The following is a 142034-nucleotide window of genomic DNA, read 5'->3' on the forward strand; positions in this document are numbered from 1 at the left end:
TCTATGAAATATCCTTTCTAGGATGTATTTTGCATGATTCCTAACTGGGCAAGAAAATAGAATCTCTCTCCAAACTTTAGGAGATGCCTCTGTTAGTGCTCCTCCAGCTAAAAATGAGTTGGTAATGGAGAATAGTTTAATGTTCTTATTGACCCAGAGGAGTTCAGTACCTGTGGTTGCATGGTGGAAGGCTGACTTTTTTCCATTGAGCCCTGTCTAGCCAAGAGTTATCACTATTTACAGGTTCTTTTTTTTTTTTTTTAAACTGTACTGGTGATTGAACTCATGGGCAGTTTACCACTGAGCTTCATCCCCAGCACTTTTTTTTTTTTTTTTAAGAAAGTGAGAGAGGAGAGAGAGAGAATTTTTAATATTTATTTTTTTTAGTTCTCGGCGGACACAACATCTTTGTTGGTATGTGGTGCTGAGGATCGAACCCGGGCCGCACGCATGCCAGGCGAGCGCGCTACCACTTGAGCCACATCCCCAGCCCTATTTACAGGTTCTTAGTTGAAAGCAGGAAAATAAAAATGCCTAATTTGTGAAGTATTGGAAATAAAGTTTTAAAATCCAAGAAAAATATACAACAGAAAAATGAAGTTTGACTTCATCTTAAGAACATGAAGAGGCAGAAAATGTAAGAATTGTCTCCAATAATATATATTTTATGAACTAAAGGTTTAAAAAATACTAAAAAAGAACTCTTGAGTGTATTGCATTAAGTGGACTGAAACCTGTAACACAAGAATGAACCAAAATTGATATGTATGTCATGTCAGAGAAGGAACTAAGCTAGTCCCTATTAAACATGAGGCAGACTTCTCCTTTACCTTGCTGTCTAATGCTAAAGTGTCAGAACCACCGTTAAACCACTAACATTGAAACCAAATCCGAAGCCACAGCAGGATTGATCATATTTGACACATCGGGAATCTTGGCCTCAGAGAATTGGCTGCTGGGGCACTTTTTTTGAAGGGCTATTATGTAATAGCCAAAGCTGCTTTCAAATGAGAAACGGCCTCGAGTTGAAGGAGACAGCATGTGGCATTGCTATTGGGTTCACAGCTGTCTTGGGCTAATTAGGGCAAAGTGTAGCACTGTGATCTACGGAGAGTCGGCCAGCAGCTCGCCAGGGACAGTAGCTATTCTAGAAAACCTTTTCTGCCTGTGTTCTCAAATTGGGTGAGGTCAGGGATGCAGTTGCCCATCCCTGGTGCTGCAGTGAAGGAACTACAGAAATTAAGCGGAATCAACAGCCGGCTCGTACTCTGGGGGCTACCACCGCCTCAGATCGCATGCACTCCCTGCACTTCCCTGCCAAGGCTGGCGCCCGATCTCCTTCATCTCCATCCCCGGACCTTAACAGGAGCCTCACCCTAACACTGGCTCTTCTAGTTGGGGCGCCCCCCTCCATGTGAGAGCCACAGCCCAGACCATTCTACTACCCAGGAATTCTTCTGGGACCAGGGAACTTGAGGGACCGAAGACTTACCCAGCAAGATCGTTTTACATAAAGTTTTGGCCATTAGGGGAAAAAAAAAACCAAAAACGGATGGTGGAGGAGGAGGCCTACTTAGTCACCTCATCGTTGGCCAATGCGTGAAGGGGCGAAGCAGGAAGACTGAGAGACCTATTGGTAATTGGTTGCCCTAGAAGCCTGTCTGGACTGTACCACACTTACTTGGATGGGGTTTGGCGAATTCGAGAGGGTAGTTACTTGCTTTTGAGCGCTTCTAATACACACGTACGATATATATTTTTTTAATTTCCAAAGTTTTCTGCTTGAATACAGCAGGAATAGAAGATAGGACGAAAGAAAAAGGAGGACTCGCCTGGCCGTTTCCTCATTCCTGACTCCTGCGCAATTCGCCAATCGCCCTTTAGCCGTCGTCCGCGGAGCCCGACTACCTTGCGCGCGCGTTCCCGCTTCTCTGCGTGCCTGCGGCGCTGTGCTCCTGCAGCCAATCAGAACGCGAGGTCGCCGCGGTCGCCTCGGTTCGCGCGCACGCCCCAGAGCGCAGTGGGGGTGGGGGCTACGGGTGAATGGGAGAGTGAGCGGGGGCGGGCACGGCGGCGCGAGCCGCATGAATGAGAGGAACGTGCTCCGCGCGAGACGTCGCGCGCGCCCGGGCCAGGGAACCAATGGGAATGCCGGGAGGGCTAGAGAACCGGCACTGAGGGCAACGGCCGCGCGCCGGCTGGAAGACGAGCGTCGCTGGGCGGGAGCGCGCGGGAGCGGGGCGGGCGTGGAGCGTGCGGGGGCCGCGCGCTGCTTCTCAGAGGCCGGACGGCACTGCCGAGAGGCGGTGGTGACAACGACGGCGGCGGAGACGGGCACCGCGCCGGGGGTGAGTACCGGGGACACCGGCCCCTGCGGAACCGGAAGTGCCGGGCCTGTGAGGTGGGAGGGGAGAGTGACCTCTAGGGAAGGGGGACTTAGGAGGGGGAGGGGGTTGAGGCCCCAACCCTCCTCCCGGCCGGGTCATCGGTCCGCAGCAGGACCCGTGGGCCCCGAAACGGACGACGAGTAGAGGCCGGGAATCTGTGCCTGCTGGGGCTCGGAACGGGTTACAGCCGGGCCGCCAGGCTCCGGACCTGGTCCTCAGCGCCTGGTACCCAGCCGCCGCCCCTTCCGCCCCCGGCCCCGCGCCCCCGGCCCGGGCTGTCCCCTGGTAGCCCGCTCCCTCAGCACCGGTGGGCCCTGCCGCCGTGGGATTCCGTCTTTTCGGTCTCAGTGGTGGTCAGTTCTGCCCCGTATGGTGATTCTCCTTGCTCCAGCCCGGCCGTGGGGACCCGGTGCTGTTCCCCTTTTACAAACACTGCAGCTTGGGTCTTTTCGCCTTACTCTGCTGATACTTATTTTGGCTCAAGCTTCATCCTGTTACCTCTTCTCTCCCACCGGTCTGCTTCCTCCCCCTACCCCCACTAACGGGGTGCTTTATGCTTCTAGTACTAAGTACTTTTTACAAGTGTACTTCGAATGTGTTTGCCAGTATTTTACCTATAGGAATCTCTTTGTGGGGCAGGGAAAGTGTTTTGTCCATTTGGCCAAATGAAAACCCGAAATGAGTAGTAAGAAAGTGACTTAAAGTTATTGAAAGCAGTTGTAATATCAAATATATATTATGTATTTTATACTGTTGACAATTTTTCTGCCTTGGATTTTTCACTTCCTGGTTAATGCCTTCTTGACCAAGTTAACCTTATATTTGTATCCCCCTTCTTTCATCCCAGCATCCCTCTGTCCTGAATCACCTCTTTAGAATGCTCATTGTCACCTATTCTATAAAACCTGCCTAATGTTTTATTTATTTATTTATTTATTTATTTACTTATTTAGACATAGGGTCCTGCAAAGTTGCTGAGGGCCTCTTAAGTTGCTGAGGCTGGCCTCGGACTTGGGATTCTCCTGCTTCAGCCTCCCAAGTTTAAAGATTAAAGATGTAGATGTGGGCCACCACAACCTGCTTAATGTTTATAAGAATTGTTTTGCCATGTGCTTTGCTACCTCAATGTATAAAGATAGCGCACTCATTTTAAACTTCTGGTTGGATCTTTCTCTGATATCTTAATATGAATTATTCCATGGCATCTGATACTTTGTATTTACTGTCTTATACTATTACCTAATTTATTTTAACAAATATTACTTGTGTTGTCAGTGGTACAGCTTATATCCATTGACTTCTTTAAGGAAGTACTCATATTAAACTTTATTAAAACCTTCAAACTACATATCCTATGTTTTATCTATATACATATTTCCCTTTCATACATTACTCTTTGCTGGACTGATAGACATTCTTGTACACTTTTTGGTGCTGGTGTGGATCCAAATTGTTGGCTCTCTTGAACCATACTCTTCTGATCTCATCTCTACTACTGCAGCATGTCCTTCTGCTAAGACTTGGTGTGCCTTTATACCCAATACATTCCTAGGTTTTATCTTGTCTCTTTTAATGTACAACTCCTAAACAACTCAGATGCAAATCTCTTTTGTATCCCAGTATTTACTTCCAAAATTTCATGGCCTTTCATGACTCTGCATTACTCTGGCAGTATTAGCCCACTTTTTTTTTCCCTATGGAAAATATAATCTACAATAATACACAATTTCTAAAAACTAAATAAATAAAATTTAAAAATAATTTATGATGTTTAAATGATCTCCTCTAGATAAAATTTAAGTAGTGTAATTTTCCATCTTCTCTAATTTTGGGGGTTTTGAGGGAAACATTTGCTTTAATAGTACTGCTGTCTACAAATCAAGAATTTGCTTCTTAGGCTGGGGATATAGCTCAGTTGGTAGAGTGCTTACCTTGCAAGCACAAGGCCCTGGGTTCAATCCCCTGCACCTCAAAAATAAAAAAAAGAATTTGCTTCTTGTTGTTAACAGAGTTATTTAAGCCTTAAGTCACAAGTTTGGACTTTATTTTTTTATAGGAAACAGAGGATTAAGTAATCATAAAATAAGGGACTAAAGAGGATCTATTTTAGGAATATAATAATTTCTTGTAATCTCTGGGTCTTAATTCCATTTTAATATTGTTGTTTGAACCTCTGAAGTCCTATCTTTAAAGAAAGATGATGAATTTTAAAGGAAGGCACTTTTGCCTTCCATGCCACAGGTGAGAGAAGAAATGATAAATTCCAGGTCATGTTTGTATTTTACTATCTGAATCTTCTGATATTTTTCATCTTTTCCTTTGGTATTAAATGGTAGACTGAGGGGAATGAGACTGCTTTGTTTCAGAATTCTAACTTAAATAAAATTTTTGATTTGTAGATTTCAATTTATTACCATTGGGCATGTGGAGTATTGAATGAGAAAGAGGGAGAAGGAGTTTGTGTCAGCAAAGGGGCATGTGAACTCTTGGGTTCTGAACGTGATTGCTCAGATGATTCAGTGGAATGACCTTAGGCATTCTCTACCCTTCAATTTTAGAGTGGGATAAGGGACTGTGTCACCAGATAATATGAGTAAAGTACTTTGAGATGAATCCAGATGAAAAACAAGGTGCTGATGTTATTTTGCTACTAACATCAACAAAAATAATTGTTACTTTTTTTATTTTTATTTTTTACTTTAGGTGTTGGAGTGGCAGGTCCTCCAGCATACTAGGTAAATGCTCTTCCATTGAACAACATTCCCCCACCCAGTTATATCTATTAATTATATCAGGTGTAGGGGGGCTGAGTTTATTTCCTAATAGGCCAATGTAGGAATAAATTATTGAATTGGGAAGAAAGGGACCAACTCCCATGGTAGACCAAGTTTCTCAAAGAGGACATCTCACCTTTTAATGTAAGAACATTTCTTGTTCAGGTCCCTCATTAAAAGGTGATTTCAGAAGAGTACAAATTCAGCTTTTGCCTCTGTCATTGAGCATTTAGTATATGCTAAAAAAGCAAAGAGGAGTAAGAAAGAGACACAGAAAGGAAATGAGATTTGTTATCCTAATTCTGAAGTAACATTTTTCATTGTAGTAATAAATACTCTATTTGTCTAAAGAGGAATATCTGTTTTAGGACTACTGCCCTTCACTGTTGTGCCCTTATTTGTTTTTAGATTTTTATATTCTTGATATTTATTACTGCCCATTTATGTAAGGTAAGATGGGCCCCTTACCGAAGCTAGTCCTTTGATAACCTTAGACCAGATAAAGCCATGTTCTCCTTCCAATCTGAACAGCACATAGAATAAGTGAAGGATTCTGAATTCATTTTCTTCCCAATTCAGAGTCCTTTCCCACATGTTAAGTGAAGTAGAAAGTAATCTTTCTCTCAACCCACCCTCCCCGCCTTTTTTTTTTTTAATACCTGAGATTGAACCCAAGGGTACTTAACCACTGAGCCATATCTCCCGGTCCTTTTTAAATTTTTATTTAGAGATTTGGTCTCTGGGTTGCTTAGGGCCTTGCTAAATTGCTGAGGCTGGCTTTGAACTTGAGATCTTCCTGCCTCAGCCTCCCCAGCCGCATGCTGTTCAAAAAGCACTTTTTAACAGAGTATCTGGTGGGGTTTTAGCCTGAGGCTCTTAAGAAAGGCCCTGAAAGAATTTCTTTGATTAAAGGTATTTGTATTTCTACAGGTGAGGCACCATAACAAAGTTGAACTCTGCATCTGGAAAACCCAAGATTGAAGAAGAAAGATCAGAGACATTGACTAACCTGGAAACGGGAACATCTTTGGAACTTGGTTTTATCTACAGTAATCATTTAAAGTATCAACAAGTGGAATTAATTTCTTCATTTCATTCTGCTTATTAGGAAAAACATGACTTCAAGGATTTTAAGTTTCCCTTTAGTTTTGCATGAACTCTGTAGGAAACGGAGCCCTTAAAGGGCTTGGGAATAACAAGAAGAGATTGAAGACTGACAAGCTTGCTCTCTATTTTCCCTCCCACTTCAAAGAAAAGGATTTACAACTCAACCTTATAACAGCTGTTGTCCAGCTTTGGCCACCAAGAGAGAAATAAATAAAATTAAACCACCATTGCCAGATTACAAGCTCTGGTGCAGTCAAGGTGTGGGAGTGGTGGCATTGAGAAGACTGCCTAAAAGGGACAAGGACTGCAATAGAGACAACTTCTCTTTAAAGCTGGAAGGGGCCCAGTTTCCGTCTTGGATTAAAATAGAAACCCTGGGCGCACCTTTTAGGTGCAGCTCATATTTTGTGGAAGTGTGGTAGTCGTGGAGGTACTTTTGTATCTCCTCAGAAGAATTTTTCCTTGCCTAACATTTTCTGCCCTGCCCTGATATTTCCCCCCCTTTCCTTATGAAGACCTGCCTCCATCTGTGAGCTATATCTTGATCTCTGACTGTCCATGTTCTCCACCTGCAATATTTGCATGTGTACAGCCTTCTGTTTGTCTTCAATTTTAGAACTGTACAAGTTGTTTTTTAATTTTCCCTTCTGCTTTGTTCTGGGGAGGTGGTTATTCATCATTTGAAATCACTTTTCCCCCTCCCATGTGCTTTCCCTCATTTGAGATCTTTTGACTTTCAGTTTTATTTGGGAGGGGGAAGGGTGATAATTTTAAATTTTCTGTTTTCCCTGGTTTCCTTTCTTTCTATTGTTTCCCTCATCCCATTTTCTTGTCTGTTCTGCCGCTGTGTGGGCCTGGGCTATGCGGCAGGGCAGATCTCCCATCAGAGCTCCAACATGCCCGCAGAGTCTGGAAAGAGATTCAAACCCAGCAAGTATGTCCCGGTCTCAGCAGCCGCCATCTTCTTAGTGGGAGCCACCACACTGTTCTTTGCCTTTACGTGAGTTTTCTCCCAGCGGTGGTATTGGGGGGATGGGAGGCATTTATGGGAGGTGACAGAGTATGTCTTTTTGAGCTTTGCTAATTACTTGCAAAGTTAAGTGACTGAGAGTGCTTGGTGTCTGATACAGGGAAATCCAAGTCCCAGAGATATGTAAGAAAAGTTGTTAAAATTTGTTGAATTTTCTACTTTCTCCTTTCTCCCTTCCTTTGGAATCATAAATGTCTTTTCCACCTGTCTCCATCATTAATTGATCCTAAACTAGGAAGGAAGTGGGAGGAAACCCCAGAGATGCTTGTTGAAGCAGCTTAAGCAATCGAGTTTGTGAGAGAAAGAGACTCAGACTACAGTCTTCTGAAATTATAATGGTTTTTCTCAAGGATGTCTGAAGCTTAGGTTTGAGATTGCAGAAACTGAGTGCTGGAGAATTTCAGAATTGATTTATAAGATATACCAACGGTATAGTTTTGGCATTTAGTGCTTCTTGTTGTTAACAAAGTTATTTAAGCCTTAAGTCTGGAGAAGGGAAGACCACTGGGAAAGGGCAGCCTCTTTTATTTTTTGCAAAAATACTGGGGTTTGAACCCAGGGTCTCACGTGTGCTAGGCAAGCACTCTTTCACTGAATTAACATCCCTAATTTCAAAGAACAGGCTTTATTTAGGAAGAGAGCCCTAGAATCATTCTATATTAGTTCCCACTGAAGAGAATGAGAGTAATTTTTCTGTTGGGAAAAACAGTTGGAATTGAAAGATTTCCCACTTACGGGGCTGGGGATATAGTTTAGTGTTAGAGCACATGCCTAATATATAGGAAGCCCTAGATTCAATACCCAGCACCACACACACACACAAAAAAATCCCATTTAAGATCTAGGATCTGCCTCATTCCCACTTAGCATCTTCAGAATTGATTCCTCTACTTTTTACGGAGGAGAATGAGTGATTTACCCTTCTTTTACCCTCATTATTATAGCTGTCAATCCCCTAGTGAGCTTCTTTGCTCTTTCCAGTTTATAAATTTGCGCCAGCCTTCTGAACCTTGTATTGTTAAGTCATCGAGTTAGCACTCTAGCTGCAGCTCTTCGAACTGTGAGAGCATGCTAGGTCTTTTGGGGAGATCACTTTGACATGGTTCAGGTTCAAACCTAATTATGAGGTGCTATTCAGAGCAATGTGAGGTAGCTGAGAAGAATGAATCGAAGTGATAGGGAATAAAAGCAGTTTGAACTCACTGAAGCAGAATTGTTGGGGTGAAGACAGTTATACAGAAAGCAAATCTGAGATAGGAGGGAAGGAATTTCAGATACCAAAAGAATTCTTTAAAATGTGGGTCACTTAGTCAAAAGAGTTAGCAAAGTGTTACTAATGTATTCCTATCAGGTTTTTAAACAAGAAACTAATCATTAACAAATGAGTATCAGCTTTGTTTTTACCTTTTTTTTTTTGTAACAGGGATCGAACCCAGAGATGCTCAACCACTGAGCCACATCCCCGGTCCTTTTATTTTTTTATTTTGAGACAGGGTCTTGCTAAAATGCTTAGAGCCTTACTGAAATGCTGAGACTGGCCTCGAACTTGGGATCTTTTTGCCTCAGCCTCCTGAGGGGCTACCCCCACATGTCTGGTTTACCTCTTCCTTTGAAGTGTAGAGAAAGATTTTTTTTTGGCCCCCAGCTCTGTAACCTGATCATACTTGCCAAATCCCTCGAAGACCCAGAGACCCTGCTCTTCCTTTCTTTTTCCCTTTCTCTTTTGTTTTCGTTTTCCACTTTGCTTTCCTCCTGTCCTCTTTCTTTCTCTCTCTCTCTTTTTTTTTTTTTTTTTAATTGGGGATTGAACCCAGGGGTGCTTTACCACTGAGCTACATCCCCAAACCTTTTTTATTTTTGAAACAGAATCTTACTAAGTTGCTGAGATGGCCTCAAACTTGTGATCCTCAGTCTCTTGAGACCCTGGTATTACAGGTGTGTGCCACCCTGTTGTACGGCAGCCTGTTTTTTGATATTGTGGATTGCTTCACCACTGAGCTATATCCGCAGACCTTTTTACTTTGAGATGGGGTCTTGCTAAGTTGTTGAAGTTCTTGCTAAGTTGCCTAGACTGACCTCAAACTTGTGATTCTCCTGCCTCAGCCTCCTGAGTTGTTGGGGTTAAAGGGATGTACATCATGCCTGGCCAGCATGCTTTTCTTTATCTAGCTTCTCTTCATTATCTTGTTTAAACTCATCATGTTCAGTATTCTGTCCTATGTGCATTAACTACCAATAAGGAGGGATGAGTCTATAGTGTCAGAACTTGTTTTAATTTTTGGTTTGAAGTCTAATGAGTAGAATCAGAATTTTAACCAAGGGACATTTCTATCATATCTTAGTATACTTGTAGCAGTTGTGGTGCTGGGTCAGGAGGAGTATGTACTAGATCAGTTTGACACCCTTAGACCTGCTTGATTTGGGAGAGTCTGTATTGCTTTGAGGCAAAGCCCTTGAAAAAGCTAGGATATTCAGGAGTAAGTGATTTCTCTTTTAAACTGTCTGTTCTTGAGATAGAACATGCTGAGTCCTTGTTCTTAATTTGTTAATCTGGAGCCATTGAAGTGCCTGGCTGGTTATACCAGTTTGCCCACAAAGAGATGTCCTGACATGGGCTTTTTCCTCAACTGATAATTGAAGCTATTTAACCTACTTCTTATTCTTTGGTGCCAGTAAAGTAGGGGCTCTTCTTCTCCCATGGTCTCTAAGCCCTGGGAGAGAAAATTTTGAAGGACATTATTGACTCACTTTGGAATTATTACCTTTAATATAAAGTTAGAAGAGCCTTCAGTCATAACTGAAGTTCTTGCTGGCATTAGTTTTCACAAGAACAATTTCTGGCTCCCTTTTCTCCCTAAAGTCTACTCTGCCCGCCTTGTGAATGTGTAAACGACCTTTTATATTACTCTATCACCTAGAAAGTCTCATCCTTTTCTCTTAGATAATAGTGTTTCCTCTGTAAGCATGTATCTGTCAAGACCCCATTATTTTTAAAAACTTCCTCCATGGGTTCTACCCCTTTTGAGGTTCAATTCTTTGGAGAATTACCTGTTGAAAACCATATACAATCAAAAATAGAGTTCATGGTGTTATGAGAGGTAAGAGGAAGACTGTCTCTGAAACAGTTCCTGGGTGGGGGTTTAAATCTATAACTACTCTGTCATCCACCTCCTGTTCTTTTCACTAAGCTACAATTGACCATTCTTACATCAGTATGGGCCCCAGGTGAAAATGACTTTGGGACCGAGGACTGGGAATAGGAGGAAGAGTCCCTTTCAGCTGGCAGACATAATTAGTGGAGGCATGTAAGCGTCAACTAATTAGGAACAATTTACCCTCCATGTTTGTCAAGTAAGGAAAGCTATGAGCAAAAATTACCAGTTGGGTTTGGTCATCAAAGAAATAGAGAAGTTTGCCCTAGAGAACTTTGAATAGAACAGTTGAGGTTTTCCTCTCAGCTGGATCCCTTTTATTCACTGAATTTGTCTGGTTCTAAAACTAAGCTTTGGTGGTTGGGGTCCTATCTTGATTCATCTTCATTATTTTCTTTTTTTTTTTTTTTTAATATCAGAAAGACTCCTTTTTCTTTCTTTTTTTTTTTTTTAAAGAGAGAGTGAGAGAGGAGAGAGAGGGGGAGAGAGAGAGAGAGAATTTTTAATATTTACTTTTTAGTTCTCGGCGGACACAACATCTTTGTTGGTATGTGGTGCTGAGGATCGAACCCGGGCCACACGCATGCAAGGCGAGCGCGCTACCGCTTGAGCCACATCCCCAGCCCCTCTTCATTATTTTCAAATGAGAGTGTCTGCTAAAGTAACCCATCTCCTCCCAGTTAGGTTGTAGCCTCTGCATTTAAGATAATGTATTTAGATCCTCACTTGTCATAGTTCAGTCTTTTTTTGTGACTGGCATGGGGAATGGTAGGTAAGTGAGATAAGCATCTTTTGGGGATCAGGAGACTGATTTTGGTAAAGTCTGTTAACCTTTGTAGACCTCAGTTCTTCCTCTCTATAACAAGGAAGTCAACCTAGACAATTTTATTTAAGCAGTATGACCCTGTTTCAGAAGAAACCTTCTACTGAACCCCAGTTTATAAAACAAAAGTAGGGAACCTATGGTTCATAGTAGGCTGACATGTGTAAAGGCTCAGCCACTTGCTGTTTTCCTTCCTGAGGTCCCCTGAGCTCTCCTTAAGGCTCCTGACAACACCATTTGAAATCACCAAATTCGTCTCTAAAGTCTCCTCTATCTGTAAGTTAAGTCAGTGTTTCTTTTATTTATTTTTGGTACTGGGGATTGGATCCAGGGATGCTTTACTATTGAGCGACAGCTCTAGTCCCTTTAGTTTTTATTTTGAGACAGAGTTTTGCTAGGTTATTTAGGGCCTTGTTATGTTGGTGAGGCTGGCCTTGAACTTTTGATCCTCCTGCCTCATTCTCTGGAGTCCTTGGGATTACAGGTGTGTACTATTGTGCCCTATTCTGTGCTTGATTTTGTCCATTTCTAAAGTTAAAGAGGAGGGAAGGGGTCCTGGTAATGTTTCAGGTGATCCTCTTAGGGTAGGACAAAAATCAGAATTGTCCAGAAGTACATGATGGTCTTTCCAGTGTTCCATCTATGGTACTGCTCCCTTTCAGTTACTGCCTCTGGCCTCTTCCAACCCTTTTACTTATGGAGTTGGGCAACCTCAATGGCTCTCCCTGTTTGTTTTGTTTTGTTTTGCTTTAAAGAAGGGAAAAGGTGCTAGCATCTGATTTGAGTGGGAGCAGCTTCGTGATTTAAGGCATTAATTGAGCAGTGGTTGTTTCTTTCCTTCCCACCTGTTTTTCTCACCTAGAAGTAAGTACCCGGGTCCTACATATGTAGCACTCAGTTGCTGAAGAGTCTATGTTATAGAAATACCACAAAGCAAATGTTTTAAGAGAAATTTACCACCTGCAAGAGGAGAAATTGTCTTCCTGTGGAAACTTGAAGAAAGCACTTCTAGATTAGGATCCCAAGGACAGGAAATGGGGCATTCATTACAGCCTATTCTCATCAACAAGGAACCCTAATCATACACTCAAGTAACAAGCTAGGCATGGGTGGAATGCATAGGCCTGTTCTTCAGGAGCTTAGTGTCTCTGTTTTTAGTGCTTTGAATCACTGATACCTCAGATTGGGGAAGTGGAATTAAAAATGAAGGTGGAGCTAGAATGATAATTGACCATGGTAATAATTAATGTTTTCTTGAGTCTTCTATCCAGTGAATGCAAAGTATTAATCCAGTTTGTTTTAGAAGAATTTAAGGATCTTTTCAAACATTTACCTTCATCATTTTTGTGTTATGTAGCTTAAGTAATAAGTTTGAAAGTTTCCTGTGGATTATCTAAGGCTATATAGTGAAGCATCAGTTGAGACAGGATTAAAATCCAAAGCTTCTTGACTCTATTTTTTCTTTCCAGGAATTTGCACTGGTTTTTATAATAGGAAGTGTTAGGGAGAGCTAGAAAACAGGGTTTTAGATATGTATTAACACCCCCTCTTCCCAATTTTTTTGGCCTTGAAAACAGGAATGTTGAATGGTTGGCAGAAGAACCTGTTCTACCTGGGATGGTTTGGGTCTGAGAATCACATCAATGAGTCAGTCAGCCTTCTGGGCTATAGCCACTCCCTTAGCTTCTGGTGCTCTGTGATTATTACTATAGTCTGAGAACGAGCCCCAACAACTCCTTTCCTCAACTTTAGCCTCGTCTTTAATCAAAGGCATCGGATTCAGACAGGCTATTTGGGGTGGTCATTCAGCAATCAGGCAAAGTACTAAAGCAATGGATAGCCTCTTCTCAAGCCAAACAGAATATGGGCTGTGGCAGGAACAGGCTTTGCTCACACATGCCCCTCCTTGGTGGTCTTCCCTCAGGCAGAGTATAAGGTTAGAAGGTCTCTGAATCTAGAAGCAAATAGTGCTCATGAAGTTGAGATACTTGTGTTGCTTGTAGATTCTGCTACTGTGGGGGCAGACTTTATTTTGTCAATAGATATTGGAACTCTTTTGGATTATACACTTAAACAGAAATGGTTGATATCAAGAAAGTTGTAGGAGTAAAGTTCATCGTCCAGGGATAGGTTGGCAAGATACCCAAGAAATTGGGTGAGTTGCTTTGTTTGGAAATGAAATTGAAGAAAAAGTGGGATCAAAAAGGTCAACACCTGGGCTACAAGGGGACTGGATGATTTACTTTAGTTTTTACTCTAGATGGAAGATACACTTGCTTATTTCTTTTAGAAGCTCAAGAGGCCATAGTGGCCAGTACTAGGAATTTAAATCATGGGCACCTCCATGTTCTAAGGATTTAATTTATTTTTCCCTTCTAATTATCTTCCCAGGCTGTAGGAGTGAAGTGAGTCACCCTTTCTCTTCTTCCCCAGGCGGAAATTGAAGCGACTGCTAAGTACTAGGGAGGGGCTCTGACCTGGATGACTGGTTTTCAGTTTCTCTCCCTCCCTCCTAAGGAAACCAGGAGGTCAGGCTTTGGGGTGGGGCTGTGCAGGAACTGTTTCTTGCTTGTATTCTACCCCACACCTTGGCAAGGGAACATCTTTTTGAACCAGAGAAAGAGGCTTCACAGGGGACTTTATTTAATGATAGAGCTGTGGCTGAGGGTCTGTTCTTTAAAATTTTTTTAAATGAATGGCTGAGTAGAATTTGAAAAAATAGATACTGGTAGTAAAGATTTGCGAGGTGCTTTGTGACAGTTTTGTCTCTTATTTTTGGTCTTATAACTATCCTGAATCACTCTTCAGTGCTTTGCTTTTTGTCATGATGGGGGACAGAACACCTTTCTTGACAGAATCCAGCACTGCTGTGGATTAGGCCTTTAGACTCATATACTCTCTTACTCTCATAACCCTTCTTCCTTTCTTTCAGTGAGCTCTTCTTTTCTTCTGCCTGGTCCAGATAAAGGGGACAAGGACATACTCTGTCCTGATTCTGGAGATTAAGTTCTCAGCTACAAAGTAGATTAGGGCATTTAGCCACTGTCTTGTAAAGGGAAGTTCTCCCTTGGCTGAGACAGGAGAAGAGAGTGTATGAAACTCCTAACAAAGCAAGGCTCACATCAGAAGTTTTTATGAAACTTTGAACTCCTAGGAAACGAGCAGAGAAAGGAGGAATCCTGAAGTGCTTCTACTTAGACTTATCCTGAAAGGCCTGAGCTTAACCTTGGATAGAAGCATTCTTGTGTTATCTAAAGCAGTTATCTATTGCAGTTTCTTGATTTGAATGTTGTGGAATACTGGATGTTTGGCTAGTTTATTTTTCTATAGGATTTAGGGCTTCTTTGGTCTGATATGCTCTATTTTTTCCTTCCCCACTTCTTTGCTCCATTTTCAGATGTCAAAGGTGGGTCTAGTTCTATCTTGATAACCATCTTTGTGTTTTTTAAAATTTCCCAGTGTAGGGGACTAGCATTGAATAAAGCTCTTGGGAATAACTGACACCAGGGAGAAACATTAGGCAGTTGAGAGTGGTTTACAGCCAGTTGGGAAGCATGGAGGTAAGCCAGAAAGCAGGTGGAATCTCATGTTTTGGGTCAGTGTGCAGGTTAGTGGGACATGGCTGGGATCCAGAAGCCTCAGGCTCCTTCAGAGAAAGGAATGTAGCTGGTATCAGTTACATAGTCAGTCCCTAGTTCTCAAGTCTTGTTAAAAAGGAGATAAGTCCACATTCCAAAACATGTGGACAGACCTCTGGGGAATAATGAATCTAAAAAACTAGACCTCACTGCAGGGGGTTAAGATAGGACAAATTCTATGTCTCATATCTTGATCTAAAATGAGCAGTTCCTCGGAAATGGACCGGGCCACTTGGTGGGAAGGAAAGAGATAATAATTTCAAATGGTAAAGATAAACCATGTAAGATTTATGTATGGGTATGGAGGCTGAATCTTCACAGAGCTTTGAATAATTGTTGTCAAATGTTAGAGGCAGCCCCTCATCTTCTTTATTATTTGTGTAGGTGTCCAGGACTAAGCCTGTCTGTGTCACCTGCAGTGCCCATCTACAATGCGATTATGTTTCTCTTTGTGCTGGCCAACTTCAGCATGGCCACTTTCATGGACCCAGGGATTTTCCCTCGAGGTAAGAGCTCTCCTCTCTTGGCAACTCCTTGTTGCTTTCAAAACATAATTGTTTGGGCAGACATGGTTGATCTTGAGCCTTTAGAGTCCTAGGAATATGGAATACTTTTATAGTCTGATGATGAAAAGCAGGTCAAGAATAAATGTCATAACTTCTAACCATTTGATTTACTTTGGATCAAATCTCTTTGAGTTTTAGTTATTCATTCAGCAGAATTCCCCCTCCACCCCTCTTACTGGGGATTGAACTCAGGGATGTTCTTGCCACTGTGCTACATACCTAGCCCTTAAAAAAAAAAAAATTGAGACAGGGTTAAGTTGCCTAGGCTTGCCTTGAACTCGAGATCCTCCTGCCTCAGCCTCCTGAGTAGTTGGTATCGTAGGTGTGTACCACTGTGCCCAGCCTCAGCAGAAATTTAAAGCATATGGGTTAGGTGATGTTGCTAGGTAATGCCCATGATAAGTTAGATTATTTTAGTGCGATGCAACTATAAAGGAGGCGTGAACAAAGTTCTGTGAGAACATAGAAAAGGTAAAGTGATATCTGTCCAGAGAAATTGGGGAAATGCTGCTAAAAGTAGAAGATGGAAGGAGGGGTGTTTTTAGATCAAAGAAGCAGCATATACAGAAACTGTAGCCATCAAATGAAGAACTCAGTGGGAATGGAGCATTTAGTGATAGTGGCACCAGAAGTAGGTGATAAACCCAGAACTAAGTTGGGAAGGACTTGATATGCTCAATTAAATGATTTATGTTCAATTAAATAGATGGTACAAGAATTCTTCCCTTCTTCCTTTGACAGTGAGAAGTCTTCTACCTTTTTTTTTTTTTTTTTTTTTTTTTTTTGCTACTCAGGGGCACTTAACCACTGAACCACATCCCCAGCCCTTTCATTCATTAATTCATTCATTCTACTTATGTAATACATGATAGCAGAATGCATTTCAATTCATACTACACATATAGAGCACCATTTTTCATGTCTCTTGGTTGTACACAAAGTAGAGTCATACCATTCATGTCTTCATACATGTACTTAGAGTAATGATGTCCCATCCCATTCCACCATCTCTCCTCCCTCCATGCCCCCTCCCTTCCCCTCTCCTCCCCTTTGCCCTATCTAAAGTTCCTCCATTCCTCCCATGCTCTGCCCCTCATCCCCATTATGGATCAGCATCCACATATCAGAAAAAACCTTGGTTTTTTTGACAAAGCACTCTCAGACATACTGTTTTTTTTCCCCCGTGCTGGTGATGGAACTCGGGGCTTAATAGGCAAGTGGTCTATTACTATGTTATACTCCCCAGCTCCAGACATATTGAATTTGAGGTAGTTACCGGTCATGCAGGTAGAATTAATTAATTAAGTGGGCAGTTTAGTAGACAAAAGATTTTGATTTAGGAATCTTCAGTTATATGGTATTTGAAGCAACAGGAGAAAGATTGTCTAGAGAAAAGAGAGTGATATTACAAAAGAACCAAGATTAAAAATCCTTTGGTTTTTTTGACTCCAGCCCTTTTTTAATAATTTATTTAGAGACAGGATCTTGCTTAGTTGCTTAGGGTGTTGCTAAATTGCTGAGGCTTGCTTTGAACTTGCAATCCTCCTGCCTCAGTCTCCTGAGCTGCTGGTATTACAAGCATCTGCCACTGTGCCTAGCTAGAAGTCTTTAATTTAATCATGGGATCTGATTTCCTTTTACAAAAATAATTCTTGGGCTTGGGTTGTGGCTCAGTGGTAGAGTGCTTGCCTAGCATGCATGAGGCACTGCATTTGATTCCCTGCACCACATAAAATAAATAAATAAACAAAATACAACTAAATAATAATAATAATAGTAATAATTCTTATACGAATGTACAGATATACATTGGATGGGTGTGACAATAATATAAACTAGAGGAGAACTTGAATTCATGACTAGATGTACAAAATTTTCAGATGTAAAGTCACCAGAATTGTTCATGACAGATTACTGGGGCAGAGTGAAAGGGTAAAAGAATCTACTGCCATGCCACTCTGAGTGTGCCTGATCTTGGAAGCCAAACAGGGTTGGAACTAGTTAGTACTTGAATTGGAAAGGATGAATGAATTATCTTAGAGTAATTTCAAGGTTCCTAACTTATGGGATAAATTGGATGTTAATTTTATAAACTATAATATGAGATAGGAATGTTGAACAAGTTTGAAGGGAAGACAAAGCACTCTCAGCATACTGTTTTGTTTTTTCCCTGTGCTGGTGATGGAACTCAGGGCCTTGCATATGCTAGGCAAGTGGTCTACTTCTGTGTTATGCTCCCAGCTCCAGACATATTGAATTTGAGATAGTTATGGGTCATCCAGGTAGTTAGGCAATTTAGTAGACAAAGACCTTGATTTAGGAATCTTCAGCCATGTGGTATTTGAAGCAACAGAAGAAAATTGTCTAGAGAAAATAGAGTGAGATTACAAAGAACCAAGATTAGACCTGATTAGCACTGACAATTATGTAATGAGCAGAGGGAAAGGAGCACCCATTGAAGAGAGATTGAACAAGAATGATAAAGAGGACAAAGTGGGAGCTAAGGAAAGTTCATGAAGTAGCAGTGATTGGTAGTACCAGAAATTGAGAGATCAAAAGTATGAAAACACACAACTTCTCATTGTTTTGGTAATTAAGAAATAATTGATCTTAACAATGCTAGTCCTAATAGTGTGTGTATCATGAAGAATGGTTTGGAAGGCAGTTAATGAGAAATGAAGAAGGAGTGTCAGTACTAAAATTCCACTTTCAAGAAGTAAGCAAAGAAGGCAGAAATGGAATAATATCTTATAGGAGAAGAAAGAATTTTAGGATAAAGACTTTTTAACATGTTTGTAGGATGAGGAGATTGGACAAAAAAGGGAGTGAATACAATTGTAGAGAGAGGAGATGCTTTCTAGTGCATATTGGAAGGTTATACATATAGGAGAAGGAGGCTGTTCCTCGGATAGGTGAGAGTAAGAACCATCATGAGTGGAATAAGAGGTGAAGGGAAGAGAAGTTGACAGAGATTACTGAGGATATCTATAATTTTTCCTCTTAAATGATAGGTTATTTTGTAAGAGCCAGACACTTGGGGTTGGGATAGCAACTGTGAGATGAGGTTTTTCTGGAATTCATTGTGCTCCAAGAGCCTGCATCAGTGTGATTAATTTCATCATTTGTGACTTGTGAGAGGAAGGAACTTGGTGTCCCTAAAGGCAAGGAGGGCTATTTTAGTGAGCCTTTAATGCTCATTCATCAAATATTTAGTGATCTATTATATGGAAGTCATGACAATGATCATTTGGGATGATTTCTTTTAAAATGTCATTGCTTTCAGCTAGGCACAGTGGCACATGCTTGTAATCCCAGCACCTTGAGAGGCTTGAAGCAGGAGGATCACAAGTTGAAGCCAACCCCAGCAACTTGTTGAGATCCTGTCTTAAAGTAAAATAAAAAGGGCTGAGATGTAGCTGAGTGGTAGAGAAGCACCCTAGTTCAGTTCCTAGAATAAGAAAAAAAAATGTCATTGTTTTTAAATAGCTCAGTCTAAGCTAGGTGTGGGGATGTATGCCTGTAATCTTAGCAGTTTGGGAGGCTGAGGCAGGAAGATCACAAGTTTGAGGCCAGCCTCAGCAATATAGTGAGGCCCTAAGCATATTGAGACCCTATCCCAAAATGGAAAAAAAAGGTGGGGGTATGGGGCTGGCATGTGACTCAGAGGTAAAGTGCCCATGGGTTCCATTTCCAGTACAAAAGCAAAACAAAACAAAGCAAATTAAATAGCTCAGTCTAGAAAGGAAGGTAGAAGATATTTTATTTGTTTATTGTGCTGGGAATGGAATGCAGGGCCTCAAGTATGTTAAATAAGCACTCTACCACTAAGCTACATCTCCAACATTTATATAAATACACTATATGATAAGTTACAAGAATAACCAAAGAGCTATTACAAAAAGAAAGAGTTAATTTCTGTTAGATGATGGTGTGGAAGAATCAGGTGTGTCAAAATAACTAGCATTTGAATTTTTTCCCTTCAAAAGAAAAACTCTTCATTTAAAGTAAAGATTTGGAGCTGGAGTGTAGCTCAGTGGTAGAGCACTTATCTGGCGTGTGTGAGGCCCTGGGTTCAATCCCCAGCACCACCAAAAGTAAATCTATAAATAAAAATAATAAATGAACATTTTGAGTGAGGTACTATCGTGCAAGCCTGTGGCAACTCAGGGCTAGAACAACACTACTGGGAGGAAAAAAAAAAATCACCATTAATAGAGTAGGGGAAAACATTTAGGGCAGGGGATTTGTATGTGGGAAAAAAGTTAATGTTACCTTTCTTGGATCACTGTCATTCAGTTGTGTACTTGTAGATATTGAACTATTAATCAAACTCTATTAAGTTCCTAGTCTCTCTCATGCATTAGACTATGAATTCCTCAAAAGTATAAGCCATATTTTAAACCCTAGTGCTTACTATAGTTTTGGCATAGTTGTTTTATAACTGATTTTTTCCTCTCTATAGCTGAAGAGGATGAGGACAAGGAAGATGATTTCCGAGCTCCCCTTTACAAAACAGTGGAGATCAAGGGCATCCAGGTGCGCATGAAATGGTGTGCCACTTGCCGCTTCTACCGTCCTCCTCGATGTTCCCACTGCAGTGTCTGTGACAACTGTGTGGAGGTAAGAGTCTAGGTGGAGTAAGACTTAGTGCTTAGCCTAAGTTGTTTTCATCCTAACCACAGAATAGATTCTTGGCCTTAGATGAAGTATAATTTTGCTTTGGCTCTCTGTCTAGCTCTGTTAAAAGGTGTTAGCAATGAAGTAAGTACATGAGAAACAGAATAGGAATACTCTTGTCATTTCAGGAGGGAAGCTTTATTCCTGGTTGAATATAATTTTTTTTCAACATAAGATTCATAGCTCCAGCTTTCCATCCCTTGGCTCATCTTTGTCCTGGCTTTGTGTTATTTTTTGCTTCCATAAAATCATGTCATTGCATTAAATTTTGTATTTGTGAGACAAGGGATTGAACCACTGAGTTACCTCCCAGCCATTATTCTTTGAGACAGGGTTTCACTTAATTGCCCAGTCTGACCTTTGTGATTCTACTCCATTAGTTTCCCAAATTGCTGGGATTATAGGTATGCACCACTATGCCTGGCTTGCATTCCAATTTTTGTTAGATTTTTCTTCCCAGCTGTCCTCCCTTGTCCCTTATCTTTTTAGCTCTTGTTTCCAGTTCCTTATTATTTACTGTAAGAATTTACCTGCCATGTTTTCTTTCCAAAGTCTCTTATGAATCTTAATGTTTTGCAAAGACTTTGATGTTTATCCTTTTTGGGAAGTTCCTTGGTCACATTGGATAAACTTTTGGCTTTTTTTTTTTTTTTTTTTGGTGTTAGGAAATTGAGTCCAGGGACATTTTACCACTGAACCACATCCTAGCCCTTTTTATCTGTTATTTGAGACAAGGTCTTGCTGCTCCCAGGCTGGCCTTGAACTTGAAATCCTCCTGCCTCAGCCTCCCAAATTGTTGGGATTGCGCAGCAACACCTGGCTTGGCCTTTGCCTTTGACCAAACTCCAAACGGTCTCTCTTACAGATAATATAGAGCAAGAGAAATTGCTTGAGCTTGTTTTTAATTTTGCAAATAAATGGTGAACATGATCATAAATTACTAAAAGTAAAACTCAAGTTCTGCCTTTTGTTCCTCTTCTGACAGAAGTGATCTAGTCCTGTGGTCCAAGGATGCCTCTCAGTGTCTGTTTTTGCCTCTAGGAATTTGATCATCACTGCCCCTGGGTGAACAACTGTATTGGTCGCCGGAACTACCGTTATTTCTTCCTCTTCCTCCTTTCCCTGACAGCACACATAATGGGGGTGTTTGGCTTTGGCCTCCTTTATGTCCTTTACCACATAAAGGAACTCTCAGGGGTCCACACGGCTGTCACGTATCCTTCAAGAACTTTGGGTTGTGGAACTCTGGCATAGGGAGGAATGAGAAAAGTAGAATCCTGTGGTAGTGACAGTCAAAGGGAAAATAACTACAGTAGGGTGGTTAAGGAAGGCAAGATCACATTGCTGTTTTCCTTGATTGTTTGGCAACAGAATGGCAGTGATGTGTGTGGCTGGCTTATTCTTCATCCCAGTCGCTGGACTCACAGGATTTCATGTGGTGCTGGTGGCTAGGGGACGCACAACCAATGAACAGGTATAGGGAAAAGTGACAGAAAATCCCTAAAGAGCAGGGCATGTCTTAAGCCCTCTGATGAGAGTGTAGCATAATATTTCTACAAGTTGAGGCTTAATGATTACTTTTTATTATAATTCAGAGATTAGTGGTAGGAGGTGAGGGAGGGCTGTTTTCTTAATGAGCATGAGAACAGAGGTCATTTCTTAGTTCACATTTGTGTACTACACAATTTAGGCTCTGAATTTATAAAAAACAGTAAAAGAGTTGGGCCAGCCCTTGAGGAGTGTATAGTGCTGCTTAATGGAAAAAAAAATTGGGCATATAAAAGTAGCTAATTATAAGTGCTTACTCTTAGATAGTCTGCTCTCTATATCTGTGGGTTCTGTATCTGTGAATTCAGCTAACCCCAGATGGAATATAATTGGGGAAAAAAATGTCTGCACACTAAATAGAGACTTTTTTTGACATTATTCCCTAAATAATGCAATAACTTGACACAATATTTACAGTGTATTAGAAAAGTAATCAAGAGATGATTTAGAACATATGAGATATGCAGGGATTATGTGCAGATACTGTGCCATTTTATTAAAGTACTTGAGCATCGGTGAATTATTTTATTGTTCAGTATTCAGAAAGCTACTTACCCCATTTTACATACGTAAACTGATAGCCAACTATCATGACATAGACCTAGGATTTGAACCATCAAAAGTATAAGCTTCTTGATGGTAGATTTGTGTTTTAGTCATTTTTGTATCTCCCAGATAATGGGTGCCTAATAATTTTCTGTCAGTTTGTTTTGGCCTTTGGGATCAAGGTTCCATAATTGACTGATTGGGTCCTTTTTTCCTCTGTCTAGGTTACGGGTAAATTCCGGGGAGGTGTGAACCCCTTCACCAATGGCTGTTGTAACAATGTCAGCCGTGTACTCTGCAGTTCTCCAGCACCCAGGTATTCCTAACCGTTTTGACTAAAGTTAACTCTCAGACTTTTGTCTCCTTTGGGCTTAATCTGGTATGGGGAAAGTCTGGTGGGAGATGGCCTTTTAAGAAGGGTTTTCTGTGTTAAAAAGGGACATCACTGCAAGAGACAGACATACCTATTCTTACATGGACTCTGAGTTCAGTTGATATGCTTGAGGTAAATTCCTTTGAGGCTTCAGGATGAATAAGATTTTGACTAGAGTACCACGAGCTGGGTCCCTGCTCATAAAGTCCTAGTCTTTTAAGTCTTGCTGTGTTATGGAATTTAATAAATTGATTTAGGGCTAACTTTTCTCTGACCTGCTAGGAACTTTTTTTTTTGGGGGGGGGTTTCTGGGGGGATTGAACCTAGAGCCATGTAGTCTATTCACTGAACTACATCCCCAGTCCAGGAATGTTTCTTGTAAATACATCACACACAATAGGGAATCAGTAGATTTTTTTTTAAGTTGGACATAATACATTTATTTATTTTTATGTGGTGCTGAGGATTAAACCCAGCACCTCGCATGTGCTAGGTGAGCACTCTACCACTGAGCTACAACCCCAGCCCCAGTAGATATTTTTAAGTGAGTAAATGAAAGCCTTCTCTCTTTTTACACTTAGGTATTTGGGGAGACCAAAGAAAGAAAAGACCGTTGTAATCAGACCTCCTTTTCTTCGGCCGGAAGTGTCAGATGGGCAGATAACTGTGAAGATCATGGACAATGGCATCCAGGGAGAGCTGAGGAGAACTAAGGTGAGGAGTTTTGGGAAGTAAAACTAGGTAACTTGGGGATATCGCTCTCATGGCAAAGAGACGGGAACTTGCTTTTGGTTTACATCTTCCTTTTAGAATCACTCACTGATTTGTGTTAAAATCACTTAGATACAAATCTTTTCTTCATTGGACTTTGTGACAATAGAAATTGAACTTGTTCATTTCCCTGTCTTCATAGGATTTCACAGCTTGCAGATGGTAGAAGCTCAGCAAGCAATTGTTGGTTGAAATGAACAAATACATGACAGAATTAAGTTCTTGTTGAACACTTTGTCCAAAACTGTCCCCAAACTGACTCTTATGCTTTGTCTTCCATTCCCATAGAAACATATAATTGACTTTCCAGTACCTCTTATGCAAATTTAATACTTTGAGTTAACCAAATGACCAGTTCTTCAAATCTGATTTTACCTACCATAATTTTCTAGTCTAAGGGCAGCCTGGAGATAACAGAGAGTCAGTCTGCAGATGCAGAACCTCCACCTCCTCCTAAGCCGGACCTGAGCCGTTACACAGGGCTGCGAACACACCTCAGCCTAGCTACTAATGAGGGTAAGTGCTTCCTTGATCTATGAGATCCTAGAACTAGAAGACTGGTATGAGGTTACTTCTGTAAGACATAAAGAAAACAAGTAAAGGCTGGGAGATTCTACTTGTGTTGTGACTAAGAACACCCAGCAGGAAATAGTAATAGTGCAGCTTTCTTTGAATAGCTGGAAGAGGAAGGATGCCATTTAGCAAGTTGGCAGTGAACTGGATTTTTGTGGGGGAAATGTCAACTTCTAGACAGATCAGTGTGTTTCCTAGGACCTGTTTGGTATATTCACCCACCTTGAGTTCTGGACTGTTTTTTTTTTTCCCCCAGTACTGGGTTGAACCTAGTGGGTATTATACACTGAACTATATTCCTAGTCCTTTTTAAAAATTTTGAGACAGGATCTAGCTTTGGTTGGCCTTGACTTTGAAATTCTCCTGCCTTAGCCTCCCTCAGTAGGATTGTACAGGTGTGTGTGTGTGTGTGTGTGTGTGTGTGTGTGTGTGTGTTACTAGGGTTGAACCTAGGGGTGCTTTACCACTGTGCTATGCTCCCAACCCATTTTTAAATTATTTATTTATTTTGTACCTGGGATTTAGAGACAGGGTCTCACTGAGTTGCTTAGCACCTCATCATTGCTGAGGCTGCCTTTGAACTTGAGATCCTCCTGTCTCAGCCTCCCTAAATTTTTTATTTTGAGACAAGGTCTTGCTAAGTTGCTTAGGGCGTAAGTTGCTGTGGCTACCCTTGAACTTGCAATCCTCCTGCTTCAGCCTCCTGAGTAGCATGAGCCTGGCTCCAGCGAGTACTTACTCTTGATTTCAGCAAAATTACGTTCCTTAGAGTTTTTCTTTTGCTGGGTATATCTGTCTGTTCTTATTTTCTCCTTCCTCCATATTTTAAGGAACCCTAGGAATATTAGGAGAATAGCTTATAAGTGCTTTTCCTGGGCTTTTCTACCTGCAGATAGCAGCCTCTTGGGCAAAGATAGCCCCCCAACACCTACCATGTACAAGTATCGGCCAGGTTACAGTAGCAGCAGCACATCAGCCGCCATGCCTCATTCCTCCAGCGCCAAGGTACTGTGTACTCTAGAAGTGGGGTTGTAATATACACCAACTCTTTGGGGGAAAAAACAAGCTGGTGAGAAGGAAAAGGCAGAAGGGAAGAGAAGAAATGGAAGATATTTTATGAATTGTTGGCCTTAGTAGAACTGAATTTCCTTGATAGTGTGTCCTTTATCAAAGAAGGAGCTACGTGTTATCATATAGCATCGATTATAGTGGTCGGATCTGATTCCAAAACCTAATTCTGCCATCATAAGCAAGTTACTTACTTATACCTTCTCCAAGCCTCATTTTCTGCGTCTTAAAATGAGAGATTATTTATTCCAGTTCATATATCTGAGTTAAGGAGTTAAACCAAATAATGCATGTAGAAGTTCTAAGCATACTACTGGCGTATAATTCCATTCTTGATTCTTTTGGCTCTGGGATCTAGTATTAGTCACAGAGGAGCACTAAGTTTGTTTTACTTTCTTCCTTAGTTAAGTCGTGGGGACAGCTTAAAGGAGCCAAACTCAATTGCAGAAAGCAGTCGCCATCCCAGCTATCGTTCAGAGCCCAGCTTGGAACCAGAGAGTTTCCGTTCTCCCACCTTTGGCAAAAGCTTTCACTTCGATCCCCTATCCAGTGGTTCGCGCTCCTCCAGCCTCAAGTCAGCCCAGGGCACAGGTTTTGAGCTGGGCCAGTTGCAGTCCATTCGTTCAGAAGGCACCACCTCCACCTCCTACAAGAGCCTGGCCAACCAGACACGCAATGGAAGCCTATCTTATGACAGCCTACTCACTCCTTCAGACAGTCCTGATTTCGAGTCAGTGCAGGCAGGGCCTGAGCCAGACCCGCCTTTAGGCTACACCTCTCCCTTCCTGTCAGCCCGGCTGGCCCAGCAACGGGAAGCCGAGAGGCACCCACGTTTGGTGCCAACCGGCCCAACACACCGAGAGCCCTCACCAGTCCGTTATGACAATCTGTCACGCCATATTGTGGCCTCCCTCCAGGAACGAGAGAAGCTGCTGCGCCAGTCACCCCCACTACCAGGCCGTGAGGAAGAACCAGGCTTGGGGGACTCAGGCATTCAGTCAACACCAGGCTCAGGCCATGCTCCTCGTACTAGTTCATCCTCAGATGATTCAAAGAGATCACCCTTAGGCAAGACTCCACTGGCACGCCCAGCAGTCCCCCGTTTTGGCAAACCAGATGGGCTAAGGGGCCGGGGGTTAGGATCCCCTGAACCAGGCCCAACTGCCCCATACCTGGGCCGATCCATGTCTTACAGCAGCCAAAAAGCCCCACCTGGTGTCTCTGAGACAGAGGAAGTGGCCTTGCAGCCATTACTGACACCCAAGTAAGTATTTGTACCACCCTGAACCTCAGCCAACTTAAAATTAGCATAGCACCATGCATAAGGTATCAGGGCTTTGCCGGTGCATTCTAATATGTGTACCCAAGGGCATCCCTGATAGCTCCTCATTTTCATTCATTCCAGCTGCCTTTGGATATTTCCTCCCTAAGAAACTGAAGATTAATACTAATGCTGTTTTATAAAAATATTCTGAGTGTCAGTATATAAGATAGCTGCTATTAGAGTGAATAGGGATATAGGGAATCAGCCTATTTTAAGCATGGCAATAAAATGAGAGATTATTTGAATAACAAAAATACATAGAGAAAAGTGCATTTGTTTTCCTCTTAACCAAATTTTAAACTGTTTACCTTACCTGTATTTTATGCCCCACTTCCTTACAACTGCTTTTTCTTTCCTTCCCAGAGATGAAGTACAGCTCAAGACCGCCTACAGCAAATCCAATGGGCAGCCCAAGAACATAGGCTCATCCTCTTCTGGCCCAGGCCAGCCACCTCTCAGTAGCCCCACAAGGGGAGGAGTCAAGAAGGTGTCAGGGGTGGGTGGTACCACCTATGAGATTTCGGTGTGAGCCTTCGGCGACTCTCCTCCCCCCCACCTCTGCGCCTACACCAAAGGGCCCCAGGTGGCCACCTTCCTTCCCTCAAGGGGCTCCCCTCCCCTGCATGGACATTTTTTAAACCACTGATTCCAAGGAGATGAGGTGCATTTTATAAAGTGCAGTGGGGTTGGGGAGTTGGAGAGTTGGGGCCCTGAGACTGGGGTAGCAATCCCCTTTTACCTTCTAAGACCTTCCCTTCCTTAATCCCTGGACCAGACTCAGTGGACATTTGTGCAATTGCTCGCCCTGGAGGGAACCAGATCATTTTTAAAACCAGAAATAATTTTTTTTATTATTGTTACGGATTCTATTTTTTTCCTCTTCTGCGTTACCAGGTGTGTGTGTACATATATATATATTATAAATATCAAAGAAATTATATATCTATCCTGGGATGGGAAAATGAGGGAGGGATACACAAAGGAGGGGGGATTCTACTTTTCCCCTTTCCTCAGACCAGCAGGAAAAGAGACATCCAGGTCTTCCTTTTTTCCCATGGTTCCCTCTTATCCCAGTTACCAACTAAGGAAATAGCACCCCCTGTTGGTGCTGATTAGGAAAGAAACCTGGGGAGAGGTGAGTCTGGGATCTTGGTCAGAACAGACTTGGAGAGAGCTAGCTTTCAATGTTCATTGGCATTTAATTTCCCCAGGAGAGGGGTCAGAGCTCCATGACACTGGTGGTGGTGATGGTGGTGGAGGTGGAGGAGGAGGAGGATCAGGAAGAGAACTTGACCTAGCTCAAAAAATAATACCGGATAATCCCCCTTCTTGGGGGAGAGGGATTTAGAGTGGCTTCTTCAGTGAGCCCTTCATAACTTCCCCCTAGCTTACATGGTTGACGTGATTTAAAAATCAAAGAAGGCCAGGAAAGAAAAAAAGCAATATTTTTCATCACATGCCAAAAATGGGATAGAGCAAAGGAGTGGCAGGCCTAGGCCCCTCCAAGTATCCCTTAGGGGTGACCCCTCAGCCCATCTAAGTATTGTGCTGGGTAGAGGGGATACCTGGGTTCTGACCTCTAAATAGGGAAGACCCCAACCTCTACACAGAGGACCTTTTATTTTTTATTCTGATTAGCCATTTTAAACCAACAAGGAATAAAAGGAAATCCTGATCTAACCAGCTCCCACTGACTTGTGTTTTGTCTGGTTAAAGTAGGGTGAATGATCTCTGGTGGGAAGTCATCACAAAGAAAACCTCATCTGCTTCTCTGGTCTCAGCCATCTTTAAGCTGGACATAAAGAAATTTACGTATAACAGCAGCTCCTGTTTTTATTTGGGTGAAACTTTGCAACTACCAAAACCTTGTCATTTCAAAGCTTAGGGAACTCTTGTCACAGTTGTCTCTGAAAATAAGGTTCCTTTTGGATACAGCCAAATGTAAGACAGTATGAATGCAGGTTGACTGGATATGGGTGGCAGGTCAACCAATTAACACACATTGTCTTCTATTTGTCAAAAGCAAAGGATGGTGCCCTAATTTTAAATAATCATCTTCAGACACTAGATTTCAAGAAACAGGCCAGAACCCTGTTTTCACTCTGTAGCATCAACTCTTTCCTGAAGGGAATTGAATGAGTGGTTTTCTACTCAGAGATCTGGTTCATAGCAACTGATTTTAACTGTTTTATCAGACATTACTTCAGGTCAGTGCTGCACACTGTTATCCTCCCAACTCTGGAGGCTGAGGTAGGAGGATCACAAGTTCAAGGCCAACCACAGCAATTTAGTAAGACCCTGCCTCAAAAAGGGGGACTGGGGTTGTGGCTCAGCAGTAGAGTGCTCGCCTAGCACGTGTGAGGCACTGGGTTCAAGCTTCAGTACCACATAAAAATAAATAAAATAAAGGTATTGTGACTAAATACAATAAAAAAATATTTTAAAAGGGGTGGAACTGGGGATATGACTCAGTGGTAATGTGCCCCTGGGTTCAATCCCTAGTGCCCACCCCCATCCCCAAAAGAAAACCAAAACCAACCCCCCTTTCCTTTTTGAGGCACTAGGGATTGAACCAGGGCCTCTCGTATCTTATGCAAGTATTCTACCACTGAGGTACATCCCTAACCATTTTTACAGGGTCTCACTGAATTGCCAAAGCTGGCCTCAAAATTGTGATCCTCCTGCCTTCTAAGTAGCTGGGATTCCAGGCATGTGTCACTGTGCCTGGCTATTTTACAACTTGATGGCTATTTTAGGCTGCCTTTATTGTTGCTATATTAGAAACTTGGAAGTATTTTCAAAGCAGCCAAATAATTCCAATTCCTAACTAAGGAAAGAAGCAGGTGAAATGATTTTTTAAAAAAGACTAGAAGTGGGCTGAGGTTGTAGATCAGAGGTAGAGCACTCCCCTTGTATGCGGGAGGCACTGGGTTGGATCCTCAACACATAAAAATAAAATATTGTGTCCACCTATAACTAAAAAGTAAATATTAAAAAAAAAAAAAAGACCAGAAGCATTTGCCTTTCCTCCCAGAGGTTCATTTCAAAAAAATCATAGGCTTCTGACTAAAAACCAATCTTGCTGAAATACACTGGTGATTGTGGATGCCTTTTTAGTTGGCTAATTTGTTTCAAAATAAAATAGACCTGGAGCCCACTGTTGACCCCTAATTGGTTCAACTGTTCAGATGGAGCATGAAGATTTATCCAAGCACTTGGTTTATCCTGTTATGTGTTTGCTATGGAAAGTATTAGCAAGCACTGCCTCACTTTTTTCCACTGGGGACCATGTTCCTCGTTTCATTTTCATTGTTTCTCTGCTAACGAGATCATGTAATGACAAGACTCAAGTCCCTTCTGATCTCAGCAATGCTTTTTAAACCCTTACTTTCACAGAAAGGCACTTACCTCTTAACAGGCAGCCACACTTCAGTCAGTTTGATAAATTAAAAAAATTTTTTTTTTTTTTTTTTTTTTTTTTTACGAAAAATCCTAACAAACCAAGTCCTGAAATCAGACAAATTGCACAAGAGAGAAAAGAAATAGAAAGCTTCCTGGGAGAGGAAGAGATGTCCATGAGAAAACCAACAGGGCTGAGCCTTACATGCCCTTCTCTCTTCTAATGTATTACTCTTAATAAAGTACAGCAGGAGCTGGTCTCTGTCCACACTGCTGGATGCTCTCAAAGCAGCATCCCAAGAGCCTGGAAGATAGCTTTTGTTAGCAGATTCAGTACTGCAGGAAAAGCCAGAGTCCAGTGATTCTGTTAACGGAGGCTGCTGCTGCTGCTGGCTTGGGAGCTGCCCATACCTGGATGGTCTGGACTATGTCGGTTCTGAGGGAGACAAAGAAAGGGTAAAAACATTTAGGAACTATCTTGGCCTTGACCAGTGCTATGTAAGAAAAAGAACGTCTTGCGTTTTCAATCTTAGGTCAACTTCAAGCAAAGGATAAAATCTTTAGGACAGGGTGAAATATAAGGAAACTCATTGGGCTGTAGCAACAGGCCTCCCCCCTACCTTCTTTTTCTTCTTTTCTTTCTTCTTCCTTTTCCTATCAGGATCCTCTTCTTTTTTCTTTTTCTTCTTCTTGTGATCCGAATCAGATGGTGTTTCTGTAAGGTGACATTAGATGCTTATCACCTCTAGAGCTCAAAATCCTCTACTGCTATGAACTCTGAAGGCTACAGCAAAACCTCAAGTCAGGGGCAAATGCTTTTTTCTAAATGGCCAGGAAGAATAAAGTGCTGCTAAAGACCCTCTCCCAAGTCAATGTTTGCCCAAGAGACCCCAGAATATCAGTCTTCATCTTCAGGAGAATTAAGAGTCCACACTCTTGTAGGAAACTAACTGGGATTAACTGGAAGGCCAAACCAGATTGAGAAGGTCACATTTTCTTGCTTTTGAATAGAATTGCTTCTTACCTGGGGGGACAGGATCCTGGGTACGGCTCTGTTTGTGTTTGTGTTTATTCTTCTTCTTGGGAGGCTGAATGTGCATCAGACGACACTGCTCGGGCAACTGAAAGAACCAAAGGAAGGGCCAGATGACTAAGAGGAAATGCCCTGCTCCCATCATGTGTTCTGCTTAGTAAATTATGAAGGAACAGACTTGAACAGAAAAGCCACCTTCATGCCTCTTAGGTCTCATCATCATTTGCCTTTCTCCTCCCCAAGAGAGGACTCACCGGGCCAGTATGGAGGCGGAAGCCAGAGAGCATGGTCCCTGTGATAGGATTAAAAGAGCCACCAAGAATAGGTGGCTTCTCAATGAGGGAACGGAGGCTGCTGTTATCATGGGAACCAGGCAGATCAATCATCCCTGGCAAGTCAGGCAGGAAATTACTTAGCTTCTCCTTCACCTTCTTTCCACAGAATTTATTATAGTCATGTTCCAAGTTGTAATGTGTGATCAGATTGGTGCTGCCTGTCAGCTCTGTACTACCTAGACAACACAGAATAATAAAAGATTAGTAATAAAAACAGATTTTTTTGTCATTGACCTAGAGGGAAAGCAAAGGATTATATTTTAACCTAGATAAGGAATTCTAAATGAGAATTACAAAAATTCAAACTGATTTATATAAAGCAAGAAACAAAGCAAAAGTAAATTACAGGTTGACCACCCTGAGTCCAAAAACCTGAAATCTGAAATGGCTGGGAAATTGGAAACTTTTTGAACTCTATCATAAGACTTTTTGTTTCAGATTTTGAAGCATTTCAATTTCAGATTTTTGGGTTACAGAGCTCAACTGATAAAATCTAAACATTTCAAAATCTGAAAACCTATGAAATCTGAGACACTTCTGGTCCCAAGCATTTTGAATAAGGGGCAGTCAATCTATAATATATAATAAGCACTAAAGACATAGTTGGGCATAGTGGTGTATGCTTGTAATCCTGGCTACTTGGGAAGTGGAGACAAAAGTATCAAGTTTGAGGACAGCCTCAGTAACTCAGACTTGTCTCAAAAAATAAGAAGGAATGGGGATATATTTCAGTGGTAGTGTGCAGAATTTAATCACCAGTACCCCCCCTCCCCAACACACACAAATAATAATAGTACAGAATGGTAGGAGTAGAAGTGAAAAAAGGGTAAAAATCTAAGCAGGGCATATTGCTCTAGCCCAATGAAGGAGACACTCCTTGAACTAATCTGAACAATAATTCACATGACATTTATGTTTTTATAAGTGCTTTTCATAAAATTTACCAGTGAGACCCAGGTGCAGTGGTGCAGGCCTGTAATCCTAGCAGCTTGGGAGGCTGAGGCAAGAGGACCATGAGTTCAAAGCCAGCCTCAGCAACTTAGCGAGGCCCTAAGCAACTCACTAAATTATACACTCAGTCCTTTATTTTTATTTTGAGACAGGCCTTGCTAAGTTGCTGAGGGCCTCACTAATGCTGAGGCTGACCTCAAACTTGTGAGCCTTCTACCTCTGCCTCCTGAACCACTGCCACCACATCAAGTTGTTTTTTTTTTTTTTAATAGCAAAAAATATGAATCACCTTCACATAAAAAAAAAAAAAAAAAAAGATTTGGGGGCTGGGGTTGTGGCTCAGTGGTAGAGTGCTCACCTAGCATGTTTGAGGCGCTGGGTTCAATCCTCAGCACCACATAAACAAACAAACAAATAAATGAAATAAAGGTGTGTGCTCAACTGCAACTAAAAGAAAAAAGAAAACTAAAAAAAAAATATTTTTCCCCCTAGTTATGAGTACCTAACATTTCTACTCTTTGTTTTGTTTTGTTTTCTTTTTTTGATATTAAAGATTGAATCCAGGGCTGGGGATGTGGCTCAAGCGGTAGCGTGCTCGCCTGGCATGCGTGCGGCCCGGGTTCGATCCTCAGTACCACATACCAACAAAAATGTTGTGTCCGCCGAGAACTAAAAAATAAAAATATTAAAAATTCTCTCTCTCTCTCTCTCCTCTCTCTTAAAAAAAAAAAAAAAAAAAAAAAGATTGAATCCAGGGGTGCTTTACCACTGAGCTGCACCTCCACTCCTTTTTATTTGAGACAGGGTCTCACTAAATTGCTAAGGCTGGCCTCAAACTTGTGATCCTGCTTCAGCTCCTGTGTTGCTGGGATTACAAGCATACATCACTGCGCACGTCTCTGCTTGTAAAGATGTTACTGTTACCAGTATCTTTATTCTTCCTCATGCCAAGTATTAATATTTCACTTAGAAGACAGAATATTTTGGGGGGGGGGTTCTGGGATTGAATCCACTGGTATTAACCACTGGGCCACATCCCTAGCCTGTTTCTGTATTTTAGAGACAGGGTTTTGCTGAGTTGCTAAGTGCCTTGCTAAGTTACTGAAGGTGGCTTCTAACTTGTGATCCTCCTGCCTCAGCCTTCTGAGCCACAGGGATTATAGGTGTGTGCCACCGCACCTGGCTGACAGAAATGTTTGGTTACAAGTGGACAACTAGAATCCTAATTCTGACTGTCTTCCATACCACAGTTCCTCAAATGAAAACATTGAAAAGTTTAAAAATACATGGAAGGCATTATCAATATAAATACTGTATTGCTGATTTTTTTCAAAGAATATAAACTTACTAGAACTTGATGAAGACTGAGTAGCAAGGGCAGAAACATCTAACCTGTAACTTCATCTGTAATTATGATCATCACATGGATACAAATGACAAGTGGCTTGTTTATAATCATTCACTTGGGGAAAACTCAGGTTCTGACTGACTATGAGCCCCCTGAAGACAGAAAGTGTCTTGTTTATTCATGCATTGCTAATGCCCAGCATGGTGCACACGTTAACTACTCAATAAATATTAAATGAACAAGGTACTTTTACTCTATGTGTTTGGGTCTTACTCCATACTTTTCCTTCTTGTTATTGCCAAAAATCTCAGAAGAATGGTCTAATTGTAATGGCAAGAGACTTAGTGTCATGGTAAACGTTCTCTAACTCTGGGCACTACCTCCTGCCATTACTGTCTCTTGATTTTTTGCCCTGACAGCTCTCCTCCTTCCAGATGGTTTTACTTAAGGCTCAAGGTGAGAAGGCACTCACTTTTTCTAAACTTTTTTAATAAGAGTTCAACTTTCTGTTTTTACTATTAGTTCTAAGAAGATAATTTATAAATTTTTATCCCCGGCCCTGACTCACTCAAAAACAAAATCTTGCTCTTCCATCACTTTTTTAGTCAACTCTATGCAGGTTTGATGTTTTTTTCCTTAAAGTTCCAAATATTGCCCACATCACCCATGGCTTCTCTATTTTATGGGTCACTTCTCTTTCACTCATGGGTTCCATCCCCAGTACAAAAACAAAAGGGTAGGGGGACAAGAGAATAAAGAAACTGGTAGACACCAATTACCAATCAAAGGATAGTCAACTTTTTTTTTTTTTTTTTTTGATACCAGGGATTGAACTCGGGGGCACTCGACTACTAAGTCACATCCCCAGCCCTATTTTGTATTTTTATTTAGAGACAGGGTCTCATTGAGTTGCTTAGCACCTCACCATTGCTGAGGCTGGCTTTGAACTCATGATCCTCATGTTTCAGCCTCCAAGCTGCTGGGATTAAAGGCATGTGCCACTGCATAGGGCTGATAGTCAAACTTCTTTTTTTTAGTCAAACTTATTTACACTTCAGTTTTTTAAACTAGAAATGAAGATAAATAATGCCTACCTCAAAGGGCAATTCTAAGTACTACACAGCATTACATATGGGTGTCTCCCAAGTCATGATATGGCAATAAGACTTGGAATGAACTGAAAGGCATCCTGGAGACTTAACATGTCCAAAATAACTTGTGATTTCTACCATCTAAAACTTATTTTTTCTTCATATTCCAGTCTCAGATACCATCCACCCCATTCCTCAAGTCAAAATCTTAAATTATCAATTCCTCCCTTTGCTTCACTTCTACATGTGATTCTTCATTCCTGTCAGCTCTACCTCTAACATGTATCCTGTATCCATTCACTTTTCCTGAACTACTGAAGGGTAGCTTCTGACTGATTAACCCAATTTTTGTTGTTCATGGAGCTGTTTGGGTGATTAAAAATAAATGATCGGGCTGGGGATGTGGCTCAAGCGGTAGCGCGCTCGCCTGGCATGCATGCGACCAGGGTTCGATCCTCAGCACCATATACAAAGATGTTGTGTCCGCCGAAAACAAAAAATAAACATTAAAGAAATTCTCTCTCTTTAAAAAAAGTAAAATAAATGATCATGTCACCCCATGCTGGCTTCTCTTATAACTTAAAATCTAAATGCCTTCTAAAGGCCTCTGCCCAGCTTTCCCTCTTCACCCTTTACTGCTCCTGCCCTTGTTCACTTCACTGGCGTCCAGTGGGTCTTCTGTCCCTCAGAGATTCCAAGCATTTTCTTACATGAGGACTAGCTTATCTAATTTTGTGTATACCTAGAAGTATCTCTCCTTCCGTCCATAGTAGCAGGATCTTTGTCTATGCTCAATTTTAGCCTAAATGCTATTTACTCAGAGAGAATGCTATGATCATTTCAGCTAAAATAGTTCTGCCCTCAATTATTTATGTCTGTTCCTCATACTATTAACTACCATCTTGTTATGCCAGGCGAGCGTGCTACTGCTTGAGCCACATCCCCAGCCGATCATTTATTTTTAATTACCCAAACAGCTCCATGAACAACAAAATTGGGTTAATCAGTCAGAAGCTACCCTTCAGTAGTTCAGGAAAAGTGAATGGATACAGGATACATGTTTATATTTCACCTCTTTTGCTGACATGTAATCTTCAAAAAGGCAAGGATCTTATCAATCTTGTTCACACTGTATCTCCAGTGTTTAGAATAGTGCTTGATAAATAGTGCTTAACAAAATAATTTTTGTATTCTTGTGGTACTGTCACTTGAATCTAGAACCTTATGGATGCTGGGCAAGTGCTCTCTCACTTAGCCACATCACCAGTCCCCCAAATAAGTTTTTGAATGGAAGAATTTGGTTCAGGGGGCTGGGGATGTGGCTCAAGCGGTAGCGCGCTCGCCTGGCATGCGTGCAGCCCAGGTTCGATCCTCAGCACCACATACCAACAAAGATGTTGTGTCCACCGAGAACTAAAAAATAAATATTAAAAATTCTCTCTCTCTCCTCACTCTTTAAAAAAAAAAAAAAAGAATTTGGTTCAGTTCTAATACCCTCTTTTAGTAGATGGATTGTTGAACTTCTGGGAAGGCAGGCAACTTGCTTCAAACAAAATTTGTGTCCCACATAAACTAAAACCTTAGGTCCCCAGAGGAGTTAAATCTGGCTTCTAAAGTTCCAACTATTTTTTTTTCCTAGACCGCCACAAGTCAGTGACAGAGCCTGGCTTTAGCACGAAAAATAGTGCAGAGATGCATGGCCACTCGCCCCCAATCAATCCCATAAATTCAAGCTATTCCTTTGTGAATCCTAACAGCCTTTCCGACTTTAAGCTGCACATCTGGCCACGCGTTACCTAGGTTACTTCGCACCGCAGAGAAACACATAGCCACGCCCATTACCTCCTATGTATGATCTGATTGGCTGACTTCGGCCAGGCCTAGTACTCACCTGGCAGTTCCCTCATTAGGTAAAAGGGGCCACAACCAGCCGCTGACTTGTCTGCACCCGAAGGGGCGGTGGCCGCGGATGAAGGCGGGGCCGTGCCGGGTCCCCCGCCCGGAGGAGGTGGAGGTGGAGGTGGAGGTTTTCCTGGTCCGAAGCCGAGTGCAGTTGGAGGCGGTGGTGGGTCAGCTTGAGCTCCGAATAGCGCCGTGAAATTCTCCATCGTCCCCACAGCCGCGGCGCTGCCTTGGTGTCTGTGGCGTTAGTGATATTCATTGGACAATCCTTTCACCGGGAACCGCCCTCTTCCTTTAGGAGCCTCCTATCATTGGATATTGCAAGCCACGCCCACCTCATTTCGGCAACTACTTCCGTCGCTCTACGAAAACGTTCAGGAAGTGCTGTCTAACTTTCTTAAATTCTTCTCTGATACCTCGACTCACCACAGTCGCATACCAGTAAGATGACCTAGATAAAAAAAAACGACAGCTGTATTGGCCAATAAAGTATGAATCCTCTTTTCAGGTCTGACCTGCCTCAACATCCAATCAGAGATCTACTTCCGGGCCCAGAGGCGGTGCACCTTGAGACTTGGTCCAATAGAAGTCTCTGTGGTGGGGAGGCTCAACTACAGACGGCAGAGAGCGGCGGGTGCAGCAAGGGCTGGAAAGATGGCGGTCCTGGCACCTTTATTTGCTCTCTTGTATTCGGTGCCGAGGCTTTCACGATGGCTGGCTCGACCTTACTGCCTGCTGTCTGCTCTGCTGTCTGCCGCCTTCCTACTTGTGAGAAAACTGCCGCCGCTGTGTCACGGTTTGCCCACCCAACGCGAAGACGGTAATCCGTGTGATTTTGACTGGGTGAGCGCCCCCTGTCTCAGTAGCGCACGACCTTGACTGTCCATGCCCTGCCAGGTGCACCTGGGAGCCTCGGGGTTCACCTTTCTGAGAACGCTTGAGTGTTTGAGCCTGTAGCAGGCTTATAGACCGAAGAGTGTAGATCCCGGGTCGTCATCGAGTCTCAGCCTGTGTGTTTAAGATGGGGAAATGGGGCCGGCTAGTTATAGCCCCTGCACAGCAGCATCCCAGTATTCTCTTACACTTGCATGTATGCTTAGCGTTGTATACCATTCATTTAGTCAACAGCCTTACCGAAACTCTACACATGTGTAGCTTTTTACAGTGCTGCTTGTTGTGTAAAGCCCTCCGAGGAGCCAGTAGTACAAGGCGAGCAGTAGTATTTCCGTTTTTTAAAAATTTATTTTTGCGTTCCTGGAGATGGAACCCAGGGCCTCTTGCATACCAGAAAGTGCTATACCACTGAGCGGCATCCCAGTCCTCCATTGATCTCATCATGGTTAGGCGACTTCTCAAGGTCACACAACTGCTGATATCCTGAGAAACTACTCTGATGGTCACAATACTGCACACTTGATAAGCCATTTCTAAATTCGATAAACTTTTGCAGAGTGAACACTCTGTGTTAAGCACTGTGCACGATCCCAAGGATGCAAAATTGAAAAGAATTTGGGTTGGGGATATACCTCAGTTGGTAGAATGCTTGCCTTGCATGCACAAGGCCCTGGGTTCAATCCCCAGCACCGCATGCACACACACAAAATTGAAAAGGATTTGAGATCTATTGTGAAGAAATCTATTCTAAGCCCCTTGCTGTGCTTTCTAGGTAGGAGTGGAGGCACCTCTTTAAAAAAATGTGAGCCAGGGGCTGGGAATGTGGCTCAAGCGGTAGCGAACTCACCTGGCATGCTTGCGGCCAGGATTCGCTCCTCAGCACCACATACAAACAAAGATGCTGTGTCCGCCGAAAACTAAAAAATAAATATTAAAAAAAAAATTTCTCTCTCTCTCTCCTCTCTCTCTCTTAAAAAAAAAAAAATGTGAGCCCGGCTCCTGTGGCCCACCCTGTAATCCCAGCTGCTCAGAAGGCTGAGACATTGTGAGTTCAAAGCCAGCCTCAGCAAAAGCGAGTCTCGAAGCAACTCAGTGAGATCTTGTCTGGAAATAAAATACAAAATAGGGCTGGGGATGTGGCTCACTTGAAGCTGTATCTCATGCTGAAGAGCTGTACCTGTAGAATTTCTGTCTTTTTTTTCCCCCCAGCTCCAAAAGTGAATCTTGACTTTTACCAGAACCCATTCTCTTATTTTCTTTCTCCCTCCCTTGTTTATTCTTCAGGTTTTTCTTGACAGAATTATTGGTTGGAATTGATTTCAAAAGATCATGTGATTTCAAAAAGAACCTTTTTAAAATATGATGTTTTATGTACATTAAAGATAATGGGTTTCAATAAACTCAAAACGGTATATGGATAGTAATAAGGATTTTAATAAATGTAGGAGACCTTTTTTAAAAAAATATTTTTTAGTTGTAGATGGACAGAATACCTTTATTTCTTCTTCTTCTTTTTTTTTTTAGAGAGAGAGAATTTTTTAATATTTATTTTTTAGTTTTCGGTGGACACAACATCTTTATTTTATTTTTATGTGGTGCTGAGGATCGAACTGGGCCGCCGCATGTCAGGCGAGCTCGCTACCACTTGAGCCACATCCCCAGCCCTGTTTATTTATTTTTATATGGTGCTGAGGACCCAGTGCTTCACAGGTGCTAGGCAAGTGCTATAAAACTGAGCTACAATGCCAACCCCTGTAGGAGACCTTTTATCAAAATTTATTTTTCTGTATATTGTCTAATATGCAAAATACTGGAAATCTTAATACTCTTTTTTTTTCTTTCCTCTCCCAGGACTGACTGTAGTTTTTGGAGCCAAAGAACCTGAGGTTTTTTTTTTTTTTTTTTTTTTTTTAAGAGAGAGAGAGAGAATTTTAATATTTATTTTTTAGTTCTCGATGGACACAACATCTTTGTTTGTATGTGGTGCTGAGGATCAAACCCGGGCTGCACGCATGCCAGGCGAGCACGCTACTGTCTGAGCCGCATGCCCCGCCCCATCTTATTACTCTTGATAGCCAGTTTTTGTTTTCATGGAAGAGTCCTAGTTTACTAATTCAACTTGGTGATTGGGAACTTAGGAAATGAGGTAAACTCCAAAGTTTTAGTTGTTTAACATATTTAAAACATTTCTATTTTATTAAACAAAAGGGAAAAATAAAAATCAAGCCTTTATTTATTTTTTTTCTGTATATACTTACTGTCTTTCATGGTAATCAAAAGATTTGATAAAGGAATAATGATTTCTTTTTCTTTTTTTTTTTTTTTTTGGTGCTGAATGTCAAACCAAGGGCCTTGCCCAGGCATTCTACTACTGAACCATACCCTCAGCCCCATGTTCATTTCTTTTTTTTTTTTTTTTTTTTTTTTTTAAAGAGAGAGTGAGAGAGGGGAGAGAGAGAGAGAGAATTTTTAATATTTATTTTTTAGTTCTCGGCGGACACAACATCTTTGTTGGTATGTGGTGCTGAGGATCGAACCCGGGCCGCACGCATGCCAGGCGAGCGAGCTACCGCTTGAGCCACATCCCCAGCCCCCATGTTCATTTCTTAATAGAAGAATTTGAGCTAATAAGTACAGAGGAATGACAGAATTTAAAAGTCATTATTTAGGCCTTTAATGAAATCAGAGATCTTAATGATCATTTGTGGGTGCTGAAACCATCAGATGAAAGGTTAATGTGTCTCTTGGAGTACTGTAGGAGGAAGACTACCTAGCACCACTTATGGTGTATATTTTTGCCAAAAGATTTAAATTTCATTGAATTCAAATCTCTAAAGCTCATTACCACTTTACAATAAATATGGGAAATATAAGGTCATCATTAAAACACATACTGTGAATATCAAGCTGCCAAATCTAGAAAACTGGGCAAGTCAACAGTACAAATGACTCATTATCTTCAGTTCATCCTGGGTGTGGTGGCACATGTCTGTAATCCCACCAACTGAAGAGGCTGAGACTGGAGGATTTCAAGTTTGAGGTCAGCCTGGGCAAACTTAGTGAAACCCTGTCTCAAAATTAAAAGGGTTAGAGATGTACCTCAGTGGTAGAGCACCCCTGGGTTCAATCCCCAGTATGGAGAAGAAAAAAAATTTTTTTCAATGGATATATAGCCTGAGATTAAAAAAAAAAAAAAAAAGGAGAGCTGGTATCCATTAAAAATTAAAGAAAATGGGGCTGGGGATATAGCTCAGTTGGTAGAATGTTTGCCTTGCATGTACAGTCCCTGGGTTCAATCCCCAGCACCTGCCCCCCCAAAAAAAAAAATTAAAGAAGCCCATCAAGAGTGGTACATACCTGTAATCCCAGCAGTTTGGGAGGCTAAGGTTTGTAACTAAGCATGGTTTCAGGAATCCCACTGAGGGTTATTAGAATGTTTCCCCTGTGAATAAAAGGGGACTACACACAATAACATTTTTACACACAATAACATTTTGAAACAGGATCATTTGAATAAAGACAATTGGGAATTATTGTGTTGGGTATGTATGTGATATATGAAAAACAAAACTCAGCTTTTACTACTATACTTCAGCAACGCAGAACTTTTTTTTGTTGTTGTTATTTGTTTGTTTAAGTCCTGGGGATCAAACCCAGGGCCTTATGTATGTTGGGAAAGCACTCTGCCACTATATCTCTAGCCCCAACAGGATATTTCTTTGATTTCTGGTTTAGGAAATAAATATTATTTGGGGATTTCTTCTTATTAACAACCAATCATTTTTTTCTTTTTAAAATATTTTTAGTTGTAAATAGACATGATTACTTTTTAAGTGGTGCTAAGACTTGAACCCAGTGCTTCACATGTGCTAGGCAAGTGCTCTACCACTGAGCCCCAGCCCATAACCAATCATTTCTGTAGCAGATATCATCTGGATGTGTTCTAATTCAATTTTATTCTGATACCATCTACGTGGAGTTAGAGTCAGATCCCCACAGGTTGAGGGCTTCTTCCTATAAGACTACCTCTATTTCAGATGCCATTAAGAAGCAAGAGGGAGGGGCTCGGGTGTGGCTCAGTGGTGGAGTGCTCGCCTAGCATGCACGAGGCACTGGGTTCAATCCTCAGCACCACATAAATGTAAAATATTGTGTTCACCTAAAAAAAACTTGAGAATAAATATACTTAAAAAAAAAAAAAGAAGCAGTAGGGAGCTGGGGTCCTAGTGCAGTGGTAGAGTGCTTGCCTATTATATGTGAGGCACTGGATTTGATTCTCAGCATCACATATAAATAAATAAAATAAAGGTCCACTGACAACTAAAAAATATTAAAAACAAAACAAAACCACAAGCAATAGGTTGTCACCTATACTTTTGACTAATAGCTATAAAAAGGGGTTCCCAGTATGCACTTTTTAGATTTGACTAATTTGCTAGAGCTCACAGGGAAACGTTTTACTTATATTTACTGGCGTACTAATAAAGGATATTACAGAGGCTGTAGATGTAGAGATGCATAGGGTGTGGTTTTTTGAGAAGGCGTAAGCAGCCTCCTCAAGGAACCTCATGTGTTTAGCCCTCTAGAAGCTCCCCCATTTTTCCAGTTTTTATGGAAGCCTTACAATGTAGGTAATGATTGGTTAAATATTGGGCATTGGTGATCAACTTCAGCCCCTTTCTGGAGGTTAGAGGGTAAGACTGAAAGTTCCAACATTAATCATGGCTTGGTCTTTCTTGTGACCAGCCTCTGTCCTCATTAGCACATAAGTTATTTAGCCTTCCATCACTATGAGATAATCTTAAAGAGGTAATCAGTTATGAATACCTGAGATAATTAACTTATAAAGAGAAAAGGTTGGGCTGGGGATGTGGCTCAAGCGATCGCCTGGCATGAGTGCGACCCGGGTTCGATCCTCAGCACCACATACAAACAAAGATAACTGAAAAATAAATATTAAAATTCTCTCTCCAAAAAAAAAAAGAAAAGGTTGATTTTATTTCATTTATTTTGTGGTTTCATCTGTGGTTAGTCTGATTGCTGGTAGGCTTGTGGCCAGGCAGTGTGGGGAGCCATTCTCACACGTGACTGGGCAACTCCCGGATTGGGTGTGAGCCACTCTGGCTAAACTGTCGGAGCTTTCCTGACCCTCTCCTGGTGCGAGAGCCTGTCCGTGTGGGGGGTGTGACTGACCACTGACTCGGAGGCCAATCACTGACCCTGACCTTGGAGTGCTGCCCCCCTTAACCTTCATTGGATGGAATTCTCCCCTGAATTTCTTGTTCCCCAATAAAAGGCCACTCCCTGGCATGCTCTCTCTCTCTCTCCTGCTAGCCCTGAATAAGCCTTGCTGCCCTACCGGGTGGTTTGAGGTGAGAGCCAGAGGGGGAGCCATCTCGGACCTGGTCATAGAAAAAGGTAATTGAGTCTGTGTGTTTATTTTGATCTCACTAGCTAACTTTTATGCCAAGAACCTCTTTAATGAAACCAGTGCGCTGGTCGCATGGTGGAAAGGCAGCACATCATGGCAGGAGCATATGGTGGAGCAAAACCACTCACCTCGTGATCAGGAAGCAGAGAGAGCAAGGGGACCCAGGGTCCTATAGTCCTCTTCAGGTGTACACCCCCAATGGCCTAAAAGCCTCTCAGTTGGATTACCTCTTCCTTGTAGCATCACCTTGGGAACAAACCATTAACACATGGACCTTTGGGGGATATTAAAGATCAAAAACTATAGGGTTGTGCATGCCTAAGTCCCAGCTATTTGGGAGGATAAAGTAGGAGGATCTTGAGCCCTGGAGTTTGAGACCAGCCTGGTAACAGTGAGACCTTGTCTCAAAATAAATTTTTTTAAAAGATGCAAACTACAGCTGGGTGTGGTAATGTATTCCTTTAATTCCAGTGACTCGGGAGGCTGAGATAGGAGGATTAGAACTTTGAGGCCAGCCTCAGCAGCTTAGCAGGACTATGTCTCAAAAAATAAAAAAAGCCTGGGAGATGTAGTTCGATGGTAAAGTGCCCCTGAGTTCAAGTCCTAGTACCAAAAAAAGAATCCAACTATTGAAACACACAAAAGACACTTGTTCCTCCAGAGATTTCAAGCATTTTAGGAACTATATGTCAAGAAACAAGATGAAGACCAAGTATATATATTTCATATTATTATAGTATAGTTATGGTACTGTGTTGTGGTTAAAAATTAGAAAAAAGTGAGGCTGGGAATGTAGCTTAGTGATAAGAGTCTCACCTAGCATGTGAGAGACCCTGAGTTTGATCCCCAGCACTGCAAAAACAAACAAAAGTGTCCTTATGTGTAAGAGATACACACTAAAGTTTCACACATGAAATGAGGTAATTGGAATTTGCTTCAAGTTTTTTCCATCATAAAAAGTGGGTAGCATAGACATATGAAATACCACATTTTCAAAATGTTGGTTACTGTTTTAGCTGGGTAGTAGGGGTTAATTAAAGTATCCTCTCAAGCTGCGGGTATAGCTCAGGAAAGAATATGAGCTTGGCATCACAGGTCCTGAACTTTAATCCTCAGCACTCCTCTCCCCCACGAAAAAATATCCTCCCTACTTTTGTGTATGTTTGAAATTTTACTTAATGAAAATTTTGTTTTGTTTTGGAAGAGCCGTGAAAAGACTTAAAAACTGTGAACAGAGATATACAAAGAGGCCTCTGCTTCATATAGTCATTCTGGAACCCATGCTCCTTCCATCTTCTTCCTATAGTCTTTTCTCTCTTTCTTTCTTTTTTTTTTTTTTTTTTTTTTTGGTACTGGCGACTGAACTCAGGGGCACTCAAGCACTGAGCCACATCCCTAGTCCTATTTTGTATTTTATTTAGAGACAGGGTCTCACTGAGTTGCTTAGCACCTTGCCATTGCTGAAGCTGGCTTTGAACTTGCGATCTTCCTGACTCAGCCTCCCGAGCCACTGGGATTACAGGTGTGCACCACCATGCCCGACCTATAGCTGTCTCTTATCTTAGTACCATGGAACTAGTGGATGAAGAAAGGAAACTGGAATGCAAGGCACACTCTTTTTTTTAACTGAGTACAGAAGTGGCAAATCATTTCCACTCAGTAATACTAATCACACAGCACTACCAAGATGCAAGGTGATTGGGAGAGAGTCTAGTTGCTGATGCCCAGGGGAAAAAGGAAATAAAGTTTGGAGTACTCATTACCAGTCCATCTTTTAGAATGCTCCTTTTTTGGTTCTGTATTTGTATTTGGTCTTCTGATTGACCATAGTTCTTCTCTCTTTTTGTTTTTTTGGTACTGGGAAGTGAATCCAGGGGCACTTAACCACTGAGGCCACATCCCCAGCTCATTTTTATTTTTTGAGACAGGGTCTCGCTAAGTTGCTGAGGCTGGCTTTGAACTTGCCATCCTCCTGCTTCAACATCCTGAGCCACTGGATTATAGGCGTGCGCCAATGTGCCTGGCCTCTTTCATTAATTTATTTGAGAGAGAGAGAGAAAGTGTGTGGTGTGTGTGTGTGTGGGGGGGGGGAGTGTGTGTGTGTGTTGCTCGGAATTGAACCCAGGACTTTGCATGTGCTAAGCCTGTGATCTTCCCACTGAGCTACATTCTCAATCCTTAAATCCTAATTCAGACCCACCCAATTTCATTCATGAAAACCCTAATATTTGCTTCAGGTATAATATTTACTATAGTCTGTCATAATCCCGCATTCCCGGGGCAGGGGATGTGGCTCAAGCGGTAGCGCGCTCGCCTGGCATGCGTGCGACCCGGGTTCGATCCTCAGCACCACATACCAACAAAGATGTTGTGTCCGCCGAGAACTAAAAAATAAATATTAAAAATTCTCTCTCTCTCTCTCTCTCTCTCTCTCTCTCTCTCTCTCTCTCTCTCCCCTCTCTCACTCTCTCTAAAAAAAAAAATTAAAAAAAGTAATAATAATCCTGCATTCCCATTTTACATGTCCATATCTAAATTCAATTAGTTACTTTTCTTTTTGGTACTGGGGATTGACCCAGGTGTGCTTAACAAAAGCACATAATCTCCAGCCTTTTTTATTTTGAGAAAGTGTCTCACTAAGTTGCTTAGGGCCTCACTAAATTTCTGAGGCTGGCTTGGAACTTTGAATCCTCCTGTCTTAGACTCCCAAGTGACTGGCATTATAGGCGTGTGCCGCCATACCCAGCAATTAATTACTTGTTTTTGGAGATTGAAGCTGAAAACCTAGGTTCCTGACCCCCAGCTGTAAATCTCAGTTGACTTTTTTTTCTGAAATGACCAGTTGGCTCTGTTGTTAGTCTAAGGCCTTCCATATCCTTTTTTTATACTATCTAATCTACAGTCTTTTCCCCCCACCATGCTTTTTCTTTTATCCTCATTCATGTTATGAGAGAGCCATATTTAGTGAACTAGTCCTGCATTCCCTCCTATACTCTTTGAAATTATCTTGTTTGTGTCTTTGTTATGTTTCTTCTCTGTCTCACATGGATGCTAAAATTCTAGAAGAAAGAACTGAAGCCAGGTGGCCAAATCCCAACAGCTCAGGAGGCTGAGACAGGAGGATCACAAATTCAGAGTTAGCAACGGCAAGGTGCTAAGCAACTTAGCCCCTTTCTCTAAATAAAAAATACTGAATAGGGCTGTGGATGTGGCTTAGTGATTGAGTGCTCCTGAGTTCAATCCTAGTACCAAAAAAATAAAGAACTGTAAGCCAAAGGTATTGAAAAGGGCTCTGCAGCTCCCCTTTAGTTCTCCAGTTTCATCAAAGGTACGAGGATTATCACTGCAGATGTTGAGTGGAGAGCAACAATTGAATTTGAGCAAAGCCAAACAAGTGGAACAGATATTTTACTAATAGAATATTATCAAGAAAGCTGAGATGAAAGGTGGAGAGGTAGTGGGGGAAGTGTTGGGGAGTAATATCGGTCAAAAATGTGGAAGAAAAAAACAAAAAGAAAGCTTTCCTAGAAAGCTATTTTTTTTGACCACGGTTATACTGAGTTGATTATAATAATATCTTGGGGATACGTCACACTTTATACAACCCTTTCATATCCATTATCTTATTTAATTCTCACATTAGCACTTTGAAATAGATAATGGTCAGTCAGGAAAGCCAAAGTTTAGGGATTAAGTGATTTGCTGAAATTCACCAGCCAGTTTGTGGTAGGAGTAGAACCTAAACATAGCTCTTCTGACTGTTGCTTTCCCCACTACTACTTAGTGAACTGCAGTTATGTCTTTGTTATCATTCTCAGTCTGGATCTCTGTTGGTTTTTCTAACACATTTGGTCCTCCTTCATCAATTCTTTTTACTGAATTCCTTGTCATTTTGCTTCTGTTCCAGAGAGAAGTGGAGATCCTGATGTTTCTCAGTGCTATTGTGATGATGAAGAACCGCAGATCTAGTAAGTTCAGCCTGCTTCTAAGTCTCAGGATCAGGCCTGATATCCCTGGAGTTGCTTTTTTCATGTTATGAGAGGGGCACTATTTAGGGCATTTGATCTTCTTCCCTCTTCCATTTCAAAAATACCCCAAGAAGATGGAAAAAGAATGGGATATAGGAGTATACAGCCCAGCCTGACTTGTGACATCTCTGTTTCAGTCACCGTGGAGCAACATGTAGGCAACATCTTCATGTTTAGTAAAGTGGCCAACACAATTCTTTTTTTTCGTCTGGATATTCGCATGGGCCTGCTTTATATCACACTCTGCATAGGTGAGGCAATTACCTTTTTAAAATTCTTCATAAGACTATGTTAATAAAGACTTGATTTAGGGGCTGGGTTGTGGCTCAGTGGCAGAGCTCTTGGGTGGCATGTGTGAGGCACTGGGTTCAATCCTCAGCACCACATATAAGTAAATAAAAAATAAAGTTAAATCAACAACTAAAAAGTATTTAACAACAACAAAAAAGACTTGATTTAGCTGGGTGTGGTGGTGCACACCTGTAATCCCAGTGGCTCAGTAGGCTGAGGCAGGAGGATCACAGGTTTGAAGCCAGTCTCAGCAATTTAACGAGACTGTAAGCAACCTAGTGAGACCCTGTCTCAAAAATTTTTTAAAAAAAGGGTTAGGGATGTGGCTCAGTGGTTAAGTGTCCCTGCCACCAAAAACATAAAGACTTAATTTGAGGAACCAAATATCATTCCCAAACAGGTAGTTATGTGTGTAACTTAGATGGAAAGAAAATATTACTGGGCACAGTGGCACACACTGTAATCCCAGCAGCGTGGGAATCTGAGGCAGGGGATTTGCTTGTTGAAAGCCAGCCTTAGCAACTTAACAAGGTGCTAAGCAACCTCGTTATTTAAGACCTTGTCTCTAAATAAAATACAAAAAAGGACTGGGGATGTGGCTTAGTAGTTAAGTGGCCCTGGGTTCAATTCCCAGTACCAAAAAAAGGAAAAACAAACAAACAAAAAACAAAAACTGCAGAGACTGTACTTTAGAGGAAGGAAATGTATTTTTGGTCTACATATATGTACAAGTATGTATTCTTTGGTGGCTGAAATCCTTGAGTTGGTTGGAGATAAGTCCTGTGTGCAAAGCCTTGTATGTTTTTTGCTTGATATCTTTTTTCCTGTGTTCAGTGTTCCTGATGACCTGCAAACCTCCTCTGTATATGGGCCCTGAGTATATCAAGTACTTCAGTGATAAAACTATTGATGTGAGTATTCTTCCTCCTCTGATTCTTGGGTACTTGGTAGATGATTTTGTAATTATGTTCTCAATTCACTAGGAGGAATAACAGTGCTTCAAAATGAAAGTCAGGAGCATTTGTGATTCATTATGAGAGCCAGGAAGAGGGAAGTCAGGATGAGGAATTAGGCACTAAGGTCTGACTCCTCCCATATTCTTACATGATCCAGTTCACTATTTCTTCCCTTTGTGTGGCAGGAGGAACTGGAGCGGGACAAGAGGGTCACTTGGATTGTGGAGTTCTTTGCCAATTGGTCTAATGACTGCCAATCGTTTGCTCCTATCTATGCTGACCTCTCCCTCAAGTAAGTTAGTGCAAAGGGAGGGATAATGGAAACTGAGATGCAGTACCTTCCTTCTTATTTTTGGCCTTGACTTTTATGCTCTCCAGCCAAAGTCATTACCCCCTTCTCTCCTCAAATATCTTTATTTTCACTTTTTAAAATGTTTTCAATATATTAAATAATATGTTCTTCTCAGGTACAACTGTACAGGGCTAAATTTTGGGAAGGTGGATGTTGGACGCTACACTGATGTTAGTACCAGGTATGTAAAGATTAGAGCTAGGGATCTTAGCAAGGAATTACTTTGAGCAATGTATAGAGATACATTCACAGACTCCTTTCTGGGCCCTGTAGGTACAAAGTGAGTACATCACCCCTCACCAAGCAACTCCCTACCCTGATCCTGTTCCAAGGTGGCAAGGAGGTAATGCGGCGGCCACAGATTGACAAGAAAGGACGAGCTGTCTCTTGGACCTTCTCTGAGGTATTTGAAGGAATAGGCATTGCAAATGGGTACAGATCAGTGGATGAGTTCTGAAACCCAACCTGGATTTGATTTCCAGTGTCTACCACTTGTCCACTAGTTTTTGGGGATATAGACTAGATACTAGGCCTTATTTTAGTTCACTCACCAAATTTACATTGTATGCCAGACTGCTAGTACAGGGAACAATGATGAGTGAAGACTTAGTCTCTAAGGCACCTATAGTATATAGGCATTTAGGCTTCTCATCTGCAAATTGGAGATCCATCTGGCTCACAAGATTATTTTACAGACTACATGTAGATAGTATCATTTATTCTTGGCACAGTGATTGACACATAATGAATACTTAAGTATTAATTGACTTTTCTGGGTACTTAAAAAAAAAAAGAGGAAAGTTAAATTAGGGTAGATTTGTATCCTTTCCTTTCTCCCTTCTTTCCTACTCTGTGTCTAAATACTTCTTACTTTTAGGTTCTGAACTTTATCTTCCAAACCAAATCCTGATGTGTGCATCTCTTTTGTGCAGGAGAATGTAATTCGTGAATTTAACTTGAATGAACTATATCAACGGGCTAAGAAGATATCAAAGACTGGAGACAGTATCCCGGAGGAGCAGAGTGTGGCCCCAGTCCCCACCACAGTGCCAGATGGGGAAAGCAAGAAGGATAAATAAGATTCCTGCCTCATTTTTGCTCCCTCTTCTGTCAATTCCAGGCACCTTTGAGGCCCTGCTCCAGTGTAACCATATGCTCTGCCTGTGGCTGCTGCCTCTTGTTTTCCCTGTTTGGCTGTTGCAGGGTAGGCAGGATGCTGCTTCTGATTTTAAAGAAGCTGGCATAGAATTGTCAGGTACCCTAGAGGAAGGCCTGCCTTGCTGTGGCCAACTGTTTCCTTAAGGGAGAGATCTCATATGATGGGGGAGGAAATGGTTTCCCTCCAAGGTTGGGTCAGTGTGTAAACTGCTATTCTTCTTTAGACATCAGCAGTCTGTGGTTTCCTTATTCCTCTTAGTGGCTCTGCACAGCCTAGACTAAATCAAACCTGTTACTTGCCTGGGTATAGAACACTAAGAATTTTTCCTCAAGGACCCTTGCTTTCCTTAGGCCCTTCTGGCTTGGTCTATGGCATTCATTAAAAAATACAAGCCTAAATTTGTTACTGGTCCCAAGGAGAAACCTTTTACCACAGAGTTTTCATCATTGAAAATAGTATTGAATGATCCTCCTATTTTGTAGGGATCCAGAGGAAAAGGAATAAAAGCTTGAGACTTTCCTTTGTGTGTTGGGACCTGGAGGAGAAAGCCTGGACTGTCCTTTTCTCCTACCTAGTCCCCACACCTAACCAACAGTTTCCATAATAAAAGAGACTGGGATTTCTTTTGATTAATCTTTTGTGTGTTTCTCTTGTGTTGGAAAAAAAGCTAGGCAGGGCTAGGAAAGTGGATCAGTGGGAGTTTACCTAGCATGCTTGAGGCCCTGAGTGGGATCCCCAGCACCACCAAAAACCAGACAGTCTTCAAAGAAAAGCTAAGTAACTGCAAAGAAATAGGCCATCTTTTAATTTTTTTTTATTATCAGTACTGGGGATTGAACCCCTGGGTCCATTACCATTCAGCTACATCCTCAGTCCTATATTTTTATTTTGAGACAGGGTCTGAGTTGCCCAGATTGGCCTTGAATTTTCGATCCTGATCCTCCTCCTTCCACCTCCCAAGTAATGGATTACAGGTGAATGCCACCATGCTGGATAAGATCACTGTAATATGAAAGGGCATATCGTGTTTCACCAAATGCTGGGCATCAATTCCCAGGATTGATGATGGTTGGGGAAGACCGATTTCTGTAATCTAAAGTGCTAACCAGAGGGGGGTGCTTTGTGAACTTAATTTTGGATTGGTCTGTGCTTCCCAGGGAGGAATTTGGGGAGCATCATAAAGCATAGCATTTAGTGCAACGCATAGGCACCTAAACCTCTGTGTGGGATATGAAGCTTGCTTCCAGACTTGAGTCCCCGCCTCCCGGCATGCCGGCCTCGCCTGGTCCCCTCCACCCACAGCGCTTAATGGTAGGGCCTGGTTCTCGCACTACCTCCCCCTTCTGGTAGGCGGAGTGGCTGGGCTCGAAGGTCCCGCCTCCCGGCCACGTGCGCGCTGCGGGCCCCGTTTTCCACTCTCGCGGGGAGTTTTTGTTTCGTGAGCGGAAGTTCTGGTTTAAACCTGGTGATTTGGGGTCTGATTGCTCTCCTGCCTGGTGCTATCTCAGTCGTGGCATCTTCACTGTATTCTCCCTTCCGCCCCAGCATCCCCAGTCGGCTCGGCGCGCGGCTGGATTCCAGGCGCCATGGCTCCTCGCGGGAGGAAGCGGAAGGCCGAGGCCGCTACGGTCTCCACGTCCGAGAAGCGGGAGAAACTGGAGAACGGCAAGGAACAAGTGGAGGAGGCGGTCGTCATTGAGCATTGGTGAGCGCCCTGGGAGGCGCGGGCGGCGGCGGGAAGAATGGCTGGCGTTGCAGCGGGGCCGCAGTCTGATCTCCCCGTCTCTCCCTAGCACTAGCTGACGCGTCTACGGGCGCAACGCCGCGGCCCTGAGCCAGGCGCTGCGCCTGGAGGCTCCGGAGCTTCCCGTGAAAGTAAATCCTTCCAAGCCCCGGAGGGGCAGCTTCGAGGTGACCCTGCTGCGTCGGGACGGCAGCAGTGAGTGCGGGCCGGGGCCTGGGGGGAGAGGGGCCTGGGTCTAAAGCTAAGAAGCACTAGTTTTGGAAACCGCGGCCAGCTGTTGACTTTAGAGATGCTCGTGGATTCCAAAGTAATTTCGATTTATTCCCAGGTGCCGAGCTCTGGACCGGGATTAAGAAGGGACCCCCACGCAAACTCAAATTCCCCGAACCTCAAGAAGTAGTGGAAGAGTTGAAGAAGTACCTTTCGTAGGGCGATTTGGGCAGAAGTCCTCTTGCTGAGGTTTGAAATGGAAAGGGAATTAATCTTGGGTAGCTTCTTGCAAAGGAGCCCATACTGTTATAATTTATTCCACACAGGATCTAAAAGTGGTTTCCTACAGGGTGTGCCTTTTGCTAACCGTTTTCATTTGAGTCCCTTTACGCCAAATTATAGAACACTAATGGTAATATTAGTGATTCTTTATAGAAGCGTAATTTGTATACTTCCGGTTGATTGTGGCCCTGGGGGTATGATCCAGTGTTGCTTTTGTTTGAAAATTTATTTCCTCATTCCTGGTAGCTATTTTAATTCTTTGAACCAGTTGTAAATCTTACTGCTTCCCAGAGTTAAAATTTTTAACATGGGTTTTTGTGTGGGTTAATGATTTTCCTTCTTTACTGGCACACTGCTATACCTGCCCCTACACTTTTCTAGGGTTATTCCCCCCCCCCCCCAATGTCTTATGTATTAAACACTGTATTACAACACTGTGCCTCCTGGTTAGGTGGATTTTTTGTCTGTCCATAATGTTTCATTCAATGCTTTGGCATCTTGTCAGGCACTTGTATGTTGAGTGAGCTTTGGGGGAAGGATACAATCCTTGAGCTCCTGGGTGGTGGGGGGGGCAGGGATGGCATGCCTGTAATTCCAGGGACTTTAGGAGGCCAAAGCAGGAGGATTACAGGTTTAAGACCAGTCTCAGGGAGTCCTTATCTCAAAAAATAAAGGGTTGGGGATGTTGTCAGTGGTAAAGCCTCCCAGGGTTTAATCCCCAATACCAAAATTTAATAAAGTGATGGAGGGAGATGTCTTCCTTAGTCTTTGGTGCTGGATCCCTTCTCTAACATTTCCCTTCTCATTATTGCAGCTGTCTCTGGTGGTGTTGGAGCATTTATGATGGGACATGGCTAAACTTCAGTCATGTACCTGAAGCCATTTCTTCCACTCCAGAAATGATAATACAGATGAGGCAACCCTCTAGTAAGGCATTGTAAAAATATTTGAATTTGGTTTGTTTAATAAAAAGGTTAAATAAAGTATCTAAGAGTAAAATTTAATGTTGATGGACAAAGCCAGCTGTGGGATTGGTGGTCCTTATTTTTCATTGCCCAAGGTCACCAATTGGCCTGGAACTGTAAGAGTCTCTGGTATAACATGTGAAACACTTATAAAAACTATGGGAGCAAAGTAAATAATTTATTTTTTTAAAAAAGCAACTATCTTTTTCAATTCACTTCTTAGAAGTGATGGAAGTACATCTTTCTGGCCTTGTGGAGGTTTTACCTAGACTTCACATACTGGCAATGGACAAGCCCCACAAATATAAGATGCTGGAAGTGTCCTATCATTCCCACCCACTAAATGTTTTGCCTAACATAGTTTCACATCTTTTGGGATATTTTTCTCTTTTTACTCTGGTACTGGGGATCAAACCGAGGGCCTCTTACATGCTGGGCACGTTGTGCTCTGCTACTGAGTAATAACTCCAACCCTTTTTAAATTTTGAGAGGCTCAAAGTAAAACAAAACCCCACCTCAGAGCTTTCCCTGAATTTGCAGACTCAGTGCCTTGTGAACTGAGACACCTGGTTCTTGGCTGTTACCTATGACCCACTAGAGTTGGGGACCACACAGTTTATTGTTTCACTTGTCACTAACTGGAAAGTAGATTACAAAGAAATAAGATAGTTCAAGTTCATAATTTTCTACCTATGATACTACTAAACTTCTGCCTGGTCCCCAAGGCCTGGGGAGGGGAGGGGAGGAGGGAACCTACAAAGAGTCAGGGTAGACCTACCTCTTACACTAAGAGAAGGCATGTGCTAGTTTCTGCCAATAAATAAGCCTTTTACTAGCCAACACTTTCCACCCTCCCAGGGCCCCTAACCTCACCTCCCCTCTCTACTACGTTAGTATGTCTACCTCTGTTTCTGACTCTGAGGAAGGATCAGGCCACACAGAGGGAACACTAGCAGGCCCCAACCTCCCTTCTGCTGTCCAGTCCACCACATCAATTTCCTCATCTTCAGAGCTGTCAGGAAGTGGGCCCAGCAACTCAGAGTTATCAAATGCCTCCTTGCTGGCCTCTGGAGCAGGGTATAATTCCTCATCCATGGTTAGGGACACGTCTAGCTCAGTCTCTGCCCAGTTTGAGCATGGAGGAGAGAGGTCCCTGTAAGATCTTTGGGGAGGGTCAGGGGAGTCAATATGGAGAAGTTTGTCTCCCTGACCATCCAGTGGCTGGGAGTTGGTAATTTCAAGATGTGGAGTCCAAGAGTCTCCCACTGAAAGCACTCCTCCTTCATTCACCTCAGAGGGCATAACAAGGGGACTAAAGGGCTCAATTGGCTCTTTGTTCTCAGAAGGCATGACAAGGGGACTAAAGGGCTCAATTGGCTCTTTGTTCTCACTAACAGGTTCCTTTTCCAATCCTGTGAGCTCTCTGGGCCAGAGTTCCATGTCTGGTAAACACCATTCTTCCCCTTCAATCCAGTTCTTTCCTGTTTCTGTCAGGTGATAACTAGGGGTTCTGCAGCCCTCAACCTCAGGACTCTCCAAAGACCCAATAGGTGGCTCAATGTCTGAGCCACAGAGCATAAAGTCAAGGATCTCTTCCAGCTCACTGGTGGCTGCAGCACTTGTGATTCGGTATTCCTCAGCTTCACAGGGCTGCCTGAGCAGAGCTGTATCAAATGCATATGGCTCTCTGCAGTCAATATTCATCATGGGTTCCTTCCCTACCAGCTCTGGACTAGACCCAAACTCTGACTTCACCACAGAGTGGCCTGGGGAGTGGCTAGCAGAGAGCAGAAAGTCTTGTAGCCTAGAGACTGGAGAGTCCTGACAGAGTTCTATTCTAGTAGATGGCATTTCCTGCTCATTAATTGAGGATAGCTGAGCCCCTGGAGGTTCTAAGACTCTCCCGGGATCTGGGATCTGGGGGCTATCTTGAGAATTTTTGAGGGGAGGCTCCTGTACCACCTCCCAGCAGGTCCCGTTTACAATCTTCCGAAGTTTTACTCTCCCAATCTGCCCTTCCTCTGCAGAGTCTGAGTTGGGTGCTCTGACTTCGGGGCTCTGCTTCTTACTCCCACCTGCCTTCCCAAGACCAGATGGGCTTGGGGTGTTCTGTAGAGGACTAGCTCTTCCTGGCTTCTGTTTGTCCTCTGGTGCTTCTTTATTTATACTTCTCTGCCGCCAAAGACGCCGGCCAGGGGCTGTGGGCACTGTGCTGGACCCACTTAAAATGCTAGGCTTTGATGTACAGACATCAGGAGATGGCTTTGAGCGACTTAGCCTGATCTTTCTGGGCAACAATCGCTCATCCACAGCAGGGTACAAGCTGGGTGGGGAAACTGCTGTAGGACCAAGGACAGAGTCATCCTTGTTTTCCTTAAGTCCCTGACTGTGGCTTGAAAGAGAAGAGCTTTTCTCTTGGGGAGTCAGGCAGGCTCTAGCCTTCCTCTTGAGCAGAAGAGTGCCTGATAAGTTCTCAGCATTTGGTCGGTTGCCCTTTTCCTGGGGACCTTCCTCTTTCCCCAAAGACTTCAACCTAACTGCCCCAAGGGGACAAGGAGTCTGAGTAACAGGCAGTGGAGTTCGTGGGCGGCGTGTGGGTGCCACCACTCTGGCAGAGATTGGTGCAGCACTTGGTGGTTGTAAGCACTCTCGGTTCAGTCTTCGGCCCTGAGGGGCCTTCACTAACTTTCCACCCTCTAACTGAAGAGATTCTAGCTCAGACACACGGAGCTGCCGCGCAGCAGAAAGCACATCCTGGGCTTCTTCTCGAGATACTTCCATCTCTGAGGTATACAGGAAGTCCACCAACTTTCTAAGTGTCCTGATTTTCAGGCCCCCCAGTTCCAGCACCACCTTCCGACCCTGAGCTGGCCTTTCCCGTTCCAGGCGTTCTGTGAAGAAGGGGCTGCAGGCTGACAGAATGCAGCAGTGGGCTGGAACTGCCTCACCTGGAGAAAAACACACAGACTGTCATGTAGACTTGCATGTTCATGGACTAAGCATAGACTAACGACCCAAATGTATTGCCCCTTCTCATAGTTTTTTCCCCACGGAAATTCAAATAAAAGGAGAAATTTGTTCCTTCTGCTTGCCTGGAATCTTCTGCCATACCTCTCTATCAGCTAGCTTATTTTTTAATAATCCAAAATCTAGCCTACAAAAATTCATTCAAAAAGTCTTCCTCTAGGGGCTGGGGTTGTGGCTCAGTGGTAGAGCACTTGCCTCACATGTGTGAGGCACTGGGTTCAATTCTCAGCATCGCATATAAATAAATGAATAAAATAAAGGCCTATCAACACAAAAAAAATATTAAAGAAACAAAAAAAGTCTTTCTCCAGCTGGGTGTAGTGGTGCATACCTGTAATCCCAGCAATTTGGGAGTTTGAGGCAGGAGGATTGTTAAATTTAAGGCCTGCCTAGACAACTTGATGAGACTAACTCAAAAAATAGAATAGGCTGGGGAGTAGCTCAGTGGAAGAACACTCTTCACTCTTGGATTCAATCCCTAGTACTGCCACCCACCCCAAGAAAGCAAGCCTTTCAATCCACAAGTATGGGTTTGGTGCTCCTAGGCACAGAAAGGTACTCCACAACGATTACTGCACTTACCTACCTGAATTGGAATTAGCCATCTCTATTACACTATAAGCTCTGTGAGGACAGGGGCCATATCCATCCCGTTCACTGATGTATAACCATTACTTGCCACAAAACATTCACTGCTTGCCACAAAGTAGATCAAATACTTGTTGAATAAATAGTATTAACACATGAGAGCTCACAAAATTTTGTAGGAACAGCATGTGGTCTAACAGTAGGTTTAGAGGCAAACAACCAGGCTTCAATTTTCCTGAGCTCTTGCTGCTGCCTACTAGGGAGTGGTCTCTTCTGAGCTACCTTCTCATTTTATGGGCAATTTCCAGGCATATCAATCAGGCTATCCCATGTCTTCAGTTACCAAAGCCTTGCTGATGACCCCCAAAGCCCTATCACTACCTAGATACCTTTCCTGTGATACCAAACATCACAGCTGGCATGTCTACATGGATGCCTCACAAGTAACTCCAATGCAACCTTCCAAGGAAAGGAAATTTCGCCACCCCAAACCTCCCAATTTCGACACCAAAATAAAGTATCCCATTCATCCTCTTGCCTCAGTCATTTGAATCTAATCTTTCTACATATATCTAATCAAATGTCAATTTTAAATAACTTTCTGGAGTCATTATGTGCCACCAGGCATTCTTCTAAGGGTTTTACCAGTATTAATCCATTTATTCATCACACCCTGTGATGTAGCTACTGGTATTGTAGATGAGTAAACTGAGGCATACTTTGGTAACATCCCCACAATTACAGTAAGTAGAAGGGACAAGATTAAAACCCAGAATCTGGCTACAGACTATGCTCTTCCTCACTTGAACAGCACATACATTTTTTTGGCATACTGGAGTTTGAAACCAGGGATGCTCTACTACATTTCCAACTTTTTATACTTTTTATTTTGAGGCAGGGACTTGCTCAGATGCCTAGATAGACCTACTCAGCTTCCTAAGTAGCTAGAATTACAGAGCCAACTACAATCCTTTATTTTTATTTTTGGTACTGGGGATTAAACCCAGAGCATTACCACTGAACTATATCTCTGATCTCCCTAAATTGATCAGGTTGGCCTTGAACTTTTGATGTTCTTGCTCAGCCTCGAATCACCAGGAAGGATAATATCCATTTTTTTTTTCCAGTGCCAGAGATCAAATACCATACATGGAAGCAAGTACTCTTACCATTGAGCTACATCTCCAGCCTGATATCCGTATCTTAAGGAATTTTGATGTTTATAAAACTTTATAATTAGTTTCATTTTTTAGGAGAGAAAAAAATAGTCACAATTTCACTCCTGAAAGCTAACTGTCCCAGAAACATACAGCTTTTTTTTTAAATCTGTTTACCAAATAGTTTACTGTACTAGGAGGTAATAATATTCTTTTTTTCCTTCACCCCTGGCCAATAAACTCATTTTATTTATTCTATGGTAAATTTCCAGCTGAGTTCCTACCAGTCTTACCTTCTGCCTGCAGAAGGACATCACAAAACACACCACTCTGCTGCTGTTGATGAAGCTGCAGAAATGCTAACCGGAGAAATCGAGGGTTCCTGTATAAGATTTTGGAACTGGCAGAAGAGCACATGTTGGTAGTACCTAATGAACCTAGGTTTTCACGGATCAGATTCCTGTAAGTGAGATAATTCATTTCAGAGGTATGGTTATACCTAATATTTTTTGTTTTTTAAATGACAGGGAAATATTGATCAGGGTGTGATGACACACACCTGTAATCCCAGCAGCTTGGGAGGCTGAGGCAGGAAGATCACAAGTTCAAAGCTCAGCAACTTAGGGAGGCCCTAAGCAACTCAGCAAGACCTGACTCTAAATTTAAAAAGAAAAAAAAAAATGGGGAGGGGGTGGCTGGGAGGTGGCTCAGTGGTTAAGTGCCCCTGGGTTCAATCCTGGTACCAAAAATAAATAAATAAATATTTTTTTTAAAGTAGTATAGTATGAACTGGGGAAACATTAACCCTGGAAGTTGTGCTAAGGGTAACTTTCTCTCTTTTTCAATAATGGGGATTGAACCCAGGGGTGCTTTATCACTAAGCTACATCTGCAGTCCTTTATATTCTCCACTTTGAAGCAGAGTCTTTGTAAGTTGCTGAGGAGCTCACTAAATTTCCAAGGCTGGTCTTGAAACTGATCCTTCTGCCTCGACCTCTCAAGTCCTCGGATTTCAGACATGTGCCACTAAGCCTGACTTGAAATTCTCTCTTGAGATACTCTTGGTGCCTGAAATGGTGGTGCATGCCTGTTATCCCAGCAACTGGAAAGGCTGAGGCAGGAAAATCACAGGTTCAAGGCCAGCCTCAGCAATTTAAGAGACCCAGCCTCAAAATAAAAAATAAAAAGGTCTGAGGATGTGGCTCAGAAGAAAAGCACCCTGGGTTCCATCGCTAGTATCATAAGTAAATAATACCATCATAGTTGTTACATGTGGGAGCTCAGAGATAAGGCTAGGTTTGAATCTTGGCTCTGTTAGTAGCATAGCTGTATAATCTCACACAGGTGACTTGACTTCTCAGTCTCACATTCTCATCCATGAAATGGGAATAACAACAATACTTACCTTGTGGGACTGTTTTAAAAATTAAATGAGTCAACACAGGTAAAACTGCTTAGCACAATGTGGGCGTGGCACAAAATAACTATTATCCCCCAAATGGATATTATTATTATCCTTCAATCTTCTTCATTAATATTACTGCTGAGACCCACTCCTAGAGTGCTATTAACGTTCTTCCTGAGCACTTCATCCCTTAGGTTCCATGGTTATAATCCTCAATTTAACACTTTTAAAGAAATAATAATGGGTATAGAACTTTCTGTAGGAAGTTGTATGCATCTTCTTTTCTCTGTGCTATCACACTAACCAGCAGAGGGTGCACAATAAAGAGAAGACTCTGAGTGGGAAGACATTGCCTCTCTTGGTTTAAATGTACTAGGCCAAAGTGAGCCTGATTGACCCTGGAAGTTGAAAAAAATGTGGCCTTAGGTTTGTCTGTTTGGTAAATTACCTGGCTAACAATGGAGCAAGGATAGGTAAGCATTCTACCTTTCCCAACCAAACTTGATATTCTGACTTCACGCCTATTAACATTTCAAGTTTTGTTTTGTTTTGCATTGAAACACCCACACTCACTGACTGCAGAGCTGTGTTCTTGTCCTGGCATGAAGTTTTCAGTCAGGTGGCACTGAGGGTTCGAATTGTTCACGTCAAAACTATCAGGAAAGAAAAGTGGGAAAATAAATTAAGAAAGGGTGGGCTCAATTTCCATCCCAGACAGAGAATCATAGGTGGAGGAGGGCAGCTGTTGCAAGGGTCCCAGGAAACTTTCCAAAACACCAATGCCTGCCCTTGCCCCTGAACCCAACCTGGAATGGCTCTGCAGTAGGATTTGTTCCTGACGTGCTGTCTCTGCCTGGGTCTTCTGTCCAGCCTGCCTTGCTTCCTACCAATGTCTAGCCTCCTGCTAACAGTTTGAGCAAAGCAGCGCAGCGCAGGTGGGCCAACAGCCTGAGCGATTCCCTTCTTCGTCCAGAAGCGGGGGAACTGGGGTTGAAGGAGAAAGCAGGGCGTTAGGGAAGGCCCTGCAAAGCTGGGAGCCCCGGCCCAACTCCTTTGAGAGACCTCTTGGCGCGAAGGTTTCTGGGAACGGAGCGTGGGGATCCTGGCGGCCTGGATTCAGGGTTGGCCCTCACCGCCACCTCCGACCACACGGGCTTTGCAGTCACTCCCTTGGTGCCCTCGTGGTGCTGCTGATCCTGGCACCCACATGCACTGGGCAGTGGTGACAGCCAGGGCCTGAGTCCACGCGGCCCGCGCCACAACACCGCGCGCGCCGCTGCCCTCGCGCACGCTTCGTCGTGGGGCCCGACGTCCTTCCTCCTCCCAGCTCTCGGCCTACGTCTGCCTGAATACGTCATCCCCATTGGCCGAAGGCCCCCGGGAGAACCAATCAGAGAAGGAGCGGAGCTTTGGGCGGGAGGCTAAGTCTCGAGCGACTTGCGGGCTGAAGGAAGAGGGCTGGGCTGCGAGAGGTAGGCGGAAGGGCCCGCCAGGGAGGGATTTTTAGGGGACCCCCCCTTGTCCCTTGGCACTCGATGAGCAGTGAGACAGAGGGCCAAGGAGGTTGGAGGACAGCTCCTCCTTCCCTTGAAGAGGCTGCAAAGGACCTGCCTAGACTCCGCCAGGCTTCAAGGAGGGAAGGGCACATGTGTATAAACAAAAGAGAAACGGAAAGAAAGAACCAACAGCCCGTGTGTCTAAAGCATATCTTCAAAGACATCAATTTATCTCCATTTGTATGCCTTCCTCCACCTGTGGGTCTCTGGCTGGTGTCTCCACTCGCACTCCACGTCTGGAATCTAGGTATCTCCTGAGGCCAGAGGGGTTCTGGAACAAGGTCTCAGCGCTAGTTTCTGAATTCACTTTCTCCCCTGATTCCACTCCGACCCCGAATCTCAGACAACTGTTGACCCACAGAATTGTAGACGTTCACCCCCGCCCCCCAGTTGTCTCCTGTGCCCTTCCACAGACGATTTATTTAGCACAACTTCTCTTGGGAAACGACTTGTTTCAGGAGTGATACTAAATTAAATGATCTCGAGGTAAAACGTTTACAAAGAATGCAAAGGCAAGGCAAAAAGCTAGACAGCAGTTCTTTCCCTCCTGTGCATTAGGACCCAGGCCCTGGCTTCCATTATTGCCCCCTGGGTAGATGTCCAGTGATGTCTTGTCCTGGGTGAAATGGCTGAATACATTAAAAAAAAAAAATGCTGAAGCCAGCTGGAGGTAGAAAGAAAGTTGCTTAAGAAGAGGAGAACCTGCAAAATGACAAAAAGAGGGGTGAGTCATACAGTGCTCTCAAATATGTCTTCATTGGTATCTAACACATTTTCTAAAAGGATTTGAGTGTCGGGAGTGTAGCTCAGTGTACAGGGCTTGCCCAGCCTGTGAGAGGCTCTGGGTTCCAACCTCAGCACAACAAAACAAAAACAAACAAACAAAAAAACCCATTTAAGGTATTTGGCTGAAATAGTGGTGTGAGGAGTGCATTTTCAAGTCATCCAGTATTTTTCCTGGTTTGAAGCTTCTGTTCTTAAGATGAAAAAAGGAACAAGGAACAGAAGACATTTTCAGTTGTAGTTGTCATATTTTGAAGAGGAAGCAGTTTCTGAAAGGACATAAAACTCAGCCGAAGGAGGACAGATTTTACTTGCTTGCAAGTGAGGAAAGCAAAAGAGTGAAGGCAGAACAATACTTATTTATGGTCCTGGGTTCAATCCCCAGTACCATGTTAAAAAAAATAAAGTATTATTTATTTATGGCATCTGTTGCTGAAGAATCAAGATTTGATTGAACAGGTGTACTACCAGGATAGACAATTTTGTGGAGGTATAAGGAAAATATAAATATTATATCTCATCATTATTATTTGCATCAGGATGAAATTTATTTTAAAGAAGAGGAATCACTAGTTTGTTTTTAATCTAATACCCTATTTGTGGTAAGAATTTCTAAAGGGAATGATAAGTGGCTATCCCAGGGCTTCAGAAATGACAGACTTCGAAGAGAGAGAGAGAAACAAAACAAAACAAAAATGATGAATTTTGGATGTGTAGCCACCAGAGGGTAGAAAGGAGTAAAAATATTTTGTTTTTATTTGTACAAATAGCTAGTGTTTTTTTTTTTTTGGAGTTGATTATTTTCATTTCTTCTTAACATTTATAATTTTAAGTCTATTTTAGAACTAGAATCGTCATTACATAATATTGTGCTGTATATTGATAATTTAAATTTTTTTTTTTTTTTTTTTGGTTTTGGGGATCAAACCCAGGGCTTTGTACACACTAAGCATGCACTCTACCACAGAGCTCTCTGCCCTCCCTGCCCCTGGGGCCCATTTCTTTTGTAAATACCCACCACTCCCCCTCAATTCTTTCCTAATCTTTCACCATTTTATTGTATCTTATTTTTCTATCTTTGTATGTGATGATGGTTGTGGGTGGGGAAGTTAAACTTTTGAGATTTTTAAGACTGAGCATTGAAGCCTGGCATAGTGGCAAATGTCTGTTAATCCTAGAGACTCCAGAGACTGAGGAAGGACGACTGTAAGCCTCAGCAACTTAGTGAGGTCCTAAGCAACTTAGAGAGACCCTGTTTCAAAATGAAAAATAAAAGGGCTTAGGGATGTAGCGTCGTGGTAAAGCACTCCTGGTTTCAATCCCAATACCTAAAACAAAATAAGAGCACTGAATATAATGTTCCATGTGTATAAACAAAAGAGAAACAGAAAGAAAAAAACAAACAAAAAACAGCTTCTGTCAAAAACATATTTTCAAGCCATTAATTTCTCTCCATTTTATGCTATTCTAATATAAATCTCTGTTACTGTAACTTGACAGATACAATTGCCTTCAAACTAATCTTGCTTTTACACTTGCTTCCTCTTTAATTAATTTGTTGTGTAAATCCATTTACAAGATCTTTTCAAAATGGGATTTAGATCACATCCTTCTATTTAACCACCCCACAGTCAAGCTTTCCTCTAAGAATAAAAACCCAAACTCCTTTCTCTGACCCATATAACCCTTCGTATTCTGATTCTCAACCTCTCCCTCCATCCTTATTTCCAGCACCTTCTGCTGGGTCCAGTATGTTTCAGCCCACACCTTAGGGCTTTGGTATTAAGAATAAAGACTGCCTGTACCTTCTCAGAGCTGGCTGCTTCTTACTATTTAGATTTCAACTTAAGTATCACCTTTCCAGAGTTTGTTTCTGGCATCCAATCTAGAGCATGCTACAAGTTACTTTTATCAATCTGTTTTACATGTACATAGTGCTGCATCTAACATTATCTTATTAGATAAATAAATAAATAAGATAATCTTTTGGTGCTGGGGATTGATCCGAGGGCCTTAAGCATTGCTAAGCATGCACTTTACCACTGAGCTACATCCCCAGCCCTTACCTTATTAATCTTTTTTATCTTTAGAAAGTAAGCTTTATGGGAATAGGAAACTTGTCCTTCTTATCTTACTTTTCAGAAGAGTGCCTGACTCACTGTAGGTATTCAAATTAACCCAAGTAGAACTAGTCTATTTTCAATGAACTGAGCATAAATAACTTTATCTACTAGTATTAGTGATTGTGATGCTTTATTTGGACATAGCTGTTTCAGATAAATTTAAATTTTAATATCTTTTTCACCAATGAGTTTTTTTATTTATATAATTCTATTTTTAATGTTTTCCACAAACATTCTTTCATGTTAAATGGCTTGTCCTGAATACTGTAACTACTAAGCAGAGACCATTTACTCTTTCCACTGTTGCTATGTATGAAATATAAGGCTAAGCTCTGGGAATGTACCATGAACAAGAAAAACACTGTTCATGCTTTCATGGAGCTTATCTTCTGGTGGGGAAGACAGAAACACACAAATGAAAGCAAAATAGAAAGGAAGACAAAATAATTGTAAGTTGTGAGCAGTGATTTGGTGGAGAAAACAAGACCAACCCATCTCTAGAAAATCACAGAACATTCTAGAATAGAGCTCGGATCTGGAACCGAGGGAATCATCAAACATTTCTTGTGCAAATTATTTTCCTCTGACAATCATCTTTGGCTTTTGAACTTGCTGTGGAGAGCAGAGGTAGAAGATACAATAAAGCAATGGGAGAAGATTCTTAGATAATGAGACTTGAAGGCTGTTCATTATCTTTGTGATAATGTATTCATTTCCCATTCTAGTTTGTTTAAAACCCATCAAACAAGTGCTGGATGCTTGTTTGGTCTTGGCTACCAAGTATGAGGATCTTTAAGACTGTATACCAAATATGGTGGGGTAAATAATGACTAGATCAGCCTGATTAAATGGGCACTTCATGCTGAGGAGAAGTGAAATTCCAGGTTAGATAAGCAAGATTAGCTTTTGGTTGATAAGTATTACTTTAATGTGTGTGTTTGAGCTACATCCCCGGTCATTTTTAAAATTTTTTATTTTGAGACAGGTTCTTGCTAAGTTGCTGAGGCTGACCTGGAACTTGTGCTCCTTCTGCACAAGTCCCTGGGATTACAGGTATGTGTCTCTACTCCCAACCCAGATTACTTTAATGTATTAAATTAATAAATATGGTACTTTGAAAGCAACAAGGTATTTGGCCTTTATCCTAACTGTATTGTAAGGTGATTCAAAGAGCCTCAGCTATGGAGTCAGACTGATGTAGAGGTCACCTCTTAGTCAGATGAACTCTGGCAGTTTTCTTTGCTTAACTGAGCTTTGATTTCCTCATCTGTAAAATGGTGGTAATACTCTTTCCATAGTGGTGTTTTAAAAGTTAGAGGTAACGAGCCCCAAGTGACTCTCACGTGGTAGACACTCCATTGGGTTGCTATTATTGGATAATGGTGAGCCATGGAATGTTTTTTGGGGACAGGATAGATAATGGTGAGTTTATACTATACCACTATACGTGGTTTAAAACCCTTTATGTGTATCTTAATTTTCATATTCTTGGCGATAGATATTATCCTCAGAGAGATTATATAATTGAGTCAAGTGGTACATGGACTTGAGTCAGTGCACTTACAAAGGTGGGGTTTGAAGCTAGGGAGTCTGACTACAGAATCTATGCACTTCACCTCTATCCTGGATTATGAAAACTTTATGAAGATTCATTTAGTAAATCTAAAGGTTTTAGATTTTTCAGTAAGCAAGAGAAAGAAACCTTCAATTTAACATTATCATCCTTGTTTAGTAATTAGTGAGTGACAAAATAGTAGTCTTTGTTAGGCATAATAAAACTAGCTGGGCATATGCCTGTAATCCCAGTGTTTTGGGAGTCTGAGGCAGGAAGATCACAAATTTGAGGCCAGCCTGGGCAATTTAGCAAGATCCTATCTCAAAATAAAAAGGGATGTAGCTCAGAGGTAAAGTGCCCCTGGATTTAATCCCCAGTAACAATACATAAAAACAAAAACCCCACCCCTGTCTTCCTTCCTGGTCTAACAGTCTTAAAAATGTTTCTTAACTTAGAAGAATACTACCTGTATGATCCTTTATTTAGGTTAAATGTAAAAAAAAAAAAAGAATATATGAATCAGATAATCTTAAGCTTCAAGTTCACAAAGGAATCAAATTTTCTTAAGACTTTACTTATGCTGTTAACCATTTTAGATATATTGCTTGTTTATTGGATGCCATTTACTCTCCCACACAAATTCACCTTATTTTGATTTGGGGACAAATGGGAAGACAGTGATTTTCTTAACAGCCCAGTGGATTCCTACCTTCCTTTTGGTTCAGAATATGGAGACTAAAAACTATTAACAAGTTCAGTCATTTATTATTTTTTCTAATTAGCTCTAATGCAATTAAACCAAAACAAAGAAATTGAGAGTTTACCCCCATATTCCCTACCATCCCAATCAACACATAGTAGTCCTATCTTTCTTTGGGAAAATGCTTTGGGGTAGAAGGCAACAAACCAAACAGCAGGCAAATAACATCAGCTCTTTTCTGTTTCTTCACCCGGATAGGTAGGGAGAGGGAGCAAGAACCCCCATCAAAGAGAACAAATGCTTAAGTATGCCATTCTAAAAAGCCCTTGTTTTTTTCACACGCCCACCCCCTGAGCTCTGCAGTAATTCCTCAGAGATTGTATAGTCTCTGCTTTAAATATAAATATATATATATAAAACTTCCCCCTGTCTCCTTCCTCTCCTCCTCTCTCTCTCTTTTTTTTTTAATTTCCTATAATAAAGTTTCCTATTGGATAAGGTCAGCTCTCTGATTTATGCTTGGCTCCTATTGGAAGCTCGCAGGGGCTGACATCACTTAGGAAAGCGAGGGGGTAGGGCTGCCAGATCAGTTTGTCACCACCCAGGCTCCCTTGCCTTTGGCTGGGTGCAACTTCCATTTTAGGTGTTGGATCTGAGGGGGAAAAAAACGAGAGAGAGAGAGAGAGAGACAGAGAGAGGGAGAGAGAGAGAGAGAGAGAGAGTGAGAGAGAGAGTGAGAGAGAGAGAGAGAGAGAAGAGAAGAGAAGAGAAGAGAAGAGAAGCATAAAAGATCCTGAAAGGAGGAAGAGGTGGTGAAAATCAGCTGCTTTGCTGGATTTGTCTTTCTCAGCACATTGGCGAAGCCTTGGGTTTCTTTCTCAAAGGACTGGTTTTTAGAAGTCCACATTTGAGGTGTGTGCTTTTTTTTTTTTTTAAAGAAAAAAATGTGTGTACAGCCGGGCAAAGGAGGATAAGCCAAGTCGAATTTTTGTCTGACGGTAACTAGAGGGAATTTAAAAACGGAGAGTCTGTTATGCTGATGGGTGACTTTTAAGCAATTGTTTTTTCCTTCTACTTTCAATACTTTGAGGGATTTTGATATTTTATTATATTAAAAAGGTAAAATATTACAAGACCTGGAAACAAACTTCTAGATTTAAAACTGGGAACTGAATGGAATCAGGGGCGTAAGAGAAGTTGTGTGAATTTACATTTTGGTGTGTTCTTTGATTTTATATTTTTTCTGAATTAAGCTAACATACTTCTATTTTCAGAGCCCAAATCAAAAGTTGGTTTTTTGGCTTGTTGTGTGGGTTGGGAAAGGAATTTGTCCGGGTCGGAAGCTAGTTATACAGATGGTTCTTCATATGTTTCAAACTTTTTCTTTTTCCTTTTACCATTGGATTTGTGGAAATGGAAAATTGCAGGGAGCTTTGCAGCTTAAATGGTATTGTGTTTTCCTCCCATAGAGAGTTTGAACGGCCCAGATCGGTTTCAGCCCTGCTGTTCCTGGGTGGATCCCTCTTACTTTTTCAGGTGTGGTGGGTGGGAGCCTCACTCGCCGCTAGATGTAGCCTCCCAGCTTTGCTTTATAAAAGAAAACAAATGGATATATAACTGAATTGACATATCCTTCTCCTCCTAAAACCTTTAATGGCAAAGATTTGTGGAGGTTGTTTTGTTAAATCTGTAATAGGGTAACGCTTGGTATGTACTTAAAAGGGTAGAAGTTCTAATCATGCTTTTTATTTCACTTGAGTATAGTGGCAATACACCTGAAAAAAATTTCAACTTTGTGGTCTCTGAAAGGTCCATAGGTTGAATAAGGTGAGCTAAGAGAAACCATTTACACAAACTTTGATGTTTAAAATGCATTTGAGAAAGCAAAAGGAGAGTTTTTATTTTTAAGTCAACTGGAAAGTTATTTTTTGGAGGTGAGTTTGTTTGGTTAATTTACCTTTAAGTCGGAAGTCTGTTAGAACTGAAGGGCATGACTGTGCTTTCGTATCTTAAACCTTAAGATTTGTTTGGTTTTGTTTTTGCACATATATTTTTGTAAAAGTACTGATTCCAGATAATCATATAGCCAACTCATCAGTAGCTGAAAGCTAGGGTGTTCTCTTCCTCTTTTTGAAATGCGAATCAGTCCGAAAATTATAGCTGAGTAGATACTGCCCTAATTGTAACAAGATGGGCCTTAATGTATAAGCTGCTCATTAGCTTTAAACTGGTATGTATCTTTAATATTCCTCTGATTTCCTACCGCCCCCCTCCACCCATTCTTTTCAGACTAGAACACTTCCTTGAATTTCCTTTCTAGAATGAGAACATTTCTTGAAAGATGATTTCATCCTTGTGAGGTTGTGGCTTCAGGAGGAGACAGAACTTTGTTCTTCCTCTCAATATAAACTAGGTAAGGGTTACATAAAAATTCTGATGTCTGGGTCTTATAACAAGTAAATTAAAAATAAAAAGTGTGTACAGTCTGTTCGGCATAGTTCTTGTTTAATATTTTCCTGATTTTCTTTCAAATGTGCTCTCTACCTTAACTCCATACTAGGGAGGTTTCATTGGAGGGTTGGTTATGTTGCTGCCGGACTGTCGGAGTGTTGGTTTCCCACTCAACCTTTAGTGGGGAGGGATGAGAGAATCTGAAGGAAGAGTACAAAGGCAGTTTGAAAATAGGTTCTGGATGACTGAGTGATAGTGATTTGGGTCCGGCTTTAAATACTGAGCTTTGTGTAGCTGCAGTGAACATTGCAGTTAACTAGGGTCTAGGACTGTTTCCATGAACTAAGGCATTGTTTTGATTTGTGTGTAGTATTAGAGCCTTTGGGGTGATAAGATGGAAGATTTGTCTTTTACCTCACTACTGGTTGTTGTTGTTTTCCCAGGAATTATAGTAAAAGGTACAGATAAGAAAATCTTTTATTTTGTAATTTTTTTGTTTTTTTCTTTATTTTGATTTTGGGGTAAAAATGATGACCACTGTGAGTTGTACAGATTTTTCTTTCCTTGTTTGTCTCCTATATAATACTGTTGGTTTCTTTGTTATGTGAGCAAGGTAGTGATCCGTGTTCCAGGTGGAGTCTCTTTTGAGTGTTTAGAGTTCTAGTACCTTGCTTAGGATTCCAGCATGGACAGAGGGACTAGAATATGTTCTGCCAGCTAGTATAAAATTGAGGTTATTTGAGATCTTAAAAAAAGAAAAGCTCCCAATAATTACAATCCAGCCTTTGGTTTATGAAGTAGTTGCTCTCCAGGGTTGGGTGAGATAAGATTAATGCAAATAAATTAAGCATAGATCATTATCTATTGATAAAATGATTAGCTCTGTATAATTTTTGCTTTCTATTTTGGTACATGATAGTCCTCTGTTAGTAACTGCCAGGTTCTCTTGCCTTTCCCCTCATTGTTTTTTATGGTGTGCTAATCATTTTGCACAAACTATTACTTAATTCCAACAAAAACCCTTTTTTTTTTTAAAAAAAAAAAAAAGAAGGAATCCCAAACAGTTTTGCTGAAAATCTTTACTGCCTGTAAATGGTGGAGGCCAGGATTAACCCTGGTCTGACTTGACTACAAAGTCCAATGACTTAACCACTAATACACTGCCATTCTTCAGAGAGAATGGAAATAACAGAACTAAAATGAACTTACAAGAGGCAGGAGTGTTTCATTTTATGTAGGATCAGTAGTCACTCAGATTTCAAACCTTCTCCCATTTCCTTCAGCACCCATGTTGGGATAATGTATGTATGTAAAAGATCCATTTTCCTTAGAGCCCTGGGGAGTTGAATATGCTAGAATGGATATTATTTTTAGAACAGGGATCTTTCCATATGTGTGCCATTGCTGTCCCTTTTTTCCCTCCTTTTTCTTTCTTTCTTTCTTTTTTTTTTTTTTTTTTTTGGTACTGGGGATTAAACTCAGGGTCATTCAACCACTGAGCTACAACCCCAGCCCTATTTTGTATTTTATTTAGAGACAGAGTCTCACTGAGTTAACTTGGTTTCTCGCTATTGCTGAGGCTGGCTTGAATTTGTGATTCTCCTGCCTCAGCCTTCCGAGCTGCTGGGATTATAGGCGGGCATGCCTGGCTCTTTTTTTGAGACAATTTCCTTATATTTCCCAGAGTGGCCTTGAATTGGCCATCCTTTTGCCTTAGCCTAACCTAGTGGCTGGGATTACAGGTGTGTGTCACTGTGCCTGGTTCTAATTCCTTTAAATTCCTACAGTTGTCTCACACTGTATTTGATTATCAGTGAAGTTTTCTTTTCCCAGAGAATTTTCAGGTATTTGGTTTAGAGGGAGAAACTTGTAGGAGGTAGTTCAAATACCATAGTAATCATACTATATTAAAATTCTCTCTCTTTTTTGTCTTTTTTACTTCTAGACTAAGCTGCTTGGGTATAGGTACTATCTTCCTACCTCTGAATCCTTTAGTATCTATCTTAGTATATGTACATACTAAGGTGCTTCGAAAGCCTTGGTTAAATAAGGCACTTGATTGTAATAATTGAGGGATATTTATTTAGCAATACTAGGGATTGAACCCAGGGATGCTCTACCACTGAGTACAGCCCCAACCCTTTTTTTTATGTTGAGACAGGGTCTCACTAAATTGTTGAGGCTAGCCTTGAATTTGTGGTCCTCATGTTTCAGCCTTCCATGTTGGGATTACAGGCCTGATCCACCACCTAGCTAGTGAGGAACTTTTGTGGGGAAGGCTTGAAAGGAAGTTGAGATAAGAAGCAAAACAACATAAATTAATAATATTTCCATGTGGTTTTGAAACTTTTACTGTAGGCTGAGGTTCAGTCTACATCTTCTTCCTTTCATTTTTAAGCAAAGTTTCTGGAAATAATAGTAAAGATTTTAACTTTACTTCTGTTTCCTTTCCTGCAAGCAGCCCAAGAAAGGTGTGTGTAAAAAGCAAGGTGTGTAAAAAGCAAAGGACCTAGGTCATTCATTTCAGAAGCTATTAGTTTCACCACTGAAAATCTAAAAAATAGCCATTTTTTTAGGGAAGAATACATTAGGGCAGCAGCAAGGAAGTACTGCTTTCAGCCCTGGTTGGAAAGAGTGGTTTTCTACCTGTTAATAAAAACACAAAGAGTGTGGAAGGATAGTTTTGACCATCAGTGCTTCACTTCAGAGAAATCATGTTTGGTGTCTTTATTTTTAGTGGGGGTAGGGGGTGGGGGGGGAGGTGCCGGGTAGGCCTGGAGATTGAGCACAGGGCCTTGTACATGCTGGTGAGCATTCCACCATTGAGCTACATCCACAGCCCCTGATATCATTTGTGCTGTTTTTTTGTTTTTGGGTACCAGATTGAACTCGGGAGCACTCAACCACTGAGTCACATCCCCAGCCCTATTTTGTGTTTTATTTAGAGACAGTCTCACTGAGTTGCTTCGCGCCTTGTCATTGCTGAGGCTGGCTTTGAACTCGCAATCCTCCTGTGTCAGCCTCCTGTGCTGTGTGCACCACCATGCCCAGTTTATCATTGTGGTTTTTATCACTGCTTCAGTCATGGATCTTTAGGAGATTTTGTTCGTTAAGTGTATTGGAACGTTTATGAGTTTAAGAACCAAAATTAGTTTTCATGGGTAATTTAGAATCCTGATAGTAACTGGAAACTTGCCTAAAGGAATGAACTGTAGGTAATCAGGAAAGAAAGAACTACAAATATTTTTTCATGTTCCTTTCCCTCGGAGAAAGGGGTTAAAATCAGACAATGCTGAAACAGGGATTGCTTTGCTAAAAAATGCAGCTACCTTCAATGCTTCCAATAGAGTACTGATATAGCGTGGCCGGGTGATTGTAGGAGGCAAGAACAACTCTTCTGGATAGGAGTGAAAAGGGGGGAGTTAGGGTGTTATTGTTTTGTGTTTAGTCATATATATTTTTTGGAAGTATTCTCCGTAATTTACTGGGAATTTCATGTTGATTATTAAATATTATATTAAATATTATACACTGTTCTTGATTATAAATATTTTTTTTTTTTTAAAGAGAGAGTGAGAGGGAGAGAGAGAAAGAGAGAGAGAGAATTTTTTTTTTTTTCTTAATATTTATTTTTTAGTTCTCGGTGGACACAACATCTTTGTTGGTATGTGGTGCTGAGAATCGAACCCGGGCCGCACGCATTCGAGGCGAGCGCGCTGCCGCTTGAGCCACATCCCCAGCCCCTTGATTATAAATATTATATATATGTAGGGCCTGTCTGCATTTACTGATCTGGTTCAAGGACAGTTCTTACTTTTAGAGCCCCTTCCTGTCCTTTGAGTCCAGTTTAAAAGTTCTTACTTTTAGAGCCCCTTCCTGTCCTTTGGGTGCAGTCTGATTGGAATGATTTGGGCAATTTAAATCAGGCATGTAGAGAGGGGGCCTTATAAGGATCCATAGTTTTTTTTTTTTTTTTTTTTTTTTAGTTGTAGATGAACACAATATCTTTGTCATGTTTCATTTATTTATTTATTTATTTTTAATGTGGTGCTGAGGATCGAACCCAGTGCCTCACGCATGTGAGGCAAGCGCTCAATCACTAAGCTACAGTCCCAGCTGCAGTTTGGGTTTTTTTTTTTTTTTTTTGGAGAGGGGTCTCTATGTTGCTCAGGTTGGTCTTCAACTTCTTGGCTCAAGTGATCCTCCTGCTTTAGCTTCTGGAGTAGGTGGGACTACTAGAGTGTACCACCTTGCCTGGCTCCAGATTTTCTTAAGGCATTCTGTGCTCGTTCATGATAGGTAATTTGTCATGGTTTTCACAAAACGTTTCCCATTATGATGATAAAAGTGATTTTAACATTTTCATTTCAAACTTGCAGGAAAGTTTGCATGAATAGTACAGTAACTTCTGTATACCGGTCACTTACTCAGACACCAAGTGTTGCTTTATTTTTATTTGTTTGTGATACTGGGGATATATCCTAGGTCCTTTGACATGCTAAGTAAGCGCTTTACCACTGAGCTCCATCCCCAACCCTGTTGTATGTTTTTTGACCAATATGCTGACCAAAAAGTTAATTTCCAATCTGTTTCACTAGTGTGGTGAGACAAGGCTGCATAGCAGAGTGCTTAAGGATATGGATGCTGAAGTCAGACTAAACTGCTTGGTTTCAAATCTTGCTCCAGTACCTACTAACCTATGGCAAATTGCGTAATTGCTCTGTGTTTTAGTCTTGTCTGTAAAATGGGGATAATATTAACTGTCTTATAGGACTGTTGTGACAATTACATGATTAGATATGTAAAATTTGTGGAACAGTGCAGAGCTCATAGTAATACCTTATATTTGCTATTAGAATGGTAAATGAATTCAAACTTCATTTGTCTGTTGGACTAAATATCTTCCTTCCTCCCTCCCTCTCTTCCTTCCTTCCTTCCTTCCTTCCTTCCTTTCTCTCTCTCTCTCTCTCTCTCTCTGAGGATAGAACCCAGGGATGTTTTACCACTGAGCTACATCCCCAGTCCTTTTTATTTTTTATTTTGAGATGGGGGTCTCGATAAGTTGCTGAGGGTCTCACTAAATTGCTGAGGCTGGCCTTCAACTTGTGTTCCTCTTGCCTCAGCCTCCCAAGTCTCTGGGATTAAGGTCTTAGAACCTGAGATTTAGACCAAAAAGAAAACATAGAAAAAGAAAAAAGACCTCAAATTTGGGGCAGGATTATAGCCCAGATTAGAGTGTGTGTTCATGCAAGACCCTAGGTTCAAACCCTGACACCAGAAACAAAAACAAAAAACTTCAAACCTGAGATTCAATGTTAGATGTAGATTTTTTTTTCCCTTATACTAGGGAATTCACCCATGGCTCTTTACCACTGAGCTACATCTTCAGCCCTTTTTATTTTATTTTTATTTTTTTATTTTGAGGCAGAGTCTCTAACTTGCATAGAGCCTCACTAAATTTCTGAGGCTGACCTTGAATTTACATTCTTTCTGCCTCAGCTTCCCAGAGTCATTGGAATTACAGGTGTGGGCCATCATGCCAGCTAGATGTAGATTCTTATATTGTGGAATAAATGGACTTTATGGGTGGGTAAGCTAACTTTTTTTATTTAATGGGGGAAAAAGTTTTTTTAGTAGCCAACTTTGGGGAGTTGTATGGATGGGGTTATCCAAAACAATGGTGGTATGAGAATGGATTGCTTTTAATAAAGTGTGGTGTGAATGGGGTAGAGAAACAGGTAGCAAAGCTTGAGTATCTTACAATAATTTCTTCAGAGACTTCAATACTTTAGATTAAAATAACTGCAATACAAGTTACTCCTACCATTTTGTTTTTACAAGAGATAGAACTCTAGCATCTAAGAGGTAACTTTAATTTTGTCAGAGAATGGATTGAAAGGTTTTGTTTGGGTTTATTATTCTTGGCTTTGAAAGAGGTTTTTTTTTTGGTACTGGGATGCCTAACCACTGAACCACATCCCCATCCCTTTTTAAAATATTGTATTTAGAGACAGGGTCTCACGGAGTTGTTTAGGGCCTTACTAAGTTGCTGAGGCTGGCTTTGAACTCTTGATCCTCCTACCTCAACCTCCTGAGTTGCGGGGATTATTGGTGTGCACCATCATACTCGACTGAATGAGATTCTTTTCTTTTTTTTTAATATTTATTTTTTTAGTTGTAGTTGGACACAATACCTGTATTTCAGTTATTTATTTTTTTGTGGCGCTGAGGATCGAACCCAAGGTCTCGCACGTGCGAGGCGAGTGCTGTACCGCTGAGCCACAACCCTAGCCCCTGAATGAGGTTCTTTACCTCAAAGTCTTGCTTGTCTAACCATGACTTTAGGATAACATTCAGTTATGAATGGTTGTAGTGGAAACAATTAAAACGATTACACAGAAATGAAGGCAGGCTTTTACTATCCCTTTTCTTGAAATAAACTCCTTTTTTGTGTGTGTTCAGGAAACACTTCTCTACAGTTGTTATTTATGGATATTTGTAAAACTGACATATAGAAATTTTGAGTTCATGAATGCTTCCTGTGAAAAGTATGCTTCTAGGAAGAGTGTGCTTTTATATGGAAAAGCCCAGCTGTTGCCTGTGGGACCATATGTATGTGGTAGATACAGCCTTGCCTGGAAACGTGAAGGTTTTTTCAACCTAGGATTTTCTTTTTTCTCCCCCCTTTTTTTTTTTTCATGCTAAATAACTTGTGAAAATCGGGTTCTAAATAGGTTTAAAATAATTTCTGGCCAGCCCAGTGTTACACACCTGTAATTTCAGCTACTTAGGAGGCTGAGGCAGGAGGATCTCAAGTTCAAGGTCAGCCTCAGCAACTTAGCAAGACCCTGTCTCAAAAAAAAAAAAAAAAAAGAAAATAAAAAGGGCTGGGGATGTGGCTCAGTGTATGCAATAATAAATAATAATGATAATAATTTATGTTGGTGCTCCATAGCCTTCTACCATGACTCCCTCACCCAGCATCCTACTTTTAATTTTCTGTGTGTGTGTGTGTGTGCGTGCGCACGAGCACACTGGAGATTAAACCCAGGGTCTTGTGCATGTGAAGCTCGCTTTCTACTGAGCTACACCCCTAGTAGCCCCTTAACAGTTCTCCTTCAGTTTCTGTCCTATTGGTTTCCTTTCCTCTTCTGTCTCCCTTTTTCTCGCCTTCCTTTTTTCTCCTCATTTTTCACCTTAGGTTGGTGGTCTTCATGGGAGCATTGTTTTCCTAACTAACAATTGATATGTGAGAAGCTTGCTTCTTTTTCTGAAAAAAAAAAAAATTACTTAATTACAAAAGGTAGAAGTGTTAGGCTATTGCTTCTGGTATATTTCAGTTTTACATTAGGATTATAATTATAATCTAAGACGATTGACTTGTTCTAGTAACTTAGTTTTTATCTTTGATTTTCAGATGTCATCTACATTTCCTAAAATTAGTTACTATTATGGCTTATTTGAGCAAAAGAAATTTACTTTCCCCAGAGTAAATTATTAGGTTTTCTTGTTGTTGTACTTGAGGTTGAACCCAGGACCTTGCACATGCTAGGCAAACACTTTACCACCAAACTACATCCCCAGCACTTTTTATTTTTTGTATCTTGCAGTACTGGAGATTGAACACAGGGGTACTCGACCATAGACTTGTATCCCCAGTTTTTTATTTTTTGTTTTGAGACAGGATTTCACTGAGGTGCCCAGGCCAGCCTCAAATATCAGATCCTCTTTCCTCAGCCTCTCAACTTGCTGGGATTCGGCATGTATCATCATGCTCGGCAAGGAGTTTATATTTTATTTTATTATTTTAATTTTTTAATATTTATTTTTTAGTTGTGGTTGGACATAATACCTTTATTTAATTATTTATTTATATGTTGTACTGAGGATTGAACCCAGGGCCTCTCATGTGGTAGGCGAACACTCTACCGCTGATCCACAACTCCAGCCCAAGGAGTTTATATTTTAAGAAACTAAAATTTATTCTAATAGTTGACGATATAAGACATTGTTATAGGAACTAGGTCAGCTTTTCAATTACCTTTATCAAAGCACCTGCAGTTCCCATTTCATTGCAAGTGAAGTAAACTTCATTGAAATAAAGTAACTGATTTATATTCAGTACATTTTAAAATAGAGTAATCTACTTTAAAACAGAAATTGGTGCCAATCTGATTTCTTTCCTGATTCTTTGTTGGAATGGGGAAAGTTCTGTAAGCTCTCTGTTCTATTCTCCATTGACAACTTTGTAAATCAGGACACAATTGGCTACTTGTGTGTCTGTCCTGCTGAAGATCAACCAAATGGGGAGGTAAGAATATAGGAGCCCTTAGTTTGTATGCCTAAGATCACAATTAGACAAAGGTTTAGAAATAAAAGTGAAACAAAGTTGATTTATTTTCTTAAATTTAACTTTTTGCCTTCATTGAAGGAGTAAAACATTTTAATTCATCCAAAGAAATTTGAGAGTGTTATATACCATGCACTAGAGTACAATAAAATAAATAAACCTGGGCTGGGGTTGTGGCTCAGTGGTAGAGTACTTGCCTAGCATGTGTGAGGCACTGGGTTCTATCCTCAGCACCACATTAAAAAAAAAAAAAATTAGACCCAAATAATACTTGTTCTCACAGAGCTTAATATCTAGTTGTGAGAAACAAATAATAAATAAATTAAAAAATGTCAGAATGTGATAATGTTATTGAAAAAAAAATAAAGTAGAATAAGAATGGAGGATAAGAGGTGCCATAGTGGGAGTGAGTTTATTCACTGTTTTGGTACTGCAGATTGAACCCAGGGATACTTTACCACTGAGCCACATCTCAAGCCCATTTTATTTTATTTTTCAAAAATTTATTTATTCTAATTTGTTATACATGACAGCAGAATGTATTTCAATTCATATTACACATATAGAGCACATTTTTTCATGTCTCTGGTTGTTCACAAAGCAGAGTCACACCATTAATGTCTTCATACATATCCTTAGGATAATGATGTCCATCTCATTCCACTGTCTTTCCTACACCCCCTGTCCCCTCCCTTCCCCTCTCTCTTCTTTGCCCTATCTAAAGTTCCTCCATTCCTCCCGAGTTCCCCCCATTGCGATTATGGACCAGTGTCCACATATCAGAGACAACATTTGGCATTTGGTTTTTTGGGATTGGTCTAGCCCATTTTAGTTTGAGACAGGAATCTGTTAAGTTGCTGAGGCTGGCCTTAGCTTGTGATTCTCTTGCTTTAGTCTTCCGAGTCACTGGGATTACAAATGTACTACCGTGTCTGGCTAGAGTGAGTGTTATTATATAGGTTGGACAGCAAAGGCCTTATGTGTAAGGTATGTTTGAGAATACCAGAAGAAATAAGGGATGGAGTCATGTACATAAGAGGAGTAGAAAGTGAAAAGACCCTTAGGCTGGTTGGTGACAGTAAGCAAAAAAGAGAAGGGGGAAAGGATAAAGTAAATTGGGTGCATGGTGTATACCTGTAATCCCAGTGACTTGGGAGGCTGAGCAGGAGGATTGCAAGTTCCAGACCAGCCTCAGCAACTTAGTGAGCCTGTTTCAATAAAAAGGGATAGTGATGTAGCTCAGTGGTAAATAAAGTGCCCCTGAGTCAAATATCCAGTTAAAAAAAAAAAAAAAAGAGGGTGTGTGTGGGGAAAAGGGGAATAGTTAGTGTAGGACCTTGTTTAGTACTATACATAGTGTAGGACCTTGTTTAGTACTATACAACGCAAGAAAAGTTGTCTCCTTACCTCAGGCACCAGAGATAATGTTATTGTCAATTTTTTGTGTATTTCTTGTAAGTTGAGGCAGCAGTAGTCATATCCTCCATCTTTCTCCCATTGCGGAAGCCCCATGAACGTAATTGGCGGATTTTGCAGAGATTGATGACCCTTGTCTTGAGAATAATGTTAGGACAGTTACTTAGATTAAGTCTGTATGTGTTTGGGAAGTGAGATCAAAATTTTTATTCTTGTCTACAGGTGTCTTATTACCCACAGCTTTCTGTGAACCACAGTGAGAGACCTAGTAAAATTTCCTTTTAGTACAACCTTTGTTCATTTGGTTTATGTGCTTTTGGCCAGAAATTATGCTTTCCCTGCTTATTTTCTGCTTCCTCTTTTGCTTCTTCAACCAAAATTTCCTGCTTCCCTGAAACTCATCTTTGGAATTTGATGGCTTCGGGGACTGATATTCTTTCTTTTGTTTCTAAAAATATTGTTTTTTAGTTGTTGATGGATCTTTATTTACTTACTTATTTTATTTATATGCTGTGCTAGAATTGAACCCAGTGCCTCACACATGCTAGGCAAGTGCTCTACTGCTGAGCAACCACCTCAGCCCGCTCTTTCTTTTTAATTTAAATTTTTTATTTTGCTTTGCTGAGAATCAGGGAACACTTTATAGGTCACTGTACTCATATTTCTGTCTTGTACATTGGAGCCATGATCATCCCTGATAACTAACTCTAGATTTATATTTTCCCTTTCCATATGTATGTTTAGCTCATTAGGTATTATTAAATACATACCGAGCCACTTTGCCTGGTTGTCTTTGATAGAAACTGAGGAAGAAGCACCAACTTTTTTTTTTTTTTTTTTTTTTTTTTTTTTTTTTTTTTAAGAGAGAGGGGGGGAGAGAGAGAGAATTTTAATATTTATTTTTTAGTTATCGGCGGACACAACATCTTTGTATGTGGTGCTGAGGATCGAACCCCGGGCCGCACGCATGCCAGGAGAGTGCGCTACCGCTTGAGCCACATCCCCAGCCCGAAGCACCAACTTTTTAGTAATTTGGTATTCTGTGGCAACCCATGAATGAAAGTAAAAGAGTATCTGTAAAAATAAAAGGATATCAAGAGTACCTGTATTTTGAATCACCCACTCTTTCTATCCCTTTCAAGACTTCTGGTTTAGCTAGTCTGTTCCTCAGTGAAAGATCTATCTATCTGCTTCCTTCCCTCCCTCCTGTTCACCCTTTCTTTCCTGAAGTTCTTAGTCCTGGTACTTGACCTGGTTACCCTCTGTTCTTCCCTTTAATTATACTTATCTAGTTCATATCCTGTTACTTAATATCATCTTTAGGAGATGACCTTAATCAGGAGATATTTCACCCCTCCAATTCCCTTCTCTTTTGGTCAAGTAACTGTCTTGACTTGCATGGGAAATATTGCAGGCAATCAAAAGATTCCCAAGATTTTGAAGTTGGTTTAAATAACTAGTTGATATATTACTTCAGCATATGTAGATAAAAATCGAGACATTTGTGGTTGTTCTGAGAGTATGTATTTTAATGCTATTATTATTATTATTATTATTATTTGTGGTGCTGGGAATTGAACCCAGGAGGCTCTACCACTGAGCATGTCCTCAGTCCGTTTTGCTTTTTATTTTGAGACAGGGTCTCCTTAAATTGCCCAGGTTGGCCTTGAACTTGTAATCCTCCTGCTTCAGCCTCCCAAGTAGATGGTATTCTAGGCATGTGTCACCACACTTGAATGCTGTTCTTCATTAAGTCTTCTTGCTTCCTTGTGGAAATATTTTTCTCTATAGTTCTTTTTTCGTTTATGGTGCTGGGATTGAACCCAGGGCCTTTTGCATGCAAGGCAAGTGCTCTACCACTAAGCCATAGTCCTGGTCATTTATAGTTCTTTTTTTTCTTCTTCTGAGGTTTGAACCCAGAAGCACTTAACCACTGAGTCACATCCCAGCCCTTTTTAATATTTCATTTTGAGACAGGGTGTCATTGAATTGCTTAGGCCTTGTTAGGTTGCTGAGGCTGGCTTTGAACTTGGAATCCTCTTGCCTCAGTCTCCTGAGCCATTGGGATCAGAGGCATGTGCCACTTTGTTAGGCTCCCTATAGTTATTATAAAGATATTTTGCTACTCATTGACTCTTACTCAAACCAGAGTTAAAGTGACTTGCTTGGATAAGTGTCAGAAGTAACTCTTGAATCCAGAGTTTCTGGTTATTTCTCTTGTACGTGATCAGGTACGCTAGAAATATCTGGGGGATCTTGAATGGTAGATTTAAGACTTACAAAGGCTTTTGGGATAGAATATGGACTCAGTCTTTGAAAATTAGGCACAGATCTTTGTTCTTTAGAGGAAATTTTAACTAGGACATTTTAAAAATAATTAGGTTGCCCAGCCTGCAGTGTAAATACACCTCCATTGTAGCAACTCAGGACTCCAAAGAGGGTGGTGTTGGCAAGTGAAATAGTTCCTTCCTTCCAGGTTCTGAGTCCTAGAAAACAGGATTTAGGACTGCCATTCCAGCCATCCTTAAATTTTTTTTTAATATTTATTTTTAAGTTTTTTTTTTAGGTGGACACAATATCTTTATTTTACATTTATGTGGTGCTGACGATCAAACCCAGTGCCTCGTGCATGCTAGGCGAGCACTCTACCTCTGAGCCACAACTCCAGCCTGCCTTCCTTACATTTAATTATTCATTTATTTTTGTGGTACTGGAGTTTGAACCCAGAGCCTTACACATGCTAAGAAAGTACCACTGAGCTATACTCCTAGCTGTTTTTAAGAGTCTTGCTAAGTTGCCAAGCGTTCACTAAGTTGCCTAGGCTGGCCTTGATCTTGTGTTTCTCCCTTCTCAGCCTCCCAGTCCCTAGCATTACAGGCATGTGTCACCATGCCTGATATTTTATTTCACTTTGTTTTTTATCATGTAAATTATTTCAGTGGTGAGGCTCGAACCCAGGGCTTTAACACTTGCTAGGCAAGCACTTCACTACCACTGAGCTGCTTCCCAGACCTCATCCTTATATTTAAATTCATGCTTTTTAAGAACCTCTAATCCATACTGAGTAATGATTTGAGCTGTCTGGTGAGCAGTAAAAACAGGCCCAGATAATGTATTTTATAACCAGTGCCCTTTTTGTAAGAATGTTGTGGTTTGAGGGTTGTTGGGGATGGGCCAGTAGTACAGTGGTTCCCTGAATGCTATACGATCACTATTGGGACTTTTTAAAAACATGAATCCCCAGACTTTTCCTCCAGAGATTGCAGTATGAGGATTGTATTTTTTGAAAACACTTCCCAGATGATTCTGATCTCTCAGGTTTGTGTATCACAAAATCTGAATTAAGCTTCATATATGTATTATTTCCCAGTGAGTAGTTATTTAGGTAGAATAAGAAGTAGAGAAGACTGGTGGTAGTTCAAGGTGGTAGCATGTGAGAAGGTGGTTAATTTGAAGTGATATACCTGTGTTCTGTTATATTTTGAAATTACAGATGTTACCCCTGATTTGGAGGTTATGCTAGTACTTTGCAAGATATGGAGGACTTGCCTGTTAGGGCAAAGGGAGCATTTTAGACCTTATCTCTACTTCCCCTCTCCATTTTGAAATTGTGGAACAAATTCTGGAGAGGATGTTTGCATTGAAACTCAGCTGGATAATTTGTTTAAAACTGGACAGGAAGGGCCAATTTACTTCCTGTCTGAAAAGGAAGTGCTAGCTTCCTTCCCTTCCTTCTTGGCTAACTGGCCAACTTGGAATATAGGTGGGGGAGGAGCTCATAATGTTAGTACTCTTTCTTTCTTCCTTTTTTTTTTTTTTTGGTGTGGGGGGGATTGAAAGCATGGGCGCTTTACCATGGAGCTACATCCCGGGTCCTTTTTAGTTTTTACTTTGAGACAGGGTCTCACTAAATTGCTAAGACTGGCCTCAAATTTGTGGTCTTCCTGCCTCAGTCAGCTTCCTGAGTCTCTGGGATTGTGCTAGCATTCTTAACTGTGCCTTAAGAAGTTGAGTTACCATCTTTGTTTAAGTGTGGCTGTACAACATTTGCTCGCCTTTGTGGTATGTACTTGTCTCTTTGCTTTTACATGGGAGCTCTGTACTAGGTTTGGCTTTTGTAGTCCCAGGCAGCCTTCTAATCTGCCACACGTTATTTTACATTCAGTTTTGTGTGCATCTCTCCTGTATTGTCTGACATTTGAAAACAGACCAAGTAGTTGCAGGGAAGAAATTGAAACCCATTTGACCCGGAGGGGTGGGTTGTAGAAAGCAGAACATATTTGGGCAGAAGAGAGTGGATGACACAGGTTTCTTATTTTTAAATTGAGCCAAGAATGCATTCCTTCTAAGTAGGGCCAGTTGGCACCCTTCCTGCTATTTTAGTCCAGGCTTCTTCTTCCTACTGACCAATTGTATTGAGTGTTTGATGTGAGTTTAAACTCTCAGGAGGTGGGGGGAGGGTAGGGGAGGGAGGGAGTGCAAGCAGTGGAAACAGCTGGTGCCTTCATCAAACCATCTTAATTAGCCTTCTTTTTAGAGCTTTTGGAGGTGAGGGGTGGCTGAGGAACTGGAACTAGATAGCAGAGTCCTACTAGCTCTCATGTAATGGAACTGGATTCTCAGGCACTCTTAACTTTGTGGGATGTTTTGGCTAGTTGGAATGTAGCTAAACCAATCCCAATTACATTCTTTACTCTGCCTCCCCTCCCTCTAATTCTTTCAGCTTTTTTTTTCAAGGGGTGGCTGGGAAGCTAGATAGCAAAGCAGATTCATCCTCCCATTTTAGTATTCAGCTAAGTCTTGGGCCCTTCAGGGACTTCCTTCTTACCCATTCGCTATTCCATTGGTTGGGTTTTCCAAACGTTTTCATACAGCCCCCAATACAATTAGAACCAGGGCCTCTGGTGAAATTAGGTTGAATGTAATTGGTTAGCTATACTTAGTCTCCTAATGTCCCTTACACTCAAGGATGACTGGATTTCTGAGTTGGCACTCCTTTGCTCTCACCTGCTCAATTTGATGTTGAGAAAACTCCCCATAGGTGCTACTATTTTTTAAATCTGTTCATGTATGCCCATCTCACACTTAATTGGCTCTGATTTATGTGGTTTGGACAATGAGGGAGTATTGGGTAAGAATACTAATGTTTGTAACTAATTTTTCAGTAATTTTATTTTTGGGGATTTATTTTTCTGGAGACTAGACCCAGGGGTGCTCTACTACCCAGCTACATTCCTAACTCCCCCCCCCCCCCCTTGTTTTTTTGAGACAGGATCTTGCTAAGTTTCTGAGGCTGTCCTTGACTTGGAGATCCTGCTGCCTCAGCTTCCCGTATTGTTGGGATTATGGGTTTGCACTATAACACCAGCTAATTTTTCAGTATTTTTGAGAGAAAAAAGGAATCTTGATTTGGTACTAAGTAAGAGATATTAAATTTGTTTTTTTGTGTGCTTCAGTGACAGAATTTTCAGATTAGACGCTGCTGTTGAAGTCCTGTTCTTTTGTTAGTGCTGAGAATTGAACCCAAGGCCTTGTACGAGGTAGGCAAATACTCTACCACTGTGCTACATTTCCAGCTCTTTTTTTTTTTTTTAATTTTGAGACAGGGTCTCATCAGATTGCCCAGGCCAACCTCAAATTCGCCATCCTCCTCCTCAAGCTCCAGAGTAGTTGGGATTACAAACTCTTACTACCACACCCAGCTGAAGTTCTTTTCTAAAACATAGTGTTACTAAATATTATTTTCCAGCCAGCCCTAGAATGCCCGCCCTAGAGTGGCTTACTATTGTGCATATTCCCACTCTATCTCTCCACCTGGTTGTGCCAGATCCAGATAAGAATTAAATCCTGGGGCTGGGGATGTGGCTCAGGCGGTAGCTCGCTCGCCTGGCATGCGTGCGGCCCGGGTTCGATCCTCAGCACCACATACCAACAAAGATGTTGTGTCCGCCGAGAACTAAGAAATAAATATTAAAAATTCTCTCTCTCTCTCTCTCTCTCTCTCTCTCTCTCTCTCTCTCTCTCTCCTCTCTCACTCTCTCTTTAAAAAAAAAAGAATTAAATCCTTCTAAATTGTGTTGTTTTATGCTTAGCTCCTTTTGCATCATGTACTGGCTAGCTCAGGATTTAACCCATGTGCTTTTAGCAAGTCCAAGAAGGAGAGGGTCTAGAAGAAGCAAAGGAGAAAAGGTAGCATATTACTGGTTAGTTGCTTGGAATGCCCCTCTGGTTTGGGAACTCTGCTGAGCATTACTGTGTTTATGCACAGGGAATCGAGGTTCTTTGGATTTCAGGAATCTCTGGCAAATAGAGCTTTACTTCTATATGCATCTTTGCTTCTGGGGTTTAGGGACTAGCTTCCAATAGGCTGTACAAGATAATAGAAGAAATGTATTATTTATTCTATTTTTGGAAGGGAGGGTTTTCCTTCTGACTAGATTGCATTTCTGCAGCCCAGCAGGAAAAGCTGAGGTTGCTGTTGTGACCTCTTTGCTGCTACAGTGCAATTCCTAGTGGCCCTCCTCTTACTCTCTAGGGAAGTAGGGAACTTTACACCCCCACCCCCACCCCTTGCACTTGATAAACTGCCTCTTTGTAGGGTGGAGTCTGCTGCCTTTGTTTGTTCTCTGTGGGGCCTGACTTCAGAATCAGTTCTGTGCTTGGAGGGAAAATAGTTTGACTTTGAAAGCAGAAGTGGGTGATAGAGAAGGTGACAGAAGATATACCCTAAAGTCTCCAAGTGGGACTATTTCATTGACTGAATTCAGGTTGGTGATCAAATTGCCATGATGAAGCTTTCTTGGGGAACTTGTCACATGTGGTTGCGCTGAATGTAACAGCACCAATAAGTTTAAAATCCCCAGTGCACTGTCTCAAGACACTTACGAAGCAGGAATCTTAAAAATCCCTCACCCCCTCCAGACTCTTAGATCCACACACATAGTATCTTTCTGCTGATTCTTAAATGCCTGAGCTTTGTCCTGTGTAGTGTTGGCTTGGGGCAGGGAGGGAGGGTTGTTTTCCCGAACATGATAAGGAACTGTGCAGGGCAAAGTGGGAGCTCTGGCTGGTGATTGGTAGACAGGATGCCCTGGAATGTGGTTGGCTTGCAGCCCAGAATTCAGCACTTTGTATTTGTTTGTTTCTGGGAGACTGTGGTCTGGTGCTACTGTGACAGGAAGTGAGAAAGCTGGGAGTGGGGGAACAGAGAGGGGCGATGTCTTTGTGGTTCTCCTGTGAAATCTCTTTGTCCCTGGAGAGCGGTTCTGCTATAGAGCTCTACTGAGAAGAGAGCAGCCTTTGTGTGTCTAATGGGTCACGGAACATCTAGCTACTCCGAGGGATTTGAGGGTGTGAATTCTGACTGTGGCCTTTTACGTCTTAGCACTTGAGTTATATAAATGGCCTTGATCTCCTAGCATTGAGAAGCTTTACTGAGTTTTGTGTGTGCTACTATTACTTACGGATATCTAGGATTTAATTAAAAGAGGAAGTCTAGAAGGAGTTAGATGTTAAATAATGTTCATGTTATATATATATTGCAGATATCTTATTGGATCTGAAAGGGACAGAGAGAAACAGTTAATGCTGGGTCCTGTGTTTTAGATCTCATCCTTATATTCAGAGCAGGAAAAAACAATCCATTCTTTGATTTCATTGAGGGTTACTGGCAATTCTTTAGTGTTTGTACATAACTACTTTACTGGGATTCTACCCCCCCCCCCCCATGTCTAGACTAAAATAGCACCTGTGGCACTATTTGTCCTCTTCTTCTCTTTTCTACCTTGTTTTGTGTTTTCCCTGCCCTCCATTCCAGCTGTGAAACAGGCATCTTTTCTCACTTTGTGGATTGGGTGGCTGAGTTCTCAACTTCTTGCCAAGCTGGCTGGCCCGGGAGCGCACACACAGACCTGCCTTTGATTGCCAAGGAGGACAGCTGCCCTAGAGGCAGATTGCTAACATACCCCTAGAACAATCCCTCCCCTCTGTTCTGATGCTGGCTAGCACAATCTTCCCTGCCTCTAGTTCCTTCTTTTTCCCATCCCAACTCTGATATTTGCTTTTGGCTTAGTGGGATGTTACAGTAAAAATGAGAATAGGAATATTTGTGATTAGGTTTTCTTTGTTCCAGAGAGGTGAACAGAGAATGTGGCGAGATAGCCATTTTCTAGAGCAGGGTAGCCACTGTGAAGATAAATGGTGTGGGGGACTCTTTTTTCCCTATTTATTACCTTTCCTCCTGAGTACTTGTCCCTTAAAAGGGGAAATAAGTCTCAAGTAGATTGCAAGCTTTCTTTTCCAGAACAGTAGAGGTTTGCTCTTTAAAATGAAAGAAAGACCCAAGGTCTAGCCGGTTCCATCCCATCTTGCTCCTCTCCCTACCCAATGAAAAAGCATCTGTATTGGGTTTATAATGATTTTTAACCACCAGAAGCATAGAAAGTTCACACTTGCTCTGTATCAATGAGAAGGAACTTGGATGTGGAGTAGAATGTTCAGATTTCTACACTTACTAGCCCATCACCTTGGGCAAGATGCTAACTGCTTTTATGTGTGTGTGTTTTACTGGGAATTGAACCTAGGGGCGTTTTATCACTGAGCTACATCCCCTGGCCTTTTTATTGTTTGAGAATGTTTTTCCCAAAATTTCCTTGGCTGGCCTTGTACTTGCAGTCCTCTTGCCTCAGCCTTCCAAATTGCTGGCATTACAGGACTGGGTCAGTGCACCCAGAATAAATTTTATTCTTTAAATTTATTTTGGTACCAGGGATTGAACTCAGGGGCACCTAACCAATGAGCCACATTCCCAGCCCATTTAAAAATATTTTATTTAAAGACAAGGTCTTACTGAGTTGCTTAGGGCCTTGCTAAATTGCTGAGGTTGGCTTTGAGCTTGCGATCTTCCTCTTCAGCTTCCCAAGCTGCTGGGATTACAGGCATGTGCCACTGTGCCTGAAATAACAACTACTTTTGATATAGTCTACACATCCAGAAAAGGGAGCCACTAGTTTGCTAGGTGGCACATACCTGTTACTTGGGAGGCTGAGATGGGAGGATTATTTGAGCCCATAGGTTCAAGACCAGCCTGGGCAATGTAAACCCCATCTCCAAAAGCCGTGGGGCAGTAGTCATTATTTTAGAGGGTATTGAGAGGATTATATATGAACTTCTGGGGGAGATCAATAATACACACTTTTCTCCCCCTTTTAGGGTTAAATTTTCACTTTCATCCAGATAGGGAAAAACATTTCCTCCTCTTACCTGTTCTGTGGTTGAAACAAGACTTCAACACTTCCTCAGATTGATTTCTTCATAGATTTACACCTTTCTCCTTGCTGCTTGGCCCTAAAGGGAGGTGTATTCTAAACTTGATAGAGGGGATGTCTTTTCAAATTTTGAGGAAGTGGTCAATGATAGACAAAGAGATTGAGAGGCAGGAATGCCATGGATTAAAAAGTAAGGGGATCTGTTAAAATCTGGCCTTTTTAAGAAAGGAATGTGAGGGTGACCTCTAGCAAACCCTAAGGTTAAGTTTTTCCATGAATATATTCTTTCTAGCCTAGAGTGGGAGAAGAGTAAAAGGTGTCCCAGTTAATTTTAGGATCTCTTTTATGACAAGGGAGTTAACAATACCTTCTCATTTCAATTAAATTTTTCTTACTTCCTATTATGTACCTGACCTCCCTCTCTTTCTCTCCCTCCTCTACTAGGAAGGAGAAAGGCATTTGGCCTTTCCTCTTCCTCTAGTCTGACACCTCCCTGGTTTTTTTACCCCTCCCTCTTATCTTTGTTTCCTTACCGGCCTCTCCCTAAAGCCCTGTTTTCTCCTTATAAGGGTAAGTGAGGTGCCTTTGGCAAGGTTGCAAAGGGATCCAGGTAAGTAATTGTGTGCCCCTGACTCTGGATTGAGAGAAAAATTCAGTGTTATCGGTCCCAGCGGAGGGCCTTTGAGAGGCATGTGGGTAATGGGGGAGGAGAAGGAGGCTGCCTGGCCTGAGAGATCAGAAGGACTTGTTAGACCAGTCCTGTGTGTGTGTCATGCAGCTTGAGAGAGAAGCAGGTTTTGTTTCTTTCCATACCCTTTCAGTTCTGGGCCCTCTCACTAGCTGAGAACCACACCCTTGCTTTGCTTCAAAGCCAGTCTAGCATTTAGCCATTTTAGTATGGCTTGGTGGGGGGGTTCCCAGAATACTTTGGATGGGAGCAAGACAAATGTTTTATCAGGTTTCTGAATTTTAGGAGGTCTGTCATGATGATAGAAGTGATTTTTTTTTCCCTTCTCCTTTTTGAGATGGTGTCTTGCTATGTTGTCCAGTCTGGTCTTGAACCCTGGGCTGAATTGATCCTTCTGCCTCAGCCTCCTGAGTATTGGGTCTACAGGCATGAACTACCATACCTGTTGGTTCTTTTATTTTTATCCCCTGGCTGTACTTGTGATCAAATGTAGGGCCTGCCTCATGCATTGCCAAGCAAACACTCTACCACTGACCTACACTCCCTTTCCTGTTTTGTTTTGTTCTGTTCTGTTTGTAAGTCATAGTAAAAACTTTAAATCCTAACAGTAACTGTGGGTCATGATTATAAGACAGATAAGTTTAAGGAGCCCCATTGGACCTAAGTTCCATTTAGCTAGGAGTTTTTTATGTGGTGCTGGGAATTGAACCCAGGGCTTCAAACATGCTAAGCAAGTGCTCTACACCGATAGACGTTATTTTATTTTGAGACAGGGTCTCAGGCTCCCAAGTACCTGAGATTACAGGTGTACGCATCATACCCATGATCTTCATCACCATCTCCTCCTCCTCATTATTATCATTTTGAAGAAGTGGAGTCTTGCTGTGTTGCCCAGGCTGGCATTGAACTTAGCACAGAAACTGCTAAGACAAGGCCATTTCTGAAGTATAGGTTTTGTTGCTCTGAGTTGAGGTTGTGAAGTGAGCAGGGTTCTCTCTAGACCTTTTTTGGTTATGCTGTGTTGCCCAGCCAACCTTAAGCCCCAAGTTCAAGCATTCCTCCTGCCTCAGCCTCCTGAGTAGCTGGGACTATAGGTTTGTAACACCATGCCCATCTCTCTCTCTCTTTAATATTTTTAGTTGTAGATGGACACAATATCTTTATTTTGTTTATTTAGGTTTTTTATATGGTGCTGGGGAATGAACCCAGTCCCTCATGCATGCTAGACTAGGCAAGCGCTCTACCACTGAACCACAACCCAGCACTCCTACCCCTTTTAGATCTAAATGCCGGTCAGCCCCAGAGACTTGAGGTTAGCATAGAAGTTAGTCTAACAAGTGAAATACTAGAATTATTCTGACTGAGCTTCAGAAGGTGGAACATCAAGTGAGAACAGAGGGTGGGTACTTAGACTTTGGACTCAGGTACAAGAACTCTTTCTGATAAGGAGCCATAGAAAAAACTTGACAAAATATATTCCTTTGATTTAGAAACAAAGTGGCAATTTTCTGTGTGTATTTGTGATTGAACGAGAGTGATTAATTTTGAATTTTGAAGCAGATCCTTTCTTTCTTAAATGTTGTCACATACAGTTCTGTAGTATTACAGTGGCCATATTTTATTGATTGGCTTTTAAAAAATATTTTTAATTGTAGATGGACACAATAACTTCATTATATTTATTTTTGTGTGGTGCTGAGGATTGAACCCAGTGCCTCACATGTGCTAGGCAAGTGCTGTACCACTGAGCTACAACCCCAGGCCTTGTTTGGTATTCTTGTATGTGTGTGTGTGTGTGTGTGGGGGGGTACTGGGGATTGAACTCTGACACTCCACCACTGAGCCACATCCCTACCCCTGTTTTGTATTTTATTAGAGACAGGGTCTCAGTTGCTTGGTGCCTCACTAAATTGCTGAGGCTGACTTTGAACTTGATCCTCCTGCTTCCACCTCCTGAGCTACTGGGATTACAGGTATGCACCACTGCATCTGGCCTTGATTGGTAGTCTTTAGAAGGAGATTCAGTGCATTTTATTTAAAAAACTACTTTATATGCCTAGAAGACAGTGGAAGTGAAATTTTACTTATCATTGCATTTAGAGGAAAAGCATAAATTTATGGCATTGGTTTGATTTTATAATGCATAAATAAGAAGAAAGGAGGAGAACTACCTTTGGGATTGGCTACAGAGAATAAAATTTCTGTCCCAAGAACTCAAAAGAAGTTTAGAGTTCTTCATCTTAGGACAAATTCTTTTTTCTCTTCCAGTAAAGGCTTGTTTGTCTAAATCTGGTCACATCATTGGATGTACTTATGTGAACTGCATGGTGGGAAGAGAAATAAATTAGCTCAGTTACATCCCAACCCTTTCTATTTTTTATTTTGAGACAGGGTCTCACTAAGTTCTTAGGGCCCTGATAAATTGCTGAGGCTGGCCTTGTACTTGTGTTTTCCTGCCTCAGCTTCCTGTGTAGCTGAGGTTAGATGTGTGCCACCCTGACTGACTTAAGTAATAAAAATTGAAGCTTTCAGGGGCTATACCTTCTTCAAGATTGCCTAGCATGTTTTTGGCAGAGCCAGTAGTTAGGCCCTGGGTCTTTTGACTCCTAGTCTGGAGTGTTATTTTGTTTTTCCCATTGAGAGTGTGAAGAATTCCTATAGAATGAGAAGTGCATATCGAGATGTGTGATTTACTCAGAAACTCTGCAACACCACCAAAATTCTAGTCCTTTGTGTTTTATAGAAGTATTTGTAGTAGTAACATTAATAACTTTCTATGTGTTAAGACCTTTTCCTATGAATTTACATGAATCATCTCATTTAATCCTCACAGTTATCCTATGTATTTTTACTTCTCCATTGACAGGAAAGCTGAGGTTAAAAATAGGTGGTACTGGTCTGATATTATATAAGGTTAGGTCTGTGACTTGAACCCAGTCAGATTTCAAAACCTATATTCTTAACCTTTAAGAATCATAATTCCAAATTATATTTCTATAGCTGGTTTACAATAGAACAAATCATTTCAGGGACTGTGCTATTGATGACTGGTTTTCGCCCTATTATTTGTTTGGTATTGTCTAATTGTTTGGCCTTCTGGGCACCGATTCAATTTAACTTGTTTTGGTTTGGAGTTCTGACAGCAGAGAGTGAACTTTTATCATTGTCACTGCTTGAATGAGGGAATCTTGCTGTAGACTCTGGGTAATAACAGGTAGGCCTTCTAGTGTGGATGGGATCCAGTAATATAGGATCTAAAACTTGTTAATCATAAAGCTGGCTGACTATTCTTAGGAAATATTAATCTTAGGAGAAAAACAAGTTTCATTTTATGTGCCACCCTTCTCACATCAGGAATCCTTGATTTTTTTTTTTTTTTTTAAAGTGAACGCTTTGGAAACATTAAGTGGCAAAACTAGAAAGGTGTTAGACCAGACTTATAAGCCATTCCTGACTCTGCCAAAGTCAGTTAATGGTTTGCAGCTCTGGTTTGTAGCATTATCTTTTTATGATGTGTATGGCTTGTAGAAGAAACGTCATCAAATTTCTGAGTTGCAAGACTGGTCTTCTGTAGCTTGCTCAATGTCATTATTCTTTGTCCCCACTCGTTTCTTTTTCATTTTTTCCCCTCTCTAATGTAGAAAAGGAATAATCTTTATTCTAAAGAAAAATGGAAACATCTTCTTTCCCCCTATTTTTATGATAGTTAGGAAGAAAGCTCTCAGTAGTTGTAGGGCATAGAGGCTCGCTCATGTATCTTTTTTTTTTTTTTAATTTTTTTTTTTAAGAGAGAGAGAGAGAGAGGGAGAGAGAGAGAGAGAGAGAATTTTTAATATTTATTTTTTAGTTCTCGGCGGACACAACATCTTTGTTGGTATGTGGTGCTGAGGATCGAACCCGGGCCGCACGCATGCCAGGCGAGCGCGCTACCGCTTGAGCCACATCCCCAGCCCCCTTTTTTTTAATATTTATTTTTTAGTTATAGTTGGACACAATACCTTTTATTTATTTATTTTTTATTCATGTGGTGCTGAAGATTGAACCCAGGGCCTTACACATGTTAGGCAAGCACTCTACCACTGAGCCACAACCCCAGCCCTCACTCATGTATCTTATACTGCATATCTTTTTGGACTTGGCAGCGTGGTGTAGAAAGAGAATGTAGGCTTGGGAATGGCAGAGACATGGGTTTAAATTCAAAATTTGCTATTAACTATGGGGACTTGGGCAATTTCTTCACCTGAGTCTGTTTTCTAATTTGCAATCAAACTTAGTTCCTTGTGGTTACTATTAGGATTGCCAGGATAATAAGTGTGAAGCATTCAGCAATTGTTAGTTCTTTTCACATTCCCTTTTTTCCTTTGTAATAATACTGGTAAGGCCTTGAATAGAGAATAAAAAACTTGGTATTAATAGATTTGTAATGCTGTAATGAGTGCCAGGCACTAGAGAATGCCCTCTGTCCCAGAAACACTGGCCTAGGTGAGACCTCTAAAATTGAGTAGGGTAATCCATTGTTTGGGTACTAGAGATTGAACCAGAGGTGCTTTACTATTGAGCTACCTTCCTGGCCCTTTTCATTTTTTAATTGAGACAGTGTCTCACAAAGTTGCAGAGGCTGCTCTTGAACTTGCAGCCCTCCTGCCTCAGCCTCCTGAGCCAGTGGGATTACTGATGTAGGTCACTGCTAGGTAGCCTCAGCTATGATCTTAATTGTTAATTTAATCTACTACTTCACAAAATAGTTTGGAGCTGAGATAGTAGCATGAAGTAATGTAATTGGAAGACAGAAACTAACTCTTGAAACAACTTAGTACCTCACATTTGTATAACAGTTATCTCACCGAATCTGCACAGCAGCTCTTGAGTTACATTGGGCTGGTGATACTGGCATTGTACAGATGAGTGTGGCAGGGACTTAACTGCCATTGTTGGCAAGTGGCAGAGTGAGGACTGGGACTGGTCTTCTGAGTTGTATTCTGTCCAACATAGCCTTTGCTTCTGCCCTCTTCAAGCAGAAACATTTTCTGCTTTTAGACCTAGGAATCTGACCTCCTCTTCCTACCAGCTCTACTGTCCTCTTCAATTTGGTCAGCTTTAAAATTATGAAGATGGGAGAAGCTAATGTTTCTCCAGACACTGCTTTCTGACCTACCTTTTTCCTATCTTCCTAACTCCCTTTTTCTGAGTTTAAGTTGTGGGGGCAAAAAGTAGCCATTTATGGCAGGATAACAAACAATTTCTGCAGCAGGGAGTGTTGTCTCTGTATGCCCCAAGTAGTGGTTGTTTGGGCTTTTATTAGCAAGGAAGATTACAGGGCGGAGGTTGCCAGAGTGGTAACTGCACTGCAGGCGCCCTTCAAGCTCAGTAACTGGAAGAATCTCTCTTATGTGGAGTCTTCTTGGTGTGGAAGTTCATAGGTCATTGTACATAGCGGATAAGGGCAAGTGTTTAAAATGAAGAAATAGAGATGGAAAGGGAACAGTTTTTAATGATAAGGATACTTATTATAAGAAAGACCTTTGAGTGGCCTGTTAAAATGTAGGGTGGGAATGTGAGAAAGTGGCAATGGGCTTTGGACTCAAAGGAAGAACAGGAGTTGATAAGTGGTTGTGGGAGTTCATATCTGGGTGGGGGGGCAGTATACTTTCTGATTTAGGGAATGAATTAATTCAAGAGTTTTGGGCACCTGTTTATCAGTTTTCTCTGGGGACTCTTGCTTGCTGAGTGCTGCATACACTCTAAGGCAAGTAGGCCCAATCCTTTGTGCTCGGTGGGGCTCTGGGGAGCGTGGGAAACAGAACCTAAGCAAAAGATTCAGTCTAGGCTAGTCTCCACTTGTCTTCCCCACTGCTACTATTGCATTGGTTTCTCAATGTCTTTGTGGGCATGCTGGAACTGGGCTTTGAGGTTTCTGCCTTAGGGGTGAAAAGAAGGGGGAAGGGCATTCCAACAGGAATTTTCCCCCCAATTTGATTGCTGGGAACAAGGGATAAACGGGTTTTTATCCATATTATAAACAGTTCTTGATTCTGTATAGAGGTGCAAATAGAGGAACTCTTGATAGGACAATAGAGTCCATATTTTAATGAAAACTACATTCAAAGCCCAGATATCTGAACACAGCAAAGTCTAAAGGGCATTGGTCACATTAAGCAATTACAGTTCATCCATTCAGTACACACACACACACACACACATACAAACACACACACACAACGTATATATTTATTTTTTGATATTGAGCCCAGGGGTGTTTAACCACTGAGCAATATCCCCAGCCCTTTCCTTTTTCTTTTTTGAGACAAAGTCTTGCTAAGTTGCTTAGGACCTCTCTAAGTTGTTGAGGCTGGCCTTGAACTTTGGATCTTCTTGCCTCAACCTCCCCATCCAAATCATTTTAAATTAATGCCTTTCATTCCTCAAACTTCCCCTTGATTCTCTTGTATTTATGCATTGGGCATATTTTATTTTCCTCTCATTTCCATTTTTCTTTCAAATATTTCTGCAGCTCTCTCTATCCTGCTTCCTCCTTGCTGTGGTGGCTGGGATGCTTCTTCCATGATTTTTTTGAATCTAGACTGGGCTGTTCTCTGTGTTAAAACAATCAATTACGATCCTTCTCTTAACAGGTGTGTATTAAAATCACATTTATTAAGAATAAATAAATATTTTTAAGTGGCTTTTTTCCACGAGGGTAGGGGGTTAATGAGAGAATGGAGAGTAGGGGAGATTACCTCCAACCTGCCTTTTGGACTGGCCATAAGGTCACCCATAGTGACAATCAACTAGGTACAGCAGTATGACTACAATGCTTCTTGATTTATTGGCCAACTTGCTGTTATATAATAAGGATATATTATCATTTATTGTATAATTAGCACACATAAACCATGTAGATACTTGGGTATTTGTTCCGAGTTGGAACAAGTAAAGTGGTAAAAAGATAATCTGTTTAGAGCTTTCTGTAAGATTATAGAGTCATAGGAAGTTCTAGCCTTTGACATTTAGGAGTTAGAATATGAACTACTTCAAGGTGTACTTTTTAAGAGTTTGAGCCTACTGCTCCTTTTCCTATTCCCCAAAGAGGTAAAAGTCCTAGGAAATAGTGTCCCCCCACCCCCCATAGATTATGTTTTGTGCTTCTATTACTATCTCGTCTCAGTTAAGGCACATTTTGCCCTCAGTATTGTAGTATAGTTTGGAAGCTAGAAAGACCCATCCATAAATGTATCAAACATGGAGGACTTAATTTTGTCTTTCCACCTTTGATGAGGGGGAGGTATTTTTTTTCCAATTTACATTTCTTAGTTGGGATTTTAATTTAGCATATTAATTTAGTATATTTTGCCCCTACTATAGCAGTATCAGTAACAGATTTGAGAGAGGTTAAGTAAAATCTGTACTGCCTTGTTTTAGAAGTGGCTTGGCCCTGAAGGACAGTGAGTGCTTGTCTGTACCATGCAGTTAAAACTTTCATTAAATTGATACTAGCAAGTTTTTCCAGGGAAAAAGAATCTAATTTTAATCTCATGCCATGATTACCACATTTAGTCACATTCTCCTTCTCCTACTGACAGATCTAGTCACCACTTTCCTTTCAGTAGGTACTTTTGGTGGGCTGTTGAGGAGGGTAGTGGGCAAAGGACTCTGCTTGAGTAGACACTGGTGATGGGCCCCGGGCTTGGTGGTGGCTTGCTTTCTGCATTGTAGTAAAACCACGAGAGGGCATCTTTGGCTCTGGGATTAATAATTCATCTGTCTTCTCTGACCTGTGATCTTTTCTCTCCTCTCTCTTATCCTTTCCCGATAGTGAGAAGTGAGGGGGGCCTTCTCCCTCCTTCCTCCTCCCTCTGTGATCCACCTTCCTTTTTACCCTGCCCTGCCACGGCTCTGCCCCTTACCTTCATGGACGACTCAGAGGTGGAGTCGACCGCCAGCATCTTGGCCTCTGTGAAGGAACAAGAGGCCCAGTTTGAGAAGCTGACCCGGGCGCTGGAGGAGGAACGGCGCCACGTCTCGGCGCAACTGGAACGCGTCCGGGTCTCACCACAGGATGCCAACCCACTCATGGCCAACGGCACCCTCACACGCCGGCATCAGGTAACCCCTCTCTCCATCAGACCAGCAGGTAGGACTTTGGCATGGTCATGGAGAGGGTAAAATCCTTATTGGGAAGCTACTTTACCCTCGGTGATGGGCTATCCAATGCCCATGCTTCATTTTGAACTTTTCCAGAGGTGTTAAATACTGATTAAGAAATAAGAAATATTGCTGCTGTGCTGAGTTGGGTGGACTTATCTCTAGAAGCATCATCTGACTTCTTGTTTTGTTGGAGTGGGTTTTCTGGGTTGGGATGCCGTGGCAGATAGTATAGTTTGGGGCTATAGTCAAATTACTTGTTTTCTCTGATTATTTTTTTCTTGGCATCAAAAATTCAAGAAAGTAAATGGGCACATATTGGTTGGGGAAGTTGGGCATCTTGTACTCCCAGCTTCATTCAGTCCTTTCAGGGAACACTCTGTTCTCAGAAGGTGTGACTGTATCCATAAATTGTATATTCCTGTTCCATATTGCCTTTGTGGCCTCTTTTTTGTTGGCTGTATAAATCATGTCTTGGAGGAAGGGGTTATTGTTAATTCTGTTGGTTAGAATTGGAGAGGGAGCTTCATTCTGCTGTTTAACCCAAATAACCACAGGAGCCAGTGGTCTCTTGTTGGCTGACTTTCTGATGTGACTTTGGAGAGTTGGTGTTAGAAGTGAGAAGTATCTTGTGTTTCCTTTGGTTTATCTAGTCTGACTTTGCTGTGACGTAATCTGTCTGAGGGTGTGTGTGTGGGGGGGGGCGGAGGGCATTGCTTGATAGACTGCATCTCTGGATGGAAACCAAAATAGTCCTCATGCCTTGACAGTCCTTTTTATTGATTATTTAATTTTTAAGATAGAAAAGGTCCCACCTATTGAGGAACCTTGCAGCTAGAGGACAGAATTCCAGTTGTGGATAATCAGGAATTTGAAGGAGGCTGTATATTTGCAATGTTACTATTTTTTTCTAGGAGCCAGAGTAGAGGGCTAGGGATGAGATATATATATATATATATATATATAAAAGACGACTCAGGCTTGGAGGTGGTGGGGAATTCCAGGATTTAGTATGTGGTTTCTTTCTCTTGCTCTCTTATTTTTAACTTCTGCTCAGCAATGAAACCACACCTTTCCTTCTTCCTGAAAGTAATGTTTAACTTCCTCTCCCTCAGCATTATACTCTTCATGTAAGGGGAGTTGGGTGGGAGAAGAGTTTCCTAAGGTGGCCGGATCTCACCGTGTTCTCTATTGAAAGAGGAGCAGGGAAATATATATTTCTATGTGGTATAATGTCATTAGATTATTTCCTGCTATTTAAGACAGAACAATTTAAGATTGACATTTTGGAATGTGTTCTGTAGTTGTAATAATTGATGATAAAGATGTTGAGGATTTAGTATTCTTGGAGGGGAATTGGGGTACCTATATTCTTCATACTTGGAAAGGGAGACTTACATCTTTCTTTAAAAAGCTGTATGGAATGGGAGTTTCCAATGGTAGCAGAGCATGAAGGGAACAATAATGAAGACTTTTGGAAATCCCCTAAATTAGCCTTTTCAATTTTCCTTATATTCTCAGGGATTTTCAAAAAGGTTGCATGTAGGGAAACTTTTCCAAAACATTCTTTATTTCAGCAAATAGTTTTTGAATGCTTATAATGTATCAGGCACTGCGTAAGGCACTAGGAATGCTACCTTAAATAAAACTGACCCCCAAACCCCCTTCTGCCCTCATGGAGCTTAGGTTTTTATGTACCAAAGACCCGGTCTGCCAGAGTTGCAGGCCTGATTCCAACTTTGAGGAAAGTTCTAAGCTAAGAAGTAATATGGTTATTTTATGAGTACTGACACAAGGATTTCAGGCCACAAACATCTTCTTGAAAGCCCTTTTCCTGTTTGGGAAAAAGACATTTATGTTTGATAGAGTAAAGGAAGGCCACAAAATGAATTGTCTTTTCATGGGCTATGTTTCAGAACGGCCGGTTTGTGGGCGATGCTGACCTTGAGAGACAGAAGTTTTCAGATTTGAAACTCAACGGACCCCAGGTAATTCTTTTGGCTCAAGTCTGGGTTGTTTCATTCATATCATTTTACTTCTTCAGCTTATAGGAGCATCATGGTAATTCATAAAGTGTCTGGCACATTGTAAACACCCATCAATTAGTTTCTTTCATTTAGGAAAGTAAAAAGGTGGAGCTACAAAGTATATATGTAGCTTTGTTTTGAAATGAATATTAATGGCTATTGATCTTTATTACTACCTCCCTGTCCCTCTTATGTGATCCCAGGTACTACATTCCTATTTTAGGGAGGGCATAATTCTACTTTGCAGAAAATCCTACCTAAAATCTGGTTGGTCTTAGAAGCCTTCTGGCTTACCTTAGAGTAATATAAAGTCAGTCAAATGATTGGTCTTCTAGGGATTTTCTGTTTTATCCTAAAAGTTCTTTGTTTTGGGGGGGATGGGGAGTGGGCGTGGTGGTGCACGCCTATAATCCCAGTTGACTCTGAAGGCTGAGGCAGGAGGATCAAAGCCAGCCTTAGCAATTTAGGGACTAAGCAACTGAGTGGGACCCTGTCTCTAAATAAAATTCTTTTTTTTTTTTTTTTAAATATTTATTTATTTATTTTAGTTCTCAGCCGGCGAACACAACATCTTTGTTGGTATGTGGTGCTGAGGTTCGAACCCGGGCCGCACGCATGCCAGGCGAGCGCGATACCACTTGAGCCACATCCCCAGCCCCAATAAAATTCTTAATAAAGGGCTGGGAGTGTTGCTCAGTGGTTAAGCGCCCCTGGGATCAATCCCTCCTAATAAAAAACGTTCTGTATTTATTGGATGAGCCCGTTTTGAGAGATCACTCAGATGTATATATGGCCCATTAACATAGTTCATATTCATTTAGATAACCATAGATGACCAGAATTGGGAAGATAAATCTGCTACCTTTGTCAGTTGGTGTCAATATGGCTATCAGCTGTTTAGCTTGGTACATATTAGTTAAATGACTAGAATGGGAAAATTATATTTACTTTTGTACAAGTTTGAAAGGTAACAGTCACCTCTCTTTAAAAATCTTGAGGTCTATAAAAGATGGATGAATAGTCCTCACCCTTCTGCTTCTTACTAGGATGGGTTCTTAATAACACATGGTTTAATAGTATTTTCTTTCTTTTCCTCTTTTCCATATAGGATCACAGTCATCTTCTATATAGCACCATCCCCAGGATGCAAGAGCCAGGGCAGATTGTGGAGACTTACACAGAGGAGGACCCTGAAGGAGCCATGTCTGTTGTCTCTGTGGAGACCTCAGATGATGGGACCACCCGGCGCACAGAGACCACAGTAAGCTGAGATTTGCATAAGGTCTCATTAATAGAAAATAGAAGAAGTCTTTCTGTAGTTTGTATTAGGGGAGAGATTAAGAACTTAATTAGGGGGCTGGGGATGTGGCTCAAGCGGTAGCGCGCTCGCCTGGCATGCGTGCAGCCCAGGTTCGATCCTCCAGCACCACATACAAACAAAGATGTTGTGTCCGCCGAGAACTAAAAAAAAATAAATATTAAAAATTCTCTCTCTCTCCTCTCTCTCTCCCTCTCTCTCTCTCTCTCTCTCTCTCTCTCTCTCTCACTCTATCTTTAAAAAAAAAAAAAAGAACTTAATTAGGGTGAAGGAAGGATCACTAATATGTACTTATGCCAAAAAGAAAGTGATCTCTCTTCACATGGAAAAGTGATATGGGAAAATCTGATGGATTAGGAAGAGAGAGGGCATGTCAAGGTCTGTAGGAGCTTCTCCGAGAAGCAGTAATTGCCAGAGCAGTTTTCTTGCTCAGATGTATAGGATGGGAAGAAAGGTAGATGGTATAGGCATTTCTAGTGTAGTGGCCTAGAGATTAGGGTTTGCTTCTTTTCTTGGAGTGGTCTGGAAGTAAGCTTGTATCACTTATTTCCCTCAGTAGTTTTTTTTCCCCCCATTCCTTAATTGAAGGTCAAGAAAGTAGTGAAGACAGTGACAACACGGACGGTACAGCCAGTCCCTGTGGGACCAGACGGGCTGCCTGTGGATGCCTCATCAGTTTCGAACAACTATATCCAGACTTTGGGTCGTGACTTCCGCAAGAATGGCAACGGTGGACCTGGTCCTTATGTGGGCCAAGCAGGCACTGCTACCCTTCCGAGGAACTTCCACTACCCTCCTGATGGTTATAGCCGCCACTATGAAGATGGCTATCCAGGTGGCAGTGACAACTATGGCAGTCTATCCCGGGTGACTCGCATTGAGGAACGATATAGGCCCAGCATGGAAGGCTACAGGGCACCTAGTAGACAGGATGTCTATGGGCCACAGCCCCAGGTTCGGGTAGGGGGGAGCAGTGTGGATCTGCACCGCTTTCACCCAGAGCCTTACGGGTTAGAAGATGACCAGCGTAGTATGGGCTATGATGACCTGGATTACGGTATGATGTCTGATTATGGCACTGCCCGTCGAACTGGGACACCCTCTGACCCTCGCCGCCGCCTCAGGTAGGCAAGAGTAAAAGGAAAGGGTCTTTCCAAGATGGGGGAAAGAGCTGGCTTTTCTTTCTACTTTTAAGAACCTTTAGGGATCAGACTTTTCCATGGGAATTCTGGGTGAAATGAAAGTAGACTGATTGATGTTTAGTAGACACTTTCCCTTGTTGCCTCGAGAATGCTTTAGAGTGGGATTGGGAGACCTTTACAGAGGACCTACTTTAGGCTTTGTGGGTTCTATGTTATCTTTGTTAGATGTTTTTTGTTTTAAAAAGCAAGCCTCTAAAAATATAAAAAATATTTAGTTCTTGGGTGGTATGAAGACAGGTTTGGCCTGTGGGCTGCAAATCTTGCTTCAGAATAAATTAGGGACTGTGTTTTCCAGACAAAGAGACATGAAAAGAAGGAAAAGTTTAAGGTTTTCTTGATGGTGAGGGTGCTTTGGCAGCTGTTACTGAATTTCTGTGTATGGGTCATGACCTTCTAAAGCCAAATGCCTTGGTGCTTACTTTCCTCATGTATAGGGAGCGTTGGTTAATAGTGAACTGAACTTGGTTGGGAACAGGGGTAGAGGCCCCATTATCTAAGCCTGAATCATTTACCTTTCAGGTGTTTTAGCTAATCCAACTCCCATGTGACTCACCTTTTATTCCTGAAGGGGCACCAGACTTCAGCTGGTGCAACCTAGAGCAGGGGTAGATAGCAGCAGTCTGCCCAGGGTGTTGTCTGCTTTTCTGACTTCCTCATTAGTAAAGAGTGATTGGACCCAGGTGGGTGTGGGTGGCTAGGCCATTTTGTGCTATCCCTGTAGCAGCTGACATAGAGAAGGTTTGGGGCCTGGTTCTTAGGTTTGTTCCAGGATGGCACTGGACTTGGAAACCTGCTTGACTATCAAGATCATTTGCTGCTTCCTGTTCCAGGCCTAGGAGAGTAATACAAGGTCAAACTTAAACAGTGAAGCAGTTGATTAGCGTTAAAAAAGCACTGAACTTGAAAAACCTCAGTTCTAGTTGTACCTCTGCCACTAGTTGTGTAGCTTCAAGCAAGCCATTTGATCTTTCTGGACACAGCTTTGTTATTTGTAAAGTGAAAGAATCTTGATCCTTTGCCTGTAAAAGAAGGAAATATAAGATTTCTTCAGGTGACTAAAATTTGGTTATGGTAATTGTTTTTTATAATTGCTTATCTTAAAATAATAAGAAAATTAAAAGGTGCTTAACACAGAGCCTGAAAACCCCAGAAAAGCACACCATCCATTCAAAAAGAACTACAATTAACATTTTGGTGCATAGCCTTTGAGTTCTTTTTCCTATATTTGTGAACATGCTGTATTTTTACCCCTGGACTAAAAGGAAATCTTTCTTCACGTACAGGTTAGTTGCCTTCTCTTAAAATTTAGCTAATATAACCAATTTATTTTGTTTCAATGATATTTTGAAATAGCCTTTATTTATTTATTTATTTTTAACTAAATGCTTTGGGCCTTTGAATCACTGTTGAATGGTTGTTGTTAACACCCATGAGGCAGATCTTCAGCTTAAGCTAACCTTGAGTGTTTGGTGGCAGTGGGAGTGGTTTTGTGGAGCAAACAAAGGTCTTATTTGTGAGAGTTCCACACAATAGGTTCTCCTCTCTCCTGTGGGAGCCGCAGAATGAGATGAGTTCAGAGATAATGGTCTCTTCCTGGTGGTTATGAATAAATAATAGTGTGACAGACTCACCCTCTAGTGGTTGCTGGTAGTACTGAAACAGGAAGAATTATCTTCCCACTGACTTCTTTCCTGGAATTGCTGTGTGTTTTATGTGGCTGGGCATCCTAAATACAGTGTTGGTCAGTAGATTTTGACAAAATTGGAGGTATTTAGAAATTGGAGAATGGGACTCATTACAAACATATTTCTGAGAGCTGGGTATGATAGCACATGCCTGTAATCCCAGTGACTCGGGAGGCTGAGGCAGAAAGATCAAAAGCTTGAGGCCAGCCTTAACAATTTAGAAAGATCCTGTCTCCCCTAAAAAAGGACTGGGGATGTGGTTCAGTAATAAAGTGCTCCCTAGGTTCAATCCCTGGTAATAAAACAAAACCAAACCCATATTTGTTGACTAGCAAGTCTGATGTTGCTATGAACTGAGAATTAGTGTTTCAAGACATACACCTTATCAGTACCAAAGACAGGTATTCATATGATGTAGCAAGAAGTTCTTTTCTATTTTTCTCTATCAGCCCCTCCCTCTTTAATAATTTCCAAAATAGGATAAGGAGAACCTTAAATATGAAGTATGTTTAAGGGTCTTATTCTACCAACTGTTCCCTATGTGTAAATGCCGCATTTCCTGTTTAGCTAAGGGCTTGTTAGAACTGTTCTCAGGCTTTATTTGATGATTTCTGTGACACTGAGTCATTTAGTTTGGTTAGCTATGTTGTCTGAGGATTTATTTTAATCTCTATCTGGAAATTAATAATTTTCAGGTATCATTCAAATACATGTTCAGTAACTAGATTTGGTTCTCTTTTTTTGTGTGTGATTAACTTCTCCAAATATTACTTTCTGAGCCAGCAAACTTGATGAAAAAAGGGTAGCTCTAATTTAATTGAAGGTACCTTTGAAATTATTAAAATTGATTAGCATATTATTAATGCAGAGGAGATATATGATCTGTGTATCAGTGCTGGGGATAATCCTGCCTTAATGTTGGGGGGTTATAGGAGTGTCCAGTAAGCTAGGCTTAACTACTTGATGTATTTCTCTTTTCTGTTGGTTTTTCCAAAAATCTGCAGGAGTTATGAAGACATGATTGGCGAGGAGGTACCAGCAGATCAGTACTATTGGGCTCCTTTGGCCCAGCATGAGCGGGGAAGTTTAGCAAGCTTGGATAGCCTTCGCAAGGGAGGCCCCCCACCTCCCAATTGGAGACAGCCTGAGCTGCCAGAGGTTATCGCCATGCTGGGATTCCGCTTGGATGCTGTCAAGTCTAATGCAGCTGCATACTTGCAACACTTATGCTACCGCAATGACAAGGTAAAGACTGATGTGCGGAAGCTCAAGGGCATCCCAGTGCTGGTGGGATTATTAGACCACCCCAAAAAGGAAGTGCACCTTGGAGCATGTGGAGCTCTCAAGAATATCTCTTTTGGACGTGACCAAGATAACAAGATTGCCATAAAAAATTGTGATGGTGTTCCTGCCCTTGTGCGATTGCTCCGAAAGGCTCGTGATATGGATCTTACTGAAGTCATTACTGGTAAGTTCTAAGCCCCAGGAAGTGCTAAGTTTGGGTGACTCTTACCCCTAGAGAAGTTGAGAGTTAGAGGGGTTTCCAGTCCTTTAACTTTTGATTATAGATTATCTCTAATCAACTACGGTCACAAAGAAGATTGTCTTCCAAACATGGAAGCTCAATGTCAGTTGCCAGTTATCCCCAATTGTGAAATTTAAGTGTATGCCTGTCTTGACTCACATGCTAGGCCCATCTAGACATTTGAGCTGTGATCCTTGCTTTATTTAGAACAGTGGTTTTTCAGATTCTGAGCTGTGATCTGATAGTGTGAATTGAACACAATTTTGTGGGTCACAATCACCATTCCAAGCAAAAGAAAAGAAAAAAAAAATGCCTAGTGTGGTGATGCATGCCTCTATCTCCAGTGACTCAGGAGGCTGAGGCAGAAGGATTGCAAGTTCAAGACCAACCTGAGCAACTTAGTGAGTCCCTAAGCAGTTTAGTGAGACCTTGTCTTATAATAAAAAGGGCTGGGGATATTGCTTAGTAGTTGAGTGTCCCTGGGTTCAAGCCTGCATATCCCCCCCCCAAAAAAAAAATAAATAAATAAAAGGAGAATGTATAGACCATTGATTCTTAGTTGGAGGAAATTCTCCCCTCTCTTCCCTGAAGACATTTGCAATGTTGGAGACATTTTTGCTTGTTTTAACTGCAGTGTGGGTAGAGAGTGCTATTGGCATCCAGTGAGTAAAGGCCAGGAGTGGTAAACATCCAGCAGTAGACAGGACAGCTTCCTACGACTAAGAATTATGTGACCCCAAATGACAGAGGAGTCGAGGTAGAAGAGGTCAGTATAGGTGGATCGGTGAGCATTAGTTATAGGCAGTACTATTTTTATGGAACTTTACTTCATGATCTGTATGTTTGTAAAATAAAAAATTTATTTCTTACCACGGGTTACACACAAAAGCTTGAATATCAATGCAAGATATTTGATCATTAAGGAAGACCAAGAAGTTGAGCAATAGGGGATTCTCTTGACATTCTTCAACATATGATCATGGGTGTTGGAGAGCTATCTTTTATGAATTGTCTCTGCCAGGAACCCTGTGGAATCTCTCATCCCATGACTCAATCAAAATGGAGATTGTGGACCATGCACTGCACGCCTTGACAGATGAAGTGATCATTCCTCATTCTGGTTGGGAGAGGGAACCTAATGAAGATTGTAAGCCACGCCATATTGAGTGGGAGTCGGTGCTCACCAACACAGCTGGCTGCCTTAGGTAATAGTAGGGGCTTTGAGAATATAAAATTGAATTTTTGAGGATTGATATAATTTCTTTAAAAAGAAAAGTTTAGATTTTTTTGTTTTTGTACTAGTGTTTGAACCCTGGGGTGCTCTACCACTTAGCTACATTCCCAGCCTATTTTATTTTGAGACAGAGTCTCACTAAGTTGCTGAGACTGGTCTCGAGTTTGTGATCCTTGTGCCTCAGTCTCCTGGGTAACTGGAATTACAGATGTGCACCACCTGCTTGGCAAAAGTCAAAATTCTTTCACCTGCTATTCAGCCTCTACTATCTTTTTATTGTATACTGCAACTCCAACTGTTTTACCTTTATTGCTACTCACTTATATTCCACATATACCTGCTGTTGGCTTGTTTGTTTTCCCTTAAACATCTCTTTTATGCCTCTTTGACTCTGTTCATCTAACTTGGTAAACACTTATTCAGAACGTACAATGTGTAGGTAATCATCTAGTTCTGGGCTTTGTGTGTGTGTATCTCTTCCCTTAGTTTTCTATATTTCAAATCAGACACTCTGCTCTGTGGTATATTTGTACTTCCATTCAAGAAGTATCTATTCTATCTTGAATTATTAACCCATACCCCACATGGTGATAAAGGTTCAGAAAGCAGAGACTGTCAATGAACTTTTTCTTAACTGCTATGCCTTGCTTATAATAGATATTCACTACTTCCTATAGTGAGTAAAAAGGGTATTGAGGAAGCTTATAGATGTTGTGGGATAGTCAATGGGGGGATTTCTGAATTTGAGTCATTTAAAGTATTTTCTGGTTTCCCTTCAGGAATGTAAGCTCAGAGAGAAGTGAAGCTCGTCGGAAGCTTCGGGAATGTGATGGCTTAGTTGATGCCCTTATTTTCATTGTTCAGGCTGAGATTGGGCAGAAGGATTCAGATAGCAAGGTAAATTAATTCCATTCATTGCATCTACAAAGTACTTGTAGTGCAAACCTACCCACTCCTGCTTTCCATTACATAAAATGCCTATCCCAGCACCTTCTTCCTAAAGAAGGAGTGTTCAACTTAGGAATTTTTTTTTCCTTACATGTATATGAAAGTTGCCTAGTAGTCTTCTAAGATTATTCATTTTCCAAGTAGGAAAGTCAGTGATCCAGTCTTGGGGTTGGCTAAAGCCACTGAATTCAAGGAGTTTGAGAAGACTGGAATACTGAGAAATGATGGATTGTATTATATTTTGAGGGTTGATATTTTAATACCTAAATCATGGGAACTTGCTGCAAAATCACCATAGTTATTTAATTCTCTCATTAAATCTTGTGTCCCTAAGCTTGTGGAAAACTGCGTGTGCCTCCTTCGGAATTTATCCTATCAAGTTCACCGGGAGATCCCACAGGCAGAGCGTTATCAAGAGGCACCTCCCAGTGTTGCCAACAATACTGGGCCACATGCTGCCAGTTGCTTTGGGGCCAAGAAGGGCAAAGGTGAGTCTTAGTTCCTCATTCTTTGCTCTTTAATGTGGGACAGGGAGAGGAAGGAACACTTAACTTTAGGTACAGAATATTTGCAAAGAGTCTGGGAATCTCTCTGGTCAACACTGTCTTGTTGGTCTGCCGCTGCTTTCCCTGAGCTGTGTGCTTTTATTGTGGTGGTGGTGGAGGTAGTGATGGTGGTGGTGGTGGTGGTGGTGGTATTGCTGTGAATGACTGAGGCACTGAGAACTCAACTAATCTGGGGCCTTCTTTCCCATTCCTCCTTTCTGTTTCCTGTGTTTTTCTTTACTTCTCTGTGCTTTCTTGCTTATTTGACCATGCTTTTGTTGACATCTTTCTCCTGCATTTTCTTCCTTTATCTCTCCTCTGCTTTACACCTTGGGTGCCGCATTGGAAGATGAATGGTTCTCCAGAGGTGAGTTGAATCTTTTAAGGAGCTTGACAACTTCTAATTTGCATGTTTTGGTTTTAGCTTCCCTAGTATTTCCTTGCCTAACCCTTCCCTGTGGATGCATGTAGGAAAATTGAGTTGAGGAAAGCCATTGAAACAAGTTCAGCTCTCTGAGCACGTGGATCCTGGCATGCTGTTTCTGGGCAGCAGTCCTTTTTATCAAAACTCAGGTCAATAGTGACAAGAGTGGTTATCCTTGTTTTATCTATCTGCTGCCTGTTTTCTGTCCTTGTTTCTGCATAGCACCCTGCTGGGACAAGTTGGGCGGGCTTCCCTTCTTTTGTTCCTTTTGATGCATCTCTGATCCAAAGATTCTGACTGAAGAATGAAAAATGTGCCAGGTGAAATTTTCCTTTTTAAAATTCTTTACCCCTATTCTCTCCCTGCCCCATACCCTTTTCCTATTTCTACAGGGAAAAAACCCACAGAGGATCCAGCAAATGATACAGTGGACTTCCCTAAAAGAACAAGCCCTGCTCGAGGTAAGTTATTTTTTTTCTTCTCAGTCTCCAAAGATCTCATAAACATAGCCCACAGATAGGGTATTTGGTAACCTAATAGTAGACTTTATGCAACATATGTACGGTTCTCTCTTCTCTGACTTGGAGATTTGAAGTGACAGTGAAAATCTTGGTAAAATCTATAGTATTGTAGAAGTAATTCACAAAGACCTGTTTTGTTAAGACAGTGCTTCAGGTTATTCAAGGATAGGATAAAGTTCTGATGGTAGGCTATAGCAGAAACTTAGCTACCCTAAGTGGTCACTTCAGTTTTGGAGGCTTAAACTTTATTCTTAGAAGAATCCTGTTTATCATAGTTTGCATCTTTGGACTCATTGTATTGATGACTATAAGGTTTACAGCTCTCCGTGGATATAAAAATAACTGGGTTAAATTAGAAATAATTCATTTGAGATGAGAAATCTTGAACCTTGATTGCTATCAATGAACTAAATGAGTTTTCTGAGAGCTCATGGTAGAACCAAGGCCAAAGTAAGCTGTGGGGGAGAAGAGTCAAGGAGTAAGGAGAGAAAGGAGTTGAACATGATGAGTTGATATATCTTTTGCTTCTTACCATGACTAATTACTCTTAAGAATCAAATCTTGGTACCCAAAGGGGGGGGGGGTAAAGAAAAGAATCAAGTCTCTGAGTTGGCTGTTGACTAGTAAGGGAATTCAGGGAGCGTAATGGTAAATACATCTACCTAGAGTACTAAGGCTGGATTCCTGCCACCAGAGCCTGGTTTGTAGGTATTGATTAGTATCCTCTGCCTTCTTGCTCTTTCTTGTACAGGCTATGAGCTCTTATTTCAGCCAGAGGTGGTTCGGATATATATCTCACTCCTTAAGGAGAGTAAAACTCCTGCTATCCTAGAAGCCTCTGCTGGAGCCATCCAGAACTTGTGTGCTGGGCGCTGGACGGTGAGTATGTTTTACAAAATGGATTTGGAAATGGGAAGATTTATATAGCTAGTTTGTTATTTATAATCTGTTGTCTTCCATGTGCTGCCTAGTATGGTCGATACATCCGCTCTGCTCTGCGTCAAGAGAAGGCTCTCTCTGCCATAGCTGACCTCCTGACCAATGAACATGAGCGGGTGGTGAAAGCTGCATCTGGAGCATTAAGAAATCTGGCTGTGGATGCACGCAATAAGGAGTTAATCGGTAAGGAGTTGAATGCCAGCTGTTGCCTCAGCATCTAGCACAGTGCCTATAGGTGCTAGTAATGTATCTATTGAAATCATCTAAGGAAAAGATTCTAGCCCTCAATAGTCTATAAATTTTAGGGTGGGTGAGGGGACATGGTCTAATGGTTCTTAGATAAGAAGTGATGACTCTTCACAAATAGAATGTTAATAGCTGTTATTTATTGAGCACCTCCATTGTTACTGGGCATTATTAAATACTTCTGTGTTTTCATTTAATCCCCTTCACTTTATAGAGGTCTGTTTTTTTTTTTTTTTTAAATAGGATAAGGAAACTAAGGGTATAGAAGTTAAGTAATTTGCTCAGAGTTAATATAGCCAGTTAGTGGCAGAGCCTAGGTTGTTGAGTTGTTGAGCTTTTAAATTCATAATGCCTTCATTTCTGTTAAGTTACTACAGTATTGACATTCTATTTTCATTAGAGTATCTGAAAGGACTGGGTAACATATTTGATGTACAATATTCACATTGTTTTAATGTGATTGAAGAATGAGAGAAGGAAGGACAATGAGTTCATGTTATTTCATGTTCTTTGCCCTTTTGATATGATAATCCTATAGGATAGTGAATCAAATTCATATGGTCAGTATCTCCACTTGATCTGATCAATATAAAATGTAGTGTAAGGCTCCTTATGGCCTAACTCTGCCTTTTCTCCCTGCTTTTTTTCCTTCTGCTGTTTTAGGTAAACATGCTATTCCTAATTTGGTAAAAAATCTGCCTGGAGGGCAACAGAGCTCCTCTTGGAATTTTTCTGAGGACACTGTGGTCTCTCTTTTGAACACCATCAATGAAGTTATTGCTGAAAACTTAGAGGCTGCCAAAAAGCTTCGAGAGACGCAGGGTATTGAGAAGCTAGTGTTGATCAACAAATCAGGGTAAGCTTATACTTAAAACCACAGCTAGAAGAATTTAAGTATGAAAGGGAGGTTGCTAGGAAGGAGCTTTTCTTTTTCTTTTCTTTTTTTTTTTTTTTTGCAGTGCTAGGGATTGAACCCTGGGTCTTGTACATGCCAGTCAGACATTCTTTTCACTGAACCACATTCCTAGTCCCCCTCTTGCTTTCTGAGATTATTCCTCTTCCTTACATGTGAAACGTGAAAAGACATTATTCTTTTTCTGTCTTAATATTGATCCATAAATTGATAATAGACACTTACGTCAGACAATATTGTATTTTACTCTTTGGGACAGAATATAGGTTTTGGAAAATTTGATTTCACCCTTTTTGGCATTTATATTCTTACGTTGTTACCAGAAAATATATGTCCTAAGCTTCTTTCCTGGTCTTATATCCAAATTTAATATGGTGTTACTTTAAGGAATCGCTCAGAAAAAGAAGTTCGAGCAGCAGCACTTGTATTACAGACAATCTGGGGATATAAGGAACTGAGGAAGCCCCTGGAAAAAGAAGGATGGAAGAAATCAGACTTTCAGGTATAGTAACTCTCAAGACCAAAACTTTTTTTTTTTCCCTTCTATTTCATCATCACACTAAGTCTATTTTTGACCCAAGTCTCTAATTAGTAGACCTTATTTGCTTTACTTCTCAAGAACGGTACTTATAGCTCATTTGCTGCTGAAATAGCTCTGGTCTCCCTCAGTGTCATAACAGTAAGTAAGTAAGTGCTGGTGGTGATGAAGGGTGATGATGGCCTTGGCGACTTCTCCAAATCTCCCCTGACCCTTTGAGCAAGTTTACCATTTTCTGAGACTGTTTCCTTCTGATAGTATGAGTATTTGAAACTTTTAAAATTTCCTGTTCGGGAACACAAATAGAAGCCTATTGTTTCACTATGTTGAGTATTTATTCAATCCTTAAGCATTACCTTTTCTTAAGAGTTGGAAGTAGGAATGTAGAGGATTAAATCTTTTGTGGGATAAAATGTGCCTTAGGGGCTGGGGCCTATGGGTGTGGGGTGGGGTATGGAAAGCTGAGGAAGGAAACCATGTTTAAGGAGAGCCTCTGGAGGAGGTAGGGCGGGGCAGATTGCTTTGTGGGGTGGAGGCAGGCTGGAGAATAAAGACATTCTGTTCTATGACTTGGCATTTTGTTTGCCTCCAGGTGAATCTAAACAATGCTTCTAGAAGCCAGAGTAGTCATTCATATGATGATAGCACTCTCCCTCTCATTGACCGGAACCAAAAATCAGGTATAGTACCCACAGAGTAAACTCATCTTCTTTTAGCCACTTCTGTTATTCTTTATGGGCTTATTGACTAAGAAATAGGATATATATTTATTTCTGAATGAGTTAGTCTTTTGTGGGAGGGGAATAATGCTTTGCTCCAGAATTGTAATGCACAAGCTGGCAGATCTGAGCTTTAGAAATCAAACGTGCAATTTGCCTGAGTGTGATTTCTTCTATTTTTGCTTGTGAACTTAAAATCACTGGAAAGTGAACCCTAGGTTTTTGTTTTATTTACCTTTAAATTTCTATATAATGTCAAGTAATGCATGTTTACTGTTGAAAAGTTATAAAATACAGATGTCCAGAAAAATAATAGAAAATCAGTTATTTCTACTACCCAGAGATAGCAACTATTATTTTGGGTTATAACTTTTTAAAACCTTTTGCCATGTGAACAAACACGTTCTTCTGAAGAGATGAATTATATATTTTGTTTTACCCTTATTATTCTTAATGACTCTTGGCTTTAGCCTCCATGAGTGGTTCTTGAATTGTTCTCTGAAAGTCTGGAGGCTGTTGAACATTTGCTTTGATGGCATAGAAGCAGTGGTGCATATTGTTGGTAGCTTAGGGCAGTGATATCACACTGAATAAGTTGTAGACCCCATTACCACATTCTTATATTTTAAAAAAAGAACCATCTGAATGATATAAATAAAAATGTCAGTAATCTTTATGCTCTCAGTATACCCCTTAGGATATTTTGGTTGTGATATTGAAATACCATTTGGCTTTGTAGTAAACCATAGTACATGGCTTTAGTCATATATTGTTGTTAATGGCTTTTCAACTAAAGAATCAAGAGGGAAAAGCTGGTTTAGTGGCACATGCCTGGGATCCCAGGTACTTGGGAGGCTGAGGCAGGAGCATTCCAAGTTTGAGACCAGCTTTGGCAACTTAGACCTTGCCTTAAAAAGATTAAAAAGGGCTGGAATGAAGCTCAGTGTGGAGCAACCCTGGGTTAGAAACCCAGTACTGCGGTGGTGCGAGGGATCAAGAGGGGAAATACAAGATTTCCTATTTGAATATACATAATGTCTTCTATGAAACTGACCACTGAATGAAGGTTCAAGGTAGAAGAAGAAGGAAAGGCTGAGGGGGAAAGGCCATCTTTACAAAAGAATGTACTTAGTAGAGCTATAAAAAATAATGGTATGTTTCTACCCTTGAATACACATCTTTTAAATATTCTGTGCTGATGAAATAGTGTATATACAAAGCATATCTGCTGCAAAGAATGACATTCAATCCCTGCAAACACAAAAAAAGACATTTGTCTTGAGGCAAAGCAGTTGTACTGTTGTTGGAGTTACTAGTTGGACTAGCCACTTTTTTATGGAACACCATTTTACTTGAAATAATTGGCCAACAAATTGTAATTAGACCTAGGTATTTGGCACACATTTCTTTAAAATGGAATGCAGTGAGCTTGTCACTTAACTGACAGTATTTGGTGCCTGAACTTTGAAGATTATAACTCTGAAAAACATGAATTGGTCTCTGTGAGCCTGGTAATTTCCCAATACTTTTCTACTAAAATCTTTGGTGATATTAAGGAATGTGCCTTTCAGTCTGTCTATCCAGATAGATCGAGAGATATAGATGTATAAATAGTATTAATATTTGGAACATTTATGAAGGTCTGTGAACTTGTATTTTGCAAGGAACTGGCGCCATGATGCTTTAAAATCATGCATGGGTAATTGATACATTCCAAGTACATGACAGGCCAATAATTTTAGTTTAATAGAATATAAAGGGATTGTTAGTTTGATTTCATATTCTACATTACTTTAAGAAACTATTACTTACTGAATATTCATACACTATCAAGGAAAAATGTTCATAGTTATCTAAAAAGACTATTAAAGTTTTCCTTCCTTTCTTGACTTCTTATCTATGTGAGGCTGGATTTTCTTCAATAAACCTTAACCAGAGTAACTACATAACAGATTTAATGTAGAAAAAGATATGAGAATCCAGTTCCCGTTTATTAAGCCAAACTTTGAAGAGATACACATAAAAGTAAAACAATGATTTTTTTTTAATTAAAAATATTTGTAGGTGGGTGTAGTAGTGCATTCCTATAATCCCAGCCTCTCTGGAGACTGAAGCAGGAGGTTCCCAATTTCAAGGACAGCTTAAGTAATTTAGAGATACCCTTTTAAAATAAAAAAGGACTAGAGGCAAAGCTCAGTGGCAGAGCATTTGCCTAGCATGTGTTAGTCCCTGGGTATGGTCCCCAGTACTGGGGGGCAGGGGGAAGTAACACGTAGTAACTCATTTTTTAAAATGAAATAGACATTTAAAAATTTCTCAGTACCATAAATATTCATATATATATAACCCACACCAATGAAAATTCTTTGGATCCTCATAATGTTTTAGGACTCAATTTTTTTTAAGACTGCAAAAGAGAGACCTTGAGACCGAGTAATTTAAAAAACTGCTAGCTTAGATTGAATTGTGTCTTATATTTAAGTCTGTCGGAAAGGAAGAAGGATAGACCAAGAGAGTAATTTATGATATATGTAGATTTTGAAGAGTTGGTTTTTGACCTGGATAACTTTCTGACTCCATGTAGATAAGAAACCTGATCGGGAAGAAATTCAAATGAGCAATATGGGATCAAACACAAAATTACTAGGTAGGTGGTTAATTCCTGCCTAAGGTTGTGGAGTATTTCACTGGGATGAGGAGAGATGTCCAGTTTTGTAGTGTTTTCTTACACACTCACCATTTATCATCCTATAAAAACATTGGCTGATTGTTTTCTGTTTCCATTTGGAAGGATATGAGGACATTTAGTAAAACTTTATCCATCTACTTTTTCCACATTCCACTTACTTGGAAGTTTTCAGAAAATCTTCATATGTTCCCTGGTTACTACAGAATCAAGTTTGTATCCCTTGACTTAGTCAGACTCCAGTCTCTGAGGTCACTGTCTTCTCTCCATGCACTGTCTTCCAACCTACCTGGTCTACTTTGCTGTTCTATCTTTTCATTCTTTTTTTTCCTCCATATTTTGCTGATGTCATACCTAATTCAGGATTGCCCTTCCCATTTGCTTTTCTAAATTCTCTTCATCCTCAAAGACTTAACTTAAGCTCTGTTCTCTTGTCTGTCAGGTCTTTTCTATTACAGTATATATCACTGTTTTTCCTCTTAATCTCAGTACTTTTGTCTAGACAGATTTCTTTAGTTTAGCCTTATTATCATTTGTCATACTCTGGGTATTTCATATATATATTATCTTCCCCATTATATTCAAGTTCCTTTTAAGTCCAGGACCATCAGAGTTTAACGCGTTTCAGAATCATTTGGCACAGGACATTTCCTAATAGGGCTGTCTAATTCACACTTTCCTATTTGATATATATTGCATATCTAGAGGTGAATATCACGTTTCTGTGTACTTTTTTCACTAGATAACAACTATTCCACACTGAATGAGAGAGGGGACCACAACAGAACACTGGATCGATCTGGGGATCTGGGAGATATGGAGCCATTGAAGGGAACACCCTTGATGGTAAATCCTCTGTTTACTCTTGTCTGTCTAAGGCTAATTCTGTTTTGAAGCTTGAACATTTCATGAAATAGAAAAAAAAAAGTCCAAAGAAAGTTAGCATCTTTTTTGGGTAGGAGTTTCAAGGAAAAAATAGGGTTTTGACTCATCTTGGGATTCCTTGGGCCATTGTTCTGCATTGGTTGAGTTTGGGGAAGAAAGTCTGTAAAGGTGGTACTGATGACTACTAATACTAACTGATCTGTTCTCAAACATCACCCTTTCTGTACCTGCCTGTTATGAATGTTTTGTCCTTCTTTTACTATTACCTTGTTTGTTTGAATTTACACATTTTGGAATATTCTTTAGGTCTGGCACACTCTTCATGAGGTTTTTATCTTTACTCTCATACTAACAAATTGCATGTGTTCACAGCAGGACGAGGGGCAGGAATCTCTGGAGGAAGAGTTGGATGAGTTGGTTTTGGATGATAAGGGGGACCAAGTGTCTTACCCCACCATGGTATGTCCTCCAGTCATCCCCAAGATTGTCCTTGAGGAAGGAGGTTCCTGTGTGCCAGCAGTTTGCCAATCTTGCTGATGTGATCAGGCAGAGACTCTGGTCTCAGCTATGTGGTGCCTGGGGACTTCTGCTTTTGTGATTATTACCTCCTAAGAGCCTGGGATGTGCAGATGGTGATCTGATTCTCCATTATGTGCTGCTTTCCTTCTTCTAGACTTGCTCGATTGTCTTTTTTCAGGTTTTCTTATTTCCAACCCTATTAACATCTTTTTCTTTTTTTCCCCACAGCAGAAGATTTAGCACCACTATCTCTACTCCACCTGGGCTTATAATATATGTACTTTTATTTTTTGGTGGTGAAATGGACTGATGATTTTTCCCTCTCTTCGCTGGACTATTGTGCCAACTGCCAGGCTGCCTCCTGCCCTTGTAGCCCAAAGCAGCTGCCTTCATTCCATCAACTCAACTTCTTCCAGTGAAATTTAATTGTCTCACCCCACCCCCTCAATCCCTCCTGTTTCTCCCAAGAAACCTGACTCAGTTTTTTGCATATCTTGAGAATGCTGCAGATTAGCTCTTTTTGCCAGCTCTCCCTGGAACTCTTGGCCTTGTATGTAGGGAGGGAGACAGTGGGAATCTTCACTGGAAGCCATGGGAAGAATTGGAAGTTAACATTCTGTATATGCAATGTCCAGCAACCTGCTATTGTGATGATTCTTAATCAAGATTATTTTTCCTGGTGGGCAAGGGACTTTTTAATTTTCTTTTGGAGAATGGGAAGCACGAGCTCTTCTCTTATTCCAGTGGCTATTTATGAAGCAAAGAAGGCTGGCAGCAGTGGTACATTCCACTTGGCAGGGGCCTTCGATTAAGTGAAGGCCTTCTAAAACTGGGATTGAGAATCCTTCTCTCCTCACCTCTGAGGTAGGGGCCATCAAGGACCTACTGACTCCATCTCTTCTGTAAGCCTCATGCCAACCCTGGGCTGCTGCTGCCCCTTACTGAGGCTGTCCTTAACCTCCTCTCCCACCCTGTGATAAGTCTGCTGACTTGTCCTGGCCATTTGCAAGAAGCTGTATAAAGAGGAGAATGTCAAGGAAGACTTTCTGGTTGAGAAGGAGCAGAAAGATGTCTTATGAAAAGAAGAGGAACCTCTAGGAGGAGCTAGAAGGAATGTACATGAAGTGGTTAGTCTGAAACTGGCAGGAAGCTTCAAATCTGGCTTCCCCCAACCCTTACCCCATTTCTCCTATTCCTACCCTATAGGCCTGTCCTCCCCTGCCTCCTATCTGGATTGGTTGGCCAACTGTAGGACTTGATGTACATAACTCCTGTCCCCTTTACCCTTATAAGGTGGGGATTGCCCCTGGCTTTGCCTCTTCTTTGTGCCTTTGGCCTGGGGTACATCTCCTCCCTCCCTTTCATGTGCCTTTCTTTGCCTCTGCAGTCTCATTTCTCATGATTTTGCAAGTTCTATTTTGTTGCTTTCTTACCCACTATTAGCCCTCAATAGCAGAAAGAAGAGGAGAGGTGACCTAGAGAGTCTCAAGATTCTGGGGATTGGCGTAGCCTCTGATTTTAGCCACAGCAGGTTTTTGCTCAATAGCATGTAATTGGGATTTTGTAAAAATCTCATCTTGATGGATCTCAAAGCAAGATTGGTAGGGGTGAGTGGTGTGACTCTTACTCCTTAGTTGTCCAGGATATACCATAATATCTGAAGGGATTATAGTGAAGACAAGGTTTCTCCCTAATTCTCCCTTCCCTGCAATATGCCCCTCTCACTTTTAGTGTATATTAGCAGGTTGGGCTAAAGAAATCAGCTGCTACGTGGGTTTTTTTTTTTTTTTAACCCTTTTCCTTATTTGCTTTCTACTTTCCTTAATCTAAAAACTCTGTTCAATGCAACTGGAATTCTTATTCCCTCTCTTCCCCTTCCCTTATATATTGAGGCTATGGGGTAGGAGAAAAGTGCACAACCCACCAACCCCTTTCCCTATGCATTAAAATTCCTTATTTACCTTCCTCCCATTTCTTCCCACTCTCATCCACCTTTTCTGAAAAAAAGGAGCCTTTTGCTCTCTGTGACCCTCAGAGCACACTGCACAGGGGAATTTCCCCATCCAGACCTGGCTCCACTCTTGGTTTCTCTTGTCCTCCTCTGCTCTTCCTGGTGCTCTTTTTTCTCGGTGGGGTGTGGGTAATAGAATAGCCATGGGCTTTTGGGGACCTTTTAACTATATATTTTTTTCTCTTTCATTTATAAAAACACTAAACATTCAATTCCAGACAACCAAAAATTCCACCTTCCCACCGAAACTACTAAGGGGCAAATGTCTTCTGCTCCATACCTTTTTCTTTTTCTTTCTCTCTTGTTAATGCTTTTAAAAACAAATGAATTTTTTATATGAATAAAGTTTTTAAAGTGTGTATGTGGGAGGTCTGTGTCATTTCTTCACTTCGAGCTGCATTTCTTCCCTCCTTTTCATCTTGGCTATTTTCTTAAGTATCTGTTCTTTTTCTTTACAGAGCAACCAGAAGGAGGTTATACCAAGATGAATTTATTTTGAGCTTAGTTCCAACTCTTACTAAGAACATTCTTTTTAATTATATGTGAAACAATTTTTTTTCCCTTTAAAGATTCTTAAAAAATTCAATGTGGCTGAAGTAGAGCATGGGGAACATATTGCTGATTTAGGAAGCTGAAGTATAAAGAGTTAATAGCTTCCTTGGTCACTGGGATTCTGGCGCATTATTTAACAAAACTAACATTGAATAAAGCCACTTGCAGTACATGGCCCTCTTGAACATATCATTTTGAGTAGATTAGAAGCTAGCAACCCCAACTACCATCCTAGTAAATACGAAAATATAGATTTAAAAGGCGCACGTATGTAAGTACTGATTACTGGGCCATTATTTTGCTTCTCAGGCTGTATGTAGCAGACTGGGCTAGTTGTTTAACATAACATCCTACCCAAAGTCAGGTGTCCTACCAAATAATGTTGTTTGGGGTAGCAGATACTTGTTGGATTACCAGGGATTTTTACTTAACTGCATGCAGATGACAAGGATTAAGATCTATGGGAAGAGACTTTATTTTTCTGAAGACCTTATGTCCTGTCATATAACTTAAAAATATCAAGAGAATTTATGTAAAATGCTTTCTGTATGCCCAAATTTTTAGATTAAAATTATATAGCTGGCTCCTGAGATGGTCCTGTCTCATTTTGTTGGGTGTAAAAACTGTTGGGCTAGTGAGACCAGGAAATCTCAGCACTGTAGTGTATCTATTAAGTCTAGATGGTTGTCTGACAACTCTAATTTTGACTTGAAGGATAAAGCAAAGCACAAAGCCAAAATGCTATTAGAATTTGCTTTCCAAAGAAGTTTTTTTATCTGTGTAGAAAAACCTGGCTACTGGTCAATAGCCGTATTTCCCTGATTCATTCTTTATTATTCACCAGCACTGAACTCAATGCAAACCTTACTCTGGGATTGGTCCATTTGTTTTATTTCATTCAGTAAATACTATGCTAAACATTGTAGAGGTTAAATTTAGATTAGAGAATAAAACGGATGGGTCCTTTCTCATAGATTATAATCCATGAGAATCCTATATAACTAAGACTTATTATCTATCTATCTATTTATTTTTTTAAAAGCCCTTATCTAAAATGGGTTGTTAATAGAATGATCTGAAAGCCCTATAAATTCTAAGTTTCTTGATAGTAATGCTTCTGAAGCCTCTTGGTATCTCTTAAGCCAACTTTAGGAACCTTTGGATTTTGTCGATTTGCCAACGTATTTTCAGATCCTTTAAAGCCTACGAATTGTTCTAGAAGTGGTTAACAATTATGGTTAACACTTTCTGTTTTTTTTTTTTTTTTTTTTTTTTTTAAAGATGTTTGTGAGATAGCTACCTCTAATGAGTATTACTGTGGCATACTTTCTGACAGCTCAAAGCGGTGAACTCCCTTGGTCATGTGTTCTTTCTTGCTAAATTAAAGTATTTTGCTGTGAGCTATAAACATCTAACCTGGGAAGAACTTAAGACCAGTCTTTCTATCATTCTTTCTCATTTTGTAAAGGTTCTTGGTACTTTCATAGAGTTACAGATAACTGGTCCTAGCTTTTATACCTGAGCAAGTACATAAGAATCATGAGGGCTGTTTATTGAAAATGCAGATTCCAGGGGCTGGGTATAGCTCAGTGTTAAGAGTGTTTGCCTTAGTATGCACAAGGCCCTCTGTCTGATCCCCAGCAGCACATCAGATTCCCATGTTCCATTTCAGAAATTGATTCAATAGATGGGACTTGGGAATCTGAAATCTTGGTAAGACACCCAGGTTATTTGGATGTATGTGGTCAGTTAACTGTAACCTTTTTTTTTTTTTTTTGTGATGTTTTATCAGGGGTATTCTACCACTAAGCCACATCCTCAGCCCTTTATATTTTGAGATAGAGTCTTGCTAAGTTTCCCAGGCTGGCCTTGAACTTGTGATCTCCCTGCCTTAGCCTATTGTGGCTGAATTAACTATAATATATATATTTTTTAGTTGTAGATGGACACAAAATCTTTGTTTATTTATTTATTTTTATGTGGTGCTGAGGATTGAACCCAGTGCTTCACACGTGTAAGACAAGTCTACCACTGAGTCACACCCCCAACCCCTGAATTAACTATAATTAAAGACTCTGATCTAGTCACTGTAAAACTTCAAAGTGGAGCCCAGAATGATTGGCTTCAATACCCCTGGCAGTAACATTTCATGGTGGATATAGATACTGTAGTGTGATGATAATGACATTGAGAGAATTCATAGAGGAAATAATGTCTATTTCAAAGGAATTGCTTGCATAGTATTTGGGGGTAGTAGTGAAAGGCTACTCATGTAGCATCTGGATAGAGGAAACTCCTTATACATGCAAATCATGTCATGTAGGTAATGTCTAGGCTGCTGAGAGGGGAACCCAGCCCAGGATATGCTGCTCCCTAGAATACAGAATTTCCTTAAGTTACTGATGCATCACTTCTCACTATGAAGGTTACTTCAGCTGGGAAATAAGTGGTCTCATTGTCCAAAGACAAAGAGGCCAGGTCTGGAAATTTTAATTAGTCCAGAGAGAATCTACCTCGAGAAAGCACAAAAATTTAAGAAACAAGATATTGCTAGCAGCAAATTTTTTCCATGTAACTTGGACCCCTTGACTTTCCTGTTCTGTGTCACTTAAAGCACCAGTTCTTTAGCTGTTCCAGAAATTTGGGTCAGACATGGATAGAGAAAAGGCTAGAGGAAGTATATAAAACAGCAATGAAAATAATAATTTTGAACTGCCTGCATCATTATAACCTACTTATGTTGTTCTTTCACATAGAATGAAATGATCAGGGCCAGCTGTCCATGAATGAATTGAGCCTCAAGATCATGATGCTTGTTGCTATAATTGTAAGAGTTATAAGTGATTTGCAAGCAATTAGGCCCCCCCACTTTTTTTTTTTTTTTTTTTTTTTTTTTTTTTTTTGTGGTGCTAGGGATCAAACCCAGGGCCTTGTGCATGTGACGAAAGCACTCTACCAACTGAGCTATATCCCTAGCCCTCCCTTTTAAAAACCTGAGTATATGTCTCCATGTTCATTGTGAAAAAGGACAAGCTCAAGGACATAAAGGGATTTTCTACCTTGTTGTCTTTCCCCAATATCTCTAAATGCTAGTGGACAAATAGTCTGAATGCCACAGACATTTGTGCCTGAGGAAAAGAACAAAAAATATGAAGTATCTGGTCATGTCCCAGTTGTTTCTTATTCACTCTTTGTCTTAATTCCTTTTTTAGGCATGACATTGGTCTTTTTGCAACTCTTGTCAGAATGAGGGGCGAAGAACCCAGCAAGGTGTTGCATTCTGTAATCCCAGCAATTTAGGAGCACAAGGCAGGAGGATCACAAGTTACAGGCTAGCCTCAGCAATTCAGTGAGACCCTCTCTCTCAAAAAAGAAAGGGCTAGGGATTTAGCTCAGTGGTGGAGCACCCCTGAGTTAAACCTTCAGTATTCCCTCCGCCAAAAACCAAAACAACAAAAACAGGGACAGGACAAATGGGGTATGTGTATTTGGAACTAATTGAGGCTTTTGTTTTTGGTACTATGGTGATTTCAATACTCTGAAAAGCCCTTTAGCAGAAGCAACTAGAATGCTTGGTAAATAGATTTGTAAAAAATACCTTTAAACACATTGCTGAGTGGTCACAAAAGTAAGAAACCCAGTTTTCAGAACAAAGCCAAAGCTGGTATCCTAAGAAGTAACTACTAAAACCAATTTTTACTTAGAGTTGTTGCCAAACTCAACAAGCCTTCAGCTTCTACAGAATATGGGAAAGCAGGTTCCCACATAAAGCTGGACACCCTCCTCAATATAAAGGTTAGAAACAGACTCGATAGAATAGGATAGCAAAGATTATTTGTCTTAACTTTGTAGTGAGATGGAAGAAAAAAATACATGGAGTATCTTCCTTGAGAATTCCTAACTATAAATGTTCCTCTGTGGGTTTTTAGTTCAAAAAATTTAGGCTACCCTCCTGGTCCAGAAACTTCTAAGTGGAAAATTTAAAGTGGTAACAGTTGGCCAGCCTAGGTGATTTCCAGAAGCCAGTGCAACTCCTTTAAGGGCTCCAAAGCAATCTCCATAGATAGACTTATAAGGAAAAACGAGCAACCTTGCTAAAAAAATTCCAAAATACACAATGGAATAAGGCAATATGAATGAAAATGAGGACATAGAAGCTAATCCTTAAATAGTTCACATATTGGCACTGTCACAGACCATAACAAAATACCTTGATTAATAAGCTAAAACAGGTTTGGAAGATTTAAAAGTTCAGCAGATGATGGGGGTGGAGAGGATGAGATAAAAATGAAAAAAATTGAAATAAAGATAGATGGATTAAACAGATGAGACAAATTGAAGGTGTATTAGTGAATTGGAAGTTTTCAAAAAATTGTCCAGAATGCACCCCAGATAAGGAGAAAGACAAGAAGAATAGAAAATATGAATTTGAGGAATGGATGATGGAGTGATAAGATCTAATGTACAATATTTGGAGCTTCAGGAGGAGGTAATATTCAAAGCGATAATGGCTCATAAATTTTTCAGATTTGATGAAAGTCACCAAACCTCAAATTGGGGAAGGCCAGTGAATCTCAAGCAAGATAAAAAAGCAACTCATCTAGAGGCATCAAGGTAAGATGCAGAAAAGTTAAGAGTTCAGGCAGCTGGAGAGAGTAATACAGGCTATCTGTAGAAAACAGCTGAGGTGGATAACTTCAACAACATTGTAAGTCAGAAAACACTGCAGTAGGTCTCCATTCATGTTAAGAAAAAAAAATTAGCAAAACTGCCTATTGCAGGGCTATTAAAAACATTTAAGACAATCACTTTCCACTCACAAAAGAGGAGGAAGGAAAATGATCTCCAATGGTGAATGAGTGCAAGAAGGTACACTGAACAAAGATTGGTAAATATTAGTAAAAGTAAGTCTTAACCTTAAAAACATAAGGTTATTGCTTGCATAAAAGCAGTATGAATTTGTTACATATTACTGGACAACAGTGATGTGCAAGTTGAAAGGGTGATGAGAACTCCCTTTTAGTTTCTTATATTCAGGAGGAAAGTAAACTGATCAAGACTTTTTTTTTTTTTTTTTTTTTTTTGGGTAGTCCTAGGGATTAAACCCACTGATCAAGACTTTTGTGAAACTAATGTACATATTAGTTATAATAACCACTAAAAACCAGACATAGAGCATGTAACTTCTAAAGAAGTAGAGAGAAAAGAAGGCATAGGGAAGGTAGGGAGAATTGGAACTGATGATTTACCCAGTAGAACAAGCTGAGCTCCCAGGGCTGTGGTCACAGGTGGTGGTGAAGTATCTACTTCTGAATCACTGTGCTGGGGTTAGCATATAGCAAGTGAAGGAGATTGCATCCAGAAAGGAACAGTGAAGAAAGAGCAAAAATAAACATAAGGAAAACAGGCCCAAGACAGTTTCCATAAAGGAAAAGTTTATAACTTAAGTAAAAGTTTGTTGGCTGCTGTGTGAGTTGGTCAGCCTGGCTTAAAGACAGAAGAGCAGGACAGAATACTTTTACACCTTGCTGACTCATAAATTACAATCATTGAGTGCAAAGTCTGAGTAACCTCCCTCATTCTAATAGGGCTTTATCCAAAGTAGGGCTAGCCAAAGCTGGAGATTGCCCTTTGATGTGATGGAGCTATGCCTTATTTTAAAGACTGCTGGCTTTAGAAGGGGTCAGAGGTATCATTGGATTGTTCAAGTTCATCTCTGCATCATTAGTCATTTCCTTTACTCCAAGAAGAGCTTTCTCAGGAACATTAATTGAAATTTTGGATTATTGCTGGTACATCACCATGCAACATATTTGCAATAGACATTTCTCTATGATTCACTTAAAGCATATTTACAATGCAAAGCATAGATTTTATATGTGATCAAGATATGCTACCTAATACCTTATTCAAAAGCCTAACGCTTTCATTCTTTCTTTTCTCTTTATTGGAGTTAGTGTCTCTGAAACCTAGGTCCAGATATTTTGAGATGATTCAGAATGTTAATGTATATAAAACTACTCAGTACTAAGCTCAGGGTATGGAACCAGACTGGCTGAATTCAAGTTCTTATTCTGGTACTTAAAACTTTGGCAGGTTTCTTAAGCTTTTAGTGCTTCTTATAATGGGACTAATTCCTACACATTGTAAAGATCAAATGAGATAATTAATGTAATTGTACTTAAAATATTACCTGGCACATACTAAGTATATTATTTATTATTATTGTATTTATCAGGTACTTTTCTCTTCTGTATGTACATAATTTATTTTGTCTAACTACTTCAGGGATGATTTCCGGGCTACCAAAAATAACAAGCAACTAGTGTACATGTCCAACCCCTGGATTAGGGAAAGGAGCTTTAGTTATTTGATGGGTACTTTGACCTCTTTGGTCAAGGCCCTGTTCTAGATTGCTGACCTTTCAGAGTGATCCTTGCAGAAATTAAAGTTAAGGTCTTAGAGACTGTGGCACCCCAGGGTGGAAGTGTCTGTTAAGTCTGGTGATCACGTAGGCTTTTCTGAACAGGATGAGAAAAGACTTCCTCACAAGATAACAAGGATTTTCTGAATGTCGGAATTCTTTTTTTTTCTTTTTTTTTTGTGAATGTCGGAATTCTTGAGATAAAAAACGTAATCTTCATGGCAAAGCCCATGAGAGAGAAGAAAAGATTCAGAGGAATGAAAGAAGAAATATATTTATTTATATATATAAACATTTATTAAGTATTTAGCTATATGATAGGCTCTATACTAGTAAGCAATGTTGTAGTGACCACAAAGCCTTATTCTCAAGAAGCTTGTAGTAAATTTCCCTGAGTGCAGAGGGTTTTTCTTTTCTTTTCTTTTCTTTTTTTTTTTTTTTTTTTGATATCAGGGATTTAACCCAGGGGTGCTTTACCACTGAGACACATCCCCAGCCCTTTTCATTTTTTGTTTTTGAAATAGGGTCTTGCTAAAATGGTTAGGGTCTCACTAAGTTGCTAAGGCTGGCCTAGAACTTGTGATTCTCTTGCTTCAGCCTCCCAAGTTGCTGGGAGGACAAGTTTGCAACACCTAGTCTGGCAAAACTGACACTTTTGGGGGCGAGTATTGGAGAGCAAACCCAGGGTCTTGCTCCCATGCTAGGTGAGCACTCTACCACTAAGTTCCATCCCCAGCCCCCCTGAGGGCAGTATTTTAAGCAATGAAATCACTAACTATAGAGAATAGTATGCAGGGCAAAAGATTGAATGACCAGTTAGAGAAAGCTGTATGATCTTAGATGAGACATAATGGAGGTTTTGGCTGGACCATAGTATAGAGAAAAGAGTTCATTAATTTCAAATCTATGCAGCAATAATGTAGTAGCCAATATTTAGTGCTTACTGTTTGTAAGACATTACTTTGCATACTTTCAGTATACTGACATTTAATCTTCACATCAACTTGTATGGAGGGGAAATACATGACACATAATAGCAAATATTTTTTTTGGCTAATCTTTGTGCTAATGTCTTCATGGGTATGATCCCTGCTTCATTCTTGTACAATTATCATTTTATTCTCATTTTACACATGAAGAAATGAAATCTTAAAGAAGTTAAGTAACTTGCCTTAGGTTATACTCAGTGACAAAGGTCAGACTTTGAACTGATTTAATTCTAAATTCTTTGTTTTTAAATTACTAATATAATGGTTTCAGATGCTGAACATAGGGTGAGGCATTGGGGAGGATTAAAGATGAAACCTGGTGTCTGGCTGGTATCTGCCACTGATGAAACAAGTGGAAGGAGGGGTTAGGATGAGTTACAAGTAAAGAGTTTGAGGTGATAGAGGGACATTGAAGTGGACAAATGCAAAGAGCACTTACCTCTGTAGAGCTGAAGCACAGGAGAATGCTGAATTCTGGATGTAGATTTGGCAATCAACCTACAGGCTATACTTCAAACAATGGGAGTATTTGAGCTGGCCTGGGGCGCATTAGTGTGAGAAGAGCAGAAAGTTTAGCTTTGAACCCTGGTGGTATGTAAATATTTAAGAAGGGAAAGATGATCCTGAAAAACTAAGGAATTGACTGGTTTAAAACATTTCCTTCCTTTCTTCCTTCCTTATTTCCCCTCCCTCCCTCCCTCCCTTCCTTCCTTTTTCTTTTTCTTTTTTTTTTTTTTTTTTTAATGAAACTCTGTGGCTTTCCAGTGCAAAGAGATGCACTAGCAGCAAAACAGTATGGTTTAGTTTGATAGGTTTCATCTTTAGATATGTTCATTTTTCTTGCAATCTTGCTACAGTTTTTGGATCTTGCTCTGTCCCCTGGAACCCTAGAGGGCATGACTTAACACTTTCATTTAGTTCTCCTTTCCTTTGGTATAAAAGTAAGGTTCAGTCTTTCCCAAGGACCACCTTGTCATTGGGCCTGTGCCTGACTGTCCTATCTAATCCTATTCTATTTCTCTCTTGCTTGTTCCTTGACCTTTGTATGTCTTTTCTAATTCTTCAACTAAGTCTCTAGTTGCTATCACTCCAGACCTGTACTACCTAGCAGCCTATCTAAAATTATAAGTCTCTGTTTATGTTTCCCTGTTGAGAATTTTGTCCAAGAGTGGTAAGCATAGCCAGTAGGTTCACCCTGTGGCTGACAGGATGCCACTTAATGTGAAGTCTATCCTCCATCTGTCCCTGCAGAACAGATTCCTAGCACACTCAAGATAAGCATCCTGGAGGACTGGCAAGACTGGCCTGGGAACCCACATCCCTTTTAATCTTTCCTCTCCTGTTTTTTATCCTTTTGCATACCCTAATTGCAGCAGAACTATTGCCACATGAACTCAGACTTTCAGGGTTCAAAGGGAACAGTGCAGATTGGAGGCTTGTCCTTATACCGCAGCTCTCCACTGTATTGCAAGTACAACATCGAGCACAGAAAATAGTAGGTTCGCAACACAGCAGTCATGGTAGCCAACATGAGTAGAAGAGATGCTCTCTGATGACAGAGCTGGCCTCCAGCCAGGAGTCCACCTCCAACAAGAGAACATGCACCTACGGTTTGTACCCCAACCCTAACCTACCTTGTACATTTATTATTTTTTAAATTTTTGGTTTAAATGCTGGGGATGTAGCTCAGTAATAGAGTGAATGCTTAGCATGTGTGAGGCCCAGCACTTCCAAAACAAAGTTGATTGCCACCACTGAAGCCAACACAAAAACCCAAACCTGACTTAAACAAAACAAAAAAAAAAATTGGTTTATTTTATAAGAGCTTATATAACTCTTTTCCCCCTGTACATCCATAGTAGGCAAGTGCTCTACCACTGAGTCTGATTTTAGTTTTTTTTTAAATCCAGTCATTTGAAGTCTACAACCTGCTTCTAGCTTGTTTTAGAGGGAAATTCCTAGGAATAAACCTGGCTCAATTTGATTCTCATCATGTCTTCTTTTTACTTTTGAGAAGCCAGGCCCCCAAAGCTCATGCTGAACCTGATTAATGTCTGACTGTAGATGCTTGGTAACTCAGATCTGACCCCACCTTTATTTCCTATAGAGCATCTTGAACTCTAACTCATTCTAGTAATGGTACCTCATTGCCAGTTACTTTATAAGGCACATCCTTCATAGTGTCACATGAAATTGGTGTTTTTTTTTTTTTTTTTTTGACAGTACTGGGGATTGAACCCAGGAATGCATACCAATGAGCTAAATCTCCATCCCTTTTTATTTTGAGATAGGATCTTGCTAAATTGCTGAGGCTGGCCTCAACCTTGCAATCGACCTTGCAATCGACCTTGCAATCTTCGTCTCTTAGGCTTCCAAGTCACTGGGATTAAAGGTGTGTGCCCCATGCCTTGCTGAAATGACTTTTAAAATAAAATCCTTACTCCTTTAGTTATTTCATTAATTTCTGCAAATATTTGTCCAATAACTACTTTATACAGATCCTAGAGCTTAGGGTGCTTCCTGCTTTTAAGTACCAATTCCAGGGACAGAGGCTGTAAATTAATAAATTAATGAGTTAAGTATTATTATAGTGAACATTTTTCACATTTAGAAGAGAGGTGAACTCTGCTGGAGAGAGGCAAGCTTCCTTGAGGTGATATTTGATTAGTTTTAAAGGATAATCAGGATTCTGCCCATTCGAGAATATGCAAAACCATTAAAGTCAAATGGAATAATGTGCAAAAGAACAGAGGTATGAAGAGAATATGTTTAGTAGGTATCCAAATAGACAAAGGAACCTTCTCTTTGTAGACACATTGCATCTAATAAGTGAAGTGATTAAAATAGAATATCACCATTTTACAGTCCTTAATAAACAGATCTTGGCATCAAGTACCAATAGCTACTAACATGTGTCACAAGACACAACTTGTAAAGTAGATAAAAGAAAGTAGGCACTCAGTGGTAGAGTGCCCCAAGTTCTATCCCTAGAACCATAAGAGAGAAAAGCCTTTAGATTCAACTACTGTTTTATAGGAAAATCAAAGAATAGGGGAAATATTGAACTACACCAATGAATGTCATTAGCTAAATGGTGTGGGGGCATTGTAAAATAAATAACCAAGTCCCTTAATAAATTAATTATAAGAAAAAAATGGAGGGAGACCTGTAGATTAAAAGACATTGATCTCAATGCATGGGTTTTACTTGGATCATGATATATAGATGACATTTTATAAGATAATTGGAGACAATCTTTATATTTTTTTAAAGAGAGAGTGTGAGAGAGAGAGAGAAAAATTTTTAATATTTATTTTTTTAGTTTTCGGCAGACACAACATCTCTGTTTGTATGTGGTGCTGAGGATCGAACCCGGGCCGCACGCATGCCAGGCGAGTGTGCTACCGCTTGAGCCACATCCCCAGCCCAACAATTAATCTTTAAATCCCAGATATTTGATGCTACAAAGGGATGATTCTTTTTTTTAGATGTGATGGTGATATTGTAGATTATAATGACTTCTTGCAAATTTGAGCAATATGCTAAAATTTTAATAGATGAAATGTCATGATGAGAAAATTTACTTCTAAGTAGTGTGGGAAAGAGTGGACAGGGACGTAAATGAAACATGGTTGGCTTTGAGTTGGTAATTGAAGCTGGGTTATGGGTATATGGAGGTTCATTATAGTGTTCTATTTGATTTTTATGTAGAGCTGAGAAGCTCTGTAATAAAAAGTTTTTTTTTTTTAAATGGTAAATTTGAGAACTAATAGTTCCACATGGCTGAGGCACAGGGGGACCTAGGGAGCAGCAGAAAGTAGGGTTGACAGGGGGCCAGTGGCAGCCTAGGTGATGCTTGGGTTATGAAGTTCTTTTACTGCCATAGGAAGGCAAATGGATTTCTGACCACCTGAGACCCAGAAATCTGTGGTGGGTCTTCTGGAGCAGCCACAAGGATGGCATGAGAGGAAGGAGCTCAACAGAGGGGACACTGGGTCATATTTTTAACAAGAACGGGTTTGCTTCTAACTTTTATAAAATGGGACTTCTGGGTAATATTTCATTTAAAAACAGGATTCTGGAGAAATTAAATTTTTTTTCTATAGCCATTGAGGGAATAGTTTAAAGGCAATAGTTTGAGTTATAGTGCAGAAGATTTTAGAATGGAAGTGCAGAACACAGGGAAATCAACCATGAGGCCATTGCAATACCTCAAATAAATGAGAAATTTAAGGGGAATTTAGCTAATGCAGATTTGGTCAGGGAGATAGATCTTTAGTGATAATTGTAGTAGTCATTTCCCAAACCACAATCCCAAAAAGGACAATAAAGAGGGTATGATAATATGCTCACTTTTCAGTAATAGCAGATGAAACCACTCTGAGCACATACTGGGGTATGGGCTGGAACAGAGCTCCCTCTTCTATCCTGCTATTGGCAGAGCACCACAACTCGCCAACCTCTTGCTGCAGTTGCAGTGTCAGGAGCAGAATCTCCTTTCTGATCTTTTGGGCACCATGGGGTAGGGAATAATACCAGTTGTCTGGCTCACAGTAACCACTTCTATCAGTTGCTCCTGTTTCAATTATAGTAGCATCCCATCCACACACCACATACCACACACCACACACATGTATTTAACAGTTCTCTACCTTCTAACAGCAGCTTAAACTCCAGACTGTAAGACCCCCAGAGTTAACCATTTTCCCTTTTCTCTATAACCTTGGAGTTTTCCAACTAGAAAAATCCACTGACGGGCTGGGGATGTGGCTCAAGCGGTAGCGCGCTCGCCAGGCATGCGTGCGGCCCGGGTTGGATCCTCAGCACCACATACAAAGATGTTGTGTCCGCCGATAACTAAAAAATAAATATTAAAAAGAAAATTCTCAATAAATAATGCTGCAGTAAACTTGGGAGAGGAGGTATCTTTAAAAAAAAAAAATCCACTGACCTTCCTTCTATTAATTTCTCCCCGAGCTAATCTGTCTGATCCCTGTGCCTTTAAAGCACACGGACATACACTAATGCACAAAGTTGCCTCTATCTAATGAAAATAAACTATTAACGTTTCAGACTTACTGGTGAAAATCTTCTAGGTGCATCTTAATGAGTCTCTACCCCACTGGCTTCCTCTCTGCTGGTTTTGTGTGTAGTTTTTACTTTTCCTTTTGCCCTTCCAACATGTTGGCTTGAATGAGGCCTCCTTAGTTCTGACCTTTTGCTTGTTAATACAGTTCTTTTTTTTTTTTAATTTTTTTTTTTTAGTTGTTGATGGACCTTTATTTTTATTTATTTGTATGTGGTGCTGAGAATCGAACCCAGTGCCTCACACATGCTCAGCAAGTGTTCTATCACTGAGCAACAACCCCAGCCCGTTAATACAGTTCTTAAGCCCTCTTGGATTATACAACTCCTTGAAATCTAATGATAGATATGGACCTTCTCCAGAAAAATTCCCACACACGGTGTTTTGCTTACAATTTGAGCGATTTTCAAGGCTGTGCCTTATGCATCAGATGGACTTGGCTATGGAGGGTTCCTTGATAAAAATGCAGTATTCTTGGTCCTATTCCAGACCTATTAAATCAGAATTTCTGGTGTTAGAATCGGCAGTTTAAATAATCTCCCTGGTAATTCTCAAGTCCACTAAAATTTGAAAGATTCTGCTCTGAAGACTTAGTTTGTCTTTATGGTCTATCTCATCTTCCCATCCAAGTTACTTAACTCTGGCAACAGGGGTTCAAATTCTGGAATCCAAGCCTCATCCCAAGAGAACAATTACTTTCCTCTAGGGCTAAAAAGTGAACCCCTTTCTTGGAGATGCTCTAAATAAGACAATGGCTCTGGGTCTCTTTCATTTCCAAGAACAGTTCTGAATTCGAAGTTGTGAATTCGGGGAGCCGAATCTCATGTCCCAGAAAAAACACACTTCATTCCTTCCTTCTAGCCATTTTCATCAGTTCTTTCTGTGCTCATCTGCCTTCATCCATCCTGGAACCTCCCAAGCAAGATGCTTTGTGCTTCTGTGTGTTTGCTTCATTTTAGGTGTATTATTCTTGTGGGATAGCCAGCAATCTACAGCTAGAGAGTCTTGTAAGCAGAGTTAGAGGGATGCAGTAAAAAGCTTTGCAGAGTTAAGCCTACATCTAGCAAGTCCAGCTACTTTCTTGAGGTTCAGAACTGATAATAGCAGAGATCATATGGCTAACTTCCTTTTGAGTCTTTTTACTGGCTATGAAATGTTTAACAATGTAATTGACAATAATTTAAAAAGTATGAAAAGTTACTTTTTTAAAAGCACAGGATAAATAAATTATAATCCTGGGTCCCACCATACAGAGGCAACCATTATTAATATTTTTACATTCATTCATCTAGTTTTTTCCTATGTTTTAAATAATATAATAGAGCTTATATTACATATAAAGCGCAGCTATCTGCTTTTTGTGTCCTACATTGTTTTATAACATTTCTAAATTGATTCTTTAGAACTATAATTTTTTTCATGGCTGCATAAATATACCATTATTTATTTAACCTTTGCTCAGTTGTTGGATACTTAAATGTTATACCTATGTATAGTATTACAAATATTCTGTAATAAACATATTTGTGCCTAAATCTTTGTTTTCTGAATTATTTCCTTAGAAAAGGATTTGCTGGATCAAAAGTTCTGAACATTTTTAAGGCCTTTGATATGCAGTACCAAACCATTTTCCAGAATGGCACAGATGTCTTACCACATGTAGAAGTTGCACTCACATCAAAAATGCTTCAAAGAGCTTGCACACAAGCAAGATACTACAATGAAGGGAGACAAATAGGAGAGAGAAGAGAAAAGGAAACAACTTCTTTCCCTTGAGGAGAGGGTCTATCTTATTAAAAATAGAATCATAACTCTTTGACCTCGTCCCACATCTTCTTGGAGACCATTCAGGCTTGAAAAGTATTTATGAGAGAATTATGAGAGAATTTTGGACTCTGAACCTTCACCTAGCTTGCCATTGGAGACACTGCAGAGATTCGCTTTCTTTGTTCTTGTTCTTTCTGCTTTGGCTATTGTTACTTCCCCATGGCCCCTTCACTGCTAAGACCATGGCATCATCTTTCTCCCATGCTGTTCCTGTCTCAAAACCAAATAGCATTTATCTGTCTTGGTAAATAAAATTCCTTGTTGGCCAACTCTGTTCTCAGCTGTTACTGTTCCTCCCCACTCCCCACCTTTCCTTCATCCTTCCCACGGGAGTCTTCATTCTTTGAATTTCTTAATAGTTCCTTCCATTCAAGGACTAGCAACATGCTCCCCAGAGACTGGGCTGGGATAATGAATAGCATCATTGAGTGCCATATCAAGTCCATTCTTTACCAGTTGCAGACTCTCAGCTTATTTTTCAACTATTCTAACTCAAATTGAGCTCCTTTCATCCCAAGGCACTCCTTAACACTACTTTATGAATAGGACTTGTTTTTATTAACTTTCCTGGTTTGTCACTATTTTACTAAGGAGACCTTGGTTCTTATGCAAATAGAACTTTGTCCTGTTACCTTAGATTTCCTAAGGTGCATTTGCATGTTAGCCCCACTCCTGCCATTTGCCCCTATACCTTAGTTAATAAATAAATACCATTCCCTGAAATTTACGCTGTTTGAAAAACTGGTAGTTTAGATTTAGATTATCTTCTGATATAGGTGAAAAACACTTTGTTACTACTACTACTACTACTATTTCTTCTTTAACTAGAGCCATGACCATAATTAATGCCATGTAATCTAGCCTACAGTTTCTTTATAAAATGAGTATTGTAATGTTTAGGTTCCTGTCAGCTCTGGAAGTAACATGATCTGAAGGGAAATAGAGTCATTTTAAGATTCACTGCAGAAATCAAAGGAAGTTAAGGATAAAGATTATTGGGAAATAAGTAGATTGATTATAATTTAATTATAAAATACACTAACACAGAAATTGGCCCTATTGTACACCAGACTGTGATAAATCATCACAAATCAATGAGGGAAAAGTCAGTAGATGGTGTTGAGATAATAGATTTAACAAACAAAAGAATCTTTGGGTTTCTCCCCCTCATATCACATACTACTTTTATTTAGATTTTAAAAGTTATATTTTAGAAATTAGAAATCAATGATAAAAAAAATAAAAGCTACTCTAACACCTGGAGACAGTAATACGCTACTGAATGAGCAATGCATGGGAAGCAAGTGAAAGAAAAAAGTAAAATTCATGATGAAAAAGGAAACATCACTGGAGACACTAATGAAACATGAGAATCAGAAACTATTTTGAAAATTTATGCTATAATAGAATAGAAAATCTTGAAGACATGGGCAAATTTCTAGAAACATATGACCTACTCATTGAGTCAGGAGGACATAGAAAATTTAAACAGGTCAATTTCAAGCGATGAAATTAAAGACATCATCAAAAGCCTACCAACAAAGGAAAGTCCAGTACCAGATGATTCTCAGCTGAGTTCTGCCAGACCTTCAAAGAAAAATTAACACCAATCATCCTCAAATTATTCCATGAAATAGAAAAGGAGGGAACCCTTCCAAATTCATTCTATGAAGCTAATATCACCCTGATACAAAAACCAGAAAGACACATCAAGGAAAGAAAATTTCAGACCAATATTCCTGATAAACATTAATAAAATGCTGGCAAATTGCATACAAAAACATTTTTAAAAGATAGTGCACCATGATCAAGTGGGGTTTATTCTAGAAATGCAAGGTTGGTTCAACATAAATAAATCAACAAACATATTTCATCACATCAAGAGATTTAAAGACAAGAATCACATGATTATTTCAATAGATGCAGAAAAAGCATTTGACAAAATACAATATCTTTTCATGTTCAAAACACTAGAAAAACTAGGGATAGTGGGAACATAGCTCAACATTGTAAAAACTATATATGTTAAACCCAAGGCCAATATCATTCTAAATGGAGAAAAATTAAAAGCATTCCCTCTAAAAACTGGAACAAGATAGGAATGCTCTCTTTCACCACTTCTATTCAACATAGTCCTTGAAACTCTAGCCAGAGCAATTAGACAAAAGAAAGTAATTAAAGGGATACAAATAGGAAAAAAAGAACTCAAACTATCCCTATTTGCTGATGATATGATTCTATATCTAGGAGATCTAAAAAACTCCACCAGAAAACTTCTAGAACTCATAAATAAATTCAGCAAGCTAGCAGGATATAAGATTAACACTCATAAATTAATTGTGTTCCTATACACCATTGATGAATCAACTAAAAGAGAAATTAGAAAAACTATTCCATTCAGAGTAGCTTAAAAAAAATACTTGAGAATCAATCTAACAAAAGAGGTGAAAGACCTCTACAATGAAAACTAAAGAACACTAAAGAAAGAGATTGAAGAAGACCTTAGAAGATGGAAAGGTCTCCCATGTTCTTTGATAGGCAGAATTAATATTGTCAAAATGGCCGTACCAAAAGCACTATACAGATTTAATGCAATTCCCATTAAAATTCCAATGACATTCTTTATAGAAATAGAAAAAGCAGTTATGAAATTTATTTGGAAAAATAAGAGGCCCAGAATAGCCAAAGCAATTCTCAGTGAAAAAAGTGAAGCAGAAGGCATCACCTTTGATTATTCTTTGGAGCTATTGAAAAAAAATGGCATGGTATTGGCACCAAAACAGACATGAAGACCAATTAATGAAACAGAATAGAAGATACAGACAAATCCACATAAATACAATTATACTAGACAAAGGCACCATGAACATACATTGGAGAAAAGAGGGCCTCTTCACCAAATGGTGCTGGGAAAACTGGAAGTTCATATGTGGCAGAATGAAATTAAACCACTATCTCTCACCTGTATAAAACTCAACTTGAAGTGGATCAAGGATTGAGGCATTAGACCAGAGACTCTGTGTCTATTAATAGAAAATGTAGGTCCAACTCTCCATCATGTCAGTTAGAAACCAATTTCCTTAACAAGACTTCTAAAGTGCAAGAAGAAAATCAAGAATCAATAAATGGGATTGTATCAAACTAAAAGAAAACAATCAAGAATGTGAAGAGAGAGCCTACAGAATGGGAGAAAATCTTTGCCATCTTAGATAGAGCATTAATCTCTAAAGAATTAAACTTAACACCAAAAAACAAAACAAAACGAAACAAAAACCAAACAAATAACCCAATCAATAAATGGGGAAAGTAATGGAAGAGGCACTTAACAGGTCCTAAGAAACTTATCCAGACCCTGTCTCAAAAAGAGAAAAGGGCTGCGAATATAGCTCAGTGGGAGATCACCCTAATTTCAATTCTCAGTACTGCAAAATGATGATGATTATGATAAATGGTAAAAAAACATAAAACAACTGAATATTAAATTTTGAGGAAAGCATGCAAACCTTAATAAAATATGATAGGCCTAGGCTGGGCATGCTGACATTGGCCTGTAGTCCTGGATACTTGGGAGGCTAAAGTAGGAGAATCCCAAGTGCAAGGTCAGCCTGAGAAACAGGCAACATTGCAAAACACTGTCTCAAGAAAATCAAGTGATAACTGACTTCCTTAGAGCAGTTACAAAAAAATCAAGTGGAAGTAAAGAGATTTTATCTGTATCTTCCCTCTCCCTATCCCAGTCTTCCTTGCTGTGATTCTTGAGTTGTTGTAGTACATGTTCTACAGTTGAGGAATCAATATTGATCCATCAATACTGATTAAAGAGCATAGTTTGCATTAGGGTTAATTCCGTGTTGTACATTCTGGGTTTTGCTTTATTTTTGTGGTACTAGGGATTGAGCCCAGGGGTATTTAATTACTGAACCACTCCTTAGCTTTTTTTTTTTTTTTTTTTAATTTGAGACAGGGTCTTGCTAAATCGTCCAGGCTGTCCTCAAATTTGCTATCCTCCTGCCTCAGCCTCCCTAGCTGCTGGGATTACACATGTGCACCACCATGCCTGACTATTGTGAGGCTTTTTAAATAAGAGAAAATCCACGGAAGAGTAACTGACATGGTGAGAACTCAATAAATACTAGTTTTCATTATGACTATTAGTTGTATTTATTGTGGTACAGGGTTAGGAGTTCCCAGGGCTCTTCAAATCCCAGTACACACAATCATCTGCTCAGAAGGGAAGGGAACATTTGCTAAGACTTCCTGCTTCTAGCTGTATACCAGAGACTGTGATAGGAACCTTTTCACACCTTATCTCACTGAGTGACAGTTGATACTGATCTCTTTATTATAGAGACTTGAGACTGAGAAAAAGGACAGACTTGCCCAAGGTCACACAGTAAATGGTGGAGCTGAATTACCAGCTCTGTTCTGTCTCATGTCAATGCTCTTTCATTTCTATTTAGTTAATTTTCTTAATGAGTAGGAAATTCAAACAATATAGAAGTTAGTGAGGTATCAGACCCTTCCCTGTTCCCTTTCCACCTTCACTCCCATTTTTATTTATTTATTTTTTGGGGGTGATAAGAGAGATTGAACTCAGGGGCACTCAACCATTGAGCCACATCACCAGCCCTATTTTGTATTTTATTTAGAGACAGGATATCACTGATGCTTAGTACCTCACTTTTTCTGAGGCTGGCTTTGAACTCCTGTTCCTCCTGCTTCAGCCTCCTGAGCTGCTAGGATTATAGATGTGGGCCACCACGCCCAGCCCATTTTTATTATTCACAGAGAAATATTTGCTATTCATTACAACCTTATCTGTTTGTGGTCATAAAGGTAAATATCTCTACAGATACAGCCCCTTCCTCCCACCCTTCCTTTCTCCCTCCCTCTTTCTGTTCTCCTTTTAAACAAATAGTGAAGATTCTGTATGTATTTGTTCTGTAACTTAAAAATACATTTTGAATATCTGCCCATATTGAACTCTTTTCTGTGTTGTGGCACCATTAGATTTATTTGCTCTTTCCCCTACTGATGAATATTTTGGTTGTTTCCAACTGTTGCTCTTTCAAACAATGTTTTATTTTTTTTTTAAAGAGAGAGTGAGAGAGGAGAGAGACAGAGAGAGAGAGAGAGAGAATTTTTAATATTTTTATTTTTTACTTCTCGGCGGACACAACATCTTTGTTGGTATGTGGTGCTGAGGATTGAACCCGGGCCGCACGCATGCCAGGCGAGCGCGCTACCGCTTGAGCCACATCCCCAGCCCTCAAACAATGTTTTATTGAGAACTATTTCATCTATGTCTTTGCATATTTGTGCGAGAAGCTCAGTAACATAGATTTCCAACATTGTTTGAGCAAATTTCCTTGCATGATATCATTCTGAATTTTGGTACTGCTTATATCACATGACAGTGATGCAAAAGAAACACAGTTAGCAATTGAGATTTGTACCAGAAAGATCTAAAGGTAACCCTATCCTTATTCTCTCCAACTTTGGTCTGCATTTCACTATATTCTGGAAAACTTAGGCCTGTTCCCAACACAGAGCAAAAGGGGGAGTCCTATCATGGATTAGGGAAGAATGGGAATGGTATTACTACTTGGTCATCTCTTTTAGCCTCTTATAATGAACATCATTCAGTTGTTATTTTAAGTTTCTTGCTATATCTTGCTAATGAAATGGGCTATTTTTAGGAGTAGTGGTGAATTCTATGGAGTCATGCACCTAGTTTTATCTCCTGTAATTACCTTGGACTATTAGCATGTATTAAGAAGGCAGAGCTAGCTCTGAGAAGTCTAGCCTGAATTTTGGAGCAGGATTATATCACATGCATTGGTAAGTCTTGGATACTTGCTATATTTTTATCCACTTGAGGCTCTTTTGCTGAGTCTGGCCTTGAACTTGGCAGTACTTCAACCTCAAACTCCTGAGCTGCTGGGATTACAGGTGTGTGCCACCACACACAGTCTGAAAGTCACTTTATACAATGATTTTAGTGGCTGTGTTTTGACTGTGACCTATCACATGGAGTCAGGCACGGCATAATCTTTATTGGTGCTCAGAAAGTTTCAACTTTTGAAGCATTTTTGATTTTTGAATTTTCAGATTAGGTATGTTCAACCTGAAACACATTTGACATTTCCTTCCTTCTTTCCTTCTTCCCATGTTTTTCCTCTTTCTTTCCTTCCCTTCCTACTTTCTTTTTTTTCTTTTCTTTTTGAGGCAGGATTTCTCTATGTCACCCAGGATGATTCAGAACTCCTGAATTCAAGTAATCCTCCTGCCTCAGTCTCCTGAGTAGCTGGAACTATATGTACATACCACCTATTCCCAGAATTTTTAGTGTTTTAGTTTTTTTTGTGTGTGTGTGTGTGTGTCTGTGTAGGGGATTGAATACTGGGCCTCTTGCATGGTAAGTGCATGCTTCACTACTAAGCTACACCCTCAGCCTTCAATTTCTAACATTTTTATTATATGATTTGTGGACTTAGAAAATACATATTGCTAGGTGTGGTGGTGCACACCTATAATCCCAGTGACTCAGGAGGCTGAGGCAGGAAGATCCCAAATTTAAGGTGAGATTCTTGACATTTTAGTGAAACGCTGTCTCAAAATAAAAAATAAAAAGGATTAGAGATGTAGCTCTATGATAAAGTGCCCCTAGTTTCAATCCCCAGTACCTAAAAACAAATAAACAAACAACAAAAAACTGCATATATTATGGAGTGTTCAAGAAGTTATTATGTAAGAATATACTTCTGGAAAATCAGTGTGAGGAATGTCAAAGAGAAACAGCTAGACAATGGTTAAAGATGATAAAGAAAGACTTTATTCAGTACTATTGCAATAGGGGACTAGTTTAGATAGAGACTTTAGTTTAGATCAACTGTGGAGTAATTCATGTCCAATGACATTGTTGCAAACAATGTGGGAACCAGCTGGAAGTTAGAGGAGCATAGGAGCTGGGACTGATTAAGGAAAGAGACAGTAGGAGAGCCCTGCTAAAACACAACCACTGACATCCTAGGGCGATTGTGCACTGGCCCAGTGCTGCACCATACATAGTTCTGTCAGTCAATACATAGAGGAGCAAAAAGAAAGAGCCTGCAGGCAGAGGGAGGGGACTGATATCCAGAGCTTCTACATTATATTTCCTAAGTGTCCAGTTTCAATAGAAATTCTGAAACATTCAAAGAAACAGGAAAGTGACTCATACACAGGATAAAAAGCAGTCAATAGAAACTGCCTGTGAGAGGCACAGCTGTCAGACTTAGACAAAGACTTCAAAGCAGGCATGACAAACAACGAAAGGGAACCATGCTTAAAGAAGTCGAAGAAGATCCGGTGACAATGTTTCATTATTTAGAGAATATTAGTAAAGAGGTAGAAACTGGAAAAAAGAATCAAGTGGAATTTGTGGAGTTAGTTCAATAATGGAAATAAAAACTAGAGAAGTTCAATAGTATATTTGATCTGGGAGAAGAAACAACTGGTGAACTTGAAGATAGATCAATAAGGATTATTAAATCCAAAGAAGAGAATGAAGAAAAATGAACAGAGCATCAGAGAAATCTTGAGTGATTATAATGATATGAGATAAAATATATTTTAAAACAAAATAAAAATGAATTTTTTTCAGTGCTGGGAATAAACCCCAGTGCCTCATGCATACTAGGCAAGTGCTCCACCACTGAGCTACATCCCTGGCCCCAAAGGGAACATTTTATAAGAATAAAAGAACCAGTCTATCAGGAAAATTTAGCAATTATTCATATATATATATGTAATATGTAATATAATGTTATATATTCATATATATATATTTGGGAGGCTTGTTTAGTATATATATTCACATATGTATGTATTTACATATATATGTATGTCTATATATAGTCATAAACTATATATATAGTTATAAGCTACATTTACTCCATAATAATAGATAATGGTTTATAACTATATATAGACATACATATATATGTGAATATATATATATATATATATATATATATATATAAACAAGCCTTTCCAAACATATGAAACAAAAACTGACAGAAATGAAGGGAAAAGGACACTTTGATAAGAGGCATTGTAGACTTTAATACCGCACTTTTAACAATGGATAGAACAATTAGAAGATCAATAGGAAATCAAAGATTTGAATACTATAAATCAATGAATCCTAATAGACACTCTGCCCAAGAATAGAAGAATATTAATTTTTCTCAAGTGCATGTGGCACAGTCCAGGACAGAACATATGCTAGACCATGAAACAAACCTCAATAAGTTTAAAAAGGATTGAAATTACTGAAAGTGTGTTTTCTCATACAGTGGAATGAAATTAGGAAAACCTAAAAGAAATTTGGGAAATTCATAAATACATGAAAATTAACATACTATTTGACTAATGGGTCAAAGAAGAAAATATGAAGAGAAATTGGAAAATACACTGAAGGCTGGGGATATAGCTCAGTGATAGAATGTTTGCCTACCATGAGCAAAACCCTGGATTTTATCCTTAGCACTGCAAAATAAATAAATGCATAAATAAGTTAATTCAAATATAAAATGTAAAGCTGATTATCTCATAAAGGCCCCAGCTCCAAAAATCATTACATTGGAGGTGAGGACTTCAACAAACTTTTTTTGTGTGTGTTGATAGGAGGGTTTATACAGTTTACTCCATAACAACAGATAAGCATCAAAATTTAAAGCTTTGAGGCACCAAAAGAATAAAATGATAATCTGTTGAACGGGAGAACTATTTGAAAATTGTATATTTGTTAAATGGTTTATGTCTAGAATGTATAAAGAACTCTTACAACTCAATATAAGAAGAACCCAATTAATGATGGGCACAGGATCCCAACAGACATTTTTTTTTCCACAGACAGAGATGGCCAATAAGCACATAATAAGGTGTTGAAATCTGTAGTCATCAGGAATATGCAAGTCAAAACCATTTCATATCTATTAGAATGTTTATTATAATAAAACACAGATAACATCCAGTGTTGGTAAGTTTGTGGGGAAATCGAAACTCTCATATACCATTAGAGGGAGTATAAAATGATGCAGTTGCTTTGGAAAACAGTTGGTAGCTCCTTACAAGTTAAACACAAATTTCCCTGTGGTTCAGCAATTACATTTGTAACTAAATACCCAAGAGAAATGAAAATATGTGTTCATAGCAGCATTATTCATAATTGCAAAAAAATGGAAAAAATTAAAACTTCTTTAGTGATTAACATGCTAAGTGAAAGAAGCCAATCACAAACACATATTTTATGATTCCATTTATATGAAGTGTTCAGAATTAGGCAAATCCATTGAGACAGAAAGTATGTTAGTGAATGTCAAGGACTGAAGAGTATAGGGGGATTGGTGAGTGATGGCTAAAGGGTGTGGAGTTTCTTTTTTGGGATGGTGAAATGTTCTAAATTGGATTGTAGCAATGGTCACACTCTGGAAATACACTAAAAGTTATTGCATTGTACACTTTGGGTAAATCACAGGGTAGTGAATCATATTTCAGTAAAGATTTAACAAATAAACTTGTTATCATTGTTTATTTAAGAGGTATAGAGATAGTTGACAGTGGAGAAGGAGTGAATCAAATGTTGGTAATCATTAACTTTTGCATAATTGATATTTTCATATATTATACACCAACACTTCTGAACTTCCTTTCTATACCAAATTTTGATTTTCTCATTTCAGTAGACAAATAGTATATCAAGTTACCTCTTGGTACTGCTGTCTGCTAACCAATAGTTTCATTTTAGTGGTATTGCCATCTAAATATGGCAATGTTTTTGCAATTACTTGACATTTATTGCATACTTGCCCTTATTTATAAAAGTTACTGGAAAATGGAAAATAAAGTGCTGATGTTAATGATTTTACAATTGAGACAAAGGAAGATCTCATTTACTATGCCAAAAACAGTAAATTTGATGCTTATTGAATTTAAGCAAGTCTGACAACTGTGTTCAGTTACAAAGGAAAACAACAAAACTTAAAGCACATGTACAAAATGTTATAAATACATTGCCAAAGTTTGTAACTAATAAGTAAGTTATGGTGAGGGAGCAACTGTGCGGATCTTTATGATTATATATATATAGTAGAATATTATTTTGATATACTGACTTTTTTTTCTTGGCAATATATTTATTTTTACTCAGTGTTCTTTCCTCATTCAAACTTGACCTCTGGACAGCCATGCCCTGAGGTAGGGTTGTTGTAGCATAGTGCAGATACCAAGAAAGTCAATCCCTGGCCTTTGAGGTTTAAAATATGTTTGGAAACTCAAGGCAGAGATAAAAC

The 142034-nt window shown here is 40.5% G+C and overlaps 6 protein-coding genes across 26 annotated transcripts; 4 read left to right on the forward strand and 2 right to left on the reverse strand.

The window, feature by feature from the left end:
- The first annotated feature begins 2105 nt into the window (after window positions 1–2105).
- Window positions 2106–28042, forward strand: ZDHHC5 (zDHHC palmitoyltransferase 5). Of its 6 annotated transcripts, none has more exons than XM_081279605.1 (13): window positions 2106–2348; window positions 5091–5122; window positions 6092–7268; window positions 15296–15417; window positions 19940–20097; window positions 21196–21368; window positions 21526–21628; window positions 22473–22564; window positions 23203–23335; window positions 23785–23908; window positions 24858–24970; window positions 25438–26297; window positions 26721–28042. In XM_081279605.1, exons 3-13 carry the CDS (start codon window positions 7165–7167, stop codon window positions 26884–26886), a joined length of 2148 nt encoding a protein of 715 aa, XP_081135731.1. In that variant the 5' UTR covers window positions 2106–2348; window positions 5091–5122; window positions 6092–7164; the 3' UTR covers window positions 26887–28042. The 6 variants fall into 6 exon arrangements, with proteins under 6 accessions (XP_081135731.1, XP_081135734.1, XP_081135736.1 ...); XM_081279607.1 differs by lacking the exon at window positions 2106–2348 and adding an exon at window positions 2397–2754; XM_081279606.1 differs by lacking the exon at window positions 2106–2348 and adding an exon at window positions 2397–2740.
- On the reverse strand, window positions 27269–36674 carry MED19 (mediator complex subunit 19). Its single transcript, XM_081279617.1, has 5 exons — window positions 36406–36674; window positions 31044–31300; window positions 30781–30877; window positions 30377–30471; window positions 27269–30192 (listed from the first exon to the last, which is right to left on the reverse strand). Exons 1-5 carry the CDS (start codon window positions 36620–36622, stop codon window positions 30124–30126), a joined length of 735 nt encoding a protein of 244 aa, XP_081135743.1. The 5' UTR covers window positions 36623–36674; the 3' UTR covers window positions 27269–30123.
- Window positions 36675–36989: 315 nt separating this feature from the next.
- On the forward strand, window positions 36990–50156 carry TMX2 (thioredoxin related transmembrane protein 2). Of its 4 annotated transcripts, XM_081279614.1 has the most exons (9): window positions 37206–37259; window positions 42645–42728; window positions 46649–46709; window positions 46907–47020; window positions 47895–47971; window positions 48202–48308; window positions 48484–48549; window positions 48642–48771; window positions 49301–50156. In XM_081279614.1, the coding sequence occupies exons 3-9, from the start codon at window positions 46667–46669 to the stop codon at window positions 49445–49447; spliced, it is 684 nt and encodes a 227-aa protein (XP_081135740.1). In that variant the 5' UTR covers window positions 37206–37259; window positions 42645–42728; window positions 46649–46666; the 3' UTR covers window positions 49448–50156. The 4 variants fall into 4 exon arrangements, with proteins under 4 accessions (XP_081135741.1, XP_081135739.1, XP_081135738.1 ...); XM_081279612.1 differs by lacking the exon at window positions 42645–42728 and having other exon boundaries at window positions 36996–37259; XM_081279615.1 differs by lacking the exons at window positions 42645–42728; window positions 49301–50156 and having other exon boundaries at window positions 36990–37259; window positions 48484–48538; window positions 48642–48766.
- Window positions 50157–50709: 553 nt separating this feature from the next.
- SELENOH (selenoprotein H) lies at window positions 50710–52752 on the forward strand. Its single transcript, XM_081279618.1, has 4 exons — window positions 50710–51232; window positions 51321–51466; window positions 51600–51730; window positions 52578–52752. Exons 1-3 carry the CDS (start codon window positions 51114–51116, stop codon window positions 51698–51700), a joined length of 366 nt encoding a protein of 121 aa, XP_081135744.1. The 5' UTR covers window positions 50710–51113; the 3' UTR covers window positions 51701–51730; window positions 52578–52752.
- BTBD18 (BTB domain containing 18) lies at window positions 52746–55767 on the reverse strand. Its single transcript, XM_081279611.1, has one exon. It carries the CDS (start codon window positions 55507–55509, stop codon window positions 53614–53616), a length of 1896 nt encoding a protein of 631 aa, XP_081135737.1. The 5' UTR covers window positions 55510–55767; the 3' UTR covers window positions 52746–53613.
- A 10488-nt stretch (window positions 55768–66255) lies between these two features.
- On the forward strand, window positions 66256–117178 carry CTNND1 (catenin delta 1). 13 transcript variants are annotated; one of them, XM_081275102.1, is made up of 21 exons: window positions 66262–66533; window positions 67911–68034; window positions 94304–94424; window positions 95606–95895; window positions 97851–97922; window positions 99070–99222; window positions 99868–100403; window positions 103171–103634; window positions 104713–104896; window positions 105705–105822; window positions 106208–106361; window positions 106768–106785; window positions 107235–107303; window positions 108115–108242; window positions 108335–108485; window positions 109212–109404; window positions 109849–109963; window positions 110592–110679; window positions 113303–113365; window positions 114147–114250; window positions 115037–117178. In XM_081275102.1, exons 4-21 carry the CDS (start codon window positions 95701–95703, stop codon window positions 115046–115048), a joined length of 2817 nt encoding a protein of 938 aa, XP_081131228.1. In that variant the 5' UTR covers window positions 66262–66533; window positions 67911–68034; window positions 94304–94424; window positions 95606–95700; the 3' UTR covers window positions 115049–117178. The 13 variants fall into 13 exon arrangements, with proteins under 13 accessions (XP_081131227.1, XP_081131224.1, XP_081131235.1 ...); XM_081275103.1 differs by having other exon boundaries at window positions 67942–68034; XM_081275105.1 differs by lacking the exon at window positions 94304–94424.
- Window positions 117179–142034: the final 24856 nt, after the last annotated feature.

The sequence above is a fragment of the Spermophilus citellus genome (genome assembly GCF_964194105.1).
Source record: "Spermophilus citellus genome assembly, chromosome: 2".
Classification (NCBI taxonomy): Eukaryota; Metazoa; Chordata; class Mammalia; order Rodentia; family Sciuridae; genus Spermophilus; species Spermophilus citellus.

What these genes read in the sequence shown, in the direction of transcription:
- ZDHHC5 (XM_081279605.1), top strand. Translation starts at nt 7,165, where the DNA reads ATGCCCGCAGAGTCTGGAAAGAGATTCAAACCCAGCAAGTATGTCCCG. An exon ending in ACACTGTTCTTTGCCTTTAC is followed by an intron (nt 7,269 to 15,295) that starts GTGAGTTTTCTC and finishes TTATTTGTGTAG; the next exon opens with GTGTCCAGGACTAAGCCTGT. An exon ending in CAGCCTAGCTACTAATGAGG is followed by an intron (nt 23,909 to 24,857) that starts GTAAGTGCTTCC and finishes TTCTACCTGCAG; the next exon opens with ATAGCAGCCTCTTGGGCAAA.
- MED19 (XM_081279617.1), bottom strand. Translation starts at nt 36,622, where the DNA reads ATGGAGAATTTCACGGCGCTATTCGGAGCTCAAGCTGACCCACCACCG. An exon ending in CCTAATGAGGGAACTGCCAG is followed by an intron (nt 31,301 to 36,405) that starts GTGAGTACTAGG and finishes TGTGTTGTCTAG; the next exon opens with GTAGTACAGAGCTGACAGGC. An exon ending in TCCGCCTCCATACTGGCCCG is followed by an intron (nt 30,878 to 31,043) that starts GTGAGTCCTCTC and finishes TGGTTCTTTCAG; the next exon opens with TTGCCCGAGCAGTGTCGTCT.
- TMX2 (XM_081279612.1), top strand. Translation starts at nt 37,071, where the DNA reads ATGGCGGTCCTGGCACCTTTATTTGCTCTCTTGTATTCGGTGCCGAGG. An exon ending in TTATATCACACTCTGCATAG is followed by an intron (nt 47,021 to 47,894) that starts GTGAGGCAATTA and finishes TCCTGTGTTCAG; the next exon opens with TGTTCCTGATGACCTGCAAA. An exon ending in TATGCTGACCTCTCCCTCAA is followed by an intron (nt 48,309 to 48,483) that starts GTAAGTTAGTGC and finishes TGTTCTTCTCAG; the next exon opens with GTACAACTGTACAGGGCTAA.
- BTBD18 (XM_081279611.1), bottom strand. Translation starts at nt 55,509, where the DNA reads ATGGAAGTATCTCGAGAAGAAGCCCAGGATGTGCTTTCTGCTGCGCGG.
- CTNND1 (XM_081275101.1), top strand. Translation starts at nt 95,701, where the DNA reads ATGGACGACTCAGAGGTGGAGTCGACCGCCAGCATCTTGGCCTCTGTG. An exon ending in GTGTTGATCAACAAATCAGG is followed by an intron (nt 109,405 to 109,848) that starts GTAAGCTTATAC and finishes TGTTACTTTAAG; the next exon opens with GAATCGCTCAGAAAAAGAAG. An exon ending in GGAAGAAATCAGACTTTCAG is followed by an intron (nt 109,964 to 110,591) that starts GTATAGTAACTC and finishes GTTTGCCTCCAG; the next exon opens with GTGAATCTAAACAATGCTTC.